Source organism: Hibiscus syriacus, unplaced genomic scaffold (genome assembly GCF_006381635.1).
Source record: "Hibiscus syriacus cultivar Baekdansim isolate YM2019G1 unplaced genomic scaffold, ASM638163v2 tig00000773_pilon, whole genome shotgun sequence".
NCBI lineage: Eukaryota > Viridiplantae > Streptophyta > Magnoliopsida > Malvales > Malvaceae > Hibiscus > Hibiscus syriacus.
In genome coordinates, this window is record NW_024061823.1 from 1,091,381 (window position 1) to 1,235,559 (window position 144,179).

Consider the following 144,179-nt stretch of genomic DNA (forward strand, 5'->3'; position numbering starts at 1 on the left):
ATTTAAATGGTATCAGAGCTACGGTTTAGTCGATTCTCGGCATAAACCGAAGTCTAGAGTGTCTTATAAGGTATACATGCCAACAAAATAGTGGAAACTTCTGATCTGATAGAATAGTAAGTATACTGTTTTGCTAATAGAACTATATGGTTGTATTTTTATAGATGTCTGGACAAGGTAGTTTTAGAAATGAAGCGGGAGATGATCGACCCACGGAAAGTAGTAATTCACCTGCTCTGGCCAGGCAAGGTGAAGAACAGTCACCTACTGGAGTGCCTGTACAAGATCAAGATGTTTTCTTCAGGACGTTGGACGCTATTCTGACGCGTTTTCAACCTCCTACTTCCTCTACTCAGAGGATGAATGTAGCAAAGGAATTAAAGAGATTAGGAGCTCCTGAATTTAAAGGTGAAGTTGAGGAAGGTCCTGTTGTTGCGGACCTTTGGCTCAATGATGTGAAAATAATGTTAGATGGACTCCACTTTTTTTATTTGGAAAAGTTAGATGGAGTGGTCTCCTTGCTTCGTGGGCAAGCGAGAATCTGGTGGACAAATGTCACTCTGAGAATGACAAATGACCAAGTGATCTGGTCCTTGTTCTTAGAAGAATTTAAGCACAAGTATATAGGAGACCAGTTTATCAGACAAATAAAGTAAGAATTCTTAAATCTGAAGCAATTAGATTTCACTGTATATGAATATGAGTGTGAATTTAACAAGTTAAGTCGTTTTGCGGCCGAGTTAATTCCAACAGAGAAGGATGCATGTGAATGGTTTGTAGAGGGCTTGCACCTGAGATTAAAAGAAATGTTAATAGTGTTGAACTTGTCCTCGTTTCAAGAAATTGTAAATCGTGCTAAAGCTCTAGAGAGAGCTCAAAATGAAAGGTTTAAGGATCAAAGAACCCAACCATATAAAAGAATAGGGGCTTCATCGAGTTCTGCACCACTCAAGAGAGGTAGAGATTTTGGTTTTCAGTCTCAAGCAAGATCTGGATCGGTAGTATCCTCCGTTAGAGAATCAAATCAAATGAAAGTGAGACAGACTCAGTCAGTAGGATCTGATGAGGGCAGAACACAACAGAGACATTGTCAGACTTGTGGAAAATACCATGGTGGAATATGTAGAATGGTTTCTGGAGCTTGTTTTCGATGTGGTGAAACGGGACATTTTGTAAGAGATTGTCCATTAGGAACAAAAGAGTCAGTACAATCGGAGCGATATGCTTCGATGTCTCAGAGAGGAAGAGGTAGAGGCAGAAGCCAACTTGAATCCTCTACTCAACAGGAAATACGCTCCACTGCTCGAGTGTATAATATTAATACTAATGAAGATTTTAATGATCCAGAGATAATAGCAGGTACTTTTCTACGATATAATAGATACATTATACTATTGTTTGATATGGGTTTTCATATTCATCAATTAGAAGTAATTTTGTGAAAGAATTGAGAATGTAATTAGAAATTATTTATAGTGATGTAGTAATGACAACCTTATTAGGGCAGAGTGTTCGAGTAAGTAGGATATGTTGAAGGTGTCCCATTAAAATTCAGGGAAAAAGTTAATGGAAGAATTAAGCAATGAAGTGAAGTTTATGATATCACGAAAGATTTATTGAAAAAGTAATAGGTGAAAATGAATAGTAAAAGTATAGAAAGTATTTTAGCTCCTTGTGCAATGAAAATTCGAGGATGAATTTTCTTATAAGAAGGGGAGAGTTGTAACATCTCAAACTATGGGTTAGTGACTTAATTGTAAAGTTTCAGAATTTGGTGATTAAAGTAAAAGAATGGATTAGTTCAATGATTTATCTGGAAATAAATCCTAAAAGTTGTTAGTAATTATTAAAGGAATTAAAGGGCAAAATGGTCTTTTTATCTAAAAGATAATTATCTTATCTCTTTATTAAGAGATAATCATGTAGGGAAATATTTCTCCAGAACTTCTTCTCCTTCTTCTTCCTCTCCTCCCGTATCTCCAAGCTCAAAGGTGAGTCTTCTACTTAGTTAATTATTTGTTAAGTTCAAGATTGGGTTTTGATCATTAGATGATAACTAAGCTTAAGGAAAACTTAAGTTATCTTAAGATAAAAAGATAAAGGAGATAGAGAAGATTAAAGATTAGAGGTTCTTGAATGAAATATTGGAATAGAGTTCATAACAAGAATTGAAAGTTGGATTTGACTTGTTATCAATCTAAGTAAGAGATATGAAGTAATAGAATTGGATTTGAAACATGTTGCAAAATTGATGTAATTATTGAATTACATATGGAAGATAGGATTTTGAGGTTTAAGATGAAATAAATGAATATAGATTGGTTTAAGTATGTGTACTAGAGTTAAGAATGAAAAATGGGATGAAACATGAAGGATTTAATCCAAAATGAATGAATTTTCGGGTTCAAAAAGAGGATTATGGGTAGAGTGCATCGATGCATATTCATTGTGCATCGATGCATCAAGGTTAAAACCCAGAAATCGTTTGAAGGTGTATCGATGCACAGGAAGTGCATCGATGCACTCTTTTAAAATAAATACATCGAATGCAATTCGTGCATCGATGCATAAGTAGTGCATCGATGCATCCCATTAATAATGAAACATCGAATGCAATTCGTGCATCGATGCATAAGTAGTGCATCGATGCATCCCAGTAATAATACAACATCGAATACATTTTATGCACCGATGCATCAGTAGTGCATCGATGCATACCTTCATTAAAAGATGAAATTGACTTTTCTCTTGGTCTAAAGAGTGAACCATTAGAGTATAGTAGTTATGATGCTGATATAGATCTATGTATGATTATGTAGATATATAACGTGATCTCGTTCTGAATCAACTGAATGATTAGAATCGAATCAAAGCAAAGCTAAGGTGAGTGCAATTTAATTTGTATTTATATTATTGAATAAACATTTGGCTTGCGATGAGCCAGTGATGGAGTTACTATGGTAAGAAGTAACTCCTAAAATGTTATTTGATTGGTGATCAATGTTATGATTTGTGTGATTATGAGATATATAAGTTATATGGAAAGTATATGTGAAATAAGATATGAGCTTATATGAATATGTGATATGAATAAAGCTATAAGAAATGATTTATGTGAATACATGCATTTGTGATGCGTGTTATATGATATTAGATATATGTTTACACATACATATGGTATGGGACCGAAGAGAATGAACATGTGATTATAAGATCAATGATTACACGTACATTTGGTACGTGACTGAAAAGAAAAGATATATGTTCATAAGAGAAAGGATATGAATAAGTAAATTGAACTGTTATGAATGTTAATGCCCATGTTATGTGATAAGAGAGCTAGTGGTATAGTTGGCATGCCAAGGGTTGAGGGTTTACCTATGTTCTTCGGAACATATGGACTGTTTACCCAGGTTCTTCGGGATCTATGGACTGGTCCTTCGGGACGAATACTGAACTAAGGTTCAGTGCCCCATGAGGGAATTGATACGAGCTGTGGTGACAGCATTAGTGCACAACCTCAATGTACTCACATACCTTATGTTCTGAAATGTATACATGGGCTAATACAAGGGCTTTAAAGATAATAAATAACTTGTTATGATACTATATATATGCTTTGTTGTGAAATGACATGGATACTCGATGGTGAGTATAGAAAGGTTCAATATATGCTTACATGATAGAAAGAAATTAGTAATAATGATATGAGTACTGATAAGTATATTAATGATATATGTATAAGTATGCATTATGTTATATGAAATCGTTTGTGGTTTTATTATATTTTTTATCTGCCTCACTAAGTCTATGACTTAGCGTGTAAGTGATTTACACGTAGGTACCAAGAAACGAGAAGAGCAAGAATAGAAGTGGCAAAGACAGTATCATTACTAGAAGATCAGATTAAAAGTAATTGACAAAGTAGGTATTTGGTTATGTATAGAGTGTTGGCATGTAAGAAGTGGTTAATTATGAATACTCTGATAGATTTTGTATTAAATGGTCTCTTTTATGTAAATTAAAGTATTTTGTTTTAATGAAAAGTCAATGTGACACTTCGGACTCGTATTCGAGTCGGATATGAGTTGGGGGTATTACACCCGATATATAACTTAAAACCCTGACCCAACCCGACCCGAAATAATAAAAAATATTATTTTTATTCAATTAAAAAAGTGAATTAATTGAAAAAAATAATATATAAAGGGGTATTATTGTAATTATTCCTAAATATATAAGGTAAAATTATAATTTTTTCTGGTCGGGTATTTTTCACCCTAAATCTGAACTCAATTTAAAAAAAAACCTGACCCGATCGGGTTGGGTTCGGGTCTCATACCATCCCTAATTATTACCCTTCTTTCCATAAATAACCTCAAATCCTTATCACTTAGGCCCCACTTTTATTAGTATTTCTATAGTGAAAAAAAAGATAACAACTAATTTTTTATGTCAAAAATATTTTTTAATTTGAGTAGAATTTTACAATTTTTAACTTCTACTACGAAATATTTGAGTTACTTTCATTCATATCACACAATCTTTTATATTTTCAAATATAATATTTGAAATATTTTTATAACAAACTAAATATTTAAATTTTAAAATAAATAATTCATAAAAAGACCCTTCAAAGACATTTAGAGATAGAGATCACAAAGATTTCTAAGACATATCATTTCTTATCATAAAAAACTCCTAAACAAACAAGAAATGGTTCTTATCTTTGAAGGTCTCAAGTTCGAGTACTAGCAACTGCAGTGTATTATAGCATTCATTGTCAAATGGTTGAGAGTCTTCAGAATAGATACTATCATCTGTAATCACCTTAAATTAATTAAAAAATTATTGAAAAGCATTGCTTGTTAACCCTTTCGTGAGCACATATGTCAGCTGATATTGATAAAAATGAATGGAGTAAAAATTATATCAATGTCTAATTTTTACTTAATTAAATGCATACCAATTTCAATATGCTTTGTTAGACCATGCTGAACAAGATTATGAACACTATTAATAGTTGATTTATTATCAAAACAAAACCTCATAGGTCTCTCTCACTTTATTCTTAAGTCGTTTAGGATTAAATTTACCCAAAGTAACTCACATACTCCCAATGTCATCAACTAAATTCTGATTTAGCAATTGATCTTGTTGCTGCATATGTTTCATACTCTTTCAGGTAGAGGTGAGCAAAACTCGACTAGACTTGAAAAATTGATCTTTTTTAATTCCGAGTTATTTGAGTCGAGTTTTTTGAATTATGCAAGTCGACTCAAATTATCAATTTACTTTTCGAGTTCAAGTCGAATTGAAATTTTGAAAGTTCGAGTTACTCGAAAAACTGAAAATCTGACCAAGTATTTTTTTACAATTTAGTCTCTGATTTCATTATTATTTCAATTCCTCTTTCATTTTAAGTCCATTTTTACCAAATTTGAACCACAAGCTCCTAAATCATCATAGAATACATATGTACTCTCAATTCCTCTTTTTAATAATTTTTTATATTTCAATTTAATCCTTCAAATTTTCATAATTTCCTTATTTAATCAATTCATCATTTATTTTAAGTTTTTTTTTACCAAATTTGAATCACATGCTCATATATCACAATAGAATTCTTGTCGAAATGGTTTTTTTCCTGGAGGGGGAAAAGGGGGTCTTGTTTCGAAATAATTCTTTGATTGACCGATTAATGATAAAACGTGGTTCGAGGAGTCACCACCAATATTTGATTAGGGTGTGATTGGGCACCCAAAAACGTATTTTCCATTTTAATAAAATATTAATTTTAATTAAAACAAAAAAACTTGCGGTATGTGTTACCAAAATTCAAATTCGGGAGTCGGTTATGTGTGTGGGGAAGGATTAGCATGCCCACAACGCCCTAAATCGGTACATAGTCAATTAATTAATTGTCTTTACAATTAAATTTACAAGTTCGAGTCTAATTTAATTTAAGATCCCCTAAAATTACGTTCTTTGAATTTTTGGACGAAACATAATAATATTTAATTATTTCCTATCGAGAAGAATCAATCTCTCCTACCTCAAAGCAATTGATTCTTACTCCAATAGAAATAAAGAAATATTGAAATTCCATTCTAAATTTCATTATTAATTTTAAAATAATAACACCCAAAATAATTTTAAGAGTGAAAACGATAATATCTAATTATTTCCGATCGAGAATAATAATCTTTTGTGCATTAAAACAATCATTTATTACCCAATTGAAATAAAGAGGTATTACTACTTCGTCTTAAAATTACATAGCGATTCGAATGGAAACGATAATATCTAATGATTTCCAATCGAGAATAAATGATCACTCATACCTTAAAGCAGTCATTTATTACTCGGACCAAAGCGAAAAGATATTACTATTCTCAATGTCGAGTCGAATGTTATTGTTTTAGAAATCTATAGGGAAATACATGCAAAAATAAAACAAATAAAAGACATAACAAACAAGGAATTACTTATTTACTTTGCATATATTTAATTAGAATAAGGATGTTCGATTATTTAAATATCTCGAGACGAGACATTAGATTCGTCTAACAATCTTTTCTCGATGAATTTAATTAAAAGAACATTGTCTTTTTCTCAATCCTTGAATTTTAAAAATGATTTCGATTTAATTTGTGTCACTAGATGGGATAAACTTTCATTTTAAAATTATCGAAAGTAACTTTCTTATACGTTAAGACAATCACTTTACGACAATATTAAAATGATCGAATATTGCCCTTAGTCAATTTATTTCGAATCGAGTCAAGGGACGCTTATGAGGCTATCATAAAAAATTAATTAGGACTAAAATAAATTAATTTGCCAAAATTAAAATAAAATATAATATACAAGGGACTAAAATGAACATTTACAATATTAAGTGCTAAAATAAAAATAAATAAAACATGGGGCTAAATTAAAATAAATTAAAATTACATGGCCGAAGTAAAATAAATAAAAACATATATTCCGGTTTGAAATATAAACATGCAAAAATACAGGGGGCTATACAGAGAATATCCCTAAAAATAAATATCGGGCATGAAAAAGGGTAAATCACAAAAACAATCCCTACAGGTACTAACATGCAAAAACACGGCTAAACAAGGGGGACTACACTGCAATTAAATCAAAAATTGTAAACAATGAATATAAATTAGGAAAATAACAAAAATGGTACCCCCAATGTCCTTTTTGCAAAAATGTGACAAAGTTCGGGGGACCTAAACGCAATTTCGCCAGAAACTTTACCTATATATACAACTAAATATTTTTTTTTTCATTTGAACCAAATTATAAAAAAAGAAGTTTTATTTTCTCTCAAAATCCTCGGCCGACCCACTGCTGGTCGACTAACCTTGCTCCCGGCCGCTGCACACGATGGTTGGACCTCCCAAACTCACCCAAAACAATCCCCTCATCTAGATCTACAACCCTAGGCCCTTCTCATAGCCTAAAGACACCTAAATGACCCTAAACAAACCCCAAATCAAGCCCCGACTGTTCATTTCTAGGACCTCCGGCCACCGCAAAGGCTCCCTTCAACCCAGGTAAATCTCTTTTCTCTACACTCCCGATTTTATTATTTTTTTTACTTGCAAAGCCCTATTTTTTTGCTTGTTTTTGAATGATGAAAAACAAAAAAAGGGTTTTTGTTTTTTTTCGAAAAAGCTACGTTTTTAAAAAAAATCCTTTTATTTCGAACACCGAAAAATAATATCGAAGAAGAAGAAGAAAACCTTGAATGCTATGATTTTATTGCCTTTTTAAAAAAAACCAATTGGAGGAACCTACCCTTTTTATATTTTTGACTCGGGGTTTATATAACCCGAATTTTCATGTATGTTTTTCTTTTTTCTTTTTTTTTGTTATCAAATGCTTACAAAATAGAGGCTTTTGCGTGTGGACTTCGGTTGATGGTTGCTTGTTGAAATGTTTTGAGTTTTCTGACACTTGCAGGGTCTCGGATTGGCTGTAGCAGCGGTGGCCGAGGAGTGAATGAATCTGGCGGTGGCAGATCTGTTGTGGTTGGTGAGCGACGACGGTTGTAGAGGGATTAGGGTAAAACCCTTACTGTTTGTTGATCTGGACCATTGGATCAATCCAGATCCAATGGTTGAGGGATGACGATGCTGCTGAAGATGAGATGAAGAAATCCTAGCGGGTTTGGGCCCCACACAAATCTTAAGTCGGGTTAAATCGGGGTTGGGCTACCTTTAGGCTTGAACTGACCTGGGTGGTTGCTTGTATTTGGATCCGACTTGTAAATTAGGACCCCAATTGGGTGGTAATATGGCCTGCCAAAAAATAAAATATATTAATAATAATATTAATAGTAATAATAATAATAATAAAGATAATAGGACGAAAAACTAGTGTCGACAATACCTATGTAAGTTCAATTTCTACTTTTTTTTACTGAAAATGTACTCTCTTTCTTTCTTATTTAATCTCTTAAATTTGTATTTTACTCAATTTGATCTTTGACTAATATTGTTTGTAAATTCTTTCTTCCTATCAATTTCTTGACTCGTTTATACTCTCATCAATAGTTTATCCTCAAAATACTTTCTTTGAAATATAATATTATGATTATTTATATATTAAATAATATTATAATGTAAAAAGAATATTATATATATATATATATCTTATATGGTTATAGAAAGTCAAAAAATTGAAACAAATCCTTCCTATAATATTATAAATAATTATAATAAAATTAGTATAGAAACTCGAATAACTCGACTTGACTCTAGAAAATTTCAAGTTAAGTTTGAGCTGTAACATACGACTTGTCAACTCGAATAACTTAACATTTTTTAACTCGACTCGACCGAATGCTCACCCTACTTTCAGATAATAATATTTTCTACCTCGGATTGTACAATACTCAGATGTTAACTTTTTGTTGACTAAAGACCATGCATAATCCGGATCCATATATGCTTCCAGTGTAATGTTTGGGTTCATTTGATGTTTGAACTAAATTCCTTTACTGCTTTGAGATGTGATTCTTTCGGATTATGCATAAGTTATACAAAGACTATATCTAATCTTGCGCGTCAAATAAATTAACTTTTCAATCAACCTTCGATAAGACCCTCTACCCACCAGAGGTTCTTCTAGTGCATGATATAACCCATGATCACACTTGATTGGCGTCTTAACTAGTTTGCAACCCATCTTCCACATTTCTTCCTATAATAATTTAAATTTGAAGATTGATATAAAATATTTTAAACTTTTAGGATTAATTTAAAGTGAGGATCATAATTTGAAGATAGATATAGAATATTTTAAAATTTAACGATCAATTTAAAATGAAAATAATAATTTCGAGACATATGTGCAATTATCTTAAAGGGTAATACATCTTCCTTAAAATGGGATTTTTCATTTGGGTGGGATAAGTATGAAAAGAGTTGGGTATATTTGCCTTTAAAACAGAAAGATGGCTGTGGCTGAACAAGTTTCCTAAATAGGATTACGTTGGCTGTGGCTGTGGCTGACCAAATGGCATCACTAGTGTGCCCACATATATTATATAGAAGGGGAGGATTAGCTCAAAATTGAATTGCTTACTAAATTTGACACCTCTAAAGGAGAATTAAATGGTGCCAACAAGACAATGTAAAGTTCTATAATTATTGGACTAACCCAAATTAGAAAACATGTTTAAATTCTTTGCATGTCGGGAAAAATAATTTGGTATTTAGCATTGTCAAAATAAATTAGAAATATTTCCAATTCAATTTACCCCTTATAAATGGTGACCCCTTGAGCAAATTTTTATGCATTGAAAATATTTCTGAGAAGGAAACCATGGGTAGGCGAAAAATCGAGATGAAAATGGTGATGGATAGCAGCTCGAGGCAAGTGACTTTCTCGAAGCGCCGAACAGGGCTGTTCAAGAAAGCGAACGAGCTCGCCACCCTTTGCGGCGCTCAAGTAGCCATCGTGGTTTTCTCCCCCGGCGGCAAGCCTTACTCGTTCGGGCATCCGAACGTCGAGACGGTGGCGGAGCGGTTTCTAAGTCAGGGCGGGAGACCGAAAGTTTCTATTCCGGATCAAGTTGTTGATCAGTCGGCTGAAGTTAGAAAGCTCGGTCGACAACTCAACGCCCTTCTCAAGCGGCTGCAGGCGGAGATGAAGGAAGGAGAGATGCTCGAAGAGGCGATCACGGCTAGGCGTCAAAAACTGAAGCACCGAAAACCTGCTAACGAACTCAACGTGGATGAGCTTTTGGAGATGAAGGAATCAATGGAGAAGCTTCGTGAGAAAATCAGAGGTCGGATTAGTGAGTTGGAAGCATCGTATTCTTTGCTGCTGCTGTCAAAAATGGCCGTCCAACAAGCTTGAATCATAAATAACTGGCTAAAAACACCATGCTTTTAGATCTCTGAAATCAAAATGCACAGGTAGATGGTGGTTTGTTCTTGAAAAGAATTTGATCCAAATTTCCCAAAGTAAAACAGAATTCGTAAACAATCGGAAACAATTCAAGGTTACAATGCCCAAACCTCATATTTTATTGTCTTCCACGTCGCACCACGTGCCATTTCAATCTGAAACCCATTTGCAGCATTCGCTTATTATATGTTAGAGACAGAAAGACAGATTCAATTGCTAAATTAAGATTTGTGTTCCCAAACTATGACATGCATCACACACAGACTTTATACTCGGATTATACTCTTGAAATCCCTTTCAAATCAGAGATGGACGATATCTCCTAAAAAAATTAAATTATTATATATTTTAAATATTTTATTTATAATTTTTTTAAATAAAATATATAAATGGTCCCCGATTTTAAGAATTATTTTGTTACGTCTTTTGACTATTAAAAGTTATAAAATGATTCTCTAACTATATAGTGTTGCTTTATTGAGTCCCTCGACTATTAAAACACTCGACTATTCATATATTTCAAATTTGTCATTTTCTGTTAAAAAGTGATGGTCGTCTGAGTTGAACTCTAACTTGTTGACTGATTTATTATAAAATGAGAAAATAACCTCAGTGACCAAAAATGCCTTATAATATACGATTTTAACCAACTTTTTTTGGATTCGCCAAAATGACCAACTAAATCGCAATGCGATCGATAATTCGCAACTCGATCTCCGGTATCGCAAATCAGTTTCCAGATTCGCAACGCGATTCTGACTATCGCGTTGCGATTTTCCAAATTCGCGTTGCGATTTTCCTAATTCGCAATGCGAATACGTAAATCGCAATGCGAATCTGACTATCGCAATGCGATTTACATAGCGTCATTCGTATTAACGCGTATTTTTTTTTTCAAATTCCAAACACGAATTTCTTAATATATCGGAAACTGAACCGTCCACAGTATATCCCGTAATCGCAACTCATAACCTAAAACCTAAAATCACAATTCAGTCCCATCTCCATCTCTCACTCTCTACGACGAAATCCGTTCCCATCGCCGGCGAAATCCCTCAAAACCATTCACGGTCAAAAATCCCTCACAATCATTCAGAAATGGAAAATCAACCTCCGAGTGTTAGTTTTTTAATTATTTTTATTTTGAATTTTTTGCATTATTTTAGGTTTTTCATATTGAAATTGATGATAAGTTTACTGGTAATTTCAATAATAGATTAACCATTTCACTTAGATTTCTTATTAAATTCATTCGATTGCTGTCAATACTGCTAAACTGTTTAGTCTTTAACCATGTGAAGTTAGTATTTGTCTTTGTTTTGTCTTTTGGTTGAAGTAATGCAGAAGAAGAATAGTTTCTAAACTTAAAATCGCAACATGAAAATGAAAATCGCAACACGAAAATGACTATCGCAACGAGAGAAATGAAAATCGCAACGAGAGAATCGCAACGCGAAATGAAAATCGCAACGCGAAACCAAAAACGCATTGCGACAGTCATTTTTCACGTTGCGATAGTCATTTTTCACGTTGCGATTTTAAGTTCCAGAAACTATTATTCTTCTGCAAATTGAAACTTGAATGAATTGCATTACTTCAACCAATAGACAAAGACAAATACTAAGTTGACAGTGTTGCAAGTTTGAAACATATTTGCCTTTGTTATCTGATGCATTTTGTGAATTATGATAGAATAATGACTTGGGTGAATTCAATGCAAGTTTGAAACATATTTGTCTTTGTTTTCACTGTTTAAATATCATGTCTGTTTATTTACTGATTTTTGTATTTTATTATTTAGCGGCCCGATAAGGTGGATGCTTTACGTCAGGTTTTTCTTGCACGACAGAGTTCACGCATCAGACGGCGTGCACGTGCTATTAAGTCTCCGTACACCCCAATAGTGCGAAGACACAGCAAGAAGAAGCCCGACTCGCCTGTCATCCCTCAAGAGTCCACTCCTATCGTTGAAGAGGCCCCTATCATTCCTCGAGAGTCCCCTCCCACCGTTCAAGAGGCCACTGTCATCGTTGAAGAGGTCCCTCCCACCATTCAAGAGCCCGATTCACATGGCGTCATATGTAAGATTCTTGAGAAACCCTCTGACGTGCTGGACATGATGGATGAGAGTTGGCTCTCGTATGAGTTACCGGCCAGTACCATACCGATATCTGAAGTGGAGAGGAGACAACTACCGGACACAATTTTGGATAACACCCTTTGGGCTAAGACCGCAGTTGATTTTTATCTACATGAGCGGAGCCAGGGGTGTTTCACTGACATATACAAGCTCAACGATGATATCTATTTGTTGCTTGATCGGTCTTGGTGGGGCGTATTATTAGGGGTCGAAGACAATGGCTATTTCGATGGAGGGGTAAGTCTTATATTTTTCTTATATTTCAATTTGATTATTTTTTTTAAATTTATGTAAGTTACTAATATATGTCTTTTTTGTAAAACACCATATCGATGCGTGGGTGTCACATCTTCTAATAATTAGGAAACTTAAGGAAAATAAAAGAAATACACGATATACAATTATGCCGACGTCTTTTAACGCCGTTCACTTGAAGAATCAACGAGATGAATCATTTGCGTTGGGCAATGGACAAGCTAAACTTTATCCTGCATGGTGGGAGGTCGATAAGGTTAGTATTTATTTTAGATTGAGTTTAAAGGTATTCATAAATAAGTGCGCAAATGAATGAATTATTACTTATGATTGCAGGTGTTTATCCCTATTTTGGAACGTAGACATTGGCTTATCGTCGAGCTTTAGCTCCCATCCCTTAAGGCAATAGTATATGACAGCATGATAAATTACATATCATTGGATGATTTAAGAGATATTATTAAGGGATGGAGCTCTCATTTGGCTAAATTCTTGGATGCGATAAATTATTGGACTCGTTCTGGAAACAAGAAGCCAAAGAAGCTCAATATTATAGTTAGCAGAAAACGAGATAGCACCACAACAAACGAAAGGACCCAGAGGGGATTGTGGTCCTCTCGTATGCTTGGCGTTGGAGCGTTTGATCACAGGAAGTATAAAGTATCTACCTCCCACCGATAGAGATAGAGCTGCAGTAGGCTTGTGGTTTCGGTATTATATGGCTAGATCGATATATACGAGACGCTGCCTACCTGCATCCGCGTTATAAAAAAGTCCATAAACAATTGGTAAGTTTATAGGCTTTTGGTTTGAAAATGTTTGGTTAAGTACCTAGAATTCAATAATTTACTGTTTGTAGGTTTTAGATGTGTAGAAAGTGTTGTTTGAGCAAATGTTTGGTTTCTGCAGGTTAATCTCAGAAGTGAGCTGCGTGAAAATGATGTATGGCTGCAAAAGTTGATTCAATAGTAGATGAGGAAATAAGAATTATTGCTTATTTTTTGATTGTTTAATTGATTTGTAAAAGATGATTTGTAAAAGTTGATTTGTTTAATTGATGTGAACATAATTCTTATTTGTTCTTGTTTAATTGATTGAAATGTAATGGTTGATTTTGTTGATTTCAATCTGCATTATGTTGAAGGCAAAAAATGACTATCGCAATGCGAAATGAAAATCTCAACGCGAAATGAAAATCGCAAAGACAAAATCGTAACGCGAAACTAAAAATCGCAACGCGAAACTAAATTCGCGTTGCGATTTTCATTTCGCTTTGCGATTCCCTCGTTGCGATTTTCATTTCGCATTGCGATTCTCTCATTACGATTTTCATTTCGCATTGCGATTCTCTCGTTGCGATTTTCATTCTCTCGTTGCGATTTTCATTTCGCTTTGTGATTCCCTCGTTGCGATTTTCATTTCGCATTGCGATAGTCATTTCCGCGTTATGATAGTCAAATGAATGCCTAATAAGTGATAACAAATGAATAGATCATAGAAATTTTCAAACTCAAGTTACTAATACATGCCTAACTAAAAATGTTAAAAGTTCACATATAAAATCCACATAATACAACGTTTGCATTTAAAAATCACCTAAGTTAACAGTCCCAAAAGGTGAAGCCGGTTGTGATTGGGATTTTAAAGATGATTGCGATTTTGATTGCCTTTTGCTTGACACCATATGAGCTTTGGATTTTGATGAGGATCCATATTTTGGTAGAGGAAAAGATGATTGTAATGGCACTGGTGATCCACATGTCAACCTTGTATGACCACTTTCCTTGCACCAACTACATGTCGATCTATTCTTCTCTTCACCCTTAGACGGTATACGATCGTGACTTTTTGGTCGGCCAGGTAGCCTTCTGTCCATGGCTTGTGGCAAAACTGTTTGTAAGTCATATGGTATGTCCCACTCAGAAGGATGTGGAATAGGGTAGACAATCTCGCCATAAGTCTGTCGATATACTTCTGTAGTGTAGCAATCCATAGCGTATGCGCTTGAATCATCTTGGTTTAGATGAAGAGAAACTTTTATAACATGGCCATACGGATAACCAGATGTTTTCCATTTCATACAACTACATTTCTTTGCATTTAGATCGACAAGCCCATTTAAGTTATTATACAGTACTTCAAACAAAGTGTTTGAACATGGTTCAACTCTCCATGACGTTGACTTCACAACACGTTTCGTTATCTTTTTTTTTCTGTCCATGGTGTAACACGATGTTCCAATGTTCCTGTAAATTTAAATAAATAATACTTAGTAAAATATATGATAAGTTACGAATTTAAAGAAATAATACCTGCATGGTTTCTTTTCTTGTAGTACTACTGTTGAATAGAGGCTCGAAAAAACTCCATTAACATAGTAATGGGTAATTTCCGGGAATGACGACTTAGAGCGTTGATTGATTCTGCACTATTAGACGTCATGAAACCATATCTTGCTCCAAGTTGATGTACTCTTGACCATCTTTCAAACCCGACATCTTCTAGTGTTTGAGCACACTGAGGCAAAACACGTCTTAAACAGTTTATATGCTTATTAAAATCCACTTCCCGATAAGCTTTTACAGCCTTCCAGTATGTCCATTTGTGATTTTTTATACCAGCAGACCTTGATTTTAGATTCATATACAAATGAACACCACAAAGTCCATGAAAAGCATCTGGGAAACACCTTCTAATAACGTTGTCAATTGAGTTTGCCCTATCGGATATGATTGCCAGATTGCTAATAGGGCCTATGCAATCCCTAAGATGCCCCATAAACCATATCCATGAATCAGAGGTTTCAGATTTTCCAACCCCGTAAGCTATTGGCAGTATCCCATTGTTAGCATCCATGGCTACTGCTAATAAGTTTACTCCAAGATATCGACCTTTTAAATGTGCTCCGTCAACTATAATAACTGGGAGCATGCAATTAATAAACGAACGAATCTACAAAATCATATACACAAGAAATATAATCATTTAAATGTGAAATGCATGTAACTAACAAAAATGAGTCAACATAATTATATTGATTTACTAACCGCAGCACCAATGGCGATAAACAGTAACTCAAAGCGTCAATCTCTATCTGTTTTGATATGAGTTACCGACCCAGGATTTTTCAGCTTTAAATTGTGATAATAAGCCGGCAGTTGGGCAAACGATGCTTTTGTCGACCCCCTCAACAATTCCAAGGCATAACATTTGGCTCTCCAAGCTTGAGAATATGAGATACTAATCTTGAACCGAGCATTCATGTCAGTCATAATTTCATGTCCCCGATATACCCTACCATTCAAAAACATTAACTCAGCCAGAAAACCACCTAACACCTTTTTGTTTGCCTGTCTATGGTGAGGAAAAACTTGGGTTCTTAAACATGTATGTTTATCAATAAAAGTCCTAACTTGAAACATTTCGCAATCTTTTATCCTCTTTGCAATCATACGCCACATACAGTTTTTGTCAATCATACATCTTGTTTCGAAACGATCTTTGCTTGATTTGTTAACTTTTAGTTGATAGCCATCTTCCACACATTTTGTATACAAAGCTATCTTCAAGTCTTCCTTTGTATCAAAACAATCATCTTTCTTGATACGAATAATGTTTGTGTGACAATCAATTGCTATCTTTACCAACTCTTCTTCCGGTATCTGAAGTAATTCTGGCATATTCCAGTTATACTCCCGTGGCATTTTCTTCGGGGACTTTTCTTTGGGGATTTATTCTTCTTCTTTTTCTTCTTCAGTGTTATATGAATTACAGAATGGATGTTCAACATGTTCATTTACAGTCATAACTTCCTCCTCATTATCACCAACAACATCTTCCTCGGCAACGGTTGTTTCATCATCAAAATTCGGGTATTGACCAATATCAAAATCATTACACGCAGGGTCTGTTTCTTCTTCTGAAAAATCATCAAAATCCGAGTATTGACCAAGATCAAATTTCGAATACTGACTAGTACTCACAATTTTTTTTGTTGGCTCATCATTGTTTAACTGGTCAATACGAAAATCGGAATTTGGTGCTGAAAGTTGATTGGGATTTGGATTAGGGAAATGTTGTGGGTTTTGAGATTGTGTTTGGTATTGGAAATGTGGTGAAATAATATTTTCTTGGTGATGAAATTGTGGTGGAACCATTAAATTTTGAGCACCATAAATTGGGGTTGAAAAACTTAGTTGATTACTACCCGCTACTGACCCAACTTCACTACTTCTACGTTCAACAACATACAATGTAACATCATCACTTGAAACACTAATGTAAGTAATGAATCGTTCAACATCTTCATTGTCGGTTAACAAATAAACTTTACCATTTCTCTGATAAGATAGCCTAAATCCACTTAGGGGCTCTAAATTCAATTTATTTGCAACACGTAACATTAGAGTTTCATAAGTTAACTTTTTTAATGACAGTTTTAGTTGAAGATTCATGGGTAAAGGCATATATTGTAAAACACCATGAACATTCTCCCATGACCCTCCAAAACACAAATCTATCCAAACATAATCAACATTAGATGATTTCATTATTGTAAATTAATTTACTAAACAAACGAGCTGCGAAACTAAAACCTGTTGCCGGATGGGGAAGGATGTCGTTGGATATAGGAACGGATGTCGCCGGAGAGAGTGATAGATGGAGATGGAATGAGTTGCGATTTAGGGATTTAGGTTATGAGTTGCTGCTGCTGCGTATTTATATACCCAAAATATTTGTGTTGCGAAATTAAAATCTGTTGCGAATTCAGAAATCGAGTTGCGAATTTGAAATTCAGTATTGCGATAGTCAGAATATCGTTGCAATTTACTAAATCGCAATGCGATTACGTAAATCGCAATGCGAATTAGGAAATAAGGCATTTTTGGTCACTGAGGTTATTTTCTCTTATAAAATTTGATCTCAGAATCACAAACGACCATACATTTCAAATAGTTCTGGGATCAAATTTTATCATATCTCAGTCAGCGAGTTAACCTCTAACTTAGAAGGTCGTCGATCTTTTAACAGAAAAGATGAGTTTGGAACATATGAATAATCGGGTGACCATTTTATAATTTTTAACAGTCGAAGGACTATAGTTGAGGGACCATTTTATAATTTTTAATAATAGGTGGATTTAACAAATCAACACTTTATAGTTGGTGGAGCATTTATGCACTTTATTTATTGATAATCTGTTTTCGTACTTATTTTTTTTCAATTCAATCGTCTTCAAAATTTTAAAAATTAATTATCCTAACATAAAATTCTACGCCGAGACCTACTTCAAAAGTCCTCCCTTTAGTATAAGAAAAGGAAAGCTAAGTTAGTTCAGTTAGATTTGTATCTATTACAGGGAAACACCCAAATTGTTCAACAAAATGTATTAGTAAATTCTTAGATACATGTACCCGGGGATGGACCGGGGGCGGGTGGGAGCAGTCTCCCCTGAAAATTTAAAATTATCATATATTTTAAAATTTTTGGTATGCATTTTTTTATTGAAAATTTGTTTTCGCTCCTCTTGGAATTTTAATTTTCCCCCTAATATAGAATCATGTGTCCGTCTCTCTGCATGCACCATCAATACCCCATCCAAAATACAAAGAAAGACACATATTTTATGTACACTTGAACGTAGGATATCCAAGGTCCCATAAAATATGAATGATTCTATTTATTAAATTATCTAATGATATTCATTCAAATAATGATATAACGACATATGAATTATTGTTCTTAAACTATCTAATAATTAATGATATATGCACGATTATACTTCTTAAACTACATATGAGGGGGAGTACTAGGATCAATCGTGACTGTGATCTCCATTACTCACAATACAAATTTATACAATCTTATAAGTACAATGTACAAAAATATTCAATAAAATTTAAAATTCAAATATTAACACAAATATTTTTCATTTTTATTAAATTAAAATCGTATATGCAATTTTATTAATTTTTTTTTACTTTTTTCCCATTAAAAAGATCTATATAACTTGGCAATCCACGTATTGGAAGCAAGAAAAATTCACATGCAAGCATCAAAGAAAGGAACTTGAAAACAGAAATAAAATGTTACATTAAGTATAATTTTGAAAAAGAAATATAATTTGATGATCAGAACATAAACGTAAAAATAAGTAGATGGTCAAATAGATAATTTATCCTAAAATTAAAGGAAATTACAATTATTGATAATAAAAGGAATCACACCTCGGCAAATATACAGCTTCGCATTGGGTATGACTTGTGTATGATACTTGTAATAGTTTCACCGATATTAATATTTAATTTATATAATTATTACATGAATCGAATAATTTCGGTGATAAAATAATTATTGTTATTTTTTGAAGTATTAGATTTGAGCACCATGAATGTCAGAATTACGAGTGTTTAGTGTCAAATGAATGAGAGTTATCTTTGAACAAATATTACTTTGTACCTATCCGAGATTAATTAAAAATTTATATAATTATTTTTCTTTTATTTTTTTGTAAATAAAAGTATTTATTAATTTTCTTTTATTTTTATATCATATCTTTGTATATATATTTTTTATTTTTTTATTTTTAATAATTTTGTATTTATAATACGCATTCCTCTACATTTTGATGCATTTTAAATCGTTTAATTTTTTCCGTTTATCTTTTTTCTCAAGATTAAATTTGACATTGTCATAACTGATCAACTGAAGTTTATTTATTATCATGTTATTTTTTTCTAATGTGGACACTCTTATTGGATTTGAATACGTGATTTGTATTCATGAATAGTTTTCTTACGTCGCTTAACTCTGATTTACGGTTTGTCGGTGATTTTTTAGTTGTTTAATCTCCTTTTGTAGTGCATTTATCGTTGCAGTCAGATTTATTTATATTTATCTTTTCTTCTAATTTTAATTAGATTTTTTAACATTTTCCTTATATAGTCTTTATATGATCTTTATTGACTAGTTTCTTGTCTCAATGATTATAAAAAGGCATCAAAGACCCTCGAACTTAAAAAAAATCAATGTGGCCTCTATATTTTTTTTGATCAATGTGACCCTCTAACTTAAAAAAAATCAATGTGACCTTTTGACCAACATTTTTTGTCATCGACCAATCGATATGTTACTTTGTGCTAACGTGACACGTCAAGTAGACATATGTCATCTATTTAATGCTATTTTAATTAGATAAATTACACCATTCATCACTCAATTATTTTCTCTCTTTCATTTGGTACTAAACTTTGAAAATTTTCAATTTAATCACAACCCCAAAATTCTAAATAACAAGTGTCACGTTTATAGAATTCTTGTTTTTATTCCTTTTTTTAAATAATAAACAAAAAACAAAACCGCGTCATTTTCTTCCCCCTCCCTCCGCGCGTACTTCCTCCTCTTCTTCTTCTTCTTCCTACAATCTCCCCCCCTGCCCGCCACCGCCGCGTTCTTCTTCTTCTTATAGTTTTTAAGAACTGTCAATTTCCTTTTGTTTTCCTTTTTCATCTGTTTTTCGTTGGTTGTTCTCTTCGGCTTCAACGGTAGATTCGAGCCTCTCCAAATGGTTATCCCTTGAGGCAACAAATCTATTGCTTCGGATTCAAAGGATTTCAAATAAATCAACTCCTTTTTCAATTTACGAAAGGAAGCTTATTTTTTTAGCCAAAATTACCTCCAATTCCTTGGCTTTTCCGATGATACATAAAAAAGGGCATTTGTTGAAATTGTTTGTACTTGAAAGGAAGAAGAAGAAGGACAAGACATGGAGAAACAAGTTGAGATTTTGATTTTGTTGTTCCTTTGCTGATGTGAAATTTCTGTTGCTTTGGGTAATGGTGATTTCAGCCATGAAAATAATTTTTGAGCTTTAGTTTTTCTCTCTATTACAGAGAAGGGGGTGAGTTTTATTCAAGCCAACGGAGCTTTAGTTTTTCCGTTACAGAGAAGGGGGTGAGTTTTGTGTTTAAAAAATGGTTTAACTACAGTCATAGTCCTTGAATTCTCTAGAGATTTTGAAATTGAAAACTTTAAGAGTTTACTTACCAAAATAGAAGAGAAGTAAATAGTTTAGTGATAAATGGTGTAATTTATCCAACTTATAACAACAAGAATTAAAGTAAAATGTTAGTCAAAGGGTCACATTGATAAAAAAAATGATAAGGGTCACATTAGTTTTTTTAAAAAGTTGAAAGGCATCTGATGCATTTAAACCTAAAAATATTCTTATTATGTGTTTAGTTTATTATGATCGTAAATTTTCATTATAACTTTGAGCATTGTTTTTAATAAAACTAATTGTTTCTATAAAAAATATATATAATTGTTAAATAAAAAATTAAATTATCTTCAATTTCATTTTAGAACTATTTATATATTTTTATAATATTAATATTAAATTATTTTAAAAATAAATTTATAATATTTATTTATGATAATATTAAAATTTAAATTATTTAAAATTAAAAAATATATATTTATTTAATTATTTAAAATAAATAATTACATGATTAAAAAAATACCAAAATAATCAGATAATTCAAATAAAACGTAAATTTTTTTTCAAAAACAATTAAATAACCAAAACATAAATATTTAAATACATTATGTACAATTATATATAAGTATAATATCAAAATTAGCCTCCAACGTTTATTAAAATGATCATTTTGGTACTTATTTTATTTTTAAACGTTTTGGCTCTTAACATTTTATTTTAGGATAAAAAAGTTTCTAACATTTGACAAAATAGTCATTTTGGCTCTTATTCTTTTTTTTTGGAGCATTTTAACTCTCAACATTTCATTTTATGTTAAAAATTTGAAGAATTAATCATGTGTTAAGTGCACGAACCAATTTACCTTAATGTTTAAATGAATCATTATTGTTCCTAGAGGTCACGAGTTCAAGCACCAGTAGTTGCAACAGGACGATTGAGTGTTTATTATCAAAAAAATGATTGAGAATATTTAGAACATATACTTTATAATCACATTGGCTTAATAAAAAAATTATGTGTGAAGTAAAAATTTCCAATTATAAAGGGAGCTTTACATCTCAAAATAAAACATTAAGAGCCAAATATTAAAAAAAAAAGAATAGGGACCAAAATAATCATTTGGTAAACGTTTGTGGTTAATTTTGGTATTATGCCGTATATAAAACCAGACCGCCTTGTTTAGTCTCTTCAGTCTTCACTTTGGTATTATCGTCATCGTCCCCAATCAACCATGCAAGCTCTTCAACCTTCATCGCTTCGAGCTTCCTCTCTAAACCCTCTCAAAAACCCCAAGCCCAGTCCCCGTTTTCCCAATGTATCAAGACTTACTCCCACGCCTACCAAGAAATTCTCTTCCATTACCGCTTCTTCCCCCACCGTTTCTGCTCCCAAGCGCGAGACGGACCCAAAGAAACGGGTCGTTATTACGGGTATGGGGTTGGTTTCCGTTTTCGGAAACGATGTGGATTCTTACTATGATAAGCTGCTGGCTGGAGAGAGCGGGATCGGACTCATCGATCGCTTCGATGCTTCCAAGTTTCCTACTCGGTTCGCCGGTCAGATCCGGGACTTCAGTTCCGAAGGTTACATTGATGGAAAGAACGATAGGAGGCTTGACGATTGCTTGAGGTACTGCATTGTTGCTGGCAAGAAGGCATTGGAAGATGCTGATCTGGGGGTGATAAATTATCTAAAGTTTGTTCCTTTTCTTCTTCTTTAATGTTTTCTCAATTTTGGTTACTGGGTTTTATTAATCGGCTTGTTTTATGAAATGGGTAGTTCTTGTTTTCGTAGTGATTTGCGTCTTTCCTGCCTTTTGCTTAGCAAAGGGATCGCTGTGTGTGTGTGTTCTGGTCGTTTCCTGCCTTTTCCTTAGCAGTTCCTAACAATCTTTGTTGTGTTATATTGTTTTGTTTGTGACCCATAATGTCTAATTCATAACGTGATTTAAGTAATGGGTTCATAAGAATTATTTTTATTCAATGTCACTGCTGAGTTGTTCTTTACTTCTTTTGATATCTGTATCTCATTCAAGCTCATAGCCTTTTTTGTTCCTAATTTGATGTAGCTCTTACATTACATATAGAGAATCTGTATATATTGGAATATCAAGTGGTCTTGTACATTTTCTTAGAGCAATATCATTGGAACAATTTCAACAATATTAATGTGATCTTATATTTGAAAGCAATTCTTCATCAGACTACTAATTTTACATGCTACATGTGATTCATCCACCAGAAATATTCCTTGGAAAAGGTGTATTGAAAGTCAAGATTACTGATTAAGTTTATGATCCCTTTGGATGATTACCTTAAAGAATGAAAGATGCAAGAAAAATAGATATCTAGAGAGTTGAGACTGATATTTGTTTTTTTAATTATGTAAGTGGAAGAGGACATTATGTTTGTTATTCTAGCTCTTTTGAGCTTATGTGCTCAGGAATTTGTTAAATTTGTACTTGTTGCAGATTGATAGGGAGCGAACTGGAGTGCTTGTTGGAACTGGTATGGGTGGTCTTACAGTGTTCTCTGATGGCGTTGAAAATCTGATAGAGAGAGGTTATAGAAAAATAACACCATTCTTCATTCCTTATGCTATAACAAACATGTCATCTGCCTTGCTTGCAATTGAGCTTGGTTTCATGGGTCCGAATTATTCAATTTCAACTGCTTGTGCTACCTCCAATTATTGCTTTTATGCTGCTGCCAACCACATCCGTCGAGGTGAGGCTGAATTGATGATGGCTGGTGGAACCGAGGCTGCAATTATTCCTATTGGTCTGGGAGGTTTCGTTGCCTGTAGGGCATTGTCTCAAAGAAATGATGATCCTCGAACTGCATCAAGGCCATGGGACAAAGATCGAGATGGCTTTGTAATGGGTGAAGGTGCTGGAGTGTTGGTAAGCTTGCATTTATCAACATAGCACGCTAATCCTATATTCCTATATGTGCATGAGTTAGCTTCTTGCTGGTTATTCTGTTGTCTATTTCTGGTTAGAAATTTATCATCTTGTTTTGCCTTGATTGGTGATATATTATTCTGTTAAGAGAGAGTAGGCATTGTCTTCGATGGAGCCTGGCTCTCAGGCGTGTGTGAATTTGATGAGATACTGACTGGCTTCTTTTTATCAAAACATATGCATAAATTAACTTTCTTGCTCATTATTTTGCTGTCCATTAGTAGTGATGCATAAATATTAACTGGGAAAAAGATTTCCAGTTATACTTGCATACTTTTCCCTCTTTTGTCACATTGAACTACTCAGTTAATTTACTCAAAAAAAAAACCCTACTCAGTTAATCAGAGTCTTGTGTTAATGGTTTATTGCTTTTGCGCATCGAGTTTTGGTTCAATTGTTACTTAGTTGGCAATTTATATCTTCGACTGATCATGTTGACGAGGGTGGAAATGCAATACGCTTTCATAATGAGTCATTTTTTCCTTTTTTCTTTCCAGGTAATGGAAAGCTTGGAGCATGCAATGAAAAGAGGTGCACCAATTATTGCTGAGTACTTAGGTGGAGCAGTTAATTGTGATGCTCATCATATGACTGATCCAAGAGCTGATGGTTTTGGGGTGTCTTCATGCATTGAGAGAAGTCTTGAAGATGCTGGTGTGTCCCCTGAGGAGGTAACAATTTGGATTTTTCATCCAATTATCTTAATATACTTGAGTAATTGAGTTTGATCTGGTTTCTTGATGTTTATTTCACCTATGTTATGCCATTTCTTTCTATCTAGGTTAGCTTCCACCCATGCATGCCCCCTTTTTTTACAGAGAAACTAAATACAAGTACACGTGAATTCTCTGTTTTATGGTAAAGTTGATGGTATTCTTTGAGTTGAGAGTCCTCGAAAAAGGCCTCTACTTAGCTTCTCTTTTGTCACCTGTTCTATTATCCATTACATTGATGCTTCAAGTTAAGCTAGACTGTAGAGAATTGACCTAATTCTTAAGATCTCAAGTCAATGTAATGACTGGTTACTACTGTTGTCTACTGCAGATGTAAACATGCAAATAATAGGGTTCAGAATGTAATTATTTTCTGAAATTTATGCATAATTTCATAGGTGAAAAATATTCAAACTAAGCAAGTCCTCTTTTTCAGGTTAACTACATCAATGCACATGCAACTTCTACTCTCGTTGGTGACCTAGCCGAGATAAATGCTGTTAAAAAGGTATTCAAGAATGCATCTGATATCCAAATCAATGCAACCAAGGTAACTTCACTTTCTCTCCCTAATTTTACAAAAGTTGAGATGGCCATACTCTGATAATGCCCTCTTGAAGTTGGTTAATTGCTTTGCTTCTTGTTTCAGTCTATGATAGGGCATTGTCTGGGTGCAGCGGGTGGTTTAGAAGCCATTGCCACTGTGAAGGCCATCGCAACAGGATGGCTGCATCCCTCGATAAATCAATTTGTACGTGCTCGTTACTTGTTTAGCCTTTTTTTTTGCTGTTCGAAGTTGTATCAAACCTATGGATAACGTCTCTTTCATACATGACCTTTAATTTTTTCTTCCTTTCTTACAACAATTTTCCATTTCTACTTATATAATGTTTTGGCGCTCTTTTTGGCAGACTCCCATAACAAAACTTACTGTGATTGGTTGTAGTTCTTTTGTTTTCTCTCCATCTTCGAAAGCCTCATAATCCCAACTATGAATGCGTGGTCTTCATTATATTATAGATTAAGTGATCAATTGTATGTATTTTGTTAATGCTTGAGGTGCTGAAATTTCGAATGCAGAATCCAGAGTCTTCAGTTGAGTTCGATACCGTTGCCAACAAAAAGCAGCAGCATGAGGTTAATGTTGGTAAGCCCCCTGACTCTTGATCCTTTCAAAACTACATGACAAGTTCTTGTTCAAGTTTCTTCAAGCCTTATATTCTGTACTTTGATTTCAGTTGATTTGGACCAGAACCCCATAATTCTAACCAAGTTGTTTATGATTCTCAGCTATTTCCAATTCTTTCGGGTTTGGTGGACACAACTCTGTGGTGGCATTTTCGGCCTTCAAACCATGAAAGTCTGTCACTTGGTTCTGTGTTTGTTAGGAAAGATATAGATAGAATGATGTTGCTCATTAAAGAGAGCGAGCCATTTATCCCTTGTCCAGGCTTGCTTCAATCTTTCAGCTTTTATTTGTGTACTCAAATCCCTTCTTTAAAACTACTCTTATTTATGAGACTAAGCATGAGGGAGAGATTCTTCTTTTTTTCTTTCTAAATTTTGTTCAGTAAGTGGGCTTCATAATCATGGGTTCTCAATTGCCAACTTCTTCATTTTGTAGGCTAGTCGGAATATAGGGTTAGAATTCATTTACACAATGTAAAATTTTTTAGTTTTACGCAGATGAGGGATCCGTTGGATGAGTGAAAATAGATGGTTGAGATTGACTACTTGTTTTTTTTTCCTATGAATATATTCTTATTTATTTTTAATCTCAGCCATCTATTTTCACTTATCCAACGGTCTTAAATTTGTGTAAAACTCTCTCTCTGTATATATATTAGTGTTGCATAGACATGTTCTCTGTATATATATTAGTATTGCATAGACATGTTATGGGGCGATTTTCTTTATATTAGATCAACTAATTGTTGATTAAGCTTGTATATATTAATCATTCGGTGCAAAATTTAAGCATTAATAAAATGGGTACACTACTTGAATAGTCACTTAAGTCAGACTCTATTTAGACCACTTAATTAAAAAATATATATTAAACATGTATCATTTAATTGTTTAATCGGATGTACGAGCTAAGTGATCTAAGTGGTTAAAGAATTGTTGTTATCTCTTGAGGTTTTAAGTTTGAACACTGCATATGTCGGGGTGTAAGCGTTTATTATCAAATGATTGTCTTTAAACAAACATTACCTTGTATATACCTAAACTCATAGAAAACTATTTAAATGATATTAATCGAATAACAATTAATTCATTTATAGTTAATTGTTAACACAAAAAAGGTGATCTTTAAATAAATTTTTATAATTATATATTTTATCTTTCCTATTTATACATTTTACAATTTGATGTTAATTTTAATTTAATTTATACATTTAATTCACTTTTAAAGAAGTGATCTTTTTGTATCCGAAACAATAATCGAGTGATTAGGAGTGTATTTTAACCGAAAGGAAAGAGAGCCTGATAGCGTGTGGTGTTTAGTTTGCAGAATCGAGAAGAAAAATGGAAGAAAAAGAAAATCTCAAGACCATGCAGACAGGAAGAGGATTTCAGCCACTTTAACATATACATTATAATACTTCAAAAGAAGAACCAATTTTTCAGTGGCAGTACCTAAAATAAGCTTAAGCAATACATAATCAAATTCGAGAAGAGAAGAGAAAATTAAAGGAAAACAACGGAATTGAGTTCAAAAGAAGCATGCAGCCATTGAAGCTAAGACAGCGAGTGCAGCAGGAACAACAAGTGCCTCTCCCCCACTTTCCATCGGAGATGGTGGAATCGCCCCTTGATCTTCCCTCAAAGCGGTGGCTCCGGTGGTCAAAACCACAACCACCACAACGTAGGCAATCAAAATCATGGCCATTTTGCCACCCTCCATTTCCGACAAACAAGCACTCTTTAAGAATGACAGGGTGAGGAAGAGAGGGCAGGTGAGTTATTGACAGAAGATGAAGTGAGCCCTTTCTTTATAGGTAAAGATTATGGAAATAATCAAGTATTTGCCAGCTATCTAATGCTTTGTTGGCTTAACCACTGATAAAATCATTAGTCGTTGAAGTCTTTGGAATTCTTCTAATCTTTTCATTTTTCTTGTACTTTCAGACACCATTGCTATATTTTTCGAGATCACATTCGATTTATGTTTTCGAATAGGTTTCAAGCAAGATAATATATCTGACAGGCTCATTTAATTTATCAGAACACATGATTGTCCAACCTAATAATGTATTAATCTTGAGTGTTTAGACGAATAACTCGGATAATAATTTTGATAACAATACAAAAGTGTTTTAATTTTAGAGAGACACATGGGAGATTGTTTATAATGGTAAGTAGACATTATATGGGAATCTTTGGGATTAATCTAACATAAACGTAACGTGGTCAGTAGGCTCGAAACATATATTAATTAATAAAGATATGATGAAATGATTGTATTGGCAAATGGAAATGGTTTAGTTGGCATTCTCTTGCTTTCGGGAGCAGAAAACACTTTAGCAGTTAAGCAGTAACAGGTGGATCGTTTCCCTGTTAACAATGCTTTATATCTTACCCTACTAATAGTAGGATGATCATAGATTGAATTGAATTGGATGTTTGCAATTATATTTATATATTTTAATTTTAATATTTTTGTTTTTATTTAATTTATAAACATAAAATATAATTCTATAAAAATGTATTAAAAATAAATATAAATTAAAAAAATATTATCATGTAAATAACATATAAGTAGTCCAAAGCATGTGAGTTCTTATTAATATTCAATTGTTTTTTTCTTTATTTTTTTCCAAGTTCAAAACCATTTGGTGTTTTATTATTGTTGGTGATATTTGGTTGATTTTTTTTTGTTTATTTTAATAACATAATAATTCTATCTTTATGTTACGATATTTTTCTTTTGTGATACTATTTTTTTTGTCTTCTATCACGTTTTTTTTAGTTTTTCTTCAATCTTTTGGCCATTTATATTATTTATTATTATTTTTTACTTAAAAAACCCAAGTGGGGAAATTTTACTAGTGAAAGATAAATGTTAAGATAGAAGAAATTTCCTGTTGGTTGAATAATATAAAGACTAAAAACCTAGGAATTAGATAAAACGAGATTATTTCTTTTCTTCATAGGAAAAAAAGTGCAACTTTTGCATCGTTGTCAAAATATGGATCATGTGCTTTTGGTTATTATTAATCCCACAGGTAAAACAAGAAGAATTTCATTCTTACTAACAATAATTAAAACAATATCTTATAACATAATAATGAATTCCTATATTTTTTAACTTGCCAACAACGGAGAAGAATTATTCATCATGTTCTTCTTAAAAAATTATCTAATGAGATATGAATTTATTAAGAGTAAAATTTCAACCTCTTGATAGGTTTATCAAGTCCTTCTCAATATGACCATCAAAACTTCTAAGTATAAACTTGTTAGGAGTAAATACTCATCCTTTACATTAATGAATTTATTAAGTCATTCTCATTAGATCACTCAACACAAGAAATATAAATTCATTAAAAGTAAAAACTTTTATACATGTACATTATTCATCATAGAGATGTTTAAAGATATACACTATAAGTCTTTTCATGATTTCGTTTGATACATTAAACTTACATAACTAAGTTGGGTATTTATAGGGATGGTCAAAATACCTGAATCCGATGAGTCTTGACCTAATTCGATTGAGCAATTTTTTAAACTTTGGGGTTCGGGATAGGACGAGATCAGATTTAAGGTGAAAAATCATCGACCCAACCTGATTTGATATGAATTATTAATTTCTCTATATATATAATAAATTTAAAATTTTAGAGATTTTTATTTTTTATTGTTTAAATATGTTTCTAATTATTAAAAATATAAAAATTATAAATAAAGTTATATTTTAGCGTGTAAATGAACAGTTGACCTAAAAATATATAACTTAGCGTCGTAAATGAACAGTTGACCTAAAAGAAAAACTTCGGTAATCGAGATTTGGTGTTAAAAGCTATAATGCGTTAAAGTTCGGTAAAAAATCGGATCGAGTAAAAATTTCACGAAATTTTGAAGGATGATGGACAAGGGTTGGAAACGCTATTTCCATATTTTAGATTTGAGAAATTTAGCACAGTTTAGTGTAATTTTTCAGATTTGACCGAACAGTGGAAGATTTAGTGACTAAAATGCAATTTTTTTAAAATTTCATGGCCAAAGTAAAAAGTCATAGATAAGTTGATTCATCTTTGACTGTGTAATATTTTAATGAAGAATATAACAATGACATTTGGTAAATTTCAAGATTCATTAATGGTAAAAAATGAAATTTCTCAATAATTGAATTTTAAATTCAATTGTATTGATTTTTAAGAGTGTCTTATTATACTAGAATAATCAAGAAGAGAAAATTTTCATCTTCAACTCTCTTGGCCAAAACTTCAAAGCTTGCTAAGATAAGAATTTCATTTTGATTTTTTACATGATTAGTTTTTTGATTAAGCTATTAAATAGAGAATTAATCTACATGAAATTTTCTATCAATTGGTAAATAAATTGCATGGTGAAAATGCTTGTGTGTTGAGATTTGGTGATTAGGGTTTATGTAGGTTTTGGTGATTTTGAAGAATTGATTAAATATTATTATGTTTTTAAGGTGTCGTAACCGTCTTTTGCCCGGAGGAAGAAGACCGAGTTTTCTCTTTGAAAATTATTTTGAAATATGAAGAGTCGCCACCAATAATTTGAGGTGAGATTGGAACATCATAAAACTAGGCGATTTTAATAAAACATCTTATTTTTATCAAAATACCAAGTTTTGGGGTTTGCAAAATCTAGAAATCAGGTTTAGGAGTTAGTTACGCGTGGGAAAGGATTAGCACCCCCACAAGCGCCCAAAAATTGATACCTAGTTGATTACCCTATATTTAAAATCAAAAATTTGGAGTTCGATCTTTATTTAATATAAAAATCATTAAGGATGAAAAGTTGAAAAAGGTATTCATTTATTGAGACCGATAGCATTCGCTCCCGAGCGTAAATGCGGGAGATCAACTATTGTGCCTAATAATCGAATATTGCTTTATTTTTAGAAAACATAATGCGGTTTTGAAAAGGATGTTGACTTATTCAGAGAATTACCAGTAGTCACCCCTAGCACGATCGCGAGAGATATACTATTAATTCCTTAATAAGTGAACAATGCCTTAGATTTGTAAAAACAATACAATCAAGCAAAATTTTATTTGTCCTAATTAAACTAAAAGTAAATTAAGGCATTTTCTAACTTAAAGTTTTAAATTATGAAAATTAAAGAACCTAGGAGCTCAAATCTAAAATATAAGTTCTAGTATTAATACTTAATGTTATATATTAAAATGGATTAAATATTCACGTATTAGAAAGTTTCTTTTGATAATTTTAAAATGATCGAATATTACCCTTAGTCAATTTATTTCAATTTGAGTCAAGTAATGCTCATGAGAATATCAAACAAATATTATGATTATCTAATTAATAAATAATATATGAAAAATTATCATGCAATAATATTTTAATACAAAAAACAAATATATACATATTTTATGACTACACATTATAACATATATATATATATATATATATATATATATATATATATATATATATATATATATTAATATGCAATATACAAATGACTTAAATACAAAAAATGAAAACATAACATACCAAACTAAAAAAAATAGCTATACATATTAAACTAATGGCTAAATCATATTGAACCGAAATTTACTATTTATAATGTAAACAAAATAACAATTAAAGAGTAAAGGCAAATATTATCATATTGAGTACCTAAAATTATTACAAAGGATTAAAACCGGAATAAATCCAATATATGCAGGACTAAAAAAGTAATATGCAAAAAAAATTAGAGATCTAATGTCTGATTAACAAAAAATAAATAAATCAATTTTTTGGATTAAAATTAAAAGTGCATAAAATACATAGACTAAATTAAAAGCATAAAAAAACCCGAATTGAAGTCTAAAATGTAACATGCAAAAAACTTAAAGGTCTAAAGTCTAAAATAACAACAATTAAATATAATAACATTCAAGACTAAAATTAAATGTGCACAAAATAAAGAGACTAAATTAACATGCAAACATTCGATTTGATGACTAGAATGAGTAAAAAAAGAAATGAGATGACCCGTACAGAACACCTCGAAACTCAAAGAATTAGTTGCATAGTTTACTCCTCCCTTCACAAAACGCAAGTTGACATATATTGAAACATTACCGTTTTGGTAATTAACTATAAATATAATGTTTTGGTAATTAAGCAAACCCTATTCCTCATTTTACTCTCCTCTGCGCCGTTTTAACCCATCTCTCTTCCTCTCCCCAGCCTTCTTCATGGCCGAGAAGACTCGAGGCCTTCAACCTTTAATCCCGACCATCATACATAGCAGTATAGTGACCCAAACCGACACCCAAACTCACCACAACCCTCGCCTTGCCATACTAACCTCCGATCTAAGGTCCAAGACACACAAACAGGACTGTAAAAGCCTCACAAAAAAGATTCCTTGGTCTTTCGGCTTCACTCTCTCGACAACCTCCATTCTCTATACCGACGAAATCAATGGCAGCATCTCCAGTGAGTAAGGTAATATACTAAAATCCTTTTTTTTTATTTTCCTTAATCTCCTAAACAAATGGATTTCAAGATGCCCACTGACTTTATTTTCTGTTTTTTTAGGAACCTAAACCCGACTATTTATTCCATACTTCAACAAAAACACCACTCTCCGGTGGTAACGACACACATACCCGAAGGTAAACCCAACCTCTCTCACTTTTATTTTGAGTTTCAAAATGATATAAACAAGCACACGAAGAAAATACAGATTTACTATATAAACTTTGAAAGAAATAAAGAAAACCCCTTTTGCATTACTTGTTCTTATCGACAAGGATCAGAGGAAACTCCTCTGCTTACATTTTTTCTGTTTCGAAGGTGAAGCCCCCCAGTTTACAATTTGTTTCCCTCAAAAATCTCAATCTCTCCTTTGTTATTCCCCCTTCATTTCATGGACTAGACCCCTTTATTTATTTCTTTTTTCTTCACCTAGTTTTCTGTCCTTTTGTTGCATGTTGATGGCTTTAGGTGAGAATAGGTGAGTGATTTTTCTCTGATTTGGTGAGACTTTGGGGCAGGTAAAGTGAAATCCCGAAAATTTCGGGATTAAATTGCTTTCTTTACTTTGTGTTGATTTGGTCACTGTAGATGATTTGTGCAGATGATTTCAATGGTGGCAGCTCATAATAGGTTGGCGACGACAGCTGGCTTCGGCTGAGGTCTCGGCTCGGTCATGGCATCGACTGGAAACTGGAAGGACTGTTGGCGGCTTGGTGTTAATTTAGAGTTCAAATTCGGGCCTGGTTAGTCTTCGGGTATTCAAGTTGATTTTCTAGGCTCCGGGATTTGTTGTAATATGAGTTTGTAAATTGGGCCTGCAAATGTAAAATAAAATAATAATAATAATAATAATAATAAAATATTAAAAGACGAGACGAAAAAATGAGTGTCGACATAAGGTTAGAGATTAATTCTAAGGCTTGTAAGATGATTGAAATTGTTTATACATGCTTGTATGAGGTTTGACCAACTTAGGTTTTATAAGGATTTTGATTCAATTTGATGTTGTGATGATTGGAAATGCATGAATTTGATCATAGGAAGTTGAATTTATGCTTGAAATTGTTCAAAAAGTCTACCTTAGGTAGTAATAAGCATTCGACCATAGGGGATAAATTGGTGGAAAATATTGAAAAATTTCATATGGTTTAGAATTGATATTAGAAGTATTTTATGTGATTTGGAGATCAATTTGAGTCAATTTGGAAACTTGATTTAGGAAAAGGGCTAATTTCCATGTTTTGAGAATTGTGAGATATTATTTTAAAAATGTGATATTTGAGGTGTTTAATGTTAACTTCTATCATTGATATGCTGGAATTTTAAGTTAGAAACTTGGTTGAAACCAAATTTCATGTTTGGTAAATTTTGATGGTGGAATGCGAAAAGTCCTAAAGCTTTAGGGACTTGTTTGTGAGTTTGGAAATATGTTTGTATTATTTTGAACAAGAATTTGTAATGCTGGAAATTTTATTTTGTATGCTGGCTATGGGTTTAATTATTTGAATTTTGATTAAATTGCAAGTTATAAAGGTTGGGGTTTAATTCGAAAGGCCTGGATATTATAGGGACTGGGTTTAATTAATGATGATTTTCTAAGTAAGTAATACCGATATTATTTTTATAGTATCGATAATGCACCAATACCAATACCAATGTTTGATCCAAAGGTTTCACCTTTGAATCATATCCTTTCCTTTCTTATTCCCTTCTTCCGCGCCTTCCTTGGATGATTGATCATACAAACATATACACATACTAATGTTACTAATAATATTCAAAATGAAGTTTAAAACATTTAAAATTTTATCAATTAATAATCAAACATAAGATTAGTAAATCTATATACAAATCCTTGAACACTCACTTGTTCATTCAATGAATAGTTTTATACAAATATTTTTTTTAATATAAAATTTAGCATTTATTGTTTTTAAATTCGTACTTAGCACTTCACACACTAATCAATTATAGGTTCATTAATATAGTGATATTTTAAAAATATTTTCGAGATAAATATTTTAGATAATTAATTTAGGATGAATATAAAGTAATATTTGTACAAATAATCTCGATCATTTGACAATGAATGTTTATATATTCTTGCATACATGGTGCTCTTCGAACTTGTAATCTATCTTAACTACTAAAGTAGTTTGGTTCGTACTATTTTATAGTAATAAATTACAAATTTATTATAATAGTTTTCATTTTTCTTGTTATAATTTCTACGGTAATTACTTAATTATAATAATTTCTAACATTATACCTAACTTCTTCTTCTTCTTTTTTTATTTTTAAACTAAAGTGATTACAAAATAGTAAATGTTATAAATACTTTCAATCATTTAACAATAAACGTTCAATCACCTTGTTATAGTCGTTGGTTCTCGAACCCGTAACTTCTATTAGCTATACGATTCCTTTAACCACCGAGCTAAGTTGGCTCATGCACATCATACCTAACTTCTCTATCTAAATGTATAATTCTTTTAACATTTTTCGTAATTCACCTTCTACTAAATAGTAGATCATACTTTTATTTTATCTTCTTATGGGTATCTCATTTTAGAATTGTCCAAATTTTAAATAGGCGATCAATCTAAAATTTTGTTTGAATTTGTTTAATTCTTCTTACAAATTAATTATAGGTCCATCCTAAAAGATATGCATGTTCTATCTATTTTTAAAATTAGAACCCTAAAATATTTTATAATAAGGTGAAATTGTAAAACATCAAAATTTATTATATTACGATTGCTTCTTATAAAATAAATCAAACATATGAAACTAAGATAATGTCATAAAATAACTATAATCGTGACATTTTATTACAAATTTTTTTGGTACATTAAAGTTTAAGTCACGGGTGGCTCTTCCCCCAGTCCGGGCCCAAAGCATACATAAGACCCAATTGAGATTTAGATAGAAATTTACAGATTGTCAACCAAGAATGACGGTGGTAGGATTTGAATTTGGTTTTACAAGCTCAAATTTCTGAATCTCAACAACTTGTGCCAACACTCGTTTGTATTTTATTACAAAGTGCCATCATTTGAACAATTTTAGAAGCAAAATTGTGACATTTTTTTTCTTCAAAATGTGACTCCCAAGTTTTAGGACCATGTGACATATCACATACCACACTTATAGATAGACGAACATGATTACCTTAATAAACTCATGATATATCATCCGGTCGATCATATATAGGGACAGAGTTAGGATTTCAACTTGAGGGAGTAAAGTATAATTCTTCTAAAATTGGGGGCAATTTCATAATTATCTCATAAATATTAAATTATATATATAAATTAAAGGTTAAAAACAAATTTTTGGCTGGGAGCACAACCCCTCCTAAAAACTTTGTGACTCCGTCCTGATCATGCAACATGTTGTTGAAATATTGAACTTTTTATTTCAGTGATAGGAATTTAATTTATAGAAGTCTAAAATACATTATTAGTATATATTCTAATTCCCGTAATATTACATAAACTAATGAAAGGAAGCAAGAAGGTAAAATAGGAGTCTTCTAGAAGCGTTGATGCAAAAGTGGGGTCGTAACTATTTTTAATAATTTAATTTTGGGTAAAGAGCGGAAATGGTCCCCGACTATAGGATATTTCTTTATTAAGTCTCTGACTATTAGAAGTTACAAAATTGTCCTTTGATTATAGAGTGTTACTTTGATGAGTCCCTCGACTATTAAAAGTTACAAAATGATCATCTGACTATTCATTATATTTCAAACTCATCCTTTTCCTTTAAAAGATGGACGACATTCTGAGCTGAACGTTAATTTGTTAATTGTGATATGATAAAATTTGATCTCAAAATCTCAAATGACTATCATATCCAGGCCTGTTTTTTGAGTTTTTAGTGGCCTGAGACGAATATGGAAATTAGGCATCCAAAAAAAAGTATCGAAAAATTAAATAGTAAGAGTAAGAAATAAATAAATAAATTTGTTTGTAAATTGTTTTCTTTATTACGTTTAATAAACTATCTAATAAATACATCAAATTTAAAAACACAAAAAAATTATTAAAAACACAACTACTCACACAAAAATAAGCATGACCATTTTTTAAGAGGGTCTATGTTCGATTTTAACTTTATCCAACTTGTCAAAAAATTAATAAAAAATATAATTAAATGGAAAATGAAAAATAATTTAAATATATCGCGTCACAATCACTATTATTTTTTAATGAAGGATAACAAAAAATTAAAATGTAACAATAAGTATAATTTTAAAAGAATAATAATTGAATGACCAAAACAAAAATAGAATAATAAGTAAGTGTCTAAATAAATAATTTATTCCTTTTTAATTATATATGAACCCTATAATTTTAGGTCATGGGCAGGAGAGGGCCAGAGGAAGTGCCCATCTTGCCCATGCTCAAATACATGCCTGATCATATCTAATCATCATGTTAACATCAAACTTAAATAATTGATAATTTTTTAACAGTAAATGACGAGTCTGAAACATAATGAATAGTTGAGAACCACTTTGTAACTTTTAATAGTCTAGCGACTCAATAAAACAACACTCCATAGTCGAAAAATCATTTTATAACATTTAATACTTGAGGGACTTAATAAAATAACACCCTATAATCGAGGGACCATTTGGTTCTTTACCTTTTATTTTTTATTTAGACGAAAACTTGTAACCAATTGTTTACGGGATTGAAGAAGACGAAAGATATGGAACGACATCACTTTCCCCATCAACAAGAAAAAAAGAAAAAATAAATCTCAAATATTCATTAAATTACTTTAAATAATTGTTTAGTAAATTATTTCAGACATTTCAATAACTAAACTTAAAATTTAAATAAAAACCTTCACTTCCTCTCATCTTCCAAAGCAAAAGCTTCGATCGGAAAAGTCTTGGCCAGCCCCGACGAACTAGCAAATGTGATCTTGCAAGGATCAATGTCAAGGATAGAAATCTCAGAAACAGTAATCCAGATGAACATCTCTTTAGATTTCACACCCGTCAACCGTCGCATCCGGCGCTCTTCGATGAACGTCGTCACCTCCGAGTCGTACGAGACGGTTTTCCCGATCGACTTGAACTTGTACTCAAATTTCTTCTTCTGTTTCAGCCAGATGAACCCCGTAATCGAGTTGAATCCGAACTCGTTGAGGTCGCTCAACGGCAGCAGTGCTCTAGGGAAACGGAACTTGTCGAGGAGCTCTCGCAATTTTTGCTTGCAAAGAGCCGCACCATGGTAGATATCGGCCCCGTCTCGGTGACTGTCTATGGAGGCCATGTTGGTTTCTTTGTTATTAACGGAGTCAGCAATTCTAACGCTCCGGAGAGAATTGCTTGTACGTATCCACGTTTTGGGGGAGACTGGACTGGTTAAAAGGCTAGTTTTTGCATTTTTTTAATTCTAAATTGAGCGGCCTGGCTACTTAATTTGATCCACTTATATGATTAGGATTTCAATCTAGGACTTTATTTAGAGGATTTAGTGCTTTGTCCTATTAGACCAGCTTATTATTGTTGGTTAATAATTTTATTTTAATTCTAAATTAAGAAAACTATAATTATAAAAATATTGTTGATGGGAGCATATTGGTCTCGTTAGTCTCGATGGTTCATCCCTATTAATTTGAACGGAGAGCGTGACTGGTGATAGAACCGTCGTTGACCCATACTCTATATGTTCTTGGAATTAACTGAAGTTTAACCAAAGAATTCATTATTCTACATGTATATGTATAACTTCTATATTACCTGATGCCCAGCCAATATACAAATATTGTTTCCCAACAAACAATAACGTATGAATTGAACTGATGATTCGGTGGTCACACTAGTTTGATTTATAAACCGAATCATTCTTTTCACTTTTTTCTTTTGATATCTACAGGCTACTCTATCCACCATGCCAGATAAAAGAAGCACAGAATTTGTGGGAAGAATTTGCAAGATCCATGGGAGGGTTTTCGCCCTTTGGCCTCTAATTGCCATGACAAGGCCTACAATTGATATAAACCAAAAGAGGGCCAATATAAAAACGAAAAACCAAATGATTTTCAAGTTGCATATAATGTATTTCCGAAACTCTATTTGTGAAAAGCAACGAACGAATTTAAGGAAGCTCACGTTTTATGTGATTTTTTATTTTTATAAGTATGATGATGTGGTTGTCTAAATGCATATGAAGTTTTATTTGTGTTATAAGCAGGCCTACATGTGCTAAAATGTTGAGTTCTTCTTTGAAAAGGTTTTGAAACGATTTTATAAAATGTGGGAGTTGCCACCAAACAATTTAAGGTGTGATTGGAACACTATAAAAACTGGGTAATTTTAGTAAAACATTTTATTTTTATCAAAATATCAAGTTTAGAGGTCTGCGAAAACCAAAAAATAGGTTCGGGAGTCGGTTACGCGTGTGGAATGGTCAGCACCCCACAACACCCAGAAATTGGTACCTAGTTAATTACCCTATTTTAAAATTTGAAAATTTGGAGTTCGAAGTTTTATTTAATTTAGAAATCACTATAGATGCAAAGTCGAAGAGGGTGCTCATTTATTAAAGCCAATAATATTCACCCCTAGCATGAATGTGAGAGATCAATTATTGTGTCCAATAACCAAACATTGCCTCGAAATTAAAAAAAATGAAGAGTTTTGAAAATGATATCCATCTACTTCGGGAATAACCAACATTCACCCCTTGAGCATAATGCAGAGGATACACCATTAACTCCTCGGTAAATCAACATTGCTTGTTATTTTAAATCCAAACACAAGCAAACAACTTTTTATCATACCTAATTATTCTAGGTGAGTTAATTAAGGTTTCCCCTAACCTAAAGTGTCGATTTATGAAAATTAAAGAACTTAAGAGGACTAAACCTGAAAATGGAGGCTCTACTATTAATTCTATTAGATTTAAATCTAAGTTATTGAATCGAATAATCGAGATGGTCCCTTGAGCATGTAGGCGAGGGCCAACTCAAATTACTCCCTAAATTAGAGGACTAAAGTGAAATTAAACTAACATGAAGGCTTTAATTAATGACCTAATTAATTATGTTATAAGAAAACCTAATTAAAAGTCTAAGGGCTAAATAGTGAAAAAACTAATGTCAAAGGATTAATTATTAACCCTAGGTAATTTTAACCAATTTTTGGATCGAGTAATCGAAAATGATCCCTTGGACATTTAGTCGATTTCGAATTACTCCCTCAATTTAAAGACTAGGCGAAAAAAGGTATAAATCTAAGTTATAAACCTAAAGTCTAAGTTTACTAATTAAAGAAATAAATTACTCTAAAAAAAATATAAGGAAAGAGCATTGTTTTAGACATCAAATATCTGAAAATATATTTAACACTTACATTCAAACCCTCAAAAAAATCATACCCCATAGTTTATTCCCTTAAAAGGTACAGTGCATCGGGCCTTTCACAATAAGATAAACATCAATATATATATATATATTTCCCCCTACCTAATTAGGGTGTAGCTTAAATTTATCATAGCTTATATACATTTATGATTTTGGATTAACGAACACAATATCATGTGTTCACTTTCTGGAAAAAGAAATTTGTTCATAAATCAACAATTAGAATTCCTGCAGCTTGTCTTGATAAACTAACATTAACGGATACAACATCAGACAATTTGCACGAACACGAAGAGAGAAATAACATTTAAAAAAAAAGGAATATAGAAAACCTTAACTAGACCTTCATGTTCACGAAATGATACAGGAAACTATGAAGAAAGCTTCTTACCAGGTGAAAAATCTTGAAAGAAAGACATGGGTTTTCCTTATTGTCGAAGGAAATCAGATATGCCCTGAATACACAGTCTTGTTCGGAGATTAAGCCACCTAGCAGAAGAAACACATTTTGCTTCAACAGCATCTTCTTTTGACGCCATGGATACTGAGTCCACTCGGATAGATTGATAAATGGGCTTCTTTCTAGTTCAATAATCGCATTCAAACAGACCAATTATTTGTGCTTCATTAACTCAAGTTCCTGCCAAGTTTCAGCCTTCAACTTTAGGATGCCGTACCCAGCCAAATTCACAACACTTGAATCTACCTGTTGTAGAGTTCATCCTCATTTATTGGGTTATTTTATAATACAATTTGTTTTTAATTTATTAAATGATTAATTTAGATTTGGTATATTATATAGGTTGGATGATTCTCTCAATCTAATTTTTTTTTTCATAACTAAGGGTTTAAATAAATCGAGCTTGAATAAATAGAGTTATGTTCGTGTTAGTTTATTTATTTTTGAAGGTGTTCATGTTTGGTTCGTATTCATTTAATTTTTTAGTATCTTATTCATGTTCATTCATTTATATTTGAAGATGTTCATGCCCTTTTGTTTAACGTTCATGAACATATTCATTTAGCATTCGCGAACATGTTCATTTAAAATTCAGGAACATGTTTTTTAACGTTCGTTTAATTTTTTTATTAAGCTAAGGTGATTACAAGTAGTATATGTTCTAAATATACTATCAACCATTTGACAATGAACACTCAATCACCCCGCTGCAGTCGCTGGTGCTCGGACCTATGACCTCTAGGAACAACAATGATTCCTTTAACGAATGAGGTAAGTTAGTCCGTGCACGTTCGTTTAATATTAGACAACCAACATTCTCTTTTTATCTTTTTATGTGTAAGTCAACAAAAAATGATGAAATCATAACACAAGTCCTTAAGTTCTTTAGACTTCATAGTTTGAACTCCAAAGTTCATCTTATGTTCAATTTAGTCCTATATTCACCGATATTTAAAATGTGAAAAAATAAAAGGAAAAGGAGAATCGAGTAAACGAGCTTATAAACGAGTCGATAAACAAGCCAATAAATGAGCTTGTTCGTGAATATAAAACAAATTGAATACACATTTGTTTGTGTTCATTTATTACATGAACACAAAAATTATGTTCATACTCGTTTATCTAGCTTAATAATCGAACATAAATGGATATTATATGAACGATTCACGAAAAAAATCATCAAATGCTATGTTCATTTACATCCATATTCAAAACATCAAAATTCAAACCGTTGATATTGCTTAAGATACTAATGTCGAGGAAAGAAGATTTTAATAAAAATTGTAATATCCACAATAGCAATTTGAATTTAATTTTGAAACACTGTTTTATGTCTCAAAATTAGAAATGAGCATAGACTATATATAGGAATTAATTAGGGCCCAACTCTTAGATGGAAAGTTGTAGAAGATCAAATATATTACATCTACTTCTTCCACTGAACTGCTTTCTTTAAAGTATTGGTAGATTATCGGTTCAAATAGTATTGTGTTGCTAGATTTAAATTTGTTGTGGTTATGAAGGGGAAATAGGTTATTTTGGGTGCGAGAGAGGTAAGACAGAAAAATCTACTCTCACTTATTTTGTATTATCTATGAATGTTTTCTTAAATATGCTTGATTTTACATATGTTTATATATAGATGGACCGAGGGGTTTGTGGGGTAGTCATATTCATGAAAATTTTACATTCTATTGTTTCTAGGTTTTTTTATTTGTATTTTCTATTGATAATTTATTTTCAGCTCCCTAAAATTTTATAAGTTTGATAACCTCTAAAGTTTTATAAATTCGGCTCCTAGCATAAATCTATGTGAATTTGATATGCTACAAATATATAGAACATCCAAATTTTAATTGATACTATTTCTTGTTTTGAGAAGAAAAGTTTTGCTCTCTAGCATGAATGAGAAACGGTGCACAACATGACGCCATATAGCAAGGGAACACAATGACGCCATATAGCAAGGGAACACAATTTTTCTTTATCCAAAAAAGGGTTGCGGAAATAGCTGTTGGGGAAGAAACCGAATAACCGATACAAAACGGAAGCATAACCGATGTTCTTTCTCTCCCTATAACGATTGTCAATAATTGTGACTAACACAATAGCACTAAATATTTGTTCTGTAGCAATACTAACCAACCAAACATCAACCAATGCAACCACAATACAAATAAATAGATATACTTAAATTTTTACGTAGAAAACCCCTTTAAATCAAGGGTAAAAACCACAAGACTTTAGATTCCGATCAAAAGCTCCACTATCAACAAATGCTCAAGTACAAGACTACAATAACCAACCTACACCAAGCATACAACTTCAACAAGGCTAATAACCATTCTTTAGCAAAAGAGAGAAAAATGGGAGAACATCACCAAAATGCAACCTGCTAAAAAAAGGTATTTCTAACGCTACAAGACTGGGATGAAAAATTTGACCGTACAAAGTCAAGAACACCTTGTCACCTAGCTGCTGTCCAAAAATCAGCTCAATCGAACCATGTATGGACCACTAATTGAAGAGTTGATCACTATTGTGCAAACTTCACAAAAACTAATTTTTCTCCTCTTGTTTTCTCTCGAACACGAGCTTCTCTCTATTTTTCAAATATGATAATTTTTTTTGCTGCCCACCCTTTTTCACATAAGCCAAAAAGAATAATAGTTTTTTACCAAAGTCCAAGGAAACAATAAATGCATGACAGAACTCTTTTTCAACAAACAAGCAACCTATTTTATGGTTGCCATTTTAGGCTGCAACCTATTTTATGGTTGCACCACTTTTCCAATTTGCTTCATATTTTACGTTGCACTACTTTTCAAGCTGCTCTATATTTTAGGTTGTAACTCCTTTTTAAGGTGATGGGTTCCTCACATAGTGAGACCCACACCCAATAAATCTCCCCCTCCAACTATATGGGGAATGCCTCCATGCCGAAGGTCAAACAACATGCCTCAAACTTCACTTTTGGTAAAGCTTTCGTCAACATATCGATACCATTATCATCAGTGTGAATCTTCTCAAGCTCTAACAACTTAGCTTCAAGAACATCTCATATCCAATGGTATCTCACATCAATATGCTTTGATCTAACATGAAAAGTTGAGTTCTTACCAAGATGAATCACACTCTAGCTATCACAATACATGATATACCTCTCTTGTGTGAAACCAAGTTCATGCACACACTTGTTCATCCAAAGTATCTCCTTGCACGCTTCATTCGTTGCAACGAACTCTGATTCAGTGGTGGATAATGCATCACACTATTGCAATCTAGATTGCCATGCAACAACTCCCACTGCATAAGTGACCAAATAACCTGAAGTAGATATCCTCGAGTCAAAGTCTCCGACCATATCTGAATCTGTATATCCGACAATAACAAGTTTCTCATTACCAAAACAAAGTTTCAAGTTGAAACTACCACAAAGATATCTCATGATCCACTTCATTGTATTCCAATGCTCTTTGCCTGGATTATAAATAAACCGACTAACTGTACCATCAACATAAGCCAAGTCCGGTCTCGTGCATACATCAAACTATCCACGACTGAATAGTAAGGAGCATTATGCATTTATTCCTTCTCATTTTTTGTGGAATGACTATGCTTAACACTCAATTTGAAGTGAGTAGCAAAGGGAGTATTCATCACTTTAGCTTTGTCCATACTAAATCTCTGAAGTACCTTATCAATGTACCTCTCATGTGATAACCATAATTTCTTGGCCTTTCTATCACGTGTCAATCTTATACCAAGGATTTACTTTGTTGGTCCCAAATCTTCATCGCAAAGGATTTACTCAACTCCTACTTCAACTTCTCAATTCTAGAAGCATTATGACCAACAATAAGCATATCACCAACATAGAGCAAAAGAATAATGAAACCATCATAAGAGAATCTCTTGACAAAAGCACAATGATCAGAAGTAGTCTTCTTGTAGCCTTGCTTCCCAAAAACAAACTCAAATGTAACCTTGTACCATTGCCTTGGAGCTTGCTTCAAATCGTGCAAGCTCTTCTTCAACAAGCACACATAGTCCTTGTCAAGATGCTCCTTTTTAAAATCGAGGGTTGATTAAAAAAAATTAGGATTTTATAAAAACATTTGCCTCGAATAATTTGGGACTCAAATTAAAAAACAAAACCGGTTCGTGGAATCGCCACCAATATTTGATTATGTTGTGATTGGACACCCAAAACATATTTTTCATTTTAATAAAATATTAATTTTAATTAAAACGATAATTTTACATTCTGCGTTATAAAAAAATTGAGTTCGAGAGTTGGTTACGCATGGGGAAGGATTAACACCCCCACAGCGCCCTAAATCGGTACCTAATTAATTAATTAGTTGTCCTTGCAATAAACTTATACGTTTGAATATAATTTATTTTGATATCCCTTTTAAACACATACAAAATAAGGTGAAAATTTAAAAACGTATGCCAAACGAATACAAATAATTAACTATTTTACCAACCTTTAATGAAAATAAGGATGTTCAATTATTTAAAGACATCAAGACTAGACCTTAGATCCATTCTAACAGTATTTTCTCGGTGAATTTAATTAAAAAAACATAATCTTTTTCTCAGTCCCTAATTTTAAATGAAATCAATTTTATTTATTTCGCTTGATAGGATATCCTTTTATTAAGTGACCTCTTATTCGTTAAACCAATCACTTACAATGAACTTAAAATAAAAAGATATTACCTTTAATCCCATTATTTGATTCAAATCCAAGTAATACTTGTAAGGGTATCATAATTAGAAAACATTCATATACTATTTACACATCAATATACTAATACAAGGAAAACAAAGGACGAAAATTATTTAATTTATCATATGCAATACCATATAAATAAATAAATAAATAAATTATTTACAAAAAATACATATATAAAATACAAACGGGTAAACACAATAAATTCTAAATGAAAATATACATGTACTTAGAAAAAATATACTACAACTTACCTAAAAAAAGAAAAACTATATCAAAGCACATCAATTAAAATAAAATAATGTATATATATATAAAAACATGGACTAAAATGAAACACACGTAAAACATGGAGGCTATAATAGGACATACGTAAAACTAGAAGAACCAAACATGTAAATAACCCATAGCATAATGGTGACTAAAGTGGATGCGCAATAAAAGTTGAAACTCAAAATAAAAGAAACAAAATTTACATTTAGTGACTGAAATGAAAATTTTACAAACATTGGATGGCCCGTTGAGTAGTTTACCCGTGTGTAAGGGTTTAGAAAACCTAACCCTAAAATTACGTCATTTTGATGATCACATAAATACCCCATTATAAAGAAAAATTAACCCTAGCCCCATATTTTTCTCCCCAGCCGTTCATTCCTCTCAAACTCACTCTCTTTTTGCATCCATTCACGGGTGGGGAGAACCACCGATCCACGGCGCCACCCATTGCCTTGTACGTTGGCCGAAGCTCCCACGAGGTTCCCAAGTAACCCCTTGGTTCCCCAAAGCTCGAAACCAAGTCTTGTTTTTACTAACACTAAATAGAAAGCCTTAGATCTAAGAAATTATCTTTCAGCAATTTAGATTATGATAACCTTCATGCTTCCCAATGAGCCACGTAACGAGTGAGATCTCTCATTCTCTCAATTTCTTTTTTTTCTTTTTCGGTTATCTTCTTGTTTCTCTTTTTCCCGCCCCCGATCTCTCTCTTCTCTCCCTCTTTTTGCTCTCCCTCATTTGCATGTTATATCTCTAAATTCTTTGTGTGTTTGGTGATGATTCGGTGAGGCTCTTTTATAGGGGCATGATTTCCCCTAAATCAAATAGTTAACATCCCAGATCTCTCAAGATTTAACTTATTTTTAATGGGTTTGGTGGTTAGATTCGATTTGGACTGATTTATCATTGTTTTTCTTGATTTTTATCAATTCGGGTAACACTGGTGGCGATACGGATGTCATCGGTGGTGAAAAGCTCCGACGACGATGGGATTAACTATGGAGGCGATGATGGGAGTAGGAAACCCTAGGGTTAGGGTTAGATTAGGTTAGGGATTTGGGCCAGTTGGTTTTGGTGCTTTTTGGGCTTGATGTAATTCGTATTCGCTTGTAATAAAAGAAAAAAGAAAAATAATAAATTATAATAATAATTGAAACCTGAATAAAATGGGTGTCTACAACTGCCCCTCTTTGTCCATTATTGTGTTAAAAAGAATAGGACAAAGATAAAAAGACGAGTTTTGTCCGATTTCGTCTTTTTACATTGAAAATTGATATTGTCTCAAGAAAGACTAAAGACGTTCTTTATCTTAAGGAAGATGTTTTTCAAAATTATGTTTTAAGAGAAACATTCTCAAGAGAGTAAAAATTTAAAATGCTAAAAGTTGCACTTTCAAGTGAAAAAAATATTAAGCAAGACACAATTTGTTTTAAGAGAAATGATATCGATGCTTTGTGAATCAAAAGAAAGATTGTCTCAGGTGAGACCAAATTTGTTTTAAGAAAAATAATTTCAAGGTTTGGGTTTCATGAGAAACTGCCTCAAGTGAGACAAATTTTTTTTAAGAAAAAAATATCAAGAGAGATAAAATCTTAAGTGAGATAATTTTTTTTTAGGAAAAACAATATCAAAGTTTGAGTTTCATGAGAAACTGTCTAAAGCGAGACGAAATTTGTTCTAAAAAACAATCTCAAAAGAGATAAAATCTTAAGTGAAATGATTTTGAAGTTTGATTTTGATGTAAGTTATCTCGAGCGAGATAATGCTGATCCAAATCTTTACGTGATGGAAACGAGCAAAATGAAATTCTATTTTAAGGAAAACAATCTCAAGCAAGATAAAATTTTGTTTCTAGTGAAACTGTCTTGAGTGAGACAAAATATTTCAAGGGAAAATATCACAAGTGAGATGAAATTTTTGTTTCGACAGAAATTGTCTCGAGTGAGACGAAAAATTTTCAAAGGAAAATATCTCAAGGGAGATAAAATTTTGTTTCAAGAAAAACTGTCTCAAGTGAGACGAAAAATTTTCAAAGGGAAAATATCTCAAGTGAGATGAAATTTTTGTTTCAAGAGAAATTGTCTTGAGTGAGATGAAAAGTTTTCAAGGGAAAATATCTCATGGGAGATAAAATTTTGTTTTGAGAGAAACTGTCTCAAGTGAGACGGAAAATTTTCAAAGGGAAAATATCTCAAGTGAGATGAAATTTTTGTTTCAAGAGAAGCTGCCTCGAGTGAGATGAAGTGAGATAAAATTTTGTTTCAAGATAAAATTTATGTTTCAAGAGAAACAATCTTAAGAAAGACAAATTTTTGAAAAATTTTAAAGATATCCTCAAGAGAGGAAAAATGATCTTAAGAAAGCCGAGATTCTTTGAAAATTTAAAAACGTCAATGAGAAAGGAAAATGGTATTGAGGAATACAAATTTTTGGAAACAAAAATGCAACTTCAAGAGAGGGAAAAATAATCTCATGGTTATAAGAAATACACAATTTGAAAGTGTTCTCATAGAAGAAAAATGATCTTAAGAAACAAAAATTTTGAGAATATCCTCATGAGAAGAAAATAATGAATGATGAAAGTTTGATGCTAATATGTCAATAATGCAAGCACATGCTTTCATCAATGATAATGATGTAGAGGTATGTGAGAAGTCTTCATTCTTGAATTCTTTAATCTTCTTTATTTTTTCACAACAAAGTGCATCTTCTCAATTCTTGGCTCCCAATAGATTGTTCTTTATACCCTAATGACTTTTCCCCCAAGGTTCACTTTTCTTTGCCCCAAATTCAGATTGTGAGCTCTATGTCTGGGATACATTTATTAATCTTCAAGATCCACTCCAAAGAGATTGTCTTGTTTGAAAACTTTTTTTCTTCTTTTTTTATTTTGAAAAGTTGAAAAAGATTACTGAAGAAGTTTTAAAAAATATTTGATAAAAGAATTTTGAAAAATGTTTCCCCTTACTCTAGGGTTCACAATTTAGACAAATCATAAAATAAGAGTTCATTAGCTATCAAAACAATTAACTACACTTTTAATCTTTCAAAGTTATGACTCTTTGACAGGTATCAAGATTTAGCGAGTTGATTTTAGGTTAGCTTCCTAAATTTTATATGGTTTATGTCATTGAATTACCATTTCCTTATTTGTTTATGTGAACATTGTAGCATACCTCTCATTCTTGGCTTGGCATTTTAGTTGGATGTAGACAAAATGACACAACTAGCATACTCAATTGCTAGACTTTTTAGATCATTTCCATTTTGGTTCTCTGAAATCTTTCATTTGTTCAAGCTTTGTAGACTCTTTTAGCAAAGTAAGTGCTGAGTTATCGGTCTAAAGATGAAACTCCTGAGTGTTCATGTTAAGTTAACTATAATAGGTGTTCCTCAACTCCCTTAGTCAATCGTCCACCAACACTTATTAATCTAAATCTTAGGCATTACCGCCTCTATTGAATTAACTAAACTAATATTTCTTTTTTCATTTTTTCTTGTTTCTTATTCTTTTTCTTTTCTTTTTATTAATATTTTTCCTCTTGTTTATTTCCCTTACCTCGGGGAATTCATCACTTCACAATTAATGTCACAATTTGAATATAACCACTTCATGAAGCTCAGACTTACCTCAATAGCTGCTTGAAATTACCTTCAAGTTATCAGCTTAATGCTTTTAGCGGAGTGGCCCCATTTTATTTTTTCTCATCTATCTCTATTTCATTAATCTTTTTGAGTATTCAGCTTCAAGATTTATTAAGTTTATCAAGAAGAACCTGTTATATGTAGGTGTCGTTGAAAATCAAGGAACCTTATCTTTAGAGTTTTCTTCACAATCAACTGACCTAAACTAAGTTAAGTTCCTCTATTCCACCATTCCATATGAGAAGATTATGATCATTAATAAACTTCCTCAATAGAAGTGTAATCCAATTAGCTTTGCAACATCTTATGCAGTAGATGCCCATCTTGTCTTTTCCTATATATACCTGAATGTCAAGCCCTTTGATCATTTCTTTGTGGGAGGAGAAGGCTATCTTGGTCCCTACAAAAGAAGAGTATTATATTCGGATGTAACCTCTGAGGTAGGATCAAAGGTCATTGTTTTATGAGGGTTTAATCTTGCCACTTGCCGAGAGGCCATAACATTGATTCTTAAGAGGTTTTTAATTCAAATGATATTTAAGGAATTTCAATATTAAAATTTGTTCATTTCTCATAACCTTAGAAGGAAGAATTTTATTTAATAAGTTTAAACATTAAAATATTTACAAATATTTGGGAAAATAAGAATGGAAGAACAAAAACAAGTTCAAACAAAACATAATGTATTTCCATTCAAGTGCAACAGAGCTTTATAATGGATGCAATGACTTTTCTTTATTCACATCAAAATGCTTCACCCTTCATCGAACGTCCCTGCGCCTAAGTTGGTCAAATCCTGAATCTTTCTCTTCGAAGCCCCTTAGTTCTTAGTGGCATGCCCTGAGCTTCATATCTATGGCTCTCAATTCTTCTCTAGGTACGAACGAGGTGGATTCAATTTACTTTTAAGACTTTTACCATAGAATCTTCCACAAGTTACTCTCATACTTTCATGATTGATGCATGTTGAAATACTTAAATGATATCATGCAATGTATAATGTAGAGATACAAATGAAAAATGCAAAGATGCGAATGCAAATGCAAAAGGTGTTAATTATATAAGTGACCACCATAGAACAACCTTCATTTAGATAATAAGGTTTCATTACACCAAGTAGTCAAAATAAAATTATGATTTTTTATTTCTTTATTCCCTCGAGCCGCATTCTTCATGGGATCTAACATTGCACCCAAAGTCGTCGATACACTTTATCACATTTGATGACACTCAACGTCTTTATACTGTTTGTGATTGAATCGTGAGATCTCTATTTCTACTTCCAATGCAAAGTGGTCTTCATGCCATCGTGAAGGGTCTTCTCGCCCTTGGTCTTATTGCATCAGATGCCTTTCTTCATGGATCGTTAGAACATTCCTGGATCTCCTAGTTTTGACTACATGGCTAAAAATTTCCTATATCATTATGAACAACCTTCTATTTAGTCAATCGCTTATGAATAAATACCTTTGGATGACGTGAAGATGCAAATGTAAGAAAATAACATCAAAATAAAATAGACACATAATAAAAATGGGTTAGCACACATAAGATAATCAACAAGATAACAAGAATTATAATAGTAAATAAAACCTGCCCACACAGGCTGACTACCCATACATGGTTTAATAAATCCTACCTGGACATGCTTTTTTCCCACAAGCTTTGTTTAAAATCCTAATCGCATGATATCTAGTTCGCATGCTTATTCAAAAAATAAACTTAACCGTAGGATATATAGTTCTCAAGCATTTATTCAAAACATCGAATCATTCTACCAAAGACACGTAGAAGTTTTTCCTTGTGTACACTCTTCATGGAATTTCTAAGGGTAGGTCAAGCTCTATAGTCCAGGGCTCACTATATGTTGGGTTAGTCTCTAGGGCAAGAGGTACTCGAATTATCCTTGTCGGTGCCCCCTTGGGCTGCCATACCCTCAATCATGGCTCATCATAGGCTTATACGGATCGAGTTTAACTCGAGGAGGTATACTTCCCTATGTTTGCACGGAGACGATTACCATCATGAGGACCATAAGGTGTGTGCCCCAGGAGTGATCAACTATCCCATGTGGAGGTGAAAACCATCATGAGAGAGTAGCTTCTCACTTTCACTTAAATGGGATGGAGTGGGATTTTAGTTCAATTTTATGCAAATGCAAGTTGTACAATGTGTGAGGAAAAGCGAAAAAAAACAATATAAGCAAGCAACACACAAAAAAGGTTCTCAAATCCTTTATACCTATTTAATCTAAAAACATTAGCAAACAAATCAATACAACTATTTAGTGGTTAATCAAACTATAAACATAAAAGAATAAAAACACTCAATGAGTATCAAATTAAATTAGGGTGAATTTACAATTTTTATTGCAAAGACAACTAATTAATTACTTAATGGCTTGACTCTCGAACGTCCCCAGCGGAGTCGCCAAGCTTTCGAGAGGTTCCTTTTTAAAATCGAGGGTCGCTTAAAAAATTGGGATTTTATAAAAACATTTGCTTCAAATAATTTGGGGCTTAAATTAAAAAAACAAAATCGGTTCGTGGAGCCGCCAACAATCTTGTATTAGGGTGTGATTGGGAACCCAAAAACATATTTGTCGTTTTAATAAAATATTAATTTTAATTAAAATGACAATTTTGCAGTATGCGTTATAAAAAATCAGAGTTCGGGAGTCAGTTACACATGGGGAAGGATTAGCACCCCCACGGCGCCCTAAATTGGTACCTAATTAATTAATTAGTTGTCCTTGTAATAAATTTATACATTTGAAAATAATTTATTTTGATATCCCTTTTAAACACATACAAAATAAGATGAAAATTAAAAAACGTATACCAAACGAATACAATTAATTAACTATTTTACTAACCTTTAATGAGAATAAGGATGTTCAATTATTTCAAGAAATCGATACTAGACCTTAGATCCATTATAATACTCTTTTCTCGGTGAATTTAATTAAAAGAACATAATCTTTTTCTCAGTCCTTAATTTTAAATGAAATCAATTTTATTTATTTCGTTTGATAGGTTATCCTTTTATTTTAAACCATTCGAAGTGACATCTTATTCGTCAAGACAATCACTTACAATGAACATAAAATAAAAATATATTATCTTTAATCCCATTATTTGATTCGAATCCAAGTAATGCTTGTGAGGGTGTCATACATGTCAATAAAAAAATGCATGTGTCTAAACTAATACGTGAATGGAAATATCTAAGAACATAGTGATTACATCTATATGCATATTTAAACGTATTATAAATAATTGGAAAACATGCGTATACTATTTACACATCAATATACTAGCACAAGGAAAACAAAGGACGCAAATTATATAATTCATCATAAGCAATGCAATATAAATAAATAAATAAATAAATAATTTACAAACAATACATATATAAAATACAAATGGGTAAACACGATAAATTCTAAATGAAAATATACATGTACTTAGACAAAATATACTACAACTTACCTAAAAAAGAAATAATATATCAAAGCACATGAATTAAATCAAAATAATGTATATATATAAAAACAGGGACTAAAATGCAATACACGTAAAACTTGGAGGCCATAATAGGACACATGTAAAACTAGAAGAACCAAGCATGTAAATAACCCTAGCATACCATATTAATTAGAGCATTGATGAAAATGCAAGCATGTCAAAATCTAGAGGACTGAAAAAATAATTAACCCGATCACAAATATAAGCATAATGGTGACTAAAATGGATGCATAATAAAAGTTGAAACTTGAAATAAAAGAAACAAAATTTGCATTTAGTGACTGAAATGAAAATGTTACAAACGCTGGATGGCCCGTTGAGTAGTTTACCTATGCACAAGAAACCCTAACCCCAAAACTACGTTGTTTTGGTGACACGTAAATACCCCATTATAAAGAAAAAATTAACCCTAGCCCCATATTTTCTCCCCCAACCGTTCATTCCTCTCAAACTCCCACTTTTTTCATCCATTCACGGGTGCGAAAAACCGCCATTCCATGGTGCAGTCCATTGCCTTGTATGTTGGCCGGAGCTCCCACGAGGCTTCCAAAACAACCTCACAGTTCCTCAAAGCTCGAAACCAAGTTTCATTTTTACTAACACTAAATAGAAAACCTTATATCTAAGAAATTATCTTTCAGTAATAAATTTCGTTGACCTTCATGCTTACTAGTGAGCCATGAAACGGGTAAGATCTCTCATACTTTGTATTTTTTTCTTTTTTGATTCTTTTTTTGTTTCTTTTTTTTTTCGTCCCTATGATATCTCTCTTTTCCCCCTTTTTTTTCTCTCCCTCCTTTGTATGTTATATCTCTGAATCCCTTGTGTATTTGGTGATGATTCGGTGAAGCTCATTCATAGGCGCATGATTTCACTTAAAAAGAACAGTTAAACTCCCGGATCTCTCGGGATTTAACTTATTTTTAATGGATTTGGTGGTTGATTTAATTTGGAGTGATTTTTCAATGTTTTTCTTGATTTATTTTGGTTCGAGCAACACTGGCGGCGATTTGGATTTCATTGGTGACGAGAAGCTCCGGCGAAGATGAGATTAACTCTAGCAGTGGCAGTAGAAGTTGGAAACCTTAGGGTTAGTGTTAGATTAGGTTAGGGACTTGGGCCGGTTGTGTTGGTGCTTGTTGGGCTTGATTTAATTCATATTGGCCTGCAATAAAAGAAAATGAAATAATAATAATAATAATAATAATTAAAACCCAGACAAAATGAGTGTCTACAACCTTATTTTCTGTGTGTAACAAATCCCTCATGTTGTTCTATGTAAAGCTCTTCCTCTAAATCACCATGAAGAAAAGTAGTTTTCACATCTATTTGTTCAAGCTCTAAGACATAACAAGCTGCCGAACTCAGTACTGTTCTGATAGAGGACAATTTCACAATTAGAGAAAATATCTCTTCAAAATCAACCCCCTTTTTCTGAGTATAACCCTTGACGATGAATCTAGCATTATATCATGGAGATGAAGACTTATTTTCTTGCTTCAACTTGTAAACCCACTGATTCTTCATAGCTCTTTTGCCATTAGGCGGTTTCACCAACTCAAAGGTATGGTTTTCATGCAAGGATTGAAGTTTATCTTTTATCGCTTCAACCCACTAATCTTTGCATTCACTCTTTATGCCTCTTCATAACACTCAGGTTCTACCCTATCAATAAAAAAAATGTACTCATCAGAAGAATACCTGACAGAAGATCAATAATCTCTAAAAGACCTCCAAAGTGAAACTACTAGTGGAGCTATAGGTGCTTGTTGTTGATCATTCCCAACATCATCAGTGGGAGCATAAAAATCACCTATATCTTACTGGTCATCATGAACATCACCACACACATCACCTTGAACATCACCGTGCACATCATCCTGAATAGGTTCTGGTGAAGGGTATAGGGGAACATGGTTCTTGTCGATCAAAGCATCACTATCTTGTGAATATTCTTTCTCCATTTTATCAATGTCATCAATGGTCTAATCTTAAATTAAGACAACGTCTCGACTTTTCACGTGATTCTTCTAAACAGGATCATAGAGCCTATAACCAAACTCACCATCTACACCATGAATAATAAAGATGCATTGTCGATTCTTGGCATCCATCTTGTATCTTTCATCATTTGGAACATGAACAAATGATTTACAACCAAACACACGAAAGTGATCACATGACACATCTCTATCAAACCAAACTCTATCTGGTACATCACCTTACAAAGGAACACTAAGATATAAATTAATCATATGTGTCACTATTCAAACCTTCAACCCAAATTGATATTGGCAAACTTTATGTCTAACAACAAACATTTAACTCTCTCAATCAATTTTTGGTTCATTATTTCAGCCAAACCATTCAACTATGGAGTCTTTGGTGGTGTCCTCTGATGTCTGATTCCTTGCCATAGACAATACTCATGAAATGGCCCTGTGAACTCGCTACCATTATCACTACGAATGTACTTCAACTTCTTCCTTGTTTCCCTTTCAACTGATGCTTGAAACTTTTTAAACGCCTTTAAATCCTGGTCTTTTGACTTTAAAGTATAGACCCGCAATTTTCTTGAACAATCATCAATGAAAATAAAAAAAATATAATGCACCGTCATGTGACCTAACCTTTATCAGACGATAAACATCTGAATGGACCAATTCTAGCAACTCTAATCTTATATGAGGAGGACTTTTAAAAGAAACTCTTCTCTGCTTCTCTGCTAGACAATGAGAACAATTCTTCATTGTAGCATTCTTCAAACCTGAAAGTTGATTCTACTTAGCTAAACAATTAAGCCCCTTCTCACTCATATGAATAAGTCTTTTATGCCACAACTCAGTTGAGCTGTCATTCACTGTCACATTCACAGTGTCTCCAAAAGTTAAAGCCTGCATCAAATACAAATTTTAGCTCTTCTTTCCTCGAGCCACAACAAGGAGCCTTTAGTGAGCTTCCACTGCCCCTCACTAAAGGTGTTACAAAATCCTTCATCATCAAGCTTTCCTACATATATCAAATTCAAACAGATATTCGGTTCATGTCTGAAATCCTTGAGAGTTAAATTTGTACCATTGTTATTCACCAAGCTAACATCTCCCAAGCCAATAGCAGAACCAAACTGCCATTACCCATCTTCAATACCCTAAAATCACCATGAGTATAAGATGTGAAGAAATCCCTCCTCAACGTGACATGAAATGAAGCGTCAATATCAATCACCCAACTAGTCTCATCGCATGCTAGGTTGACAAAATTCTCATCACAGATAACCAATAGATCATCACGATGAACTATAGCAACACACTCGAATTTTTCATCATCCTTCTGATCGTATTTATAACTACCACCTTTGTTCTCTTTCTTCCACTTGAAGTAATATTTCTTTTATATAGTCTTTCTTACCACAATGATGACACTCAAGATTCTTGTATCTCGGTCTTGACTTTCTTCGGCTTTTATCTCTACCCTTTCCATCTTTTTCTCTGTTTCTCCCTTATTCTCGACAACCAATACCTCGGACTGTGATGTAAAACCTTGAGATCTTCTTCTAACCTCTTCATTCAACACACCACTCTTAGCCAAATCCAAAGTAATAATCCCTGTGAAGCATAATTAATGAGCGAGACCAGAAAAGTCTCTCAAGAGTCTGGTAGAGTAGTAAGCAACCAAAACCCTAAAATCTTATCATCAAATTTGACACCCATACCAAGCAACTAATTCATCAAACTTTGAAATTCACTAACATGGTCAGTTGTAGATGTTCCTTCTTTATATTTCAACGCCATCATTTTCTTCAGCAAAAACAACTTGTTATTGCTCAACCTCGAATCATACAAGCTTCTCCCACAATGTGTGAGCATATGTCTCTTGATAAATGTGATTGTAAACATTTTCTTCAACAAATTACCAAATAAAACCACACACTTGTTGATGCTCAAATTCCCATTTCTCATCACTTTTCCAATCAGTTTTTTGAGTAGGAAATATTGGAAGATGCAAAGCCTTCACAAACAACAAGTCTTTCATTTTATTCCACCAAAGTTGATAATTTGTGTCATTCAAAATATTCATCTTGATCGTATTACTTTCCATAATTATCTGAAAAAGTAACCAAGTTATGATACCAGTTTGTTGAGGAAGAAATTGAACAACCGAGACAAAGTGGAAGCACAACCAGTATTCTTTCTCTCCCTATAATGCTTGTCAATAATTATGGCTAACAGGATAGCACTAAATATTTGTTCTCTAGCAATACTAACCAACCAAACATCAAATAATGCAACCACAACACAAATAAATCGACACACCAAGTTATACGTGGAAAACCCCTTTAAATCAAGGGTAAAAACCATGAGACTCTTGAGTTCGATCAAAAGCTCCACTATCAACAAATGTTCAAGTACAAGACTACAATATCCAACCTACACCAAGCATACAACTTCAACAAAGTTAATAACTAGTAGTCTTTAGAAAATGAGAGAAAAATGGGAGAGCATCACCAAAAAGCAGTCTGCTAAAAAGGGGTATTTCCAACGCTACAAGACTTGGATGAAAAATCCGACCGTACAAAGTCAAGAACACCTTGTCGCTTAGCTTCTGTCCAAAAATCATATTAATCAAACCACAGATGGACCACTGACCGAAGAGTTGATCCTGCTATGTAAACTTCACAAAAATTGATTTTTCTCCTCTTGTTTTCTCTCGAATGTGAGTTTCTCTATCTTTTTCAATTCTCATAATTTTTTTCTGCCCACACACTTTTTCACATAAGCCAAAAAATATAATAGTTTTTACCAAAGTCTAAGGAAATAATAAATGTATGGCATAACTGTTTTCAACAAACAAGCAACATATTTTATGGTTGCCATTTTAGGTTGCAACCTATTTTATGGTTGCACCACTTTTTCAAGTTGCTCTATATTTTAAGTTGCATCACTTTTCAAGCTGCTCCATATTTTAAGTTGTATATGCTTTTTATGTTGCAACCCTTTTTTAAAGGTGATGAGTTCCCTACATAGTGGTACCCACACCCAATAATGGCCATCATGCCCTTGACTTATTTACTTCATAAGGCCTTTACTACTATTCTTTTTCATTTAAGCCCTCAAACAATTAAAACCTCATTTTTTCAATTATTCACTAAACAACCTTGGCCTAATTAATACGAACAACCGAAAATTGAGTAGAAGTATGATCTTTGAGAACTTTTAACCTCGCCCATGTTTTTATGAATAAATAAATATACGTCATCTAAAAAATTATGAAAATGTAATACTTGTACAAACATACACGCATGACACATGGTTTACATACTGTTTTCACATTTTGTCTAGGTTATTATTATTATTATTATTATTATTTAATAATATTATTATTTAATAATAATATTATTATTTAATATTATTATTATTTGTTTAATATTATTATTTTTATTATAGTTTTTGGTAATAGGTCCATATTCGGGTCCAAACTTACATTACAACCCAGCAGCTGAAGACCATAAAACCTAGGGTTTCCCTTATTCCACCCACTGCCAAGGAGCCTCCACCGTTGGATCTCTTGTGAGATCAACGAACCAGATTTGGCCCAGGAGAGAGCTAGGGTTTTTCACCCTTTTGGATCTACAACAGCCGTATCCCAAGCGTTGGATCATATTTGATCCAATGATCCAGATTAACCCTATATTAGGTTTACTAAACCCTAATAATCATCCACTCACGCCGTTCACACCACCGTCGTTGGATTAAATTTTATCCAATAGTCCCCGATGCTCCTTGCTGGTTCCCTATGGCAATATGACGCCGCTTCCATAGCCGATAAATCCGTCGATCACCACGAAAGCAGACAAACAAACCTCGAGGTAAAATGTTTTACCCTGTCCTTCTGCCCATGTCACCGTCACATTTATTAATGTCTCCCGATATTGTTCTCTTTTCGGTCATACCACCAACATGGAAACGAAAAAGTAACAAGCAAAGTCAAAGAAAATAAAGACAACACCAAAATATAAAACACTTTAGTTTAAAAAAACGTTAGCAAAGGGAGATAAAGGATTTTTTGAAAACTAAAAAAAAACTGGAGAGAAGCAAGAGAACACAAAAAGAAAAAGGGAAAAGAAAGAAAGATCCTCGTCATTCAAAGCCCTCGATCGTCATCACTAGAGTATAAGATAATCGTTGTTGAAGGTAACCCTTTACGTGTTATAGATCTAGAAAGAGAGGTATTGGGTTCATGAAAAGAGGGATTTAGGGTTATATTCAGGGTATTTTGGGAAGGTTAGGAGCCTTTTAGGCTAAAATACTTTGGGTTAGGGCTTTGAGGGTCCTAGGGAGTTTGTTTCATGGTGGACGTCGGGGTTGGAACCACTGATCTACGGTGGCCAAAGTCCTTTGGCCTCCTTTGACGGGGTGTGAAGATGAGAGAGTTGAGAGAGCTCTTATTTCTTTTTTTGGAAAAGAAGAGTGAAATGAAAAAAAAATGAAAAACAACAAGGCGATTTTGTCCATAGGTTGGGTTTATATACCCGAGCCTAAACAACGTCATTTTGGGAGGGAAGAGTGAGCGTTTAGCCCTTGGATAAACCTCTTTTGGGGTCTTTCTAGCTTTGTAACCTTTTTATTTAGTCACTAAATGGAATTTCCCATCCTTTTATTTTGAGCATTTATTTACATTACGTTTGTATTTTAATCACCATGTTGTTCAATAGCCTATTTTGTTAATGTTTGATTTTGGGTACACCATTTACAAAGCTTGCATTTTAGTCACTTTGACGTTTACTATTAGCCTTAGGTTAAATACCCATATATGCCTGATAATTTAGATTCTGTTTCATTTTAGTCATTTGCTCTATGCATGAGAGAATGGCTATTTATGCCCTAAGTCCTTAGATTTGGCCCTGTTTGCGTATTGATCACTATTTAGACTTAGTTTAAATTCTAAATCAGCCCATGTTTCATATTAGGATTTAATTCAAACAAGGGGATTAAGGGCAATACCCTTTCATCCAAAGATTGTTGTGAATTATTTTATTTAAAATACTATGTATACATATCACTTGTTATTATTTATCTTTTACTATTTATTATTTATAAATTTTTTGTTTACACTATATATATATACTTATGTTAAGTACAATTTGTCAGATTCGATCATACATATCTTTAAGATATTATTTTGTGAGGAGAGTTCATGTAATCAAAGCGTGTGTTTACGAGAATAATTCGTGCGAAATAGTATCTTTTTTATACTCGAGTAATTATATTTTATATTTTATATTAAATATATAATTTAAGGAAAAACATGGTAATGACCATTTGTATAGAGAATCCATAAAAACACGCCTTAATTAACAAGGAGTATGTTTTTGAGGACGTTAGAAAGTCCGACCGTAATCGATTATACGTCACGTTTTTTGCTGAAAATGGTAAATTTGAATGATATTTAAATTTTGATCCTTTTATTTTGTTCGCATCGCATCATGTCATACATCTTTTACTATTATTTATTAATGGTACTAATGTGTGATTTCCATCGTTTCAGATTCCTGACATTTTCTTTAAGTTTGTTTTTGGATAGAGGCAAAGGATTGTGAGTTCCCCTTTACACATGCTATAACCATTTGAATTTTTAGAGCCTTCTAATTGTGTTCTGGCCCGTTAAGTAGGGGTGAACTCTACTCTTACGTGAGAAAAATTATTTTTCTCTGCATGGGCTTTAGTAAGTAACCTCTGGGGTACATACACCTTGTGTTTATGAGTGAAACATTGAGTTTCTTTGTATGGACATAGGGAAATGCATCCTCTCAAATTGAACTTGAACCGTTTAAGCCTATAATTGGTGATGATCGAAGGTCTGGCAGGCCCAAGGGGGTACTAGTAAAGGACAATTTGAGGACCCTTTTAGTTGTACAGAAACTCTGCCCGTTTTGTACCGAAATTCTGTCGTAGTTCTTCAAAAGTCACAAAGGGGAAACTCACCCTATCCTTTCTTCAAATTTATTTATTTTGCAAAAAAGCATGAGAACTAGAAGAGTAAGCAATTAGGTTTTATGTTTTCGTACGAAGCATGTGAACTAGAAAAATGAGGTTAGGATTTATACCTTCAACAAAACATGTGGGTGGAAAACATGTCAGGGTAGAACTGTTATAAAAGTATGTCAGGGTAGATACCATGTTGGGTAGGATATTGTCTTTTCATAAATATTTTTTCTGTTTTTCTAGTCGAGTGGTACAAACAATTTCTTTTGTTTTATCTTTAGTTTTTTCTTTTGTTTGCATTTGCATTTTCGCATCATAACCAAAAAATGTGTTAATTCACAAGTGATTGGCCAAATTAGAAGGTTTTAATATCGACATAAGAGTTTCATAACTAGGTAGTCAAATCCGTAAGAGCGATGACTTACAAACAAAGTTGATCGACGAGAGAAGAGCTCAAAGTCGATCGAAGATGCCTGTTAAATGAACAAAGATCGAGATTGTACCAAATAGTCAGATGCTAGTTGAGTCAAGATTGAGAATATCCTTCATAAGATATCAAGGCCACTTTCCTAGCGGAGAATCTCATAGAAATGGAGGTCTAGAGATCAAACAATCAGAGTAGATGAATTAAAACAAAGCTTGTCTGTCTAGTGTAAATGAAAAAAATGAAGCTCGTCTGTCTAGTGTAAGGAAATTTTTTGGTCTGATGAAGATTGTTCTATGGTGGTCGCTTTTAGAATTAACACCCCGTGCATTTGCATTTGCATTCTTGTTTTGCATCAACTCATTAATATATTTATTTTGTCATTATTGTTTTTATAATAATTCTTTCTATTTCGTTATCTTATTTGTAATAACTTGTTTTTACATTGCTTTTCTTTTTGCTTGGATCGCATGATCATAACACTTTTCATAGGTGTTGATTTGTGAGTGGTCATCAGAGTAAAAGGTTTTCATGATAGACAAATGGTTCATGATCAAGTAGAATATAACACAGCTAGGGAACGACATCTTGAGGAAGCCCCAATAATAGTGGAGAGCTATGCACCCAAAGATCGTATGTCTGACGAAGAGAAAATGGAGATAACAGACATGAGGGAGCAAATGTATAAGATGATGGATAGAATAGCTTCTTTGGCCAAAGGAAAAGAAACTTCTGCAAAAGAAAAGAAAGAGCTCGATGAAAACAATCTCGCGATGTAAAATACACAAGGGATGACTTAAGAACAAGCCGATTCTAGCCGATATGAGAAATCTCGCACAATCATCATCTGTATCAACAAGTTGTCCAGAGACACAAAGGAAATGGTGACAACTGTAGAAGTTTAGAAAGATGAAAAGAAGCCATGTAATCCAAACTCGTTGGTATTTGAGTCTACTCCAAATGTTAGGGGAAATAAACATGAAGACTCTAATTCAATCTAAGCCGAGATGTGGCTCTTATTTTGATTCTATCCCTGCATCATATAGCAACTTGTATGAAAGAAGCCTGAGAGGTGGCGCCACATTATGTGAAACCTTGGCAACCTCCATATCCAAGTTGGCATGACGTCAATGTTCGTTGTGAATATCATGTTGGAGCTCAAGTTCATTCTATTGAGAATTGCACCACCTTTAAGCATCAGGTCCAACATCTTTTGGATCATGGAATATTGGAGTTCGAGATAAAAGGTCAACCAAGTTTGGTAACTAATTGTCTTGTTAAGATGAAGCCAAAATTGTTCAAAGGTAAGGGTATCAATGGGGGAATCTAAGAGGAAGAATATTTGCTAAAGTACGAGGCTCAAGTGCGTCATTTGAGGTTTAAAAATGATAAACTCAATAGAGAGATGGAATCCATGCATGAGGGTTTACAAAGGACCACTTAAGGCTTTAAAAATACTGGTATAGGAAATGCCCCAGAGGAGTGGGCAAAAGGGGTCACTAAACTGGAAACGATGATGAGCAATGGAGAAAGAATTACAAGGTGCAGGAGGGTTGAGCTAAGAAGTTCTAGTATGATTTACAGATTACAGAAAAAAGGAACAATACATCAGTTAATTATTTGGGAAAATGTCAAGCCAAAAATTAGATAGTGAATATGTCCATATCCAATATGGAAACTTCATATCAGCGCCACAATCGAGAGAATGATGATGAGATAGAAGCCACTAGAGCAAAGAACAAGACATTGATGAAGATTATAGATGATTATGGAGATCTTGTACGAGAACTTATGTAACCCCCTAGACTCGGTCTATGCGTTTCGACTAAGTCTAGTGAATCACATTCATGATTCTTAAAGATATTATTCCGAAACCATTATTCAATCATTGTGAAATCACATTATAAATGAAATTTATGAAATTATATTAGTTTATACTATAAAAATACATCTCATAAATATAATGAAGAAAAAAAAACAAATTAATTTAAACATGTCTTAAAAATCCAAATTTACGATAACCCAAATATAAATAGCAAAGGAGAAATCATTATAAAATCCAATACTTTAAAATAAGGCCTATGTTACCAAAATAGTGTCAACTTAAAAGATAAAACATTACAATACGATATACTTCAAGAGATATGTTTATCCTCCAAGTGCTCAATCAGGTGAATCTAACCAACAGTATCTGAAAGGGGAAAACATTTTCGAAAAGTGAGCTAGACTCAATGTGTCCCAACATTACTATAAAATCATGATAGGTACACTAAACAAATTATAGTCCAGTAAATCTCATAAAAGAGTTATCCTAAGGGAACATCTTAGGGCCTGAGAGCCTACCCAAGATAGATTTCGGGGCCGTGGGGCCTACCTAAGAACACATCTTAGGGCTGCAGGGCCTACCCGAGAATGATCTCAAGGCCGCAGAGCATACCTAAGAGTCACATTAGGTCCGTAACATTTTCCAGCTTGATCAGGGCTGTACTTTATAAATTCGTATTCCAAAAATTTAATTGCACCGTGACATAAATTCCATAAATCCATAAACATGGTAATCATATACCATTTCAAAACAAAATCAGATAGCGGTCATAATCCATAAACCATCACATTAAATCGGTGCATCAATAAAACAGTAACCAAAGAATTTAGTGTACCACATATTAAAACAAATAAAACAGTTCAATAATAAATAGGGAACACACCTCGATAATAGGTTCAAATAGTAGATCTACTGATTGCTGGTCTCACCACGCTCTGCTAAAATTTTCGAACCTAATTTATAATAACACTATATTACTAATGGGTAACATAATTAATCTCTAAAATCATAAAATTTATGGGTCTTACGGGTGAATACTGGCACACGTGGTTTAACTGATCTAGAAGAGCTGGGTCGAGCTGTCGAACGATCCGGAGAGTCTCTTGTACCTTCAAACAATAATAATTTATCAACTCCAAGTCTTACTTAATTGATCAAAGCTAAAATTCTTAAGTATATAAGCACTTTCTGGGTTTGACAATCAATTTAGAGGATTTCGAGTCTGAATTTAACCAAACGGATTGCGGAATCGGAATCAAGACGTCGAAAAACATAAAGTATGACTTTTCGAAAATTCAAATTCTTGGTCAAAATCAAAGTCAATGGGTTTGACTGATGATTTGGAGGCCTTCGGGTTCAAATTTGGCAAAACAGACTTCGGAAACCGATTCGGCACATCGAAAAATGTCAGAATAGGTATACTCGAACAAAATCAAAGGTCGTTTAATGGACGTTTAAAGCTGGTCAAAGTTTTGATCAAAGGTTCTCAAAAGTCCACAGTCAACTATTACGAAAATAACACCTTTTTCGAAATAATTCCCAAACTATCACCTTTTTCGACATAATTCCCAAAATATCACCTTTTCGAAATAATTCCCAGAATATCATTTTTCGAAATAATTCCCAAAATATCACCTTTTTCAAAATAATTCCCAAAATATCACCTAACAACAATTAATTACAAATCTAGCCACCTTTTAAAAATATTTACAAAACTAATACCCAAACTGGTCAACCACTGTTTTGAAACTCCCCGGTGTCCTAAAAATTCTCGAAAAATTTTCAAAAATTATTTTAAGCGATCTTGAGATACTTACAAAGCTTGGTTCAAAATTTTGAACGGTGGAGAGCTCGATTTCAACAAATCCGAAACTTTGACCGCTTCACCCCTCCACTCGCCGACGACGATGGAGAAACGGTGAACACCGGTGGACTCGGAACGATGCAAGGAACACGATGGTGCGGGAGGTGTCGAAAACGGATCAACAATCAGAGATGAATTTGTGATTTTCTCAGCGGTGGTGCTAAAACAACGTCGAGACTTTGACTCAAAATTCACGGCGTTTGGCAGCGTTTCGCTATAATTGGTTTACTGGGCTTTGTTCACGAGTCAAAGATGAACACGATGGTGGTTTCAATTTGACGATCGGAGGTCGGACGACTTTAGAATCAGACTTGAAAGTAGGGGTGCGGGAGGAGGAAAACTTAGTAAATTAAACATTTGTGTTTTCTGATTGAAATCAAAAAACACGTTTAATAGACAAGTCTACCGACACTTCCTGGGTAAATTCAGGGCTTGGTCCCTGAATTTCCTTCACTTTTAAAATGGCCTACAAGTTTTAAAAACTTTTAATTTAGTCACCAAATTACACCGATTTAAATATTTTTTTTCGGGTTGTTACAATTCTCCCCCTCCACAAGAAATCTCGTCCTCGAAATTTACCTTATGAGAATAGTTGAGGAAACTAAGCCTCCATTGACTCCAATGTCTCCCAAGTAGCTTCAGAGGGGCCTTGGTTACTCCATTGAACTTTTACCATTGGAATATGTCTATTCCGAAGAAGTCTCTCATCTCTTTCTAAGATTTGAACGGGCTCCTCCTCATATGAGAAATCAGGTCTCAACTCTACCTCTTCAACCTGAATGATGTGACCTGAATCTGGACGATATCATCTCAACATTGATACATGAAAGACATCATGAATACAACTGAGCTGGGGAGGCAACTCAAGCTGATATGCAACAGGTCCTACTCTCTTCAAGATACGAAATGGTCCAATAAATCTTGGACTTAATTTACCCTTACGCCCAAATCTCAATACTTTCTTCCAGGGTGATACTTTTAAAAAGACATGATCTCCAACATCAAACTGAATATCTTTTCTCCTTTGATCTGCATAAGACTTCTGTCTATCAAATGCCTCTTTCAGACGGTCACGAATCAATTTGACTGTGTCCTCCGTCTCACGTACTAACTCAGGTCCCAACGTCTTCCGGTCACGCAACTCAGTCCAACATATCGGAGTGCGAAATTTACACCCATAGAGTGCTTCGTAGGGTTCTATACGAATGCTGGTCTGATAACTGTTATTGTAAGCAAATTCAGCCAATGACAAAAGTTCTCCAGCTACCCTGAAATCAATTACGCAACCCCGCAACATATCCTCCAGAATCTGAATCACTCTCTCAGATTGACCATCAGTTTGTGGGTGAAATGATGTACTATAATCCAATCTTGTTCCCAAATCCATATGTAGCGCCTTCCAAAATCTCAAAGTAAATCTCGGATTTCGATCAGAAATAATAGACAATGGAACACCATGCAATCTGGCAATCTATGAAATATACAATCTCGCCAGCTTGTCCAAAGTATAATTTACTCGCACAAGAATGAAGTGAGCTGACTTTGTAAGTCTGTCAACAATCACCCAAACTGAATCCTTTTTCGAAGGAGTCATAGGTAAGCCAGTAAAAAATCCATAGTAATACGCTCCCATTTTCCATTCAGGAATCTTGATAGGCTGTAACAAACCTGATGGATGTTGATGCTCTGCTTTAACTTGTTGACAAGTCAAACACCTAGCCACAAAATCTGAGATATCTTTCTTCATGCCAACCTAATGATACCTCTCTTTCAAATTCCGGTACATCTTATCTCCACCGGGGTGCATAGCATATGGACTACTATGAGCCTCATTAAGAATAATCTGCCTTAACTCAGAATCATCATGCACACAATATCGACTCTTAAAGCATAAAACTTCATCCTGATCAAGGGCGTAATTTGAGCTTGTCCCCTGCTCTATTTGCTCAAAGATGGATAGCAAGGAGCTATCAAGAGATTGTTTAGCCTTAATCTCATCAACCAAAGTCAGTTTAACTTGCAATTCTGCTAACACAGTACCATCGTCATATAAATTCATCTTGGCCATTAAAGACCTTAACTCCGATACCACCTTTCGACTCAAAGCATCTGCCACAATGTTTGCTTTACCAGGGTGATAATCAATCACGCAATCATAATCCTTTAGAAGCTCTAGCTAGCGTCGTTGTCTCAAATTAAGCTCATTCTGGGTCAGAAGATACTTTAAGCTCTTATGATCAGTGAAAATATAACACTTATCTCCGTAAAGATAGTGTCTCCAAATCTTCAAGGAAAAAATCACTGCTGCTAACTCCAAATCATGAGTTGGATAATTACACTCATGCGGTCGCAGTTGACGTGACGCATAAGCCACTACCTTAGCCTCCTGCAATAGAACACAACCAAGTCTTGAATGTGAAGCATCACTATATACTGTAAAATCCTTCCCGGACTCTGGTTGAATCAACACTGGTGCTTGAGTTAAAACCACCTTTAATTTCTTAAAGCTCTCCTGTTGTGCCTCTCCCCAGTCAAATGGCACGTTCTTCCTTAAAAGCTTTGTCAAAGGAGCAGCAATGATCGAGAAACCCTCAACAAAACGTCGATAATATCCAGCCAAGCCCAAGAAACTGCGGATCTCAGAGACGTTCTTGGGTCGTTTCCAATTCACAATAGCCTCGATCTTGCTTGGATCAACCTGAATACCTCGTGCAGAAATAATGTGCCCCAAAAATGACACTTCTTGAAGCCAAAACTCACACTTGCTTAGTTTGGCATATAGACGATGCTCTCTCAAGGTTCGCAGAATGATCTTCAAATGCTCGTCATGCTCTGCTTCTGTCCGAGAATATACCAGAATATCATCAATAAAGACAACCACAAATTAATCCAAATATGGCCGGAACACCCGATTCATCAAATCCATAAAAGTTGCGGGAGCGTTCGTCAAACCAAAAGGCATTACTAAGAATTCATAATGATCATATCTAGTGCGAATGGCTGTTTTTACAACATCAGACCCCTTAACTTTCAATTGGTAATACCCCGAACGAAGATCAATCTTAGAGAATACAGTAGCTCCTCGCAACTGATCAAATAAGTCGTCAATCCTGGGTAATGGGTACTTATTCTTGACTGTCATCTTGTTCAACTTTCGATAGTCAATACATAGCCTTAGTGACCCATCCTTCTTTTTCACAAACGAAACTGGAGCTCCCCAGGGTGAGGTACTATGCCGAATAAATCCTCGATCAAATAATTCTTGCAATTGGACCTTCAACTCCTTAAGTTCCTTTGGAGCCATGCTATATGGTGCCATAGAAATAGGTGAAGATCCCGGATAAGTCTCAATCTCGAACTCTACCTCTCTATCAGGAGGTAACCCAAGCAGCTCCTCCGGAAAAACATCAGAAAACTTTCTAACTGTACGAATCTCCTCGATCGTGGACAAGGAACCTTTAGTGTTCAGAATACAGGAAATAAAAGTCTCATACCCCTTCCTGATCATACGATCAATTTCCATAGCTGAAACAATATTGGAGAGATAGCTACGCCGTTCACCAATTAACACAACAGTCCGACCATCTGAAGTCTTCAGAGTAGCTCACTTGTATTCGCAATCCAGATTTACCTTGTGTTTATTCAACCAATCCATCCCAAGAATTAGATCGAACTCCTCTAAAGGAAGCTCCATAAGATCAGCGAGAAAAATTTCTCCCTGAACCTCTAGAGGACAACGCCGAAATACTTTATTCACTAATACTGTCTGTCCTACTGGACTCGTAACCGTAACAGTATTATCAGTGTTCTCGATCAGAATCTGAAGGTTTCGAGATACTGAGCTCGATACATAGGAGTGGGTGGAGCCATTGTCCAGTAATGCAAATTATGGAATAAAATAAATAGTAAATGTACTTGCAATAACCTCAGGCTCATCTCTGTCATCCCGACGTCTAGTGGCGTAAACCAAAGCTGGTTGTCTAGCCTCAGAAATTTTTGGCCCTCTATTCTGCTGAGATCGGGCTCTACTGTCTGTCCTGGACGCTGAACCACGAGCCTTTACTTGGCTACAATCTCTAATTGGAGTCTGTACTGTAGTTTGTGAACTCACAGGAGTCTGGGTAGCTGTCCGCTCAGACGAAGCTAGCTGAGGACAATCCCTCCGAAAATGACCACTAGATCCACAATGAAAACATGATCCGGTCTTCCTATAACACTCTCTCGTGTGCCGTTTACCACAAAAGTCACAATGAGGCACTTGAAACGGAACCGAAGAACCACCTCTACTAACAGCTGAAGGTGATGATGCTGCAGGCCTGAAGCGTGTATTGCTCCTATGAGGGGATGAAGTACGAGTCCTCTAACCGAACTCTGCGGATGATTCAGTAGGGCCAAAAGATTTCCTAGATCGCTCCTGATCAACACGCTCTCTACCAGAAGCTAAAGCCTCCATCTCCTCAGCATACTTGGCTCTGCTCACCAGCACATCAAAAATCTCATCTTGAAGGGCTACCACCTGCCTACGTAGCTCGTATCTGAGTCCGAGGGAAAATTTACGGCATCGATCTCTCCCGGTAGGCACCATACTGATTCCATACTTTAACAATTTTAAGAACTCTATCTTATACTCTGAAACAAGTCATATCACCCTGAACCAAGTCCTGAAACTGCTGTCGTCTCTGGACTAAGTAACGCTCCCCTAGGAATCGGCTCCGAAAGCGCTCCTTAAAGAAATCCCATGTCAAACGATCGATAGGAACACTACTGGTCATTGACTCCCACCAGGTGTGGGCATTGCCATCTAACATCATCAAGCTCACTATCGGTTGCTCCCCTGATCGGTGTAGTCATGCCAATCCCAGCAGCAGGAGGTAAATTTTTTTGGGGTCGCAGGAGTAGGATCACCCGTCGGAGGTGGGGGATCTACTCGAATCTCGTCGATCGAGTCTGCAAATCTAGCCACTCGACCTCGCCCTCGGCTAGTTCGACGTCCACGTCTAGCACTCATTTTGGTAGATCTCTAGTTTACTACAGAAGATAAAACTTAGGGTTAGATAAGCACTTGGAGTCTCGAACACAATTAAAATCATAAAAACTTTGAGACATGGCCTTAGCAACAGGTTTTGTAAAATATTTCAAAACCGTATTTTCAATTTGGACTCATACACAGTCCGAGGTTTAAAAATCAAAAGCTCTGATACCAATTAAATGTAACCCCCTAGACCCGGTCTATGCGTTTCGACTAAGTCTAGTGAATCACATTCATGATTCTTAAAGATATTGTTCCAAAACCATTATTCAATCATTGTGAAATCACATTATAAATGACGTTTATGAAATTATATTAGTTTATACTATAAAAATACATCTCATAAATATAATGAAGAAAAAAACAAATTAATTTAAACATGTCTTAAAAATCCAAATTTACAATAACCCAAATATAAATAGCAAAGGAGAAATCATTATAAAATCCAATACTTTAAAATATGGCCTATGTTACCAAAATAGTGTCAACTTAAAAGATAAAACATTACAATACGATATACTTCAAGAGATATGTTGATCCTCCAAGTGCTCAATCAGGTGAATCTAACCAACAGTATCTGAAAGGGAAAAACATTTTCGAAAAGTGAGCTAGACTCAGTGTGCCCCAACATTACTATAAAATCATGATAGGTACACTAAACAAATCATAGTCCAGTAAATCTCATAAAATTATACTGCAGTAAATCTCATAAAAGAGTTATCCTAAGGGAACATCTTAGGGCCTGAGAGCCTACCCAAGATAGATTTTGGGGTCGTGGGGCCTACCTAAGAACACATCTTAGGGCCGCAGGGCCTACCCGAGAATGATCTCAGGGCCGCAGAGCCTACCTAAGAGTCATATTAGGTTCGTAAAATTTTCCAGCTTGATCAGGGTTGTACTTTATAAATTCGTATTCCAAAAATTCAATTGCACCGTGACATAAATTCCATAAATCCATAAACATGGTAATCATATACCATTTCAAAACAAAATCAGATAGCGATCATAATCCATAAACCATCACATTAAATCGGTGCATCAATAAAACAGTAACCAAAGAATTCAGTGTACCACATATTAAAACAAATAAAACAGTTCAATAATAAATAGGGAACACACTTCGATAATAGGTTCAAATAGTAGATCTACTGATTGCTGGTCTCTCCACGCTCTGCTACAGTTTTCGAACCTAATTTATAATGACACTATATTACTAATGGGTAACATAATTAATCTCTAAAATCATAAAATTTACGGGTCTTACAGGTGAATACTGGCACACGTGGTTTAACTGATATAGAAGAGCTTGGTCGAGCTGTCGAACGATCCGGAGAGTCTCTTGTACCTTCAAACAATAATAATTTATCAACTCCAAGTCTTACTTAATTGATCAAAGCTAAAATTCTTAAGTATATAAGCACTTTTCGGGTTTGACAATCAATTTAGACGATTTCGAGCCTGAATTTGACCAAACGGATTGCGGAATCGGAATCAGGACGTAGAAAAACATAAAGTATGACTTTTAGAAAATTCAAATTCTTGGTCAAAATCAAAGTCAACGGGTTTAACTGATGATTTGGAGGCCTTCGGGTTCGAATTTGGCAAAACGAACTTCGGAAACGGATTCAGCACATCGAAAAATGTCAGAATAGGTATACTCGAACAAAATCAAATATCATTTAATGGTCGTTTAAAGCCGGTCAAAGTTTTGGTCAAAGGTTCTCAAAAGTCCACAGTCAACTATTACGAAAATAACACCTTTTTGAAATAATTCCCAAACTATCACCTTTTTCGACATAATTCCCAAAATATCACCTTTTCGAAATAATTCCCAAAATATCATTTTTGAAATAATTCCCAAAATATCACCTTTTTCAAAATAATTATCAAAATATCACCTAACAACAATTAATTACAAATCTAGCCACCTTCTAAAAATATTTACAAAACTAACACCCAAACCGATCAACCACTGTTTTGAAGCTCCCCGGTGTCCTAAAAATTCCCGAAAAATTTTCAAAAATTATTTTAAGCGATCTTGAGATACTTACAAAGCTCGGTTCAAAATTTTGAACGGTCTCGATTTCAACAAATCTGAAACTTTGACCGCTTTACCCCTCCACTCGCGGACGACGATGGAGAAACGGTGAACACTGGTGGACTCAGAACGATGCAAGGAACACGATGGTGCAGGAGGTGTCGAAAACGGATCAACGATCGGAGATGAATTTATGATTTTCTCGGCGGTGGTGCTAAAAAAATGTTGAGACTTTGACTCAAAATTCACGGCGTTTGGCAGCGTTTCGCTATAATTGGTTTACTGGGCTTTGTTCACGAGTCGAAGATGAACACGATGGTGGTTTCAATTTGACGATCGGAGGTCGGACGACTTCAGAATCGGACTTGAAAGTAGGGGTGCGAGAGAAGGAAAACTTAGTAAATTAAGCATTTGTGTTTTCTGATTGAAATCAGAAAACACGTTTAATAGACAAGTCTATCGACACTTCCTGGGTAAATTCAGGGCTTGGTCCCTGAATTTCCTTCACTTTTAAAATGGCCTATAAGTTTTAAAAACTTTTAATTTAGTCACCAAATTTCACCAAATTAAACCGATTTAAATATTTTTTTTTCGGGTTGTTACAACTTCGTAACCACAATGACTTTCGTACAAGGAAAAATGAATAACATTGTCTACAACTCCGAGAATTGACATATAAGATGGAGGAAAAAGATGACGTCATGAAAGAAGCTATTACCAAAGTAAGCAATGTGGCTCACAAATTGGTTGATTTAGCTGGCTTTGCAAGGGAATTGAAGCAAATTAAAAAATCAACACCTGAGCATGAGTGGAAGTTAACTTGCCTTTTGAGAGAGATAGAGAAGTTACAAGTTAAAGCTATTCCTTATATGTAAAGTTTGTTTGATGTACTGAAACCTTTGTGTTCAATGAAAGTTGTTTTAAGATGGTCACTTTGGAATGACACCTTTTGCATATGTGCATTTAAATCGTATTTGTTTATTTAAGCATTTTACATGCATTAGTTGTGAAAACATGGAAATAACTTATGGAGGGTTATGTGACAGTAATACCAAGATCATTCATTCATACTGTTTCCTCATCATCATGAATGAATAAATGGAAACAATGGAGCAATCTCGTGAGGAATTACGAGATCGGTTGCAAGAGCAGTTTACCAAGTTACAACATATATGGGGAATCAAGCATCGAGTTCTCTATAAGATATATCGAATCAAGTGATCCAGGTGCTGGAAACCAAGACTACTGATAGAGGGAAAATAAATATTAAAGGACATCAATGTTATTTGACTAATGCTTCGAGAATGATAACCTACCCTGGGGCATCCCACTCGAACCTAAGGAATAACCTCATTAATCATGAGCAATTTGAAGATAAATTTGAGTGGTTAAAGGAAGCAATTGGAGCTATAAAAAGTGTTAACGCCTCCTACAAAGAACTAGAAGCGAGAGAGCTAAGTCTAGTCCCTGATTTGGTCATCCCGCATGAATTTATGGTGCCTAATTTTGAGAAATATGATGGCATCAATTTTCCCCTAATTCATCTAAAAATGTTTTGTAGAAAGATGGAAAGGTATTTAAATGATGATAATTTGATGATTCATTACTTTCATGATAGTCTTACTGGGCTAGCTATAGCATGGTATAACTGGTTGAACAGAGAGAAAATTAAGACATAGGTCGATCTAGCTAATGCCTTTCTGGGGCAATACCGATATGTTAAAGGCTTAGCCCCAAAATGTCAAGATCTTCAAAGAATAAGGATGAAAGCTACTGCAAGCTTTAAATAATATGCCCTAAGATGGAGAAGGGTGAAAGAAAAGTTCAATCTCCTATGTTAGAAGAAGAAATATAATAAATGTTCTATAATTCTCTTTCAGCTCCTTTTTTTAGTTAATACTGGAAAATTCAACAAAGAACTTCGAGGATCTTGTGACTGATGGGGAGTTAATTGAAAATGTAATCAGCAAAGGAAACTTGAAATTCACTTCCAAAAGCCGAACTGATCAAGAAACGAAAGATGATGAGGTAAATGAATGTCACGTCCAAAGCCCCCAGAGTCGCAAAAGAAAAGGAGAAGCTAGTCGTTCAAACTGACCAAAGAAAGTCTCTCGATCAATAAGTACTTTGAAGGTGTTCCAAACTTCTATCTCTGATCTGTACCCCCATTTTATTAAAGATCAATACCTCACACCGAGGCCAACAAAAGTGCTACCAAACCCTTCTTCCCACAACTATGATCAAGATAGTGCTTGTGATTTCCAGCTAGGGCATCTGGGCATTCTACAGGGAATTGTAGGCCACTGTTAAAGGAGATAGAAATACATGTGGGACACAAGAATTGGTGAAGTAGTGGGTGACGAACTCGAGTGGGGAGTCAAAGTGCAATAAATAGCATCCAACTTAGTCAAGTGCCACTGTATTAGATGGAAAATAGGGGGCATTCTTGAATCAACATATGATGAAATTATTCACCCACTAGGGAGCTCAGTTACTATTGTGTAAAACCAACATGTTTTGTTTGGATCTGTTTCCCGACCTTTCTTTGTTTTTTGGTTAAATGAACACTACTTTTTTTTATTATGAGCAACGAGACAAATTTCTTTTTAATTTCAATAAATACAATAAAAAGTTCATAGCTTTTGAAGAGTGATAAGATTGAACCCCTAAAAATCATAACCGTAATCATGCTTTAGAGGTTACACCCGAACATCATACCCTTCTCTGGTAGGGATTAATATAGCCTTCTCCTCTCATAAAGAGACGATCAAGAGGTTTGGCATTCAAGTATGTATAGGAGCAGGCAACTTGGGGTATCTCTTACGTATGACATTACAAAATCGATTAGACTACACTTCTGTTAAATACGTTCAGTGATGATCATAGTCTTTACAAATGGAATGGAGTGGATGAATTTGGTTTAAGTTAGTCGTTTGGGAACTGAACTATAAATATGAGATTTTTTGATCATCTTCGATACCTAGACTATAATAAGTTCTTCTCAATGAGCTTAAGAAATTTTAAAACTGAGTACTTAAAAGGTTAATGAATTATTATTCTATAATAAATGAATAAAGCCGAGCTATTCCACTAAAGTAATTGGTTATAAAATCAAATCTAAAGCCCTGGCTTTATGAATATACTGCATTCAAACCATGACATTGATCAGATACCTGGAAATTCTATGTTTGCTCCACTGTGTTTGTCAAGTCAATGACTTTGCGACGAGATGTATCCTTCAGCTATGCCCGAACAAGGGCAAATTAAACTAAATAAGTTTCAAAGAATAAATGCAATATTGTCTATAGTATGAATTATAATAAGTTTCGATGGAAAATGGACTAAGAGAGTTGAATATTCAACTTTACACATACACTTAGGAGTCCTGTCTTTAGAATAATGTCCTTACATTACCTCTGCTAAAGGAATCTATGAAGTTTGAACAAATAGAAGTTTTCTAAAAAATTTAGTAATTGATTAAGTTAAATTGTATCATTTTGTCTGCATCCAATTAAATGTCAATCCAAGATAAAGGGGAATGTCACATTGTTCGCAAGGGTTGAGAAAGGAGGGGTGTTTCAAGGATTAAAGCCTTAGAAAAATAAAGAACAAACCCAAAATGAACCCTTCATCTTAACACTTGTCAAAGAGTTATATACACCATATGTATTTTTGAAAAAAAAGAAAAAGGTGTATTTTGATTTACCCAATATTCATTGAATTGATCATTTGTTTCAATTGTGAGCCCGAAGTAATGGGCATTCTTTTGTTTTATAAAATTATTTCATTATTTTGAAACTTAAAAATAGTAGAAAGAAGGAAAACATTTTCAAACAGGACAATCTCTCAAGAATGAAGGAGGTCCTTGAAGATGATGAGACTTGTTCTGCCTCAAATGAAGAAGTGAGAGGAAAGAATAAGAGCCAAGGCAAGAAGAATAAATAGAATAGGAGAAATGGAGACATTCTTCATTTCCTTTTGAAGCAATGAAGTTTGAAAGATCAAAAGACTCAAGAAAAAAATTATCATACTTTGTTGTGACATCATCATCATTAGTAATGGATCATAAAGCAGACAATCACCTTAATAAGTTAGGCTTGTGATTTTTAATAAATTATGCAAGAGTGATACAAGGATGAAATTTTGGTATCCAAATAGGGATGAGTCATTGAAAGTACCCACTTTGGGGTATGACCAAAGGCCTAGATCATGTTGAAATAACAAGGTTCAGATTGAAAGGACATGGAGAATGCGCCTCACAACTTGGAGTGTCAGGGGCATACCATGAATTTGAGCAGAACTTACCTTGTAGATCAAACTAGTCGAGCATTACTTAATTGTAGAGCCCTGGAAAAATAACTCTGACAGTGCAATTGAGTCAAGGATAGAAAGGGGGGTATCAAGTTCATATTTCTGGCCGCAACAAGAGTTCAAGAAATAAGACATTTCTTCTGAGACTTTAGTGTAGATAAGACAAAGAAGACACAAAGACGTAAGATAATCATATGGCTCTTAAAAAATGCAAGCTTGAAATTATAATTTACTACACTGATATCTGAGTAAACCCTAGAGAACAATGATCAAGTTGAAGAAGACTGAGTTCTCCACTTTAGAGTCAAAGGAAAATTGAATCAACATTTATGCATTCATGAGAACATCATTTGCATGAAAGAAAATGCATTACATTGATACATTTAATTGCATTCACGTTTCACACATAAATGCATGGTTTTTACAGATCATCCAATGAAAAGAGAATATTCATGATGTTGAAATCCCAACAAGTGAAAGCTAGAATTCAAACATCAAATGGAAGAAATCATGTCTAGAGAGGCAGAACCTGAAGAACAGAGGGGTCCAATCCACAGAAAAAGCATTACTTTCAAGTGGGGCATGTTACCCGAAAATTAAGTTGTATTGAAAAAAATGAGAAAGTGATTTTAAAAGTTTCTCATTTAAATATTTTCTGAAAAGTGATTTTTAAAAAAAATAAGAAAACAATTTCCAAAATTTCCAAAATTTTCAAAGTTTCTCATTTAATGTTTTCAGAAATGAAATTTTTGAAAAGTAAGAAAGCGATCTCCAAAGTTTCTTACATAGTAAACTATTTCCAAAATTGGTAAATCCTTCAGGCCATCAATAAGTCTTCCGAGCATGATGATTAAATCCTTCGGGTCATCTATCAGCCTTTCGAGCAATATGATAAGTCCTTCGGGCCATCCATATGACCTTTGGGCATGATGTTTTCATATGATTGTGAAAAATGAGAAAAACAATTTTCAAAGTTTCTCATTTAATGTATTCAGAAAATGAAATTTTTGAAAAGTAAGAAAGCAATTTCCAAAGTGTCTTACTTAGTAAACTATTTCCAAAATTGGTAAGTCCTTCTCAATAAGTCTTTCGAGCATGATGATTAAATCCTCCGGGTCATCTGTCAGCCTTTTGAGAAGTCCTTCGGGCCATCCATAAGACCTTTGGGTAGGATGTTTTCATATGATGTTTGTGAAAAATGAGAAAAGCCATTTTCAAAGTTTCTTATTTAATGTTTTTAGAAAATGAAATTTTTGAAAAGTAAGAAAGCAATTTCTAAAGTTTCTTACCCAGTAAACTATTTTCAAGTTTGGTAAGTTCTTCATGCCATCAGTAAGTCTTTCGAGCATGATGATTAAATGCTTCGGGTCATATGTCAGCCTTTCGAGCAAGATGATAAGTCCTTCGGGCCATCCATAAGACCTTTGGACATGATGTTTTCATATGATGTTTGTGAAAAATGAGAAAACCAATTTTCAAAGTTTCTCATTTTAGTCATTTACTCTATTACATGAGAAAATGGCTATTTATACCCTAAGTCCTTAGATTTGGCCATGTTTTTGTATTGACCTTTGTTTAGACTTAGTTTAAATTCTAAATCAGCCCATGTTTCAGATTAGGTTTAATTCAAACAAGGGGATTAAGGGCAATACCCTTTCATCCTAAGGTTGTTGTGAAGTTTTTTATTTAAAAATACTATGTATACATATTACTTGTTATTATTTATCTTTTACTATTTATTATTTATAATTTTTGTTTGCACTATATATATATACTTAATGTTATGTACAGTTTGTCAGATTCGATCGTACATATCTCTAATATATTATTTTGTGAGGAGAGTTCATGTAAACACACCTTGACTGATAAGGAGTATGTTTACGAGAATTATTCATGCGAAATAGTATCTTTTTTATACTTGAGTAATTATCTTTTATTTTATTATTTTTATTTTATTTTATATATTAAATATATAATTTAGGGGAAAACATGGTAATGATCATTTGCATGGAGAATCCATAAAAACACGCCTTAACTAATAAGGAGTGTGTTTTTTAGGATTGTTCATACGAAGTAATACCCTTTTCAATTTTTTTCTAATATGATCATAATTTAAATGTATATACAAATTTACAAATTTCAATATTCAGATGACGTATAATCGCTTAGGTATTGATTTTGGTCACTGTGGGGTGTTAATCCTTCCCCACGTGTAATCGACTCCCGAACTCTTTTCAAAATGAGTTTCTGGTTAAACACATATCACTTTTTACCTTTTAAGATTATTTTTTCTTAAAATTATTTTAAAAGATATTTTTAGGTATTCGACCTACCTAATCAAAGGTCGATGGCGACTCAAAATTTATTTATTTATTTATCTATTTATTTATTAAAAAAACAATATTTTCCAAAATTAAGTTGGATCATTTTCTCGCTTAGCACCAAGAAGCTTAAGGACCGTTCCAACACATATAGTTTGTATGGAGAAAATAGTTTAGAAATACGTACATTCTTCATATTTTTTGCACTCATCATTAATTACTACTTTATAAATGCGAGAAGCATACCCTCGCTAGATCTTTTCATTTATGTTAAAAGAACTTTCCGATAATATTCGAACATATTTTTTTATAAATCTGGGGTAAATACAATGCGATATATGTTTAAAGATAACTCTTAACCTCTTGACATTGAACGCTTACACCCCTATTATTTATGGTGCTCAAATCCGGATCCTCAAGGAACAACATCAATTTCTTAATAACGATGATAGTTAATCAAAGTGGCAAATGGCCAAGAAATTTTCTTTTGTTTTTTATTTGTGCATTCCATGTGAGAGCCGTTAAATAACGACAATAACAGACTTGTGGATGAATGATTAAATCAGCAAAGCAAAAACGGAGTTTCTAGCAATGAAATAGGGTAAAAATATTATATATGTTCTACTTTTGTGTGGTAACCATGTGAAACCTTACACATGCCTCGTTTATCAATAACATTCAGCCTTCATAGATTATGGGTAATCCACTCCGATAACACATTTATTTATTTATTTATTAAGGGTCTGCCTTATCTAGGGTTAGTGCTCAACAAAATCCAACAATGAAAAAGCAAAGCATATTTCCCTTTGTTAACGCCAAGCTCATGTGTTGTCTTTACTTTTTTCTTGAGAGTTTTTTACTATAAGACGAGATGATCACATGGAAAGATGTACAAATGAAAATGAGAAGCCATTATGGAGTCGCCCAAGTGTCAATTTCAGGAGACCGGTCCCCATGTTATGCATTTGCCAGTGTCCGTAGCCAACAGGTTTGGGCAGTGAAATGTGTCACTTGCTTTGTTGTTTTACCGAAGTAAAAACCTTGCTAAGAAAAAAAAGAAAAGCAATTCCAAGCAACGAGTAATGATGTTGATGGGAGAAATGGCACTCATCATTTTTAATTTAGGCAAAACAGATAACAGGTGGTTATTAATGGAAAGGAAAGAGACTAGCTGAAGAAGATGATGGAGAGAGTTGAACCAGAGTGTTCTTTCTCCAGTCTTGTATGGTAGTTTATATGCATGCTCCAAGTGTTGGGTGTAGGATTTATGATAATAATGATTATTTACAAGTTGATAAATAAATAAATGTGATTGTCAGAGAGTAAATTTAGCTAGTAGATCACTTGGATATGCCAATAATCTTATAATTGACGGTAACTAGTCGAAAGATATAGAACTCCAAAAGTTTTAACTTTAAAAGTTTGAGGGTTAAATAAACAAAAAGCTGACAGTAGAAGAAATCAATAGGAGATACAGCAAATGCTATGGATGAGGGTAATTTACAGTAATTATGTTGTGTGACGGAGAAATTTAAGGTTAATTTATGACATATTTGAACTTAAAATGTTGTTATATTTACTTAAAAAATTATAAAATTGATAATAATTTTAAGTACAATAAAAAAATGTTACACAAATTTATCGACAATAACTTTTAAGGTTGTAACCAGAATAGTTAGTGATGGTCATGGGTCGGGTGGGTCAACCTGACCCGACTAAAAAATTTTACATCCTTCACCCGACCCGAAAAATATATACCTTCCACCTTACCCGACTTTTTGAGATAAAATCCGAACTCGACCCGAAATAATAAAAAATATTTTTTTATTTAATAAAAACAACGACTTAATTAAAAAAATAATATAGAGGGGTATTATTGTAATTATTTCTAAATATATAAGGTAAAATTATTATTTTTTTGGGTCGGATATTTTTCAACCTAAACCCGAACCCAATCTTACCCGACCATCACATTTAAAAAATTTGACTCGACCCGAACCCTATTTTTTATAAAAAAAAACCTCCGAACCGATTGGGTCGGGTTAGAACCCATCAGGTTCGAGTTCCATGCCATCCCTAAGAATAATTATGCAATTTACATGATTTGATAGAAAGAACATTAATATTCAGTTTTAACTTAAACATTATAAAAAAATTATTCTAAAATATTACTCATTTGATAGTTTTCTAATTGCGATCGATTGCAATTTTTTAACCTTATATTATACAAGTCGGTTGAACTAGGTCGGTGATAAAAGCAACCTATCATTGCAACTAAAGTAGTGATAGGGAAGGCGGCCCGTATCAATCGGAAAACCTTTTGATCAGCTAATTATTAAGGACTAGGTTTTGGACCAGCAAGACAAACTTTGCAACCACTTGCACGAGATGACATGAAATTGCTTCAACCAAAAAGCTGAACAGTCAAAGGTCTATTCGTCTTATAGTTTGTTATATGCTGCGGATCCTTATAAATAACATTGATGTCGACAATACGTTCGCCTCTATTACATATAATTTCACTTCATTTTATTTGAAACTGAATTAGAATGTACATGTTTCAATTATTGCATAACCACCGATTGCTGCCTTGTTCGGATTCTGGATAATTTTATTTAAACAAATTAAAGAATGCGTACACTTTCTTTTACATATTTATAAATATTAGTTGAGATCTAACGGTTAGATTAGGTTATGAAGATTATAACACCCAATTGAACCGCTTTCCTTTATAGCATTTTTTTGTGGAAAAAATCAGCTAATTTTATTAAGAAAAAAAAATCCAAAATTGTAATGAAGGCTTATAATTAGAATCCTAAATTAAACATGTTCTTAAGACATAAAACTAATCATTTAAGATCATATGGACTATAATGAAAATGTAAAAACCTTATTCAAAAAACCTTTAACAACATGTAGATATGAATAAATCTGATTGTAATGAAAATCGAACCACCTAGATCAAAATATTAAAAGACTACCAATAAAAATAAATTATAGTCAAGCTTCGTGAGAAAATCATCAATGAACACAGACTTCATATCTAAATCTAATTCGATAGTTCAAAACAAAAATATAAAGAAAATAACAAATGAGCGTCATTTTTATCAATTGTGGTGACATCAATCCAGCCCTGTGAAATTAAGTAACAAAACGACAAAAAAAAATTGAAAAACATGTCAAAAGACAGAAAACATATCATAAAAGTAGAGAAAAATGAATCATAAAAACAAATTATCAAGAGAAAAAAAGTAAAAATACAATATAAAAAAATCCGACGGTGACAATTAATACCAGAGCCGGGGTGCGGCTGCGTACTAACCAAAAGTTGAAAAGAAACTATAAGAAAAGGAGGACCGAGGCTCGAATGGAGAGAGTACTAGGGTTTTTTTACAATGACAAATCCGCTCTCCTTTGTGGCTAATAATGTTGTGTTTTTCTTCCAAAAAAAATAATTGTATTTTTATTTATTTATTTAAATAATTATATAAAATTATCTAAATTTATTATTTTCCATATAATCTGAAACTTGTTTGTAAAAAAAAAACTAGTGAGAAAAAGGATCGGATATTTCAGGAAAAAATATGCCGAGAGATAATTTGCTTAGTTTATCATACTAAAATCTCTCATTTTTTTTCTCTTATTTCGTTTTGAAAAAGGTTTTTATATAGATCCAGTTTATTTGATTTAACTTAAATTTAGTTAAATTATCCTCAATGTTTTAATTTGACATTTTGACCTATTAATTTCTAAATTTAATTCATATAAATATACATATGTTTCATCTGTACCCGAATTTTGTAATTTAACTTGATAATTGTTTTTGTTACAAAAGAAAATAACTTGATAAAATTTTTAAATAAAATTATAGTAATAAAATATGACTAATTAATTAAATTAAAATAATTTCTGTCACTTAATTTGGTTTGATTAAACACTTATTCTTAATATAAATATATGTATCAGTATAAATATGTGGTTCTGAAAATAAGAAAAAAGAAAGAAGACGGAAAAAAAAGAACATCGTTATGTCTATCTTGCTTTATTCATTATGATAAAGTACTAATTCATCCACTGATAAGGTTGGTTTTAGAGTCATCCATGACATTAGATAAACCAGGAGCCTAAGTGCCTAACCATGCTTATTTTATTTATAGATATAACACATTAATCAATCAAATTCTATAATTTATGAATAAAATATTGGATCAAGAGTCTGACATGGTCTAACTTGAAATTTTTATTTTTTTTTGGGTTTGACAAAAAAATGTTGTACTATATGATACGATGCATATTATAATATTAAAATTTGAATTTATTTGATGTTAATTATATAAAATAATTAAACTAAAGTTTTAAATTTGTATCAATAATTTAATTATCGAAGAATTGAAAGGTACATTATCGTCGTCGTCGTGAAGTGATAAAACATCAAAGAGATGAGAGAGACAAGGCAGATCTCTTTTAATTAGTCTGGGGAAGGATCAAATCTTTGATGTAAGAGATTTGCTATCGAAACATGACAATCTTAACAGATGTACAAAATGTTCTATATTGATTAAACTCACCTAACTTTAGCTTTCATTAGTTTTTATTTTTTATTTTCAGAAAAAAGCATTTTGAATAATTACTTATAAATTATGTGAAAGATATTAAGGACCACATAAAATTTTATGTTACGAGTGCGAATTTTTAATAAGTATATTAAAAATTCAGTTAGTGAATTTATAAAATTTTAAGATATACGAATTTGGATCTTAAAAAAATATCTAAGTTAATTGAAAATTCTGATTATATGCGAGTGAAAGATTAGGACTTGAGAAGCAAAGAAAGGGACAAAAGGAAGAGTGTAATTTAATTATGAAATTGAATAGTGTGGTATTATATGAATTATTGACCATGCGTAAAATTATATATTATGGTGTATAAGTTAGAGATTATTGCTTGAATTTCGTTTGATTCGATCTGAATCAATCACAGACCTCGACAGAGGTGTAGACGTGTAATCCCCGTGATAGTAATCAGGTCATCCAATTCAGTTCGTGTGCATATATATATTCAGAATTTTCTTTAATGATTGTATATAAGTTTATATTTCTCATGTACGATAGTAACAATAATAATGAATTTCTTTTTATTTGTTTATGATTTTTTATAAAGTTTTTTTTTACGTAAAACATGTGTTCAATCTATTTATTTTCTTAAATTTATTAATTTTTTTATTATTCTACCGAATTTTGTAACATGAAATATTAATTGTTATACAAATCTTAATGTGTGGTGATTAACAGTCGCTAATGGTCGAAAACCGGTGGAAAGAAAAAGGCGCGTCGGTGGAGTGCTCAGTCGATGTAGCTTCGAGAAGAGGGCCGAACGCGGAGTTGCACTTTTTTCATATATCGGAAAAAAAATGAAAATTAAAAATGTGGGAAAGGCTTAGCTTCAACCGTAGAGCTATTTGATTTTTAGGTAAATTGCTTATTTAATATTATATTTATTTTCCTCCCTTCGGGGACATCTGATATTATATTTATTTTCATGTTTTTTTTATCATTTAATTATTATTTTAATAAAAATATATATAATATTATATTTTAATTCTATTTTAATTATTGGGTAAATTACACCGTGTCTCATTGAGATTTACTCTTTCTCTTATTTTGCTCATTGTACTTTCAATTTTTCTATTTTGTTCACTGAACTTTACAGATTGAATTATTTTGCTCATTCTGCCGTTAACTTTTAAACGGCGTGACGTGTCGTTTATTATTATTATTTAATATAAATAATTGAAAATATAAAGTGTATATTACACCGTTTCTCACTGAACTTTACTCTCTCTCCTATTTTGCTCACCCAACTATAAAATAAAAAATAGAAGGTGGTCGGATGCCATCGTCGGCCACCGTCGAACGTGGTAGATGGTGTTCGTTCGATCCCAAATTTCATGGGTTGCTTCGCCTTGACACCTTGAGTCCGAATCCAACCTCTATTTTGTCGAAACTTACTTCAAAGTCCACAAATTGAAGATTGAAAGTGAGGAAGTCGAAATGTTTTAGTCAAGATTCATGGATTTTGAGACATTTTCCGGTGAAGCAACCACCAGATTCGAGCTTAGGGGTCGAGAAGAATGAACCCATGAATTTTGAGATTGAACGACCAGCATTAACGTCTGTTAACGGTGGTATCTGACCATCTTTTGTTTTTATTTTATAGTTTGATGAGTAAAATAGGAGGGAGAGTAAAGTTCGGTGAGGAACGGTGTAATTGACGATTAAATAATAATAAAAAAATGACACATCATCAAACCGTTAGAGAGTTAACGACATAGCGAGCAAAACGATTCAATCTGTAAAGTTCAATGAGCAAAATAGAAAAATTGAAAGTACGGTGAGCAAAATAGGAGAGAGAGTAAAGTTTAATGAAGGACGGTATAATTTACCCTTAATTATTTATCGTTAATTTTAACCTTTGAATTAATGAAGATAGTGACATGACTGGATATAATAATAATTTTAATCCCTAAAACTTATACATTCTAATTTTTTTGGTCCTAATTCGAAGTAATTCAATAAATTTATTCAATTTTATGGCATGTATATTAAATGATCTAATTTCATACCATGTAGTTTAAATAACCCGAGTCCCCTCTTCCAAATTTTGATCATTATCAACACCCATCTTCATGTATATTAAATCTCATTCCCTTCTTTTAACTTATTGGCCTAGTTTCCCATGGAGAAAACTGAGAAAGAAAGACTCTTAACAAATCAAAATTAAATTATGTAATACTTGGATAACGAAAACAAAAGTACAAAAATAAGTTGTGTCAAATAATTAGTTTACCCTTGATTTCTTAGTCTCTGGTTCGCTGGAATCCCTTGGAATTAGGGGGAATTGATCCAATTCCTCTACTTTCCCATGTTTGGTTCAAGTTTTCAAAGAGGGAATTGGAATCCAATTCCATCAAAGGAGAGAAAGTAAATTTCATCTATAACATGATGGAATTGAAATCCTTTGGAATAGAGAATGTGAAATTTGACCATACTACCCTCATCAATCTTTTGGTATTTGGGTCGGATTTTTTTTAAAAAATTTCGGGATCGGTCAGTTTTTTTAAAAAAATTTCGGGTTCGGGTCGGGTTTTTTAAAGTTTGATATTCGGGCCGGGTCGGGTTTTTGTAAGTGTGATATTTGGGTCGGGTGTTTTTTTCAAAAAATTTCGGGATCAGGTCTGATTTTTTTAAAAATTTCGGGTTCGGGTTGGGTTTTTTTAAGTGTGATATTCGGGTCGGGTTTTTTAAGTGTGATATTAGGGCCGGGTTTGGATTTAGGGTGAAAAATACTCGACCCGACCCGACCCGAAAAAATATATAATTTTACCTGATATATTTAGGAATAATTACAATAATACCTCTCTATATATAATTTTTTCAATTAAGTCATTGTTTTTATTGAATAAAAATAATTTTTTTATTATTTCGGGTTGGGTCGGGTTTCTAATTCATATATTCGGGTAGGGTCGGGTCGGGTGAAACTTTATTTTGGTTGGGTCGGGTCTCAGGTGGAGGTTCCCTTGTTCTCGGGTAGGGTCGCGTGGACCAAAAACCCGACCCAACCTGACCCATGGCCATCCCTAATTGGGATAATTTTAACTTATTATATTTATTAGTATGATTTTTATAATTTATTGAAATGAATAATCAATCAATAAAATGAAAATTTAATATTTTTTATTTTTAAAATTTTTATAATATATTGCTACATGTAAGTTATAAAACAAACTAAAATTAAGCAATAAAAAAGAAGGACAATTCTGTCATTTTACATTACTGAAATCAAATTCATCTGACATGTCTGCGAACCAAACAGAATATGAAATTGGATTCCAATTCAATTTCCTGCCAACCAAACTTGTTTCAGATTTATATTCTAATTCCTTCACAGATTCCAATTTCCTCAGAAATATTTCAATTTCCTCAAAAATATTACAGCGAACCAAACGCCACCTAAGTGTATTTCCGACTCCATAAATCTCAGTCTTTTTGGTCCCTAATTTTGGGACCCTCTACCATCCAATTATGCCTCAATTGTCAGCCAAATTACATGGGAGTAGGGCACTTTTTTCCATTTGAGGCCCATCTCCCCACGGAAAAAAAAATTAGATGTAGCCGTTCACCACATTATCTATAGTCCTAATTAATAATAATTTTTTATCTATTTTTAAAAATAAATATTCATCTCTTTTTTATATATAAATAAAGAGTGAATAGTTATTTAAAAATTATTTTAAAATAATAATGTGATTAACTGAAACCGTAAATGAAGGACTAGGTGAACCAAGACCATGAAATAATTTCTCACCCCACTGCTCTCTTCAATAATTTGACAAATCAACAATCACCAAGTTCCTTATACGAACTCCAACAACCACGTCACCCTTCAATGTCTGACGTGGACTCCCTTACAATTTTACAAAACTTATTCTGTCTAGTCAACTCCAATTACAAACTCTATTTATACCCCCATTCACTTTTTTTATCTCCAACTCCCACTCTTCCTCTAAGCTCTCTTTCCTAAACCCAACAAACAAAGCACAAAATAAGCAGAAACCTTTACCAAAGCACAAAAACACAATTGATCTTCCCTTGTGAAAAATCTCTAATGTCTTCCTCTACATGTAGTTGGGTAAAAACCCAGATTCCACATACTCTTCCAAGACGAAGCAATACGATTCATTCAACTTTGCACTCTCCTTCGGTTCTCCACTTCCCAAAACCAACGTATGAAACAACCCTCCACCAGGCCGAACAACAGCAGCCGAAGGGGAACTTCCTTCAGAAAGCTGCTTCCATGGCGCTTGACATGGCTGAAAACGCCTTGCTATCACTCGAGCTTCAACACCCACTTCCTAAAACGGCTGACCCACGCGTGCAAATCGCAGGAAACTTCGCTCCGGTACCCGAACAACCCGTGAAGCGATCTCTTCCCCTCACCGGAACTATCCCTTCTTGCATCAACGGTGTTTACCTCCGTAACGGCGCCAACCCTTTGTTCGAGCCGGTCGCTGGACATCACTTGTTCGATGGTGATGGCATGATACATGCCGTCACCATCGATAATGGAAAAGCTAGCTACGCTTGTCGGTTTACTGAAACGCAAAGGTTAAAACAAGAAAGGGAATTAGGTCGTCCTGTTTTCCCTAAAGCAATCGGTGAACTACACGGTCACTCGGGGGTTGCGAGGCTTTTACTTTTTTACGCGAGAGGCGTTTTTGGCCTCGTCGATCACAAGCAAGGCACCGGTGTTGCTAATGCTGGTTTAGTCTATTTTAACAACCGGCTGCTCGCTATGTCCGAGGATGATCTTCCTTACCACGTTCGGATCACTCCGTTGGGTGATTTAGAAACCGTCGGAAGATACAATTTTGATGATCAACTCAAATCAACAATGATTGCACATCCCAAAATAGACCCTTGTTCCAAGGAACTCTTTGCTTTGAGTTACGATGTCGTCCAAAAGCCTTACTTGAAGTATTTCAAGTTTTCACCCGACGGTACCAAGTCACCCGACGTCGAGATTCCTTTACCGGTGCCAACTATGATGCATGATTTCGCCATCACCGAGAATTTCGTGGTGATCCCCGATCAACAAGTGGTGTTCAAGCTACAAGAAATGATAACCGGCGGCTCTCCCGTTATTTACGACAAGGACAAGAAGTGTCGGTTCGGGATTCTCTCGAAAAATGCGAGCGATGCTAATGATATCAAATGGGTCGAATCCGATGATACCTTCTGTTTCCATCTGTGGAACGCTTGGGAAGAGCCGGAATCCGATGAAGTCGTGGTGATCGGTTCTTGCATGACACCACCCGACTCTATTTTCAACGAAAGCAACGAGAGTTTAAAGAGTGTGCTCTCGGAAATCAGGCTTAACTTAAAGACAGGTGAGTCCACGCGCCGCCCCATAATCTGGGAATCCAATCAAGTGAACTTGGAAGCCGGGATGGTGAACAAGAACCGACTTGGGAGGAAGACAAGGTACGCTTATCTCGCCATTGCCGAACCATGGCCGAAAGTTTCGGGATTTGCCAAGGTCGATCTTTTCACCGGGGAGGTAAAAAAACACATGTACGGCGACAAAAAATACGGCGGGGAACCATTTTTCTTGCCTCGAGAAGACGGTTCCGAAACAGCTGAATGCGATGGGTACATTCTTTCCTTTGTTCACGATGAAAAGACATGTAAATCGGAGCTCTGTATTGTGAACGCCATGAATTTACAGGTCGAAGCTTCGATTAAGTTACCTTCGAGAGTTCCTTACGGCTTTCATGGAACTTTTATCGACTCAAAGTCCCTGATCAATCAAGCTTAATTAGACATAAATTAAGTTCTAAAAAGGAGATTTTTACCAGAGGGATGATTCACAGCACAGATCCCCGGATTCTCCTGGAACTTTATCTTTTTGGGTTAGTTTATTATATGTATACACATATACATAGGTTTCAAGGGACCAGCTTGAAGCTTTTTAGCATTTGTAGCTAGAAAATTTGAGCTCAGCTGGTTTATGTTTCCTCCTCCTTCCTGTTTATCACTTTTACATTGCAGAGAATATAATATTTAATTTTACAGTTCTAATGTTATCAGAATTTGCCTGTTTCTGCAGTTTCATGCAAGGTTTCTTTTTCTTTTTTAAATCTACAATGAAGCAATGATAATGATGTTTTGGAAATATTAAAATTTCGTCTCAACTGTTAAAACCAAGCCCGACAACTATCTAAAAAAACAGTTTCCCCTGTTCTTTCTTTTCATCAAATCAAATACATACCCTTAACTGTTTTTATTATTAGTTTCTAAATATTATGTATTAAACTATCACGAAGGTATGATTTTGTATAAATGTTTCATCACATTTTCAGTATATTTATATCTTAATTTTATATTGGAAACAAAAATATTTTAAATTTAATGGTTGCTTCATTAGCCTAATGCAACATCTTAGATTCCATCTATTGGTGATTGAGTTTTAGGTGTTATATTTAATGGTATCAGAGTTTTAGCTACTTCGGTCCTAATAATAATTGGTTAGATAGATGCTAGTGAATACATCTCCTAGGTTTTTGAAGACATTTCTATGAGTTTAAAATTTTAATGATGCTTATTCACCTTAGTTATGACCATAGATTTGTGATTAGTGCTTAAATTATATATTATTTTACGATTAATTACTTACTGATTAGATAATTTTAGTTGCTAACTTAGGCATTTTCATTCATTTTTTATGTAGGACATTGAATTCTAGAAATTATGCTAAGAACAACAAAATCGTGCAATTTTTTATTTTTCTGAATTTGTGGCTTAATTAGTGGGCACGACTTGGGACATGACACACCGACATGACATCTAGTCAGGGACTGATATGATAGTTGATGTGGCGATGACGTGGAAATGATGTGATAGCTGACATGGCACTGACATGGAAATGATGTGGCAGCTAATGTGGCGATGACATGGTAGCTGACGTGGTGCCCAGTCAATAGCTTCTAAAAGGCCCAGTCAGCAACTTCTAGAAGATCTAATCAGCAGTGGCGTGGAGAAAGTGGAGAAAGATACTTAGCTGAATTTTAATTCTAAATTAGGATTTATCTTATTTTTATTTTTAGGAATTATTTTTTGTTTTGAATATTATTTTATAATTTTTTTGAAGACTATAAATACCCTATTGGAGTAAGCCTCTAAGCATCGATTTTCATTCAGAATTCATTCAACTCTTGTTTCTTTATTCCTTTAGATTTATAAAAGTTTTTCTTTCTTTTTACTTCTCAAATTACTTTATTTTTATTTCAAAATGCTAAGTATGGTTTCTACCATACTTAGATAAGTTTTCTATAGCCAAGGGCTAGAGCAATGACTCGATTTAAATCGAGGCAAAAGCTTTATCCCTATACTAATTTTTACCAATTAAATTTCCTTTATTTACTATTTTATTTTATTTCAATAAATTTTATTACTTTGCTTTAATTATTCAAATTCCCCCTCTAATTTCTTTTACAAATTATGCCTAAAGCCATATCAAAACCGAGGAAATCGTCAAACTCATTGTCCCTGTGGATCGACCCTTACTCTCACTATTCTACTTATTCTTATTCATTTTATTGGGATTAAGGCTAATTATTTTGACATCATAATGGCGCATGTTAAAATTGGCGTCATTCCCAGGAACTATGGCAAGTTACAGATTTAATTTTCTTGTTTTTGATTTATGACCAGGAAGAATCTAGACACATTAGAAAAATTTGATCTAGAAATCGAAGCGCGAGCAAAACACTTCGGGAGAAAAGAAAGTAACGACAATAACAAGCAAGTTTCGAAGACACAAATGACGCCAAATATGAAGATTCAACAGATTCCACGCAGTTCACCAATCCAATTGATGTTGATTTAACATCCTTTGCAAATCCAACATACGATGCAGAACATCCATAACCAATGGGTGATCAAACCATCCGCAAACTAGCCACAGCTCCTGCGATACAACAACCACTTTGCATCACCTTTCCTCAAGGCGATACGTCGTTTCAACTCAAGGCAGGTTTGATACATTTACTTCCGACCTTTCACGACCTTCCAAGCGAAAGTCTGCACAAGCACTTAGCCGAATTTTATTTGGTCTGTTCAAGCATGAAACCTCAGGGAGTATCCGAAGACCAAATTAAATTACAAGCATTTCCATTTTCTTTATCTGGCATAGAGAAATAGTGATTATTTTATTTACCATTAAATTCGATTAATAATTGGGCTGAACTAAATGGTATTTTTCTTTACATGTTTTTTTCCCAACAGCTAAGGCGAGTGAACTAAGGCGATGCATCCTTGGAATTAAACAAAAGCATAATGAATCACTTTATGAATACTGTGAGCGATTTAAGGAGCTATGTACGAGCTGTCCTCAACATGGACTGTCTGAGCAGACGCTTCTACAATATTTTTATGAAGGCTTTCTTCCGATAGAAATGAAAACGATCTATGCTGCTAGCGGGGGAGCTATTGTCAACATGACACCAAAGTGAGAGAATTAATTTCGACAATGACAACCAACTCTCAACAGTTTAGAGCATCGAGTGAATCTAAACGACGGGTTCACAAGGTAAACACTGTTTCACTCAAAAATAAAATTGACAAATTAACTAATATTGTTAATTCCCTTGTTGCAGGAAATAACTGATTAACCAAAGTATGCGACATTTGTATGATGTTAGATCACCCAATCGATTGTTATGTAACGCTCCAAGATGAAACAAGAACATAAGTAAATGTCATGAGTAATTTTTGGGGACCTCCCCAAAGCTCCTATAATCCGTATAGCAATACATACAATCTGAGGTGGTGAGATCATCCTAATTTTAGCTATGGGTAAAACCAGAGGCCAAATCAAGCTTACTAATTGAGTCTGTCTCCACTGCAACCATATCAACCGCCTAAGAGTTCACTCATAGAACAATTGGTGCAATCCCAAGAAAAATTTCAGAATCGCACGGAGTCACATTTACATGAAATTGACAAGCATATTATCAATTGATGCAAACCGTGGGCTGCTTAGAATCGCATGGAAAACTTCCTTCACAAACCAAAGCAAACCCACAGGAGAATGTGAGCGCCATCACTCTAAGAAGAGGGATAATTGTTGACTTAGAAGAACCATGCTTTAATAATCAGGTCGTCGTGCTAACGACGTTACACAATAGTGCTTTATGGGAGGCAACCCATTTCATTTTCTTTTAATTCGTTTTCTTTTTTTGTTTTCAATATTTGTTCGTTTATTTTACATTTTTTAATTCTTGATTTGAATTTTGTAGGTACCACATAAATTTTAATTGAAGATCGGATAAAGCCGAAGCGAAAAAATTGTGTCAATTGAAGCAGGATTCGGTCGAATTTAAGGCCAAATTGGATCAGAATTTTGGCCAATTTTGAAGTTGGTTTCATGCGACAACAAAAGAGATTTTACCCCAGAACCATGCACATCGTTTCATTAATGGTGTGCGTTAGCAAACCCTCTATAACCGACGCACATTAACGTACCCCAAACTCAAATTTTGTCACCTTGCCACCAACATTCTTACCTCTTTGCCCCGATTCTTTTCGGCTGACCATCTACTCAATAGAAGTCAATTCTTTTTGAATTGATAATCAACCTCCCTTATCACCTCAAATGTTAAATTTAAATCATACCTTTATCACCAAATTCCCATACAAAACAAAACTCTTCCTTTACCCCACAAAATCTTTTAAACCTTTATTTTTATTTTTTTATTAATCGGCCGAAACCTAACCACCACCAAACACCATTGTCGTCGCCTTATCTAGTCGCCGTTAACCATGCGCCGATATGCCCTTACCGTTCCACCGTCATCGAGCACTCCATTCCTCTACTGTTATTTTTTTCCTTCTTTAACTAATCAAAAAATCATGGTGATGACAAGAAATCAATCGGACAATCCATCTCGCTCACAGGTCACCCTTGGTAGTGGTCGACGCCGTTTCACTGCTTATCTGATGATTGACATTCCGAGCAGCTCTAACTCGCTGCCACAACCTGCTCTCATTCCTCAACCAACTACTTGATGTGGAGGGAAACTTGTGTGACTGCCACACGCTCACTTGTTCACGCCCGAGCCAATACCGTCATCATCAGCTCATTATTCATTCGATTATGGTGCCAACACAAGGTTATACCATTCCATTCAGATCATGCCAAAACCAGCCATCCTCTTCTGCCACTCCTACATTTTATTTCATGGCATCTGCGATGTATTTGCAATCGATGTTGGATATCGCTAATTCAACTCATTCAGCAGTACCTGAACAAGTCGAACAACTCGAGGTAAATTCTACTCATGTCGATATTGAACCACTACTAATGTGGCATCCTATTTTTGGTTTTTCAGATAACTTCGATTTCAGATTTCTGAATCTGCCGCCATAACCAAGCCCTGAGCCGACATATTCCTCTAGTAGAAATCACAACCAGCAAAAACATTAACAATAATTTACCGTGAGTTATGACTAGATGCCTACCCACTATAATCATGTATCGGATCACGGATATTATCGTGAGCATCATCGAAGAGGGTGCACCTACTCCGTACCAGTCGAGGAAGTACTTCAAGGTTATCTTAACTTTGACGATGAAGAGGCTTGACGATTCGACAATATCTGGCACCGTATGTTCCAAGTCTGTAAGTATATTCCTGATCACACTCTCGATTCCTTGCATTTGCGTGATTCTGTCATGAATTATTTTGATGCAATTGGTTGGTGTTCTTATTCTGAAATTCGATATGCTACATATTACGAATTGGGTTTTGAGTTTTATATGACTTTTACATTTTTGCCAAATCGTATAGCTTCTAATACAACTTCGGTGTGATTTCATTTAGATTACTTCGACATCATTTCATTCAGTCTGTAGTTGATTTTAATTTTTCTATGGGGTTCGTGACAAATGTCGCAGACCATGATTTTCTAACCACTTTATGTGAGATTCCACAGGATTTCAACACGGTTGTAGCATACAAAGGACTTACCAGTTTGCCCGGTGCAACCTACAATGCACGCAACACCAAGGGATGGCATATTCACGATCCAACTCTCCGCTACATACACCGGTTCCTTGCATAAAATTATTTCAGGCATAATGACACTACGTCCTCGCTAAGTAAGGATGAATTATTTTTCTTATGGTGTATGCAAATCAGTGTGAAGGTAAAATTGGGTTTTTGGTTTGGGCGCGCCTTTGAGCGTGTTGTGGGTTCGGATCGCCCATTAATTATCGGACCTTACATTACTCGCTTGAATCTCATTTATTTTCGTTAACGTTTGATTCTAATCAATTTACTTATTCTTTTGCAATGAATCATTTGGATTCTAGGTGTTTGGATTCGATGGGATTACTTTCTGGAACTACCAGTGCACCACACATTGTCCGTCTCAGAACAATTACCCCGTGCAATGAGCGTGTATTTCTTCGGACTACTCAACCCGTGACACCAGAGGAGCACCCACCCTCGGACGTTCATAGTGAAATCCATGAGGTGCATGGCTCACTAGACTCCATCGAGACCAACATTGCCGAGATACTTTCGTACCTTCGCCCAGGAACTTCTAGACGTGGTTGCGGCCGCGGTCGACATTGATCGGGGAATATTTTCACCCTTTCTCTTTTTCATTTTACTTTTTATTGTTCATATTGGGGTAATATGATTTTAAGTGGGGGTGGAATTAGAAATCAAGCTTTTGCTTATTCTTTGATTGAAATTGAGTTATTTCGTGATTTGAATTGTTGATAATCTTGGTTGTTGATCTTTAGTTTGATTTAATTTTTTGTGTTTATTTGTGAATTCAAGCATGTTCTTGTTAAATTTTGGATTCAATATAGCATGACATGACTAGTTGATGTAAATTTTTCTTGGTAATTTCATGAACTTGTTGATAGAATTGGAGCATGACTTAGTTAAATAAGCCTTTCATATGAGTTTTGAGCCTAATGAGCATATCTTTTATTCTTGCTATTTGTTTAAATTGAGTGTGTCGAACTAATTGATTGCATTCTAGAACTTGTAACTCGATGCTTGTTGAGACTACACATTTGATTATGATGCTATGATATGATAGAGACATTAAGATTAAACTCATTTCCCTTCCCAAACAAATAGTCTACCCTTTTTATTTTCCATAGTGAACCAATTTGAGCCTTATATCCCTTTCTTTGATTCACCACATTTTAAAACTTGAGACTATTTTTTTTTTCATATTTTTGTTACCCTTCTTCAAGACACGGTGAGATTATTTCCGAAAAAAACTGTCCGAAAAATACAGTGCAAAATCAAACAAAACAGTCCAAATTTATCCTGTTCAAACAACAAAAAAACCCAGTGCAGTTTGGTTCAAATATTGCAGTAATTTAGTGCAGAAAAATTCAAATAGTGCAGTTTTGATTAGAGTGAGCAGAAAATTCAGTGCAATTTTTTTTGTTCGAGCAGAAACAAAAAAAGATAAAAAAACAAAAAGAAAAAATAGAATGTTTCGAAAAAGGAAAAAAGAAAAAAAGGATAAAATGAGTGAATAAAGCTTTATTTTTCTTGTTTCGCCTTCCTTTCATTTTTACCTTCCTTTGAATAAATTTTCGTAATAGTATTTTCTTTGTCTTGAATTTTAAAACCCCATTTCTTGGCCTTTATCCTACCCAAACCTTAGCCCCGTTACAACCCGTTTTGAAGTCTTCTTGATTGTTACATCAATTTCATACTAAGCAGTGGAGATTAGATTTAGTTACAAGCCTATCATAATGTGTTGATTAGTTTAGGCTTGAGCGATTCTTTCACCTGAAACACATGAGTGGAATGAGTGAACCCATGTGAGGAACTAAGTCTTTAATTCTTTGAAATTGACGGATGGTTGAAATGCCATGATTGATTTACACTTAATTGATTATGCCTTGCTTGATTAATCTTGAATTTCATCATTTACTTGACTGAGTTTGCTTAGAAACCTTGGAAATTCTTTGAAATTGAGATTGTCAACTTTAGATTTTTGGCATGATAATTGAGAAATGCTTGAGGACAAGCATTGAATAAGTGAGGGGGAATTTGATTAGTGCTTAAATTATACATTATTTTATGATTAGTTACTCTTTGATTAGATAATTTTAGTTGCTAACTTGGGCTTTTTCATTCATTTTCGATGCATGACATTGAATTCCAGAAATTATGATAAGAACAATGAAATCGTGCAATTTTTTTATTTTTCTGGATTTGTGGCCAAATTAATTAGCACGACTTGGGACATGACACACTCGACATGACATCTAGTCAGTGGCTGATATGGCAGCTGACGTTGCGATGATATGGCATTTAACATTATGATGACGTGCAGTTGATGTGACAGGTGTCATGGCGCCCAATCAACAGCTTTTAGAAGGCTCAATCAACATCTTTTAGAAGATCCAATCAGTAGTAGCGTGGAGAAAGAGACTTAGCCAAATTTTATTTCTAAATTATCTTTGGTAATTATCTTTTTGTTTTGAATATTATTTTCTATATTTTTTTAGGACTAGAAATACCCCATTGAGGTAATCCACTAAGCATCGATTTTCATTCGGAAGTCATTCAACTCTTGTTTCTTTCTTCCTTTAGACTTATAAAAGTTTTTCTTTCTTTTTTACTTTTCAAGTTACTTTATTTCTTTCTTTCAAATTGCTAAGTATGGTTTCTACCATACTTAGCTAAGTTTTCTATAGATAAGGCTAGAGCAATGACTCGATTCTAAGTCGTCATAACCAAAAAATGATTCATACCCTCAAGGGTTACATTTTCAGTTTTCGAAAATCAAGGATCGATAATCGACCATCATTTTATAATCATGGCGATTTCAGTTCAAAAAGTGCACGATGGAATTGAATTTCAGTTTCGATTAATAGTTGGAATGAAGGATCGGTCTGTGGCACATTCGACTTCCTGTGAACACACTTAGCTGAGGTCCGCTAAGGGAAACTAAAATCGGTTTAGATTTTCAATTGAGAAAATAGAATCTGAGTCGAGTTTCTCCGGAATTTAAAGGTGTTGAATTAATAAGCTATTTCCGCTATTAACTCACAAAGATTCGGGCTCATAAAATTTATTTAGATTCTCGATTCATTTGAGAGAGAAAGAAGTTATAGGGGTTGGGCCATATAGACTGTAACAGGTGTGAGCACGAAGGTAAAATCCAATTCAAGAATCGATTTAAGTCGAGGCAATGCTTTAGCCCAAGGATGATTTTTACCAATGGAATTTTCTTTATTTACTATTTTATTTTATTTCAATCAATTTTATTACTTCGCTTTAATTCTCCAAAATTCCCCTCTAATTTCTTTTACAAATCAAGCCTGAAGCTATTTCAAAAGCGAGGAAATCGTCAAACTCCTAGTCCTTATGGGTGGATCGACCCTTACTCTCACTATTCTACTTATTCTTATTTATTTTATTAGTATTAAGGCTACTTATTTTGACATCATAACGACGCATGTCAATTTGTGATGGCTAATGATTCTGAATTTACTTTCGATGGTAGGGTCGAGAGTTATGCTTCTTATGTTGAGGACATCGATGGGTTCATACCTAATGATGAGGACCATGGGGTCTCAATGGGTACCAGAGTCGAGGAGGTGATATTTTCAGAGATTTGACTTCCACTCTCATAGAGATAATGAATGTTATTCTGATGGTATAGACTATTCAACCAATTGTCCTGCTTATGATCGTGCTAATGGAGTCCTCGATAGAGAAACTTATAAGGTACATGATCGATTTCTATGGTTTTGGGAGATGATGAACAAATTGTGGATGACCAATAGTTGAAGGAAACCATGAGGATCTTGATTCATCTTCATCTTACCACCAAGGGTAAGTTTGAGTACACCACTGTTTCACTCAAAGGCGATGCCATTTACTAGTGAGAGACTGTAATTAAAGATGACTCTATAGCCTAAGGTGCTGATGTAAGATCAGTTTCTGAGTGAGTTCTAAAACAAGTATATCAACGAGACTCGTATGGACGATTTGAGGATGCAATTCTCCCAATTGGAGAAGGGAGATCACACAATATATGAGTATGAACGAGATTTTTCAAGGTTGAGTCGTTATGCTCTAGAGATGGTTACGATGAAAGAGTTGAGGTGCAGAAAACTTTGTGAATGACTACACTTTGATATCTGCACCAGTTATTTTTGGATCTACCTAAGGTGTTCGTACAAATAATACAACAAGCTATGGCTATTGAGAGAGTTTAGGTTATGAAGATAAGTTTGTTGGGTAAGACTGACACTCTGAGTAAGAGGATTTTAGTATTAATGGACCTATATTAGTTACTAGCCAAGTAGGTTAGAGATTCTTATAGATAGATGAAAGTGTCGCCAACCCATTCGTAGAGATCTAGCCAATGATATAATGTAGGGTCTCGTAGAATACCATTAGCTTCACCGTTTATGGTGAGATATTAAGGTTTTAATAGTCTTAGCTTATTTAGAGTGTCAGCATTCTGGCAAGAGGCATTGATGGAGGTGCTTTAGACTCTCTAGGACATGCTATGAATTTGGATCCCTATAACACATTATGCTATCCAAGTAGTAGTTTAATGTGGTAAAGGCTCTACTTGAAGAGGTACTAGTGTTATTTCTAAGAAGGAGAGTAGAGGTACAGTTCAACCTGTTGTAAGGTTAGATGTATGTGTTTTGGCTTGTTAGTATGTTGCTATAGCAAGAGAAAAACCTAAATAGTATAAACTATAGTGTAGTATATGACGAGAAATAAGAAGATGAAAAGAAAAATATTTGAAGACAGATGAATTGAAATAGAGAGAGCGATAGTTAAGTAGAAGGACGGGCACAAAAGTCAGAACTCAAAAGGGAAAAAAATGCGGTGTTAGCTTCATTATTAATCACTTCGTTGTATCTGTTGTTGCATTAATATTTGAGGCAAGGATGGATTGAGAGGCGAGAGAAAGAGTCATTTCTTCTAAAAAAAATTAAATTATTATATATTTTAGATATTTTATTTGTATTTTCTATTGATCATATGCTTTAGTCTCCTAGACTTTGATAAATTTGCTCTCTCATAAAATTTTAGAAGTTCACCCCATAACTTAAAATCTTGTGTCCGTCCTTAATTTGAGATTAATGATTTATTATCTATTTTTATGTTAATATTTAGGGGAAATTAAAAAAAGAAATAAATAGAATTTAGTTTTTTTACTCATCTAATTTTTTACTCATTTTTTGCGTTTTTTTATTCAAAATAAAACTCAATTTAAAAAAAAAAATCATTTTTCGTTTTTTAAAATGTCACGTTAAAAAGTAAATAAATAAAACAAACACTACATGCCAATAAGTCTTTGATTGTTAGTTTACGTTAAATATGATTAAAAGGAAATAGATACCATAAGTACAAATTTCCTAGTTATATCATGACTTTTCCCCCCTGTAATTTGTTTGATTTTATTTATTTATAAAAATGAATGATTTGCCGGAGAATGAATATCGGCCATATGTTTACTAAAGTTGGATGACATTTTTGTTTAGGTTTTCGGAATTATTGAGAAACATAAAGAGAAATGTAGGCAAGTGGGATACCAACCAAAAGACTAACTCCTCTACCTTTTTGAATGGATATACAACATGATTTAAACATGTGTTCAAGGAATAGCACAACCTTCCCTGACCGTTCCACTAAACCCAAATTTATAGCATTATTCACCAAAAACTATATAATATGTGTAATGCCTAAACATTTTTATTGATGGAATATATGTTGTTTCCATGTCATGTTTTAGCAACATTGAGTGTTGATGATGTTGTATATAGTTTGAGATACTAAATATTAAGAAAAATAAAAGTTTCAGATTAAAGTATGGATTTTAGACAGTGAGTATCGATATTCATATCAAAGGCATCGATACTCATTCTTAATTTTAATGGTATGAGACTCATTATAAATGTGACCCTTCTAATTCAACATTTTTCATTCACAACGTTAGGATTCGAATTATTGACCTTACTTAAAATGATATATCACTTCACCCCGCTAAAAAAAATGCTAATTGGTTAATTTTAATGTTATCAATACAATATTTTTTCATAGTTCCAAATAAAAGTCAAATTGAACCCATTGAGTGGTCGCAACAGTAAAAGGAAATATTATTTTCCCTATATGACACAAGTTTGAGCAGTTATGTTAGGGGTGTATCTAAGCCTAGGTCTACCTAGGTCATGGGCCCCTATGCCCAAAAAAGGGTAAATTATTTTTTCAGTCACCCATTTATTATTTATTTTATGTTCTGGTCACTCAATTATTATTTATTTTAAACCATACACAATGTTACGTTTTGGTCACTCGTGTTTTAAATATTAGCAGTTACGTTGATGTATCATCATAAGATAATGCCACTTCATGATTGAAAAATAATTAAAAATGTCATATCAATATCATTCTTAAATTTTTAATGGTAGATGATCAAAATAGAACCAAATCGTAAGGTTGACTATGATTTTGAAAAAAAAATAATAGTTAAGTGACCAAAATATAAGTTAAGTAATTTGTGGGGTGACCAAATAGTTAGTTTACCCTATATAAAAATATATGTATGAATTATGTTAAGAAAATTATATTAGTCCAATTAATATACTTTTTCTAGATTTAATATATATATATATATAATTGTTATTATATTTTTAGATTATATATTGATATGGATTATTTTAGATAAAAATTTTAGGGTAAACTACACCATATACCACCGAACTTTAGGCGTTGTATCGTTTATACCACTAAACTTTCAATTTTGCCAAGGGTAAAATATAGTAATGGTCACTGAACTTTTCTGACACTTGCATTTAGGTCCACTAACTTTTAAAACTTGCAATACAATCCTCCAACATTTAGTCTTTTTGCAATATGGTCCCCAACGTAACCGACCGTTTGACGCCATTACACTGCCGTTAGAAGAAGATGACGTGGTAGTCTTCCAACATTTAGTTTGTTTGCAATATGGTCACTGAACTTTTCAGGCGCTTGCATTTAGGTCCCCTAAATTTTAAAACTTGCAACACAATCCTCAATTTCATTCTAAACCGCATATTCCTTTTCGATCTCGAATTTCCTTTTTCGCTTATATCTTCTCATTTCCAACGTAACTTTTTAGTCGGGGAAGCATGGAAAATTCAAATCTAACTTTGAATTCTGTGGAGGTGTTGACTTGAATAAGGGTCCATAGAGAGAAAACCCGACCAAGGGACTATCGGGACCATCAACGATTCAAGGTGTAATGTTAGATACATGTCATCTCAGGTGAAACATTGATGTTCGATGAAATGCTTGTGAGAAAAAAATGGGGATGAAAATGCAGAGTTGACAAATACTACTAAGATGAACTTAGTGTCATTGTTGAAAGTCACCAACAAAGCTGGAATTATTTTGTATAAATGGCATATAATAATTTCTTCGTTTAATCCTTGTGGTTAAAATTTTCCAACAGATGATCAAATATAATGAAATCCCAAACAATGCCTTCACCTCTCTGTCTATTTCGCTCACATGCACTCTCGTTTGGTTTTTGTTCTTCAGTTTTCTGCCATGTAAAATTGTAAACCCAAGCAGTGCTATGTCTTTCAGCTTTTTATTTACAAAGAAAAATGAGGAAGAATTTCTCAAACGCAACACCGATTGCGTTTATTTCTTAGTCTCTCACCTCACTTGCAAGAAGGTATTTATTTCTCTTTTGGGCTCTCCGGAAGTAAGCTTTTCCTCTTTCGCACTTTCCCATTTTCAGCTTGCATTGTGTGTTTTTTGTTGAAATTTTTATGTTTCTGGAACTACATGTCAAGGATCTGGATATTCAGTGTTAGTTTTGAACCAAAACCATCTCATTTTCTTTTCTTCTTCTTAATAAAAACTTTTAGTGCTCCTTATGAAAGAAATTCAATCCATCAGAATAGAAGTGAAAGATGGTCCTAGGCTAAATTTTTTTTATCTTCTTGTTTGGTTTTTCTTTAAATCAGGGAATTAGTTATGAGTATCGACATAGTGAAATCACCAGGCTCAATCTGAGATACTGTTGGTACTAGTTTGTTGGGAATTGTATTGACCTGACATGTGGTTTTTTACGTCATGTGAGCTCGTATTCTTTTTAATAAGTTCATGTTGATTATGTGACTGATATCTCATGAACGAATTGGATTTTTTACATGTTTTGGAAATTTTACAGTTGAATTTGTATTTAATTATAGCTTTAGAAGACAATTTTGCATGCATGCAACTCGAAAGACGTCATGACAGGGTAGTATATTTGGAGTAGCTACTTGATATGTTGCCTGATCATTGCACATTTGCACCTTCATTTCTGGCATATATATGTTTGTTGTAGTGTCCTCTATGTTTTCAATGTCTTTTATTGCTAACATGCCATGAATTTACAAGAATTATGGGGTCCTATGATTTTAGTTCCACTATCTGCTTTAGATTCTCATCATGTTTGGCTATTGAGGAGCATTAAACATGGAGTATTAGAATCAATTATATGTTAAAAGGGTAGGCAATTAATGCATTCGCAAATGGTATTATTGTATTTGACATCTAATGTCTATCTTAAACAACTTATTTGGCGCCTTATCTTTTGGAGTGACTATGATCGAACCTCTTTCCCTTGATTTATTAAGTCCTCATTTTGAATGAGTTATTAATTGATAATATTGGTTTATTTTAGTTATTGCTTGGCTGTATATTGTAGTCATATGAACTAAAACTCTTTACAATTTTCATAGCCGTTGGATGTGCATGCTCAAGTTCCATCCAAACCTATTAGATTGTCATACCAAAGGGAGGCATCTGCGAACAAGGAAAATTGGCCTTGTTACTTTTACTTCAATGGTTTATGCAATAAACGTGATAGGTGCGCTTTTCATGTTCAAAGTACGGTAGCCGTTAGATGTGCATGTAATAAACCTTAAATTTATATTGAAGTAAACACTGTCAAATAGAAAATTCATGTTCAAAATTCCAAACCACTTCAATTACATTCTAAACCCCTAATTCTAAAATATTTTAACTACATTTTAAACCTTAATTTTAAGTATTTTAGAATTTTGGTTTTAAAATATAATTTAATTATTTTAGAATTTAGGGTTTAGAATGAAATTGAGGATTGTGTTGCAAGTTTTAAAAGTTGGGGGACCTATATGCAAGCGTCTAAAAAGTTTAGTAACCATATTGTAAACAAAGTAAATGTTGGAGGACTCCCATGTCATCTTCTTCTAAAGGTAGTGTAACAGCGTCAAACGGCTGGTTACGTCGGGAACTATACTGTAAATGGACTAAATGTTGGAGGATTGTATTGCAAGTTTTAAAAGTTGGGGGCCTAAATGCAAGTGTCATAAAAGTTTAGTGACCATTATTATACTTTACCCTTTTGCCAATTATAACACTGAACTTTGATTTTTGTTTCAATTATACCACTTTGCTGTTAAATCATTGATAGCCTGATCAAACAACGTTGTTTTGATAAAGTGTCTATGTTAGCAATCGTTCGCCACGTCGGCAATCATCAGCCACATTACCATGCCGTTAAGGATTTGACGTTTCGATGGCATAATTGAAACGAAAATCAAAGTTCAATGTTATAATTGAAAAATTAAAAGTTCAGTGGTATAAACGATACAACACCTAACGTTCGGTGGTAGTTGATGTACTTTACCCAAAATTTTATTATGTTTATATTAGCCTGACCTACAAAACTTTTCTAGATTAGCTACTGGCTATGTTTACAAGGCATGTGTTATTAATAATTAAAAAATAATGAACAAATGCTACCTTATAACCCCTCTAAACTATTTAAAAAGTAAGATTATTTAAAATAATCAATTGATTTTAATATTAAATTTAAAATAATTCTTTTTGATAAAATAAATTTTTTCAATGGTTTATCAACACTTTTAATTCTTTGAAAGTTAAACTACAAATTGAATTAGGTCCAATTTGACATTGTTCTTGAAAAGTGAATTTCAAAAGTGTTGAAGAAACAAACTTTTAAAAGTGTTTTTCAAAAGTGCAATTTAAAATTTAACTGGTTGGGATTGTTGTTAAAAAATGAGTTTTAAAAAATAAATTATCCATTAATAAAAATATAGTATTTAGCACAAACCAACTTACCTCAGTGGTTAAAGGAATCGTTGTTGTTCTTTGAGGTTACGAGTTCGAGAACTAGCGACTGTAGTAGGGTGATTAAGCGTTCAATGTCAAATGATTAAAAGTGTTTAGAACAAATACTATTTTGTAATCACCTTAAATTAATAAAAAATAGTATTTAAATTATATTTACACTTATATATGATTCATATCAATTTAAATTATAATAAATTAAAAAATATTATTAATTATGAATTATATCAATTTAAATTATAATAAAAATATAAAATACAAATAAAAAATATAATTATAACAAAAATATTTTATATCACTCGCTATTAATATTTTAATATATTAATAATAAATTTATTTATTTTAAATAATTAAAATAAATAATTAAAAGTAATGAACTATTTTTTAAGGATGATAATATTAAATTATTAAAATAAAATGTAAATACATAATTGAGTAGAGCTCATGCATTAGTCAGAGTAAAAATATAAGGGTAAACTACTTCAAATGTCAATCACCTTTAAACTCGGTCTCGAAAATGCCACTGACATTTCAATTTTGTCATTTTATCACTAACGTTTATGTTTAACTCCAATTATGTCACCCCACCGTTAATCCATCAACGGGACACTGACATGGCATCTCTTTGCCGTGACGACGATGATATGGATGATTTTATTAAAAAAACACGTAGTTTTTATAAAGACTATTATTATTCTCTAAACGACGTAGTTTTGTGAATGACTTTTATTATTCCCCAAATCAATTAATCTATTATTGTTACCAAAACAAAATTAAACCTCTCCCAGCCAAATCCAAAAACTCATCAGACGAACGAACAAAAATTCAAAGGAGAAAAAGGAATCCTCTCTGACTAAAAATTTATTCATTTGATTTTTCACTACAAAAACAAAATGGAGAAACTGTTCTTGCGATCCAAAGGAACGATGAGCATGAAATATGGTAAGGATGTTCTAAAATGAAAGGTGTTTCTTTGTTTTGTTAGAAATATTTTCAGGCTTTCATTTGAAGAAAGTTCTTTCATTTTTTGTTTTCTTTGGATAATAATCTACCTGAAATCGGTTTTTTTAAATATTCTTTGTTGCATGCTTAATAGGTTTTTTTGTAGATATGTGATGAAATAGGTTTTCATTTGTTATTATCGATACTTTTTTTCATCTTATGATTGTTGTTGCATATGACTATTTTTATATGTATTGTGATTGTTGTCGAATAGGGTTTTCATTGTTATAAAGTTGTTGTCATTGGTGCTCCAAGTTTTTTTTAGTTTACATGTGAATGAGGACCCACCTACTGGTTTTATGTCTATGAAAAATGATTCTAAAAGTTGGGTAAGGGGATGATCATTATGCTAAAATAATATTTTATCTTTTAAGAACTTATTTTTATGATTTTTTACAAGTACAAAATATGAATATTTTATAATTGTCATGAACCATGGATTTTATGGTAAATTCATCTAGTTTGAAGTACACTAGCAAGAAGGTATGTTTTTTATATGCACCATGTGGTATATCAATGCTTGAGATGTATGATATTGTCAAAGAATTAGGTTTTTGTAGTATGTGAAAATTATTTTGGAAACAGCCCAGGGGATATTAATTGTTAAGTTATTAAGAACAAATTGTGATATTATTAACATGTTAGAAGATATGCCTAGAAATAGACAAATTCATTTGTATTCTGATGAAAATGAAGCAAACTTTTAGGACAAAAAGCAGTGAAACCATTTTGAATACAACAACTGAAACTCATGAAACTGTTGTAACTGGAACTCATGAAACATTTAGGATTAAGTTCAACTTTGAAGAAGATACAAAATATGTAGATGATGAAAGTGATTCTTCTAATAGTGGTTTTGAGTACAGTAAAAATGATGTGAGTGATAAAGAGGGGTATGTACATGAGGTACATCTGGGAGTAGATTTTGAAAGAGAGTATAATGGGTTCACAATAGAGATGAGGCAAGGTTGATATATCTTCGAATGATGAAGATGTGTTGATGAAGTAGAGTCATTACATAGTGAAAATGAATCTGACTCTGACTCAGATGGTCGAGGAAAACGTAGATGTCCTTATTTTAACATTGAAATTAATATGGAAAACCCACAGTTTAAAGTTGAGATGATTTTTTATGAGAAGTTGAAGCGGAAAGAGGCTGTCAGACAGTATGAGATTAAGAATAAGGTTATTATAGAGGTACTCTTTTTAGTTGTTGTCGGTGTTGATGGTAATGACATCATCTATCCTGCTTATACTGTTGTTGAAAGTGAAAATGAATCATATTGGTCTCGGTTTCTTTTATTGTTGGCTACTGATTTGGAGATTGCAACCTCTCATAATATCACATTTATGCCAGACAAACAAAATGTAGTTATGATTTACCCCTTAATAATTTTCCCTTCTATTTTGAGTAATTTTATTAATACTTTGTTTAATATTTTAGAGATTGGTTGAGGCAATACTACATGTTTTACCTAATATTGAACATAGAACTTGTATGAGACACTTATACTCCAAATTTAAGAATAATGCTCAATTCAAAGGGAAGAACTTAAAGGATGCACTCTAGAAGGCAGCTCGAGCAACATACAAAAAAGAGTTCGAATATGCAATTGCCGAACTCGAGGCATTATCAAATCCAACCTTTGATTGGTTGAATACAAAGGATCCTGCTCAATGGTCAAAATATCATTTCTTCCCAAGGAGAAAATTTGACATAGTACTCAATAATTTTTATGAGTGCTCTAACAAGGTAAAATGATTAAAACTAGTTAGATAAATTGTTTTCATCTTATGGATACAAAGTGTCAATTTTTTATGTTACAAGATGATTCTGAAGCTCAAGATAAACCAAGTATAACTTTAATAGAGATGATCAGGACCAAGATAATGGAAAAAATTGCTATGAAAACAAAAGTTGTTGACAAGTACACTAGAAGTTTGTGAACAAGAATCCAAAAAGAATGAACTTACAATAAAACAATCCAGTAGGTATTGTTAAGTCATTTATTGTACATTTATTGTAATTTTTTTTATTCTGACTAATTCTTGATTGATTGTTGTGTGTAGTTGGAGGAAAAAAGTACCAAGTGTCTTTTGGACCAGATAACCATCATACTGTTGATTTAGAAAATCATTCATGCTCATTTAGAAAGTGAGATCTCATTGGTTTGTACCATGCACTTTATATTCTAATTTCATTCTCATTTACTTTATTAATTTAACCCTTTTATTTCATTCATTAATAGGAATCCTATGCGTACATGTTGTTTCTGTAATGATGTTCTATAATCAGAGGCCTGAAGCTTATGTTCACAACTATTATTTTATAACCACCCATCAAGAGATTTATTGTCACTTCATTGAACCTATGAGATGTCCTAATCAATGGCTAACTAACACTACTTGTGAGCCAGTTATAACACCAATATATAGAAGCCACCGGGAAGGCCTAAGAAAAATAGGAGAAAAGAAGTAGATGAAAAATCAAAATCTCATGCTACAATTACCAAGAAAGGTCTGACAATGTATTGCTCCAAGTGTGATAAACTAGGACACAATCAAAGGACCTGTGAAGGGATAGTTGGAGGCAACATACCACCTAGGCAACCTAATTTCAACACATCAGGACATACCAACCAAAGAACTGTTAAATTTAGACACAACATGACAAAATTACAAGTATAGATTTCTTATTTTATTTTTCTTTTTTTAACCTTATATTAGAATTATGTTTCTCATTTTGATACACATGTGAATATAGGTTAGGAGAAGAATTACATCAAATACCACAAAAATATTATGGACTACAACATCACAAGCACCATTATCACAAGTTGCAAAATCACAAGCTAGTTTATTTGTCTTTGTCCTTACTCCAAGCCATGCATCTTATCCAATCAACCAACAAGAATAAAATGTAATAACAGTTAGATGGATGCTAACCTCACAAGAAGATGTCACTGTCAACCAACATTTAAGCTAGTCAAGCACTATAACCCAAACTTTCCAAGAAGGTTGTCCCTATGATTTTACAAAAGGACCAAGAATGGTGGAGGTTGATAATGTTTGAAAACTTAGATGTTTTGTTTGATACATTGGATTGAATACTTAAGTTGATGAACTACGGTCATTTTAACACATGTGTTTACTGACTTTGATATTTTGTTTCATACTTTGATGGGTTTTATAACTTGATATTGTTTCAACTTAAGAGCTTATGTACACGTTATGTTTTTGAACATGTGTTAATTATCAACCACAACTCTAATCTAATGACATTTATTTTGTTTACAATTCATGTTGTCTTATATTATTAACTGTCATGGTGTCATTTTACATCTATTAGTTGCATACTTTAAATGCATTTCAAGTACAAAAAATATATATAAATTTATCGATTTTACATAAATTAAAGGGTGACATTTTACATTCATTACATCATTCACAAAAAATGTTACACAATCATCTAAACCCTAAACCAAATACAACCCAATAATCGTCAAAATTTTACTCTTAAATTTTTATTCCATTACAAACCAAAAGTATAATCGACAAATTCCAACCTAAAATATTATCACCGTTGTTGTAACATCAATGGTTCAGGTACTATACATGCAAACCGTAAAACAAAAATAACAATCCAAATAATTCTCTCATTCCTTCTTGTAATTTCATTTGTTTTGATTTTCTTTAACAATCCCACAAGAACAACGAGTGCTCGTAGAATCATTGGAGGATCAAACCAACAGAAAAATCGACAATGAGTGCTCATAGAGTCATTGTAGAAAAAAAAACTCCGTCCATGATTATCATTGGACCATGATGTCCTCAGTTAAGCTAGATATCCACACCCACAGACCAGATATGTAATGGGTTGCTTTATTCCACCGTCTTGTTCAACTTCTTCCACTGTCAAATTCCCCTTTTGATTTCTGTCGTTGATGAGAAGAGAATGAGAGGATTTAGGGTTAGGGTTACAAATTAGGGTTTTATATCAAATAAATTATTATTAAAATGCCAACGATGATCCTACTTGCATTAAATGGCTTTAATGAAACCATCCATGTCATCACCGTCATGACAATGAGATGCCATGTCACTGTTCCGTTAACAGAATAACAGTGGGGGTGTCATAATTGGAGTTAAACATAAACAACGGTGATAAAATTGGTAAAATTGAAACATTAGTGGCATTTTCGAGCCTGGGCTTAAATGTGAGTGGTTTTTGAAGTAGTTTACCCAAAATATAAATTTGCTTATAAACACAAAGTTGGAATGAAAAAGATAGACATTCTAGCTTTTGCGGTTGGATTGAAACCATCAATTCCACTACATTTTTCAATTTTTACTCATTTGATATTATTTTTGCGGTCAAATCGAGCTTTTTAGGTAAAAGTACTTTTACACAACATAACCAAATGGGACCATATAGGAAAGTAACAAAAAGGAATCGAACACAAAATCTTTTTAATTATGTTCACGTTATTTTCAATAGATTTAAACTACCTCAATAATCAAACAATATCATTGTCTGGATTAGATTGATGGTTAATCTCTTTTCTCAATTAGAGTGCTCTAATTACGATATTTTGTTTATTAGTAGTTTAAAAGTATAAAAGTATAAAAAGGTTTTTTCAGTTTTAATATTATTTTAAAATATTATTTTTTTGCTTCGAAAAAAATTTAAAATATTATTTTCTAATTTAAAATTCTAAGCTATCTGTGACTTCTTTTTATCAAAATTTATCATATATATATATATATATATATATATATATATATATATATATATATATATATATATATATATATATATATATATATAGAATTGTTTTATCATTCCCATCGACAATAAATTTTTTTTATTAAGCTAAGGTAATTACAAAGTAGTATCTGTTCTAAATACTCATAATCATTTGACAATGAACGCTCAATCACCTTGGTGCTTAAACTCGTGACCTTTAAGAAGAACAACAATTCTTTTAACTACTTAGGTGGGTTGGTTTCGTGCTCCCATCCACAATAAATTAATTAACAGCACATTAATTAATTAAATATGCAGGAAGTACACTCCATGCATGATATAATTTATTAGAATTTGGAAGCGCTTTATTTAGCAGCCATGTATAAATGCATATCAATTGTCGATTCAACCTGTTGTCTTTATATCCATCAATATTAATTATCAATCAGCATAATTTTCGCGTTTTAATATTAATCATATTGATTTACCTTAGCCATACATTCCTTTTCATTCAAAACGTTCAATTGCAGTATTATTACATCTTATTTTGATTTAAATATTATATATATCATATTATTTATTTTTTTACATGGTTGATAGAATAAATAGGATTACGATTTGTTTTTTATGATTCTCCTTTTTAATTTGAACAAAAAAACGCATACGATTATTTGACAAAGGAGGAATGTTATACAATCTGAGACGAAAATAAAATAAAAATGAATCAAATTTTATTAATAAAGTAGAATAAACATATTATAGTAAAAAACTCAAATAATAGCATGATATCGAACTTGAATCAAGTTGTGGTCTACAACAACCCAGTTTTCTAAAGACAGATTTTCGGTCACTCCTTGGTGCTCGAAATATCTTAGTTGTCTGTCTCCCAGGATACAACAACGATATGATTAATGCACAGTAGCACAACTTACAAGATCACGAACCAAATCTTGCTAGAGACTATCACCGAAAACAAGATAGTAAGAAGAGGGTTTTTGAACAGTGTTTAACCTAGTAGGTTAACACGATATTTATACTGGTTCACAAAGGAGACGAATTGGAAACAATATATTCGGGCTATTAATTAGTATTCGAATAAAATCGGAAACAATCAATTAATAACGCCTTAAACAAAATTCGGTTGTTAATTAGCATCCGAATAAAATCAGAAATAATCAATTAACATCGTATCATATCGAATATATTCGTGAATTGCAAGTCATACCATATTTAATATTTAAATTAAAAAAATCTCATAATATCCTTTTTAATTCAAAATATTCAAAAAGATGAGCTTCACTTAAAAGAAAATATTTAATTCATAGTGAATAAAATATCCATAGCATCCACAAAGTCTTTGGGGTGTGCCACTAACTTCAATGGATGTCCAAGCTTGAATTTGCACTCTCTATCTTTCAAATAATACACAATTTTAATCTAAGTCATTCAAATAATATTAAGTGGGTCTATGTATATAAACTATTTTCTTGTTTAATATCCCATCAATGTGGGATAAGGATTTTCTCATTTTCATTACACAACACAATTCATATGTACCATGCTTGGAGCATCAATTTCTCATTTATCACTCAACAGTTTTGAGCATATGAGATAAGTTGTAAAGATCTCACGTAGTAGAATATGAATCAATAAATTTATTATTCGATTATTCATCTTTACACTTAGAAAATATGCCTCAAAGTTTCTAACTTATCACATTTTTTTCAACAAGATAAAGAAGACAAATAACAAATGAGATTTAACGAGAGAGTTTTAGTTTTTTCAGCTTTGCATAATGATTTATATACATATTCTTAATGTTAATATCAGACATAGGATGATTGATGGTTACTTGTAAGTTGATAAAATAAATAGATTCGACTTGTCAAATAATAGATTTAATTAGTATATCATGTTTGTCCGTCAATAATTATATCGAGAAATCATAGTCGATAGGAAGATGTAAAATCTTAAAACCTTCCGGAAACAAACATATAAATCAAATTACTCAAATTACTTATATATGATCTACAAATGATGAAATTCAAACTCAATTGTTGAGGAATTTAAGATTATTTCGATTAAAAAATCTAAGATAATGATCCACGCAATCAAAGGGGTTTTATTTTTGTTATTGAAGGTGGGATTTAATCGTCATATGCAATAATTGAAGTGGGTTTTAAATTGATTAGGAATCAGAGCCACTATGCAATGAAAAATTTGGATTAATGTTGAGTCATTTGGGTACGAGTGGCCAATAGCCGACCATTAATAAGCTGCTCAATGCCACTACCCAAGCATCATGGGTTATATTCAACTTAACAGTTCATGTAGGTATGTTGAATTTAAAAAACAAAAGTAATTTATTGATGACCACACATACATGGTGAAGCAGCCATTGCCCCTTTTATTCGTTTGACTACGTGCTTTTAATATGTAAAGTAATTTTTCCCCTTCGGACTCTACTATTAATCATTTGTTAGAATCTATAATATTGACTAACATAATACACACATTCATGTGAGAGAGTATGTCTCATATATATATATATATAATCTTTTTATCGGAACTCAAATAGTTATAGGTTATATATATATATATGGTTAATAACTAATTTTTTATAAATAAATATTATTTTATAATTATTTTAAAAAATCCTTATTGCAATATGTTACTATATGATGTAATCGAGATAAGTTAAACTTATGCGGTGGAACATTTAAATCAAGTATCATAATAGTTACTTTAAAATTTTGGTGAATTTTATCTTGATAGATATTTTCTGAAGATCGTACGTTTGGATATATTATTTTTTTTTATTTGAAAAGTTTTAAAATTTGTTGATGATTTGTATATTGTATAAAAAATAAAATTTAATTTTAAAGAACTTAAACTCAATTAATTAGATTTGTTTAATAAATTCATTTAATACTCAACTTTAATTCTTTTGGAATAATGTAACGTAATTTAATTTTTTTTAGATATTGATTGAAAATACCTTCTTGTTATGAATTCGTATCAAAATAATTAATTGGTAAAATAAACAAATGGTCTTCTGATTATAGGGTATTGTTTTATTAAGTCCACCAATTATTAAAAGTTATAAAATGGTTTCTGACTTTAGGACATTGCTTTGTTGAGTCCCTCAACTATTAAAAGTTACAATATTGCCACCCGACTGTCATATGTTTCAAATTCTTCAATTTTCTTAAAAAAATGATGACAACCCGAGCTGAACGTTAACATGTTGATTGAGATATGATAGTCCTCTAAGATTTTGAGATCAGATTTGATCATATCACAATTAAAATGTTAACGTCTAACTTAGACTGTTGATCATAAAAGGACGAATTTGGAATATATGAATAGTCAAGTGACCATTTGTAACTTAATAATCGGGAGACTTGACAAAGCAATATCCTATAGTCGAGGGACTATTTGTGTATTTCACCATAATTTAAAAAAGATGGTCAAACATACTTTTTATTCATCTTCAATGTAAAATATTGTATCAAGTCAAACATAAGACTATCTCATATTGAAAAGTTTATGTAAAGGGTGACTCTCCAGTCCAGTGCATACATAAGACCTAATTGAAATTTATAGATTACCTACCAAGAGTGATAGTGATAGGATTCAAACTTGACTTTACAAGCTCAAATTCTTGAATATCTCCAACACTCGACATTATATATTTCAAATGCGCATGGTGTGGCCTAAGAAAAACCCCTCCACCGCCTGCTATGAGTCAGAGAGGAGCATCCATTTCACATTTAGAAGTGGGGGCTGAGTGGGGCAGCAGTGGCCGCTAAATCAATGGTCGGCAGGTGTTTGACGAAATGTCGCACCGAAAATCCCAGAAACAAAAAGTCTCTTCTCTTTTTCCCGTACAACAGAATCCGTGAGCAAGCCTGCACCAAAGGGGAGCCTTTCTTCCACAAACAGATGTATCCATCAATTTAGAGCATTGTAGGATATTCACATTTTCTCACACGTAATCGATTCTTAAACCGTTTTCAAATAAATTTTGGGTGACATTTATTTATTTTTTAAAATATATAAAGTATGTTTGTAAGTGTTGAATATATCTAATACAAAGATCAATGACAATTCCAAAATTGATTCGTTTTCCAAATTTGAGTTTTAAACCAAAATTTTTAAAATATGTCGGATCACTCCGCAACTTAAAGACTGTTCCTACACCCAAAAAGAGAAAAAAGAAACAACACGTTTATGGGGGAAAAGCCTATGCACCGTGACGAATTGGATGATGCATACGTTTTACTACTATAATATTATAATTATATAAATAAATAAATAAATAAAATCCAATCCTTTATCTGGCGTGTCATTGTTTAAGAACTAATCACCAAACTATATCAACTAGTCTTTGTCTCCGAATCAAACATCATCTCATTAATTTTTCTAAACTCCTTATAAAAAAATCATAATTTAAATTTTCTAAAATTTTTATAAATGTTAACATCACGACGATTATAAATAGTTCATTTTTCCAGTTTAAGTGAAGAATCGTAGTTAGTGATCAAACGACTATTGACATATGTTAAAATTTTCCGTCTTCATCAAGAAGTAAGAATGATCGGTGAAGAGGGATCGAAAATCTAGTCCTTTCTCTTGATAATGATCTAGACATTTTATAGTAACTCTTAGTATTAATGTCAGACATAGGGTCATGAAGTCTATTTGTAGGCTAACATGATAAATGAACTTGATTGGAGTGATCAAATGTCAATTGATTTTGACTCTGACAGAGATCACTTCAAAGGATCGTGACTTCTTGAGAGGTAAAAGGATCCAAAGACCTTATTGTCTACAGATGTTCTTCTACGACCTTAACCGCGGAAATATTCTTCGGATATCTTATTATACAGAGTCGCTACAACAATTTTTTTAATTAATTGAGTAATTAATTAACTTGTGGCCTGTCTATTTAATCTTTTGAATGAGGCATGCAAGCAATTAGAGGAGTGGCCACCCTTGCTTTCTCCACTTCCATTGGATAAACCTATAAACCCAAACCAGCTTTCCATTGAGTTTCAAGGATAACTAAAAGAAACTAGAAAAAGAAACATTAATCCTTCCTACAAACTTCACTTAAAGCTTAGGTAGCAGTAGTGGTGGGCACTTGCATAACATTTTTATAATTACCCAAAGCGTGTGCCTTTCTTTGGGGCCGGTCAAATATTATTACTATATTATATACACATTTAACCATCCAACTAACTTAATTAGGCCCACTTTGATTATAACGTTACATAAACTCTCACTACTACATATATTTCACTCAAAATATCATGGATAAATTGTTCACTTTTCACTTTAATATATAATATGATAACATACAGAAGAAACCTCGAGAAAGTCCTATAACATGGAAACCTGAAAGAAGAAAGAATTGAAAAATGAAATCAAACGAATTAATATATAGCTTAATGTTTAATATCATACCAGCACAGGGATGGTAAACGGGTGGTACGGGTGAGGATACCCCCTTCCCATCCCTATTCCCACCTAATATATTCAAATCTACTACCCGCCCACCACCCATGATAGGTAAAAAAAATTTAAATCCACACCCGCCCACGCGGGTACATTCTAAAATTCATCCCCACACCCACAACCCAACTGGAGACGTACCCGGCTAGACCCGCCTGACAGCATATATCTTATACAATATTAGGATTTATAAATTAGTCTCTAAAATTATACCCAAATTCATAATGGTCCAAAATTTAATGGGTATTTAGTGGGCGGGCAGATATGGGGCGGGCGGATGCGGAACGGGTAAGGTCTCAAACCCATCACCTGCCCACTACCCGGATGGGTACCACTTTCTAAATCCACGCCCACTCACTATCCACTACAGTTATATCCATCACCGCCCCAATTGGAGCGGGTACGGTGCGAAATCCACAAAATTATACCCGTTTGCCATCCCTATACCATCATGTACTTGCAGTAGATGCTTGCTATGTTGCAAAGGTTAATTAATTAGATTATATATGAACTACTTTTATATGTATTGTACTGTATTATAAATTAATTTTGAATTAGATTATATATATATATGGATAAGATTTAATTACACAATGTAAATTTTTTAGTTTTACTAGACTTGAGACCGTTAGATGAGTGAAAATAAATTGTTGAGATTAGGAGTAGAAATGAGAAGATATTCGCGGAAAATTCAATGAGTTAATCTCAACCTTCTATTTTCATTCATCCAACGGTTCCAAATTTGTGTTGAGTTAAAAAAGGTTCTAATTATATATATATATATATATATATATATATATATATTAAGAGTAGAAATGAGAAGTTATTCTCGGAAAAATCAATGAGTTAATCTCAACCTTTTATTTTCATTCGTCCAACAGTTCCAAATTTGTGTTAAGTTAAAAAAAGTTCTAATTATATATATATATATATATATAAAGCTTACCTTAACTCTAAGTGGTAATCTTCAATTGAAAATGAAAGGAATCTCATCATGCAAAACAATAACTATACATACACCCATACATATATATGTAAAATATGCATGTGAAATGAAAGAACAAGTAAGAAGAAAGATGATGGCAAGCAGGCAGAAGCTAGCATATTACTCATTTTGGAATAAAAATAAGCTTGCTCAAAAAAATATTTTTGGTGATCCAAAAAAAACATGAAGATGAGAGGATGTGAGAGATGTTTTGTTGTGTTGTATGCTCGAATGGGCTGAAATCGACTGCTATCTGTAGACTCAAAAATGATGGCAAAACTACAAAAACGCTAAACTATTAATTCTGATATAATGGGCTAATTTTTTTTACATAAACAGAAACAATTCATTTTTATTAAGACAAAAAAATATTTAAAATTACAATGAAGATTTATAATTAGAATTGTGATAAAAACACATAATTATAATATTCTCTTATAATCATTAACACAAGAAATTAATGTCTTAAGTTCAAATAAGGACCACATATACAAGAAAAATATGAAAAAATCCATCTAAAAATCTTAAACAAAGAGTACATATGAATATATTTGACTGCTAATACAAACAAACTAAAATAGGAGATTAAACTATAGATAGATCACCGACAAACACAAATAAAAGCCAAGCAGCATAAGAAAACTATCTACGAATACAAATTCCAAGCAGTGTAAGAAAACTAACTGAATTTTAACAACCATAACCGCAGCCTACCAAACTTAAAAACTGCATAACATACTACCAACTAATAACTACATAACCGATCAATTACTCTTCATCCTAACCTTCTCTCAACTCCATTGGAGCATGGGTATTGATGCTTTTAAACCCAAATGATCTATTTTTGCCTGACATTCACAGCATATCGATACCATATGAATGAATATCGATATCACAACCCATAAGTGAGCATTTTAGGCTCAGTAAATACCTTAAAACCCTCTTAAAACCCCTATTTAAGAGCCTAATGATATTCCTATACTTTTGAAGGTAATGAAGGTTCATTTTACCCCTTAAACAAGAACTGATATCATAAAATTCGCCTTATTAACCGCTACTTATGCTTGCACTCAATCAATCATCATATATCAACGTTACATTAATAGAAATCATATTTAAGACATTCATGATATATCACAAAGTTAGAACATTACATGAATCAAATCTAGTCCCGCTAACTTTCCCTCACTAAGCTTAATCTAATAAAATGGGGTCTTACACTACGATCATACATTACCTCAAACGAAGCCCTCTAAATGCTTAATTGAAAACTATTATTGCATGCGAACTCTACCAAAAGGAGGTCATTTTCCTAACGTTAGGTATGAATTTAAAAAAAATAATAGTTGAATTATCAAAATGGAATAAAAGTGATAATTGGAATATCAAACGTGTAGTTTACCCAAGAAACTAATACTTATATATGAGTTAAGATTCATTTACACAATGTAAAACTATTTTAGTTTTATATAAATTTAAAACAGTTGGATGAGTGAAAATAGACGACTGAGATTATCTCTTTATTTTTTTCAGTGAATATCTTCTTATTTCTTACAGTTAATCTCAACCTATATTTTCACACATCCAACAGTTTTAATATTTTTTTTAAACTAAAACACTTTACGGTGTGTAATTTCAACAAATCCCTATGTATATGTTTTGCTATTTGAAGCATTATAGGGTGTATAGACCCTATGCATTGATAGATTTTTTTTTTGATGTTATTAACACCTCATTATTAAGCAACCTTATAATTTTTCTCAATCAGTCAACTAGAAAATGGAGTAGTAGGACATACAAAGAAAGTACGTGGGAGATCTTTGCGATTGTGGTCGGTCAATTATTTGCCTACTCCTTTCTATTAAAGCCCTTTCATCTACTCTTTAACCAATACTACAATCTAAACCCCCCTTTTTTCCATTATTTCATCGGCAAATCTAATGGAGAATCCATTGAAAACCCACAAATATGGCAACAGCTACGATCGTCACAAGGCAAAAGGCATGTCCTCCCGTGCCTTGCTTCTTTCCGTTGTTCTTTACGTCTCTATCTTCTACATCTTTGGCCTTTCTCCTTCCACTCTTCTCGGTAATCCCAAGTTCTGGTTCGCCATTTCCAGCACTCTCATCCTTATCATCGCAGCCGATTACGGCGCTTTAACTTCATAGAAAGATCCGAAACCGACCTTTACGAGGCATATGTGTTGCATGGCCAAGCAAGGAGGACACATGTTACTGTTGCGTCTGTTCCTGTTCCTTCATTTGTCGAAGAAATCAGTCCCAAAGAAGAAGAATACGTAGCTGATCAAAAGAAAAATGAAATCCCAGTAAGAACATTGGACGATAAATTGAAACAACAACAACAACAACAAAAACATGCCATGAAACCTGATGGTGAAGCTTGTGATCATCAGACAATTAAACCTCGAACTATCAGAAGAAGCAAGTTCTCTGATTATCTAGATTTTATCTTCCTTCATTTGTGAAAGATTCGGAATTGATTTTAGCTAGTCTCCTTTGTGTTGTATGAGAATTGTAATATGAAGGATCCAACGTGTTACATATAGATTATCGAGATGACTATCAAACCTAAAATTTTACCATTTTAAAATAAAATTTTCAACTTATTATTAAATTTATTTATAGTGAACAAACACAAAACATAGTAATAATAAAATATTATAGAACAATTAAATTCCGAAGACGATGAATTGTAAATCAAAATAATAATAAAATTTACATACTAAAATAAGAGTAAAGTCCTGTAAATACATATGTTAACTATTATAAATTAAATATTGTACTTTGAATAGGAAATGCTAAGAATCTCTATCGGCAATGCTCTTCTGACACGACGTAGTCAACTTGTATGCGTACAAAAACAATTTGAACGATGATCTTCACAAATTCAATGTACACATCTTTAATATACTTCATAAATTTATAAACATAACCATACAAATCAAACATAAACATCATGACATGCTATTATGTATTGTCAAATCTCAATTGAATAATGATAATGTAAAGAATCACATAAAAATTACTTTCTCATAATATCTCATACAAATGTGACATATGAATGGAACTACGATACTTGATTACTCACTGAATCAAGGAGTATATCGAACTAATATATAGATTGTACATGTGTTTAAATTACTAAGTATCCAGATAATATTGTGTCACTCATGATCAAAAATCAAATCATAATATCGAGTGTCCATTATATCTCATTGATTGTTGCTCATGATCGTAAATCAAATCAAGGACCATAGTGTTGGGGAAATCGGGATATTTCCCACACGAACGTAGTTTCAAAATTAACCTAAAATGTCAAGATCAAAACTACCAAAGGTTGCACAGCAGATAAACATGCCAAACTATTGAGTATTGAAACACAATGAAAAACCGAATAAATAACAATAAAGGAGAGAACACACCAAATTTACGAGTTTAACGAGAATATCGTATACTCCTCAGGCACCACAGCGGATGATAGCTTCACTATCAACAAATATTACAACAAATGGAATTCTTTAGAATTCCCAAAGTGAGAGAATGAAGAAAACAAGAGGAAGAGAGAACTTGTTTTTGGGATGATTTCTAATGAAATACTTAGGCCTATTTATAGTTGAGTTTTAAGGACTAAACTTATAAATAACCTAATATTTTAGGGATTAAACATGAAAAATAAGTTGGCCACCTACCAAAGAATTTTTCAATATGTACAAGTTAGCCACCAAATATGAAATTCCCATGTTCAAAGTTTGGCTACAGACCAAGATGAAATTTCCAACTTGCCAACTTAATTTCAAGCCAAATCTAACAAATCTCCACCTTGGCTTGAAATTACCAAGCCTACTCAACTTCTTAAACTCCCCAAATTTGTAGTGCCTCTAATTGCTCTCACAAGCGCCACACACCCGAAGGTGTTCATACTTTCAGGATGTTAATCAAGTTCAAAAAATGATTGAACTTGATTACTGTTACCACCTTGGTCATCATATCTGCAGGATTTTCTAATGTCGCAATTTTCTGAAGTAGAATCTTTCCTTCTTCTAAGATCTCCCGTACAAAGTGATACCTCACGTCGATATGCTTAGTCCTTGAATGGTAGACTTGATTTTTCGCTAAGTGAATAGCGCTCTGACTGTCACAATAGAGACTAATGTGACTTTGAACAACTCCCAAGTCTTCCATCAACCCGTTAAGCCAAATTGCTTCTTTTACAGCCTCTAAAACTGCCATATATTATGCCTATGTAGTAGACAAAGCCACCGTAGATTTCAAAGTAGACTTCCAACTTACTGGGGCTTTAGCAAGAGTAAACAAATACCCAGTAGTTGATCGACGCTTATCAAAATCACCAGCATAATCAGAATCAGCATATCCAACCACACACTAACCAAGTGTTTCATCCTGTTAAAAAACTAAACCAACATCCACAGTTTGTTGGAGATACTGTAGAATCCATTTCACAGCTTGCCAATGTCCTTCTCCAGGATCATGCATGTACCTGCTCACAACTCCAACTGCTTGTGAAATGTCAGGATGCGTATACACCATTGCATACATCAAGCTTCCAACTGCATTAACATATGGAACTTTTGCCATATACTCTCGTTCTTCGTTAGTTTTAGGAGATAATTGAGAACTAAGTTTCAAATGAGAAACCAGTGAGATACTTACATGTTTAGTATTTTCATTCATGCCAAAACATTGTAATACCTTTCTTAAATACTGCTTCTGTGTTAAAAAAAGTTTCCCTCTCTGTCTATCTCTAAGTATCTCCATACCAATAATCTTCTTGGCCTTACCTAGATCTTTCATCTCAAACTCTTGATTCAACTGAGCCTTTAATTTGTTTATCTCCTTTTGAATCTTTGAAGCGATCAACATATCATCAACGTACAAGAGAATATAAATGAAAGATCCATCTTTGAGCTTTTGCAAATACACACAATGATCATATTTGCTTCTAGTGTACTTTTGCCTCATCATAAAGCTATCAAATCGCTTATACCACTGCCTTAGAGATTGCTTCAATCCATATAACAATTTGTTCAGCTTACAAACCCATTTCTCACAACCACCATCTTTGTATTCTTCTGGCATCTCCTCTTCTAAATCAACGTGCAAGAAAGTCATCTTTACATCAAGTTGAGCTAGCTCCAAATTCAACTGTGCTACCAAGGCCAACAATATTCTAATGGAGGAATGCTTCACAACAGGGGAAAATACTTTATTGTAGTCGATTCCCTCCTTTTGAGCGTAGCCTTTAACTACCAACCATGCCTTGTAGCAAACATCTTTCTTGCTATGAGATCCATCTTTCTTTGTAAATACCCACTTGCATCCAATTGCTCTTTTACCTTTCGGTAATTGAGCCAGTTTCCAAGTGTTGTTCTTTTGGAGAGATTGCATTTCTTCATCCATGGTACTTTTCCACTTATCTCTTTGCAAGCTTTGTATTGCTTCTTGGTAAGTGATAGGGATATCATCATCAACAACTGGAAGAGCATAGGCCACCATATCAACAAATCGAGCAGGTTTACGAATTTCTCTCCTTGGCCTTGTAACTGCAAGTGGTTCTGGTGTCTCCAATGGTTTTTGGGTTTGAACATCTTTATCTTCTGATTCTTTAATTGGAGTTGAAGAATCAGTTGCATCAACTTCTAGGATCATCGTCTGCTGAAACTCCACCTGTTTTGGAGTATGCTCCACCTGCTGCGGAGTACTACTTGCCTGGACAGCTTCATTTGTTACCTTTTTTACTAGGGCAGATTCATCAAAGGTAACATCTCTGCTACAAATTATCTTCTTAGTGTTTAAACACCAAAGGCGGAATCCCTTCACTCCATGGGTGATTCCCATAAAGAGAGCATTCTTTGCTCTCGGATCAAGCTTGAATTCCTTCACATGATAATAAGTAGTGGATCCAAATACATGTAAGGAATCATAATCAGTAGCAAGTTTTCCAGACCATACATCCAATGGTGTTTTTCCTCCTATCGCTGATGACGACAGACGATTGATGAGATGGTCAGCATATGTCACAGCCTCAGCCCAAAATGCGTTGCTAACCTAACATTAGACAACATACATCGAAATTTCTCTAATAGTGTTCGATTCATACACTCTGTTACCCTATTCTATTGTGGTGTATTTCTAACAGTGAAGTGTCGAACAATACCATACTCATGCCAAACGTCAAAGAATGAGTCACTTTTATATTCCCCTCTATTGTCCGTTCTAAGACGTTTGATCTTTCTACCAGTCTGGTTCTCGATCATATTTTTCCATTTCAGAAAAATTCGAAGCACTTCATCTTTAGACTTCATCGGATACACCCAAACTCTTCTGGAAAAGTCATCTACAAAAGTTACAAAATAATGGTTTCATCCCAAAGACTATGTCTTTGAAGGACCCCATACATCTGAGTGAATATAATCCACAATATCTTTTGTATTATGTATTATGGTGCCAAACTTCACTCTCTTCCGCTTTCCCAGAACACAATGCTCGCAAAAGTTCAATTTGCAAGCCTTTGCACCTTTCAATAATCCTTTAATTTGCAAGGATTTCTCTCCAACATGTCCCAACCGCATATGCCACAACTGGGTTGCGTCCAAATCATCACCTCCGAAAGCTGCTGCAACTGCTCCAATAATTGTACTACCTTGGTAGTAATACAAGTTATTTTTTCTGATGCCCTTCATCATCATAAGAGCGCCATATGTGACTTTTAAAACTCATTCTCTCATAGTGACTATTGAGCCTTTGGATTCCAAGGCTCCCAACGAGATGAGATTTTTCTTTAAACTGGGCACGTATTGGACATCAATTAGAACTCTGGTTGATTCATCTTAATTCTTCAATCGAATTGAACCTATCCTAATAGTTTTACAGGCATTGTCATTTCCCATATAAACAACTCCTGCATTTAGTTCTACTAAATCGGAGAATCACTCCCTATTAGGGGACATATGATAGGTACAACCTGAATCTAATATTCATTCATCTGAATGGAATGTTGTTGATGAAGCAACCAATGATATGTCAGAGTCATTTGCATCATGCTCTGCAACACATGCATCTGGAGCAGTTTTTCCTTTCTTCTTCAGCTTCGGACAATCTTTCTTCCAATGGCATTTCTCATGACAAAAGGCACATTCATCTTTTCCCAGTCTGGACTTCGACTTTGATCTCCCTCTCCACTTTGGCTTTTGACTTTTTGAGCATCCTCTTGCCACTATGGCTTTCACTGCTTCGTACTTGCTATCCTTCTTGGTTTTCTTCCTAAGCTCATTACTATACAAAGAAACAGTTACATCTTTAAGGGTAACATTATCCTTACCATGAAGTAACATTGTCTCAAGGTGCTCAAATTCATTTGGAAGAGATGACAACAACATCAAGGCCAAATCTTCATCTTTGAAGGTTTCATCCATGCCCAATAAGTCTTCCACTAGCTCATTGAACGCAGTGATGTGTTCATTCATAATGGTGTCTGGTTGATAATCAAATTTGAACAATATTTTCTTCATGTGGAGACGATTCTAAGAGCTTTTCTTTAGGAATTTTTCCTCCAATGCTTTCCGCATCTTACTTGCAGAAGTCTCGTTCATGTAGCCATACTTCTCCTCCCTGGAAAGACAAGATCAAATCATGCTGCATGCCAAACGATTGATTGTTCCCCATTCTTTCTCCTCCATATATTCGGGCTTTTCTTCCTCAATGGCGATGTCTAGACCTTGTTGGAATAAAGTGTTTAACACCTCGCCTTGCCACATGCCAAAATGACTGAAACCATCGAACAACTCCACCGAGAAATTTGCATTTGACATCACCCTCCTCACAGGTCCAGATGAAGTGCTTGATGTCTCAACTGATCCGTATTTTGGCATTTTGATTCTAACGAATAATATTCAATATCACGAACTGTATCTTTTCAGCAACGGAACCACCAGGATAACCTTAACCGAAGCTCTGATGCCAATTATTGGGGAAATCAGGATATTTCCCATATGAACGTAGTTTCAAAATTGACCTAAAATGTCAAGATCAAAACCACCAAAGGTTGCACAACAGATAAACCTGTCAAACTATTGAATATTGAAACACAATGAAAAATCGAATAAATAACAATAAAGGAGAGAACACACCAAATTTACGAGGTTCAACGAGAATATCGTCTACTCCTCGGGCACCACACCGGATGATAGCTTCACTATCAATAAATATTACAACAAATGGAATTCTTTAGAATTCCCAAAGTGAGAGAATGAAGAAAACAAGTGGAAGAGAGAACTTGTTTTTGGGATGATTTCTAATGAAATACTTAGGCCTATTTATAGTTGAGTTTTAAGAACTAAACTTATAAATAACATAATATTTTAGGGATTAAACATGAAAAATAAGTTGGCCACCTACCAAAGAATTTTCCAATGTGTACAAGTTAGCCACCAAATATGAAATTCCCATGTTCAAAGTTTGGCTACCAACCAAGATGAAATTTCCAACTTGCCAACTTAATTTCAAGCCAAATCTAACACATAGGTCATGGATCATCGATTACCATCATAACTAATCACTATTATTGTACTTAACTCAAACATACATAATTCCAACGAACATTACGCAATAACCATACTAGGAATTATTCAAAGTCTTTTTCTTGGTTTGAATGTTTCTTATCTTATAGCAGTGGAGGACGCATGTCTGTCTTAAGGTAAAGTGGACACGAAATCTGAATTACCTTTAATTATTGACAAACTTTATTAATTGTACTCACTTTATACAAAAATTTTATATGGTTAATATAGATGTGTACACCCTAAAAATATTTCTAGATCTACCATCATGTTAGAGTACATTATGCTCAAAGGTGATTTAGTAATTTCATGCCTTATGGTTCTTTTCTAGTTGTTTTGAATGATTTGAGAGTTTGATGAATTGCTAGCTTAATTCTATTGGTTAAATAATCAAATTATTTTTTTAATTTAAGGATTACATTAAATATTAAAAAAACACTACAACAAAGTAGGTTTTTAGCGGTATTTTTAAGCGCCGCTAAAAATATTATCAGCGCAAGTAAAAATGCCACAAGAAATGCTGCTAAAACGGGAGCCAAAACAGTTAGTGGCGTTTGTGAAGAGAAAACGTCGCAAAAGGTCAAACTCTATAGTGGTGTTTTTTTACAAACACCACGAAAGGTCAAACTTTATAGTGGCGTTTTGCTTATAAATGCCGTTAATTACCTTGTCTTTTGTGGCGTTTATTTCGTTAAACGCCACTATATGTTATGATATTTAATGACGTTTTTTTACAAACGCCGCAAATGTTTACCCCATTAGTGGTGTTTCCATCACAAAATGCCGCAAAAGAACATGACTTCTAGTGGCACAAACGCCGCTATGGTTAACTAATTTCGTATATAAAATTTTCTACTTTATTTTACACAAATTTAATATAATGTAGTATTATCTAATAAATAAACTTAAAATTTAATTACGATACAAATTATGTAGAAAAATAAATCAAAATTTATAAAAATTAAAATGAAATGTAAAATAGGTCAACATTGTTCACTAAAATTTAATGTATGTTCTTTCTCTTTCAATAAAAAAAAACGTTCTTCTAGTGGCAATTTACTTTGCATACAGTTCGACCAGATGCCAAATGAACAGCTTCTATCCCACGAGAGCTGCGTGTAGTTTGTTATGGTTGGGATATAAGCCATCGGCTGCAACAACTTGTAAAGAAAACAATAAGCATTTATAAGATAAATTGCATGAATGGAATTTATGTTTTGTGGATCAAGATAAAGAAACTAATCACTAAAAACATATATGATAAACAACATCTCATACATGGAAAATTTTCAGTTTGGAATATATCTTACAAAAAGCATTCTAAAATGGTATTACCTTCACAAGTACTTCATATCCAGCTTTGAGTCTAACATCTTGATCTCTCCAAAAATTGAGTATTTTATAAGTAAATTCAGCAGCTCCACCCGACTTCCTCTGTCATGGTAATTGCTTAAACTATTAGCAAAAGAAAGCTAAAACTACACATAAATTACAGAAGTTTCCGATCAAAGGATGATTTTTTTTACTCGAAAACTATCTGCTTACACTGCCAACAAAACACACAAGGCATTAGGTTAAGAGTTCAACACATCCACGACTGGGGAACAAAACCGGAAGACGCATGAAAGTCTAAACATGGAGATTTCTTTTCATTACATTTGTCAATATGATCTAAAAGAAAACTCGAAGATAAAAAGTGCCAGTAATTTGTTTAAATTACCATCTTCTGCACTTAGTTCTGCACTGAATTACAGCTCTTCAAATGGAGGTGAATTATCTCCAACTGGAACCATGGAACAAATGGAGATCAGAATTGTAACTTTTTTTTTTGAGCAAGACAAAACTAAAGATAGATTCAACAACAATGACCAAAGTCTAAAACAAAACATGACAACGGATAAAGCATATCAGAATTGGTCCAACAAAGCGCCATTTATAAACTAAACAAAAATAAAAGCAAGTCTTAGAAATCTATCCTTCCACTCACAATTATTGCTCAAAATGCAATCTCACTTCTTCTTGGCGGCAGATTTGGTGACCTTGGCTCCGGTTGGGTCCTTCTCGACGCTCTTAATGACACCAACAGCCACTGTTATAGATTTACCGTGATAATGGAGAAAGAATCAGATTGGAGAGAAAAGTGTAGAAGATATTAGAGAAGAAAACTCAAAATTAGGTTTTGGCCTGCCACTGTAGCTCATCCTCGAGCCCTTTTTAACAACCTCAGCTAGGAAAACGGTTACAAAACAAATTAAATATCATCCAAGAAAACGAGGACAAACTTCCTGAGATACGGCCGAAAGATCTTGTTCATTGTGGCTTGGAACGTCGAAGGAGCATTCAATCCAAACGGCATAACGAGAAACTCGCCATCGTGAGTGCAAAACGCAGTTTTGTGTACATCAGACATGCGAACGCGGATCTGATGATATCCTGCCAACAGATCAAACTTTGAAAAAGTGTGAGATTTGCCCAGTTCATCAAATAATTCATCGGCCGTAGGAATAGAAAACTTATCGCGAATGGTGATGGCATTGAGAGCGCGGTAGCCAACGCAAAAGCGCTAGGTTCCATCCTTCTTTCGGACCAACAACACCGGAGAGGAGAATGGACTAGTGCTCTGACGAATCTCTCCAAGCTCGAGCATCTGTCGAACTTGTTTCTCGATCTCGGTCTTTTGAAAGTGCGGAAAACGATAGGGACGAACATTAACCGGTTTGCTTGAGGGGTCGATGTGAATAGCATGGTCCGTAGTACGTTGAGGTGGTATTCCAGGAACCACATTAAACCATAGTACTAAATTGCGGCCGCAAAGCAGCGTAACGCCCGCATCGTAACATTTTTTAAGGTTATCGCGGCACAGTATCGACGCAACGTGATAAGAGAACCACATTACGATTGTTGCGGTCAAAACCCGTTACGTAACACTGCAACACGCAATAAATTGCGCCGTAACGCCGCAACAAAATTTAAATTATCCGAAATATAAAATTACATAGATGAATTGTTTTATTTTAATTTTTAAAACTGGATTATAAATATATATCATAAATAATATCGTAATAGTTATGTTAAAATTAGTTACTTAAATTTGATTTAATTAAATTATTTATTAACGTTATTTTAAAATAAAAATAATTTAAATTTAAATTGAATTTTTCTCACATCTAAAATTGACGTGATTAATTTTAAATTAAATTTTTATATTAACATTAAGTATCATAATTACATGTTTATTTATTATTATATAAATTTTGTATAAGAGAGGAATTCACTTTATAAAACTATAATAATATATGTATTTTATCTATTTACTATAAAACTTTATCTAATCTATTTACTATAAAATTTTATCATCCAACATTTTTCATACCAATGATGCATCTTATGATGCACATAATGTGATGTTTCTTCACATGGAATAGAAAGGAATCAAAACCAAGACAATGATGAAGATAGAAATGCTTTAGACCCGTCAAGCCATTCATTTTGTGGTAAATTGTAAGATATAGAATTTTTATACTTGTAGTTATATATATATTTTTTCTTTCTAAGTTATGTAAAATAAACATTTTTATGTTACAATATAAAAAATTTGATATGATTTTAATGATATTGTTTATATGTTATTCATTAACATTACAATTGTTATTACCCATTATCCAGTATGATATTACTTCTATGGTTTATATTTGTTTTTAATAAATTTTTATCTGTGAAATTAAATTTTTATTTTCAAAATAAAATATTAAAATAGTATATTAATATTAGTATATTAAAAGATAATTGTAAAATGTATAAATATAATATTTTAGACGTATTGTGATTTTTGAGGAAGAGATCACGCCCGCGACAGCCGCAACACGGTACGTAACGTCTATAGCATCCATAATCGCGACACCACAACCGCATCCATAACGAAATCCGCAACAACAATTTTGTACTATGCATTGAACACACTGGCAAACTCAGTAAGTAATTCACTTAAATCAGTTGGTAACTCAGGGAAATCTGTAGTATGTGAATCATACGTATGTAGTCGAAAGAATGCCGCAATGGCTCCTGTATCAGACATCCGACGAAGAGAATTGAGCTGAATTTGCTGTGGTCCAAATTCAGTCTCGTCTTGCCAACAAGTGGTTGAACTTCCATATCGGAATTTGAATGTTAACTTGGAAAAGTCCATGGTGAAAGGTCCAAGAGTAGCCATCCAAGCCACACCTAACATGACATCGGCGCCTTCCAATGGCAAAATATAGAAGTTCATAATCAACTCAGTGCCTTGAACTAACACCGTAACATCTCGAGCACAACCTTCATTCTGTAACCTGTGGCCATTACCAACCAACACGTTAAAGTGTGGTGTGGTTGTAACTGATAACCGGAGGTACTTCGCCACACGAGATTGGATGAAGTTGCGGGTACTATACTGCCTCCATCGATGAGAATACGAACCAACTTACCCTGGATTGTGTAGTGCACTCGTAGTGTGGTAGGTGTATGGTAGCCAGCGATAGCATTAAAGAAGACCATTGAATGCTCTTGAGCAAGAGGAACAACAATATCAGCGGAGGCCAGTAATTGGGATTGATCGATGGGTAGGCCGATTGGCTCGTCTTCTAGTGTATCATCGTCGAGCAAAAATAACTGAGGCGTCTTGCACTTATGGCCTGGCGTATATTGCTCATCGCAATAATAACACAACCCTTTTAACAGTCGTTCCCGCGCCTCGGCTGAGGAAATACGTCGAACAACTGGTAAGGAAGATGGATTCTAGTCTAATAGTGGGGGTCGACCAGGTTGCTTCTGTGAATCAGGAGATGGTGACGTGGGAGTTGGTAACAGGGGAGGCAATTTAGAACCAGTAAATCTACCTGCCGAGCGTCGATCCTGTAACCGAGCTTCATGAAATCTGGCCAGTGCCTCAACTTCTATCATTGACGTCGACCGATGAGCCAGAACCTCATTCTTGATATCGGATCGGAGTCCAAACTTGAAATAATCTAGTAAAACCTCATCTGATAAATTAGAAGTTCAGAGGGCTAGATCCTCAAAACGGGACTGATAATCTGCCACCGTGGTCGTCTGCAAAAGTTTCGATAGATGACCTGCTGGAGATTCGATTTCCATGACCACAAACTGTTTGCGGATGGCCTCCACGAGATGGTTCTAACCCGCAAGTTGTCGTTGCCTTTGCATCCACCGGAACCACTTCTTGGCTATGTCTGTCATCCAAAATGAAGCCATCGTGACATGATGATGATCATCGGTACAATAAAACTAAAAAAAATCTTGGGCAGAGGCAATCCACTCTTCTTGATCATCTCTTGTGAAAAGGGGAAGTTCTACATGAACTGGCATTGGAGGAAATGGAAAACCATTATCGGCGTCCATTCACAACTTTACTTTGCCTTTCGGAACTGTACTATCAGCTGTAAGATCGCCACCGATAGATTCAACTGATTGGAGTGCTCTGTGTTGCGGAAGACGGCTATCGGATATAGCAAAATCACAACTGATAATTTGAGAAAATAAAAATGAATATAAAAGAGACACAAAATCTACGTGGAAAACCCCTAAAAATTTAGGGTAAAAACCACGGGCAACGGTAGAAGAATTTCACCATGAAAAAATAGGAATTACAACTTCTCTCGATCTACCAAGGAGAAAACAATGATAATTCTCTCTTGATAAAAAAAAGAGAAAACAACTCTCAAGAAACTTTCTAAATTCTGTCTAGTATTGGAAGAAAGCTAGAATGCTTTGGGATGGTTTTGAAGCTAAATGAGCTAAGGTATTTATAGTTGAAGCTTAAGGACTAATTTGTAAATATCCTAAATTACAATGACTAAAATTGAGATTTTACCATTGTCCAAATTCTACTAAAAACCAAACAAACTTTCGGTGCATTAATATTGTTTGACTATTCATGCCAACTTGCTTAGCACTTTCGGTGGCATGCATTTTCAACAATCTCCCACTTGAAGATTTGATTGAAACAATCATATCTTCACACCATTCTTTCTACCTTGTACCATCATGTTGCTTATGTCTCTGACAGGCCACAAGAGGATCGACACGAAGTAAATTTATCAGCATTGATCGCCTTCATCATAAAATCTGCTATGTTGTCTTTGGTATGGATCTTCTGCATATCTACCGTCCCTTCTTCCACTTTTTCACGAATAAAATGGTACCTAACTCGTATGTGCTTTGTCCTTGAATGAAATATTGGATTCTTTGCTAAATGTAAGGCGCTTTGACTGTCACAAAACAGAGAGACATACTCTTGATTGTGCCCAAGCTCCTCTAATAGCATCTTCAACCAAATTGCTTCTTACTGGCTTGTGTAGCTGCTACATATTCTGCTTCTGTTGTGGATGTAGCCACAATTGACTGCAATTTTGAAACCCAACTTACAACCCCACCAGCAATTTTGAACACATATACTGTAGTAAATTTTCTTTTATCCAAATCTCCTGCATAGTCAGAATCTATATACCCATTGATTAGTAAGTTTGATATTCTATAACATAATGCAACATTTGAGGTCCTTTTGATGTATCTCAGGATCCTCTTTACTGTATTCCAATGCTCTTTGCATGGATTCGCCATGTACCGACTAACCACTCCCATTGCTTGTGCAATGTCTGGTCTTGTGCATATCATAGCGAACATTAAACTTCCCACTGATGATGCATACGGTACTCGAGACATCTCCATCCTCTCTTCTTCACTGCTAGGACTCATACTGGAGGATAATTTGAAGTTAATAGGAAGAGGGATAAAAATTGGCTTACAATTTTGCATGTTGAATCGTGACAAGATCTTCTTCAAGTATTTCTTTTGTGAAAGCCAAATCTTCCTATTACTTCTGTCTCGGTGAATTTGCATCCCTAGAATCTTGTTTGCTGATCCCAAGTCCTTCATTTCAAATTCCCTAGCTAGTTGTGCCTTCAATTCTTCAGTATGATCTTTATTGGGTCCTGCAACCAACATGTCATCCACATACAACAACAATATAACAAAATCGTTATCACCAAACCTCTTGAAATAAGCACAAAGGTTTGCATTAAGTCTGTTGTATCCAAGGAACATAATGAAGGAATCAAATCTCTTATACCAACACCTCGGCGCCTGCTTTAGACCGTATAGATATTTGTTCAACCTGCAAACCAAGTTCTTTTTTTCTTTTTCTTCAAAACCTTCAGGCTGGAGCATGTAAATATGTTCTTCAAGATTTCCATGAAGAAAAGTTGTTTTAACATCTAGCTGCTCTAGATGTAAGTTCAATGTAGCACACATTACCAAAACTACTTGAACTGTTGTTAGTCGAACCACAGGAGAAAAGATTTCATAGAAATCAATACCTTCTTTTTGAGCATATCCTTTGACCACCAGTCTTGCACGATACCTCTCAATTTGATCGTCACCATTTCGCTTGATTTTGAAGACCCATTTGTTACCAATTGGCTTCCTTCCTTGTGGTAGTGGCACAAGGTCCCATGTAATATTTTTATGAAGGGCTTCAATTTTCTCTTGCATCACCATCATCCATAGTGAAGCATCTGAGCTGTTTATTGCCTCCTGGTATGTTGATGGCTCACCATCCTCTGTTAAAAGGCAGTATGCAATATTACCTTCTATAACATAATCTGAGTGCCAATTGTGACGTCTTCTCACATGATCTGATTAACGAGTTGTTGGAGCTTCAGAACTCTCTGGTTCTTGTTCATAATGTGATGGTTCTGCTTCAAAAGAATCTCCTTATTCAAACTCCTTTTCCACATGTATCTGTGTAGTCTCTGACTTTTCAGCGCTACCATCTTCTTCTTTTCTTTGTAGCTTATCTTCTACAAAGATAACATCCCTACTGATGATCACTTTGCGGGCAGTGGGATCCCACAAGCGATACCCCTTTACACCATCAGCATACCCCAAGAATTTACATTTCCTGGATTTTGGATCCAACTTTGAAATTTCTTGGGAGTTGTACATCACGTATACAATACTTCCAAATACATGGAGGTTTGAATAATCAGCTGGTTTACCAGTCCACATCTCCATTGGTGTCTTCAGCTCTATTGCAGTTGATGGAGCTCGATTCACCAAATAACAGGCGGTATTGACTGCTTCTGCCCAGAATGATTTTCTAGGCCTGCATCCCTCAACATTGCTCTTGTTCTTTCTAACAAGGTTCTATTCATCCGCTCTGCCACTCCATTTTTTTGAGGAGTGTTCACCACTGTGAACTGTCTTTTCATGCCTTCTTTCCTGTAAAACTTATCAAATTCTTCGCTTGTGTATTCTCCTCCATTATCTGTTCTGAAACACTTGATCTTATTTTCATAATCAAGTTCCACCCGCGCTTTGAAGATTTTGAAAGTTAAAAACATATCTGACTTCTTCTTAATAGGGTACAACCAACATCTCCTGGAGTAGTCATCAATAAATGAGACAAAATATTTTACTCCACCTAGGGATGTAACTGATGCTTGTCATACGTCAGAATGAACCAATTCTAGAACACTTTTGCCTCTAGAATTTGACGTGTTGAATTTTAACTGGTGCTGCTAACTTGTTATGCAATACTCACACAAAGGAAGTGTTACCTTTGTTAAGCCTGGATGTAGCTTTTGCTCCACAAGAACTTTCATTCCTTGTTCTGACATGTGTCCAAGTTACTGATGTCATAGCATTGCAAAATCTGAACTACATGAGGCAACAGAGACTTCTACTTCTAGCAAAGTCTCTCCCTTCAGCATGTACAAGTTTGATGCTATCTTTTCGCCTTTCAGCACCACAAGCGCTCCACGGAACACCTCCATGATTCCTTTTCGTGTTTCAAACTTGCTTGCATTATTATCCAACAATCCGTAGGATACTAAATTTTTCTTCAGGCCTTTCACGTGCCGCACATCTCGAACAACTTTAATTGTTCCATCATACATCTTTAATTTGATGGTTCCCACACCAACGATCTCTAAGTCATGATCATTGCAACTAAACACATATCCTCCTGAGACAGGTTCATAATGATGGAACCATTCTCTTCTTGAGGTCATGTGATATGTCGCTCCCGAATCAATGAGCCATATATCTGCAAATCTTTTTCTGCCTTCCACGGTGGTTGACGCTTCACAACATAGAGCATCTCCATCATTTGAAGTGTTTGCGGTATTGCCTTGTGGATTGAAGTTTTTATTTAGACTACAACAATCCTTCTTCAAGTGACCCTTCTTTCCACAGTTGTAGAACTTTAAATTATTCTTGCTCATCGACTTCGATCTACCATGTTTGTGACTGCTGCTTTGGCCACGTTCTGTTGATCTCCCTCTCGTCGTTGTCAACGCTTCTGCTTGTTGTAAATTTACTTGTCTGTCTTCCTTGTTCTTGCACCGATTTTATTCTTGTAGAATAGCATCTGCAACGTCATCGAAGACTAGACTGATGACATTACTGTTTGTCAAGTTGATGATGAGTTGATCATATGAATCCGGTAGACTTTGAAGTAGAAGTTCATCACGTTCTTGTTCTCCTATTTTACAGCTTAAGGATGTAAGATGAGAAAATAAAGTGTTCAGTGTATTTAAGTGCTCTGTCACTGAAGTAGATTCTGGCCTCGTACAGTTTGGTGAGATGATCTCATATCTCCTTAGATATCTTCTTCTCCTCGATGCTTGATAATACTTCATCTGCTAATGCTAGATGAAAGTTTGCCATAGCATTCCCGTCCATTTCGATCCATTTGTTGTCATCTGTGAAATCCACCGACCTTTCATTGATAGCAGCCAGACAACCGTCTTTCCTTAGGATGGCCTTCATCTTTAATTTTCACAGTGAGAAATTTCTCCCATTAAACTTTTCAATATCAAATTTCGTTGTCATATCTTCTTTTACGGATAGCTCCCACTATTTCACTATCCTGGATAGTTCTCTGGAACCTTCAAAGAATGAGTAATAACTTCTTACTTTCTTATGTTAGAGGATCCACCTTTTGGTGGCAACCACAAAGACAATAAGCAGATATTACACACTCTAATCTGGCTCGGATACCAATTGTTGCGGAAGACGGCTATCGGATAGAGAAAAATCGCAACTGATAATTTGAGAAAATAAAATGAAGATAAAAGAGACACAAAATTTACGTGGAAAACCCCTAAAAATTTAAGGTAAAAACCACGGGCAACGGTAGAAGAATTTCACTATGAGAAAATAGGAATTATAACTTTTCTCGATCTACCAAGGAGAAAACAATGATAATTCTCTCTTGATAAAATATGAGAAAACAACTCTCAAGAAACTCTCTAAATTCTCTCTAGTATTGGAAGAAATCTAGAATGCTTTGGGATGGTTTTGAAGCTAAATGAGCTAGGGTATTTATAGTTGAAGCTTAAGGACTAATTTGTAAATATCCTAAATTACAATGACTAAAATTGAGATTTTACCATTGTCCAAATTCAACTAAAAACCAAACAAACTTTCGATGCATTAATATTGTTTGACTATTCATGCGAACTTGCTTGGCACTTTCGGTGACATGCATTTTCAACACTCTGAAGGAGGAGAGACATTTCCTGAAGGGTATTTTGTGCGGTGGCGTTCCATTGCTCCTGCTTCGCCACATGGTTTTCGAGGGAGGTGAGTGTTTGGTCATGGTGGGCTGACGCATCTTGAAGAGCACAGATGGAATCTGCGTGGGTCACCATGTTTGGAAACTCAACGAGAGCACCAAATGTTATGAAATTACCGTGATAATGGAGAAAGAATCAGATAGGAGAGAAAAGTATAGAAGATATTAGAGAAGACAACTCAAAATTAGGTTTTCCCCTGCTACTGTAGCTCATCCTCGAGCCCTTTTTAACAACTCAGCTAGGAAAATGGTTACAAAACAAATTAAATAACGAAAAAATCAGTTAAGCCACGTGGAGCTCTCCTCTCCCTGGTCCCTCTGCGCAGTGCTGAAACATCCTCTGAAGTTGGGTTCTCGTTGGATTCCTGATCCATATCTGGAGGCTGATCCTTTGGCCTTGCAACCGTCAATGGTGGCCCCCTGATGTTCACAACAGCCACGGTCTGGCGCATGTCCCTAAAAGTAACAGATCTGTTAGTTGCTCCATGGGCAACCTCAATAGCTTTCTCTGCAAAAAAGACAGTGGGATGGGAGTTTATTCAACTACATCGAAGAAAAACGAGATGAAAAGCGTTTGCGGTCACGTTTTCGATCGCGTCGCATTTATCGCGGTTGCGGACATAACGGATGCCATCGCGTTCATTGCAGGTGTCGCGGCCGTGAATTTTTTAAATTTTACTCAACTTATCTTAAAACACAATAAAAATAATTATAATTATAAGGAATCATTTTTAAAGATTTTTAAAATGTTTTCTAAGAGAAATTGACATATATATAATATATTTTAACCAAATAGAAGACTTTAAAAATCCGATAATAGGATAAGATAATTAATTAACGATCACATATGATTTTAATATTTTTATGGTTTTTTTCAATTTGGTCTGAATATATAAAATTTAACAGGGAAATTTTTGAACTTTAATATTATTGTGTGTCCTATTTAAGAACTCTAAACTCCAATCTATAACATTTAAACTCTAAAATATAAACCTTAAATTCTAAAATGCTAACTCATAAATCTTAAATAAAATATATGACAATATTAGAAGTTTAGAAGGTTTAGAACCTAGCTTGTAAAACAAATTTTCATTAGTGGTGCATGAAATAATTTTTCCTATTTTCTTCTTTTTATATAACTATTTGGCCGAGAAGTTTCTCAGTTCTTCCCAGTTCCCACTTCTCTCAAACCCATCTTCTTCGTTTCTTCCCATCCCCATTCCCCTGTTCAAATTTTTTCAGTTTTCACCCCATCTATTTCACTCTTCCATGTTTGAAACTCCAAATCTCCCTAGTGAAGAATTTTAGCTTCCATTACTGAATCCTTCCTTAAAGATTTCTCAAAACACAACCTTACCTATGAGATGGATATTTTTCATTCACTTTCATCAACTTCAACCATTTTCGCTTCAATAATCTTTCTTTCCTCGTTTATATGGATATTCAAGAACACTTTGAAGGTGTTGAAGAGAAAGGGGGAAGCACCAGAAGCTGGAAATTCATGGCATGTAATCGGCCATCTCCACCTCCTAAGAGGACCCAAACCAACCCACATAATCCTCAACAAAATGGCTGATAAATACGGGTAAATCTTCACCATCAAGATGGGTGTTCACAGAGCTTTGATTGTCAGTGACCATGATTGCATCTTTTATATGGTTCAAAATCCCATTTCACTCTTTTTTGTTTTTCTATACGATTGAATGGTTGATTGCAGTGAATCAACCACGGTTGAATAACGGTGATTGCGTCCTGTTATCTGCACAATCGTCTGTTTCCCGTTAATTTACGGACGCAATCGACCGCAATCAATGTGGATCCGTGACCCACCGCAAAAACCATGAATAGCAGTTTCGGACGATGACGCGACTGCAATATCGCAGCCGCTATAGCGTTTTCGAAACGCTATTTGATACCCTGGAAATCAATAAGCAAGAGGTAAAAACAAAGTACCTGTCCATCTGTTTGGGTGATTACCCCTTTCTTGGGACCCCATTTTTCAATCTCCTTAAACTAAACCCATTAGAAGAAAAACGATATGAAATTAATGATAATGTTCAGAAAATGGACATCTCTAATTAGAAACATACAGCACAGGAAATCCGCAAGCGAAAAGGCATTTGACGCAACCCAAAGGAGAGGCTGCTTCTTCCCTGGGTCTTAAATGGAACCAATTTCAACCCAGAAACACTGCTAGTAGCCTGTTAAAGTTAAAATTCACACGAAAAGAAAAAAGAATATTAAAACATTATCTACATGCTCTTCACCTCTAAAAAATAGTTAAGAAAAATAATAATTGATAAAAAAAAAACTTCAATGTATACCAATTTCAACAAACTTGTGGGATATAAAAGTCGGGCCACGCATTTTGTTCTTCAAACAATAACAATTTTAGCATTTTGCTCTTTAAATCAGAAAAAAAAAATTCAAATCTCAGATAACTGAAACTTAAAATCAGCAATGAAAGAGTATAACAAACAAAATCAATTCTAAATCCTCATGCTGGACAGTTATAAAACGATAGAAAAGGCCAAATAGAAGCAAGAGGAAATGAATCCGAAGAAGGAAACAGATAAGAGAGAGGAAATACCAGGGAATGGCGAGGTTGCATGGAGAATGAAGAAACAGCAAGGGAAGCCATTAGAGTGTGGTGTTGAAGGCGGCAAAACAAAAGGAGATGGGAGGGGAAGTAAAATATGGCGGAGAGCACGAAGAGAGTGTGAAGAAGACTGGTACTTGAAGTAAAATAGGGCAAAACAAAAGGGGATGGGATTTGGAACCTGATAGGTTAAATGTTTTGAACACTTGCGACGTTTCCTAAACAAATGACACTAATGTAATGTCAAATTGGGACGCTTTCTTCAAAACATACCACTAATGTAATGTGAAATTGCGGCTTTTTTTTAAAAACGACACTAAAATACGAGTTGTAGTATGTTTATCTAAAAACGCCACTAATGTTGTTATTTTGTGGCGTTTTTCCCATAAACACCGCGGTATATCCAAAAACTAGTGGCATTTGGTTTTAAAACGCTATTAAAGATCTACTTTGAAGTAGTGAAAATTAAAGATTTTATTAATATTATAGGAAATTTTGAAGACCTCAAATATCATTCAGCTTAAATATAAAAGATATATATAACTTTTAATAAAAGGTTTGATCTTAATCCAAATACACGTCGTGCTTTTGTCTGGGGGCCATTCATCCTCCTATTTTGTTATCTTCCATTAGTAAGTAAGCAAGTAGCAGTGAATGGGTTTGGATTTTGTGGTTGCAAACAATCTAGTTGGCATGAAGCTAATAATATCACCTTTATAGTTCGGTGTGGTACGGTGCTACTATAACTCACGGTCACTATCTCTAGAATTGAAAAATTATTAGATGGTCCGATTCACCATGTTATCATGGTCCCAACTAATAGTTTTTTTCATATCATTTTTTAAATGTAAATCTTGACCTCTTTCTTACATATAAATTAAAAGTGAGTAGTTATTTGAAAGTAATTTTAAAATTTATGATTGTCATTAATTAAAACCACAAATGACGTTATGAGTCTGGTTCATCAAATAATTTCTCTTAGAATTGATATTAAAAGATTATCATTCTTCTATTTCTCCGAAAACAAAAGAAAATGATTAGTACTATTTTATTACTTTATTTTTTTTATAATTTAAGATGATTGTAAAATAATATTTATTTAGAAAAATTAATTTTATTGGTAATGTACATATATATGTGTAACTCTCCTCAGACCGATGCGGATAGCCCGATCCGATCCGGGATGTCACATTAGGGCCACCCGAGCGACCTATTGTAAAAGCTCGGAAAATTTAAAACTTTTATTAAAACATGTAACTCATAATTGCTTTATCAGCATTCATAAATAAAACATATTTTCAGACTCGCATATAAAACAAAATACAATTACATACCCCCTAATCACATGTACCATACTCTATAAGCAACGCCAGAAAAACTCCCTTATTGATGTCGATAGCTGCACTGATACAATTCTTTTAACCTGCAATGGTGAGTAATAGAGTGAGCTTCGGAAAGCTCAATAATACAGAACTACCAGATGATGCTATAGGACATGCAGATAAATGGAAAGCCATATAATTTCCTTATTGAATCAGACGTAATCCAATTTTCGGGATAATCTGGGGTTCCACTAGTAGTTCATCAAGTAGAAGCCATGAAGATCTTAAGTCATAGGAAGCATTCATAGTTTGACATTTTCAGGAGATCGAATAGGATGTCTAGTGTGTTCCAACAGTGCGATAAAATCATAATAGGTACACTAAACAAATAATAGTTCAATAAATCTCACAAATCATATTGTAGTGTAGCTTTCTAAACTCGTAGTTTAAAACCATTGTATAAAGAGTTAACCTAAGGGAACATCTTAGGGCCGTAGAGCCTACCTAAGAGTCACATTAGGTCCATAAAACTTTTCCAACTTGATCAGAGTTGTACTTTACAATTAGTATCTCCAAGATACAATTTATACATTGATACAATTCCATAAGCCATCGCCATTAAGTCGGTGCATCCATAAAACAATAACCATAGATTTCAGTATACCACATATTAAAATAATAAAACAATTTATTAATATATAGGGAACACACTAGAGAATCCAAGTATTTTTCAGAGGCATTTTGTAGTTATCAATATGTATAACATGAAACTTGTGCAATTTGATCGGATTCTAGGAACAAGGTCCTATTGAAGAGAATCAATTACTAGCCATTCTAATCAGACATTTAAAATTGATACTTTAGAATCCCACTATGATTCATGTGCATCATGAAAATGTTCAGGTATGGCTGGAGTGATTTGAGCTGATAAGGGAGAAACGAAGTTTCAGGACATTTACCATTTATATTGATCGATCGGATTATCAAACAACTCGAGCTGAACAACTCCCAGAACTGATGCTTGTCAACTGGTCAATTCATTACCCTTCTAGGGTATTCACTCTTTAATACCAACAATTCTTGTCCATAAACCATCTTTTGAGTCATCGCTGAATGGATCTTAAGAACATGAACAAATATTCTAATGGTCTTTATTTCATTTCCATATTTCAACTATATCAAGAAATGTCGACGTACTTGATTTATGGTTCATAACCCATAGGGATGATACATCATATAAGTTCATCCAAGTTTCTAGACTTATCCCAATCACTTACCTAATCCTCAGTCATTTAGGGTACTTAGTTCATTTAGCAATCAAGTCTATCTCAGTTACTTCAGAGTTTTCCAGAGTAATTCAGACGTTTCTAAATTTCGGATACAGTTCAATTTGGTATTCGTGGCTGATTTGTCTAATGAATATCCATTTCTTAGTACTGAATGCGGTCTTGAGTTGAGCTGAGCTGCGTACTTCCAGAATTATCATCGATTCAAACTTGAGGAGATGAACAATGATTCAAGTGATATCTATGTCATTTAGGTACGAATATATCATTAGTATTGATCGACTCACTTAAGTTGTTCCGTAACTTTTAAGGTAGTACAACACCTATGTTTATTTAGATTCCTTAATTAATCCAAGACAATTACTTAGTCTAGTCCATAAGGGCATTTTAGTCATTTTGGTGCTCATTGATTTTCCATTCATTTCAAAGCTTGAGGATATCCATTTATTCCTGGGCTTGGTGATATTCTTGAGTCATTTCCATTACAGGGGTATTTTGGTCATTTTACAGATTCAGTGTATTTCAACCATTTCCTTCCATCTTATCTTATTATTTAATTCAAACGTATCATCACTTCCAGTTCTTTCGAATAATTCTGACAAAAAAGCACCCTTAATAATTTATTCTTAACTCGGAGATTTTCAGGTCAACTGCCTTCTCAGAAGTTACAAACAGGTTATCAGGAATTTTTCTGTACAAAGACACGATCTTAACCATTAAATCCATAATTTATCAGAATATGAACGAAATCTCAGGGTACTTTCTCATTCAGGGTCAACTTAGACTATTTTTACCTCTCAAGGGCATTTTCATAATTTTGTATCCAGATAATTTCAGTATTAAACTCTTAACAAGAATAATATAATTTAAAGATCCTAGTGTTAATTGTTTTCCCGAATAATATATGAACTTGGAATTATTCCTTATCAACTTCTAGTATCTTGTACAAGCCATCTTGGGTTTAGAAATCAGTTACCCAGATTTTCTATTCAAAACTAACATTTTCTATGCACATCAGTAGTTTCCTCAGATCAATATGTCTTTACAAAGTTCTTATCCAACTTACAGGGTCAATTCTTGTCTTTTTTACAACATAAGGGTATTTTCATAATTTATCACTTAAACTGTATTTGGTTCAAATCCATCCATAATCAAACAGGCATAATAGACAAATCATATATATATATATATATATATATATATATCCATGCATTTATCCATTATCAACATGTTCCATAAAGCATAAAGAGATAGTAATGTATTACCTCGATTTTTGTGTAATATTGATCGACCATTTAAACTTTATTCGAACGCCCTCGATCTTGAAATCAACTTCCAATAATTCCTTTGATACATATCAACAGAAATTTCATTAAAAATGGAGCTTAATTATGAAAAACGGAGCTTAATTGTAAAAAACGGATCGAATCAGGTAATTAATCAGTCAAAAACAACTTATCGGGTTTGAATTTGATGAAACGGACTTCGGATTCGGATTCAGGACGTCAAAAAACATAAAATATGACTTTTTGAAACTTTTAATGCTTTGGTCAAAGTCAAAGTCAACGAGTTTGACTGACAATTTCGAGGATTTCAGGTTCGAATTTAGAAAATCAGACTTCGAAATCGGACTCAAGACGTCAAAAAACATAAATTATGGCTTTTCAAAAAATTTAACTTTTTGGTCAAAGTCAACGGGTCAGGTCAATGGTCGGGTCGGGTCGGGTCAAACCGGGTTAAACGAGTCGGGTTAAACCGAGTCAAACAAGTTAGGTCAAACCGAGTCAACTGCCCCAACTGTTTTCGAACCTCCCCCACGCGCAGGGGCAGTGCGCGGGGCATGTGAACAGTGCTACAATTTCCGAAAAGTTCCCGAAAAAATTCTTAAAAATATTTTATGGCATTTTGATACACTTACCAAGCTCATTTCACAATTTTGATCGGTGGAGAGCTCGATTTTGAAAAGTCGAAAACTTTGATTTCCTCACCCCTCCACGCTTCGGCGACGACAGAGACACGAAGGACAGCGACGGACTCGAAACGATGCAAGGAACACGATGGTGCGGGAGGTGTTGAAAACGGGTAGCTGGATCGACCTGAATCGACGAAAAACCAACGGAAATTGAGTTAAAACCGTTGATACTTTCGATTGAAATTTACGACGAACGATGCCAATTCACGACAAAAGATTTGAGGGGTTTTGTTCATCGATCGACAATGAACACGATGGTGGTTTCGGTTTGTCGAACGGTGGTCGGATGTTGAATAGATCGGAGCTCAAAGGAGGGTTGAGGGGAAGAAAAAATGGGAAACAGTTCTGTAGAAACACACGGGGAAAGGGGTTTATAGTTCATCATATAAAAAATAGGTCAACTATGAGTTTAGTCACTAAATTTCCTGCACTTCTTAAAACGGTATGCTCAATTTGCGATTTTACACTTTAATTCTCAATTTCTCCCAAAATACCAATTAAAATCAATACATTATAATTTCTAAAATTTTAGCCTCTAAATTGAGGTGTGACAATATGACTTACAGAAACTATTGTTTGAATTTAAAGTTTTAAAAAATACTTTTTATCACTAAAAACATTTAATAAATTATTAATAGTATCCTTTAAGATCAGGGTATATCATCTTTGTCTTCTTTCTATGCATTTGTAGTAATTTCCATGACTTCTTCTTTTTATACGTTTCTGTCATTGGAATTTATGAAGGCTTAGAACTACGGTAGCGGAGTAGTGTTGCTTTAGTTTAGGTTTTAACACATTTGACTTTATTCCTTCTCGTTGCTTGCTATCGTTGAATTTTGTATATCCTTTACTTCAAGTTTTGCTCTTTTTAAAAATTAGTCGGGTCTTACGTTTCTGTCTATATGCAGAGATTTTTATGCATGGATTTATTTGCAGGGATTACTTCACATTGCTGACGCACATATGTAGACTGCATATGAAGACTGTTCAACTATTTATTTATTTATTTATACATGCATGACATTTCTATCTTTACTTTTAATTTTTCTAACTGCCGGAGGTCTTCCACGGAAGCTGCTCTCAACTTGGTATTGGGGGCAGCCTACTACCCTACCTCCCCTTACCCCATTGGATATGGGAATAAGATTTTGTTGTTGTTGTATTAATATTATCCTTTAAATCACCTTTGAGTGAGATATTTTTCAATAAAACACATATAATTTACATTTTATACAATAAAAACTTTAATTACATTCTAAAATTATATTTATTTTGTTGTGATAAAATATATTATTTTAGAATTAAAGGATAAAAAAACTGACATCTCAATCTCTCATAGTCGTTCCCATGGTAGAGACTATAAAAATGTAGTGAATGAAGACTTGCCACGTGCATCATCGTTAACAGGTTTGGAATTTTCAATCGTGCAAACTGCTGTCTATGGGGAAGTTCTGCAGTACAACAGCCTTAATATACAGTTAAAGAAATGCGTTATCAGAAAAATTATTATTTTTTAACATTTTCGGTAAAAAAAATTAAATAAAACAATATTTTTTACCTAAAACATTAATGTTTTTTAAGATTTTCGATAAAGTGGCCAATATTAATATTTTTGATAGAAAAATAATATTTTAGGTAGTGTATTACTGGATATGTTAACAAACCCGGTAAACCAATTATAACATTTTCGGTAGAAATAATAATGTTTTGGGTAATGTTTTACCGAAAATGTTAAAAAATAATAAT

The 144,179-nt window shown here is 33.7% G+C and overlaps 3 protein-coding genes, 2 long non-coding RNA genes and 1 pseudogene across 5 annotated transcripts; 5 read left to right on the forward strand and 1 right to left on the reverse strand.

Moving 5' to 3' along the window:
- The first annotated feature begins 9,778 nt into the window (after positions 1-9,778).
- LOC120217691 (agamous-like MADS-box protein AGL29) lies at positions 9,779-10,490 on the forward strand. Its single transcript, XM_039214761.1, has one exon. The coding sequence runs from the start codon at positions 9,847-9,849 to the stop codon at positions 10,381-10,383; it is 537 nt and encodes a 178-aa protein (XP_039070692.1). The 5' UTR covers positions 9,779-9,846; the 3' UTR covers positions 10,384-10,490.
- Positions 10,491-22,009: 11,519 nt separating this feature from the next.
- On the forward strand, positions 22,010-26,058 carry LOC120218209 (annotated as a pseudogene).
- A 5,807-nt stretch (positions 26,059-31,865) lies between these two features.
- Positions 31,866-33,082, forward strand: LOC120217700. Its single transcript, XR_005525174.1, has 3 exons — positions 31,866-32,168; positions 32,262-32,338; positions 32,803-33,082. It is a non-coding gene; the product is annotated as an uncharacterized LOC120217700 (long non-coding RNA).
- A 3,896-nt stretch (positions 33,083-36,978) lies between these two features.
- LOC120217707 lies at positions 36,979-37,574 on the reverse strand. Its single transcript, XM_039214777.1, has one exon. The coding sequence runs from the start codon at positions 37,490-37,492 to the stop codon at positions 37,061-37,063; it is 432 nt and encodes a 143-aa protein (XP_039070708.1). The 5' UTR covers positions 37,493-37,574; the 3' UTR covers positions 36,979-37,060.
- Positions 37,575-39,898: 2,324 nt separating this feature from the next.
- On the forward strand, positions 39,899-60,913 carry LOC120217713. The gene is made up of 3 exons (XR_005525175.1): positions 39,899-40,020; positions 60,011-60,017; positions 60,903-60,913. It is a non-coding gene; the product is annotated as an uncharacterized LOC120217713 (long non-coding RNA).
- A 25,679-nt stretch (positions 60,914-86,592) lies between these two features.
- On the forward strand, positions 86,593-88,628 carry LOC120218220 (9-cis-epoxycarotenoid dioxygenase NCED2, chloroplastic-like). The gene has a single exon (XM_039215192.1). It carries the CDS (start codon positions 86,695-86,697, stop codon positions 88,402-88,404), a length of 1,710 nt encoding a protein of 569 aa, XP_039071123.1. The 5' UTR covers positions 86,593-86,694; the 3' UTR covers positions 88,405-88,628.
- Positions 88,629-144,179: the final 55,551 nt, after the last annotated feature.

Excerpts from the sequence above, each read along its gene's own strand:
- LOC120217691 (XM_039214761.1), top strand. The coding sequence starts at position 9,847 with ATGGGTAGGCGAAAAATCGAGATGAAAATGGTGATGGATAGCAGCTCG.
- LOC120217707 (XM_039214777.1), bottom strand. The coding sequence starts at position 37,492 with ATGGCCTCCATAGACAGTCACCGAGACGGGGCCGATATCTACCATGGT.
- LOC120218220 (XM_039215192.1), top strand. The coding sequence starts at position 86,695 with ATGTCTTCCTCTACATGTAGTTGGGTAAAAACCCAGATTCCACATACT.